Source organism: Lontra canadensis, unplaced genomic scaffold, assembly GCF_010015895.1.
Source record: "Lontra canadensis isolate GAN:19392208 unplaced genomic scaffold, GSC_riverotter_1.0 scaffold16, whole genome shotgun sequence".
NCBI classification, from domain to species: domain Eukaryota; kingdom Metazoa; phylum Chordata; class Mammalia; order Carnivora; family Mustelidae; genus Lontra; species Lontra canadensis.
In genome coordinates, this window is record NW_022631010.1 from 7,473,630 (window position 1) to 7,615,696 (window position 142,067).

General features: G+C 49.4%; 2 protein-coding genes and 1 long non-coding RNA gene across 7 annotated transcripts; 2 read left to right on the plus strand and 1 right to left on the minus strand.

Annotated features, from left to right (window-relative positions):
• The first annotated feature begins 1,900 nt into the window (after window positions 1-1,900).
• On the plus strand, window positions 1,901-48,990 carry SMOX (spermine oxidase). Of its 5 annotated transcripts, XM_032859114.1 has the most exons (9): window positions 10,838-10,849; window positions 21,897-21,899; window positions 26,295-26,528; window positions 30,224-30,450; window positions 34,501-34,674; window positions 34,835-35,594; window positions 36,272-36,432; window positions 38,341-38,430; window positions 38,880-39,341. In XM_032859114.1, the coding sequence occupies exons 3-9, from the start codon at window positions 26,321-26,323 to the stop codon at window positions 39,015-39,017; spliced, it is 1,758 nt and encodes a 585-aa protein (XP_032715005.1). In that variant the 5' UTR covers window positions 10,838-10,849; window positions 21,897-21,899; window positions 26,295-26,320; the 3' UTR covers window positions 39,018-39,341. The 5 variants fall into 5 exon arrangements, with proteins under 5 accessions (XP_032715004.1, XP_032715003.1, XP_032715007.1 ...); XM_032859113.1 differs by lacking the exons at window positions 10,838-10,849; window positions 21,897-21,899 and adding an exon at window positions 1,901-2,077; XM_032859112.1 differs by lacking the exons at window positions 10,838-10,849; window positions 21,897-21,899 and adding an exon at window positions 8,060-8,314.
• Window positions 48,991-58,666: 9,676 nt separating this feature from the next.
• ADRA1D (adrenoceptor alpha 1D) lies at window positions 58,667-77,238 on the minus strand. The gene is made up of 2 exons (XM_032859118.1): window positions 75,121-77,238; window positions 58,667-59,334 (listed from the first exon to the last, which is right to left on the minus strand). The coding sequence occupies exons 1-2, from the start codon at window positions 76,235-76,237 to the stop codon at window positions 58,736-58,738; spliced, it is 1,716 nt and encodes a 571-aa protein (XP_032715009.1). The 5' UTR covers window positions 76,238-77,238; the 3' UTR covers window positions 58,667-58,735.
• Window positions 77,239-81,988: 4,750 nt separating this feature from the next.
• On the plus strand, window positions 81,989-90,919 carry LOC116868741. Its single transcript, XR_004382882.1, has 4 exons — window positions 81,989-82,001; window positions 82,991-83,607; window positions 86,423-86,489; window positions 90,909-90,919. It is a non-coding gene; the product is annotated as an uncharacterized LOC116868741 (long non-coding RNA).
• Window positions 90,920-142,067: the final 51,148 nt, after the last annotated feature.

Below are 142,067 nucleotides of genomic sequence, written 5' to 3' on the forward strand. Positions count from 1 at the left end.
CATCACCCTTCCTCACTCCACATCCCTGTGGTTGGAATGGACTGACTCCAGGGCTGGGCATGTGATTCAGGCCCAAACAATGATATGTGATCCAGGCCGAGCCAACTTGGTGTAACCTTGGCTTTTTGCTGGGACAGTTGAAAGAAATGAGGACCTGAACTGTGAAGGTGGAACTTAGAGCCCCTGGCAGCCATCTTGCCACAGCAAGGAACAGAGAAGAGAGACCGGGAAGGGAAGACTAAGTCTTGACGGTATTTTTAAAGCCTCTTGGTACCCAGATCAGGCAGACCATGGGCATCTTCTCTTATGTGAGCGTACGTATGTCCTACTTGCTTACACCAAACCAATCTGAGTAGTTTTCCATCATTCGTCAAATCCGTATTAATGTTTTTATTTAATACAATGACTCTTTGGAGTAGCTATTATTTATTAATCCAATTTTACAGGTGAGGAAACTGAAGCACAGGGAGGCCACATAGAGGCCAAATTCAAACCCAGGAAATTAATTCTGAGAGCCACTCAGAAACCTTCCTCTTCCACAGTGACAGGGAAGGATTCACAGAGGAAGGTGTGACATTTAACCTGATCTTTAACTCTAAGGGGACACAGGGATTGGTCGGGAGGGAGCGGAAAGGTTTTCTAGGTGAAGGGACTAGTCTGGGCACTGACCAGGACTTTTGTGCTGAGAAGAAACTTCACCTAAAATTCTTCATCTCCCTGCCTTAAAGCCTATCCTCACATGGGTTTCTCCTGCCCAGGAACATCAAACCCCACTTCTGTAGAGACACCTCTGCTCTCCAGGCCTTCACCTGTGTGGACTTATGCTCTGCAGTGGGGGCCTGGCAGGTCCCCTGTAGGGTCTAGGTTAGATGAGGCACCCTCCTCAGCCTGAAAGACAGTTCAGGGCAAGGGCCTGGCTTCCCCCCAACACTTCCGCCCCTTGGACTTGGTCTCTATGGGCTCGAGGAGGCCTTGGAGATGATCACAGGGTTAAACAGAATGAAATGGTACTAGACCAAGTGATCTTGCCCCTTAAAAGAGCACAGAGGAAAAACTGCACAAGGGACCAGAACAGTGCTTGCAGGATCTCAAATAGGGAATAACTAATTTCCAAATAACTATGATTTTTTAAAAGAAAATAAAAAGTGACCCTCACACCTATTTGCTTCGGTTTTTATTAAATCAAGGATGAGGCAGTGAGTACTACTGAAAACTGTTCTCTGAAAGGCCAGTTCTGCTCCGTGGGCTACAAAGGGATGGGCGGTGGCGGTGTGAGCGCCCCCTGCCTCCTGCCCCGCACCCCCCAACCCCGGCCGTCTAGAGTTGGAGACTGAGGCATGGAGGTCTCAGAGGCATGGTGGCAGGCGGCTGGAGCCGTGGAGGCATCGGTGTGGGGGAGAAAATGAGATTGGTGGCAGCCCCTGGGGACGAGCCCTCTGTTCCCAACTCAGATCCAGTGTCGGGTCTGCGCGAGTGAAGGCAGCTCCAGCAGGAGAGATGGACGCCTCTTCCCTCCAAAAGCAGGGTTCTGAACTCCGCGGGTAAACGGAGGCCCGAGCTCTGGCTCTGCGGGTCGTCTCGCAGGCAGCCTCGGCCCGAGTTATGCCCAGCACAGGGCTGGCCGGGCTGGGCTGGCTGCTGTTCTTTGGGGCCTGAGTGGGGACGTTTGGCGCCCGGCTAGAGAAGGGGGTGTCGGGCTCAGGTGCTGAGCGCGGGGTGGGACGCTAGGGAGGCAAGGGCCCGACGCTTGGGAGGCAGGGGTCGGCGGGTCTTAGCCTCCCGCGGCCCCAGCTTCCCCGCCCCCGGCGGGCCGGGCCGGGGAGGAGCTCGGCGCGTCTCCGCCCCGAGGCGGAGCGGGGTTGGGAGGGGGCCGGGCGCGGGCGGACCCGGCGGGGTGGGCCGGGGACGCGAGGCGGAGCGGGGCTCCACACAGGCCGCAGCGGCTGGCTCGGGCCCCTACGGTCCCGGCGGCGGCTGGAGGAGGAAGCCAGGCGGCTGGAGGAGGAGGGGAGGCGGAGGAGGCCGAGGCTGGAGCGCCGCTCACCGCAGACTCACTTCCCCGGCTCAGCAGGGAAAGGTACCGCGCGCCCGCTCCCGGCCACCGGCCCCTCGGCCCCGAGCCCCCCAGCTTTCGCTCGCGCCTGCAGGGGCTGCGGCCGCCACGGGAGGCTGAGGGGCCCCGAGCGGCCCCGAGGGCTCCGGCGGCCGGGGGCTGCGGCGGCCAGCGCGGCGCTCGGGCGGGAGGGCTGGGGTGTGCGGCAGCCGGCAGGAGGCTCGCGGAGAGCGGTGGGCGCCGCGCCCCCCTCGCTCGCGTCCGGGGAAGCGGTGATCCGGCCGGGAGCGGTGATCCCCGGGCGGGGGTGCTGCGCTGGCCAGGCCAGCGCACGGCGGTGGAGGGCAGGCGGGACCCCCGGAGCTGCGTGCGGTAGGGGAGCGCCCGGGGCACCCGGGGGGCGCGCTCGGTGGGCGCAGACAAAGCCGGGCGCCGGCGCCCCGCGAGGACTTGGGCGGTCCAGGGGCTGGGCGCTGGGGAGAGAAGAGAAGACGCCGGGGCGACGGCCGGGACACGGGGAGAGGCTTGGCCGCCCTCCCTCCGGCTGTCCGGGTGGTCTCAGGGAGGGGAGGGGAGGCGGGTAGGGTGGGGAGCGGCTCTTTCCGAAGGGCCAACTAGGGAGCCAGGCTGGAAAAGGGGTAGGCTGTATTGAGCGCTCACTTTGGGGGGAGGGGCTGAGAGAGGCGGCTGCCTTGGGGCTGGGGCTCTGGTAGGGCAGGTGAGGGGCGCGTGTACCCCCTCAGAGCTAGCACTAGGAAGAGGCACAGCCCCGATGAGGTAAGTGCAGTGGCAGGCACCAATGGTGAGATGTACCCACAGGTAGTTTGTCGAACCTGCTGGTGGTGACATATCCCCTGCCGTCTGTGAGACGCAACCTTGATGTTCAGCAGGTGCCCCAGGGGTCGTTGGAGTGGACATGAATAGAGGGTTAGGTAGGCATGCGTCTGAAAGTGTGTGCGGGGAAGGCCCCGTGTTTGTAATCTGGCACTTCTGCCCCCCTTCCTTCTTGTGAGGGGTGGGTAGGAAGCATTTCAGTTCCTGCCACAGAACCAGGCCGTCACTTGGGCTCCAAGGTGGTCTGCTCCCTGTCCCTCACTCTTGGATTACTTCCCTTCTCTCCAGTGTTAGAAGTGTCTTCTTTTTTCCTGGATAAGAACACTTCTTGACACCTTCCTTCCCCCAGTTATAGCCCCTCCTTTCCCCCCCCCCTTCATCCTTCATTTTTCCTCCCTTACACACCTACTTCTCCACCTCTCTTCACAGCAGAACTTCTCCGAAGAGCTGTCTGCACCTGCTGGAGCACATTCCTTTGCTTCTGTCCTAGCACTTCACTGGAACTGCCCCAGTCAAGGTTTCCAGGGATTTCCACGCCCCCACAAGCAGGTCTTCCTTGACCCCCCTTGGTTTTATTGATTTTTTCTCCTTTAGAATCAATATCCTCTCTTGACTTCTGGTTTTCCTTCTCCTTCCCTGGCTATGCCTTCTTTAGGGATCTTTGGGGACAACTCCTTCACTCAACTCTAAATGTTGGAAGATCCCAGGGCTTTGTCCTCAGCCCCTCCTCTGTCCTGACTCCTTACTATTTACCTATCCTCCCAGCTCTCATTCTTTCTTAGGATTTTTAAAATCAAGCAGTAGTTTACAAACACGCTGATCTTAAGTGTACATCATTTTCCTTCTCAGGATTTTAAGTAGCAAATTTTGTCACCGGCTCCAGCTTCTCTATCTAGCTGCCCATCTGTTGATTTGGGGTGTCCTGGATGTCTCATAGGTATGAAAACTTCATATGGATGACACAAAACCCTGACTGCACTCTCCAAAGGTGACCCTTTATGGGCCTTCCCATCTCTCTAAACAGCCCATAACCCACCCACCTTTAAAGATAGGAACAGGTGGCACCAGCTCCTCCCTTTGCCTCTGTCCCCACATCTAGCCCAACATCACATTCTTTTGGCTTTTTCTGCAAGATCTATCTCAGGCCTGTTCTTCATGCTCTGACTCCACTGCTGTGACCCCAGGCTACTGCCCCAGGCCAAACCACCTTTTATGTCTTGCCCCAGTGCTATAGTAGCTGCTCTCTGCTTTCTCCAAATTCCCACTTGCCCACCTCTAATCTATCGTAATTGAGCAGCAAGAATGATTTAGAAAAATAGTGATTAGAAAATCACATTCCTCTAAAACCCTTGATAGTTCCCTATTGCACTAGGAATAAAATTTTAAAGCTTACTGACCAGATCCTCCATGATCTGGACACCATTGTCTTCCTCCCGCCTTATCCTGACCACGTCCCCTTTGCATTCTTCCTGATAACCAGGTCTGAATCACTTCTGTCCCCTGAACACCAGCTCTTTCCTGCCCTGGGCCTTTGCTTGTGCCATTTTCTCTGCCTGGAATGTTCTTCTAGGGTTTTCTACTGGGTTGGCTCTCAACTTAAAGGTGTCTTCCCAGTCTTTGTAGAGGTGCCCTCCCCGCTCCCCTGTAATGCATCATAGCACCTCGTTTCCTTTCTTCATTATATTTATCACAGTCCATAACTGTTTGTTGCAGTTGTCTGTTTACTTTGTCCAGCTTCTCAAGGGCTGGACCTTGACTGGATGGCCTACGACCGTACCTGGAGCATCTAGCGGAGTTCCTGGCATGTAGCTGACTCTTGGGAAGTCTTGAGCCAGGTGGGAAGGTCAGGGCTGGGTTAGGCAGAAAGACATGGGTATTGCAGTCAGTGGACGAGCCCCCTCTTTAAACCTTAAGTGACCCTGAGGATTTTTATTTTCTGTCCACAAAAGAAGTTGTACAAATTGCTATAAGATCAGACAGGGCCAGTAGGATGTGAAACAGGAAGTGGGAAAGGTCCAGGCAAGCTCCAAAGCCAGGCCTGTATGCCTAGAGGGGGATTGGGTAGGTTTGGGGCATATGGAGTTGTGTGGATTGTGGTGGGTGGGGCATCAATGATTTCAATTGCTCTCTTTGGTGGAAATCCAGGCTGGGTCAGTAGAGAGCTCTGTGTGTGTGTGTGTGTGATCTAACTCAGGAGATGGGGGTGGTCTGGGCAGCCAGAGATTTATTTCAGGCCTATCCCTTGGGTACCTGCTGGGTGCCCAACCCTGGGGGCAGGGAGTTGAAGGGGAGGAAGAGGCTGGGGCTTGGGGTCTTTCTATAGTCCCCTTGTCTCTGCACCCACAGCTCTCCTCTTTGTACAAAGGAGCTGGCTGAGAATCAAATTGTGTGACTGGTGCTCTCAGAATGGAGAGCTGAAAACCGGGGGACCTGAGCTCTGGGAGGGCCCTGGATGGAGGGACTGGTGATGGACCAGTAGGATGCTGTGAGGGGAGTGCTGGAACTAGGGGCTGGGGGTTCAGACCTAGGGTCGGGCTGACATGCCTAGGAAGAAGCTGGAACAAGGGGAGTATCCTGTTGGGAGAAATCAAGCAGAGCACAGGAGGCTGGCCCAGGGCCCTGGTATACTCATTGGGTGCCAGGCAATCGTCTAAAGAGTTTGCAAATATTAACCCCTTTCATCCTCTTAACACCTCTATAAGGTCGGTCTTGTTCCCATTTTATAGACGGGAAGACCGAGGCACAGTCATATAACTCAGTAGAGATAGAATGAGGATTTGAACTCAGGGAACCTGGCTCCAGAATCCATGCCTTAAGCCACTCCACTCTGCCACTTCTTCCATGCCTCTCAGATCCGCACCAGCTGAGGGCTTCTTAACAAACAAGGGCTTTTTCTGACTCCCAGAGGTTCCTGGCCTTGAGGCTGGGAGGTAGGAAAGTAGTCAAACGTCTAAGGTAGAAGTGGTTCTCACTCAGAGTGGGCAGCTGAGGTTCTCTGCTTCATGCCCCATTTTTTTCCAGGAGGGGCTCCAGGCACAGGCCAAGTAGTTGGATGTCACGGAGACTGTGATTTTGGGGTGCTGGGGAGGTCAAGTGCATAAACAGCTCCCTAAAACAAAACAAAACAAAACAAAACAAAACCAAAAACCAGCTCCCTGCTTGGGATGCCATTAGAATGTCACCTCTCACTCTTAATCTCACAAACAAACTGAGGCTTGCTGGGGGCAGGGGGGTAGGGAGAGGGTGGTTGGGTTATGGACACTGGGCAGGGTATGTGCTATGATGAGTGTTGTGAAATGTGTAAGCCTGATGATTCACAGACCTGTACCACTGGGGCAAATAATACATTATGTGTTGATAAAAATAATTAAAAAAAGAATGTCACCTCTCTGGGTTTAGCATTGCCCATTGGCCTCATCATCTGCCTTTGGAGAACTCAGGAGGTCAGGTAGGGGCTCTGCAGATAACCTGCTTTGGATTACTTCTAGAATGTTGCCAGCTGGAGCTTCAGACTTGGCCTTGGGTTTGAGCAGAGCTGGGGGCACAGAGAAATGATACTTGAATAGAGCTTAATCCACATCACTACTCATCCTGTCCTTACCTCTTTTTGTCTGTCTGTAAAATGGAATGGGAGAAACTTTATCCTTGCCCTCCAGAGGATGTGGAAGCTGGGAACTCCTCGAGGTTACATGCTTCAGTGCCTTCTTGCAAACCCGGCATAAGGGAGTGAGGACTTCCCACGAGGTGCCAGCCCCAGGAACTGGGCCAGGAAGGAGGGAGGCGGGTGGAGGGTGTGGCAGCCCTGTCCTTCGAGGCTTTCCTGTTTGGTCATGATGATGCCTCTGGGCAGGTGACTTGGCTTCCCCAGGGCCTGGCTGCCTAGCTGAACAAGGGATGCTGACCATATAGGTATGGAGTCTCTGCTCCAAATTCTGAGCCCCAGATTCAGAGATCTGCTCCTCTATCTCTGCAAATCCTGCCAGACCCCCAGGAAAAGAGGGAGGAAGAGTTGGTGGCATTCTTTTCACTTTGGGAAACTGAGGCACAGAGTAAACACATCACTGGCAGAAGCTCACCAGACCCATGGTTCTTGGGAGTGCCCCTTCTCGGGCAGGGACACTTGTCCATACTGAGTCCTTGTCTGCTGGGTTGAGGTGAAGACGGTGGCAGAGCCTGAGGCTGGCAGGCTGGAGCCGAGGGTGGACGTCTCCTCAGCTGGACCTTGTTACCTGTGGTCAGCACCTATGCTGTCTGGTGCTCAGAGCCACTGGGAACATGAGAGCTCCACTCTGTAGGAAATGAGTGAGCCATGCCAGATGTGATATAAGGCGGTGTAGTTCAGCCTGCTTCCTGAAGGAGGTGATGCCTTAGAGGGCCCTGAAGTTCTGAGCAGTGTTAGCCAACAGAGGAGGAGATGGCATTCCCAAGGTGAAGGGGGAGTCAAGCTTGGAGAACTGGGTTGAAGCCAGGTCAGGGAAGGTCTTCACTGGGTGCTGAGTCTAGATTTGATTCCCTAGGCCCTGGGGAGCCATCGAAGGTTATAGGCCTCAGGTGCGATGACTTGATCAGACCAGTGATCTATAAAAGTGCTTCTCAAACTCTAACACGTAGATCACCTGCGCATCTTGTTAAAATGTAGGATCTGATTCAGTGGGTCTAGGCTGGGGCTTGAGCCTCTGTATCTCGCACATGCTCCCAGATGGTGAAAACCCGACGATTCAGGCCGTGTTTGTGCGGGGAGGGTTGAGACTGGGGACTCAGGGCCCAGGCAGACAGGTACAGTGACAGGTGCAGCTCAGGTGGGACCAAGAACAGGTAAAGGGGCCCATCGTGGCTCCCATGGACTGTATAGCATAGGAGCTGCGTGTGTGTGGGGGGCGGGGAGGCTGAGGATGGGGAGTACATAGAGGGTGTGGAATGCACGGACCACTCTGCTGGGAGGGGGTGCTTAGAGTCTGGGTCTCAGACGGTCAACATAGGCCTGATTTTCCCAGTTACCTGACCGTGAGGAACTCTCGAGACCACGAGAGGGTGTCTCAGGCGACTTCCCCAAGGCAGGGTGACACAGGGCCAGCGTAAAGGGGACCTTATCTTTGCTGACAGCTGAGCCTGGCCCTGTGGGTAGCCGATCTGGGGTGAGCACTCTTCCTCCAGCCAGGGTGGGGCCAAGAAGATTGGGGAAACAGCCCCAGACATGCCATCCTCTCCTAAAAGTCCCCAAAGTCATCCCAGCCTCTGAGCTGTCACCCCCAGGGTGTGCATTGTCCCTTACTCTGGCCTGTGTGAGTCCTGGCAGCTGGCACTGATGGTTACCTGAGCTGCTGTTGGGGTCTTATCCCACCTGGTGACCTCCCCTCCACCCCCGTACCTGGAAGTGAGGAGGCCTGGATGCTTCTCTCTGCCCTGCCCCTGACCGGGCTGCCACAGGCAAGTGTCTGCTCCCCTCTGAGGCCCTAGTTTTCTGTAAATTGAAGGAGTCCATTCCCTCCCTGGGAGGTAGGGCAGGGTGGGGGGAGAGGGTTATAGGGTTTGCTGGGTGGGGCATGGCATCTCAGAACAGCAGCTTCATATGTTTTAATTTTGGTTTAATATCAAAATTCAAGGCTAATGATGGAGTAGAAATAAGCAGTGTCTAGCTTGCTTTGGGGATTTCCCAGGCCGCTTGCTGTTTGGGCCCTACATGGCCTGGGGCTGTGGGAAGAGGGTGGTATCTGAGGGCCCCAGTCAGATGAGGTCCCTTCCGGACACTGGCAGGAGGGGAGGCAGTCACGTCACCCAGAGAAAGGTGGAAAGGACAGAAACTGAGGGCAGCACCGACAGGGACTCTCAGGCTGAGTTCGTCAAATGTCCCATATATGTCCTAAAAGGATACCCACCTGTGATCCCTGCCTGTCTGCCCTCTGCTGTGCCAGGCTGTTCGGTAGGGGTGGGAGGGGCAGCATTTCTTAAAGACTGTTCTGAGAAACCCCAGGGGTTCTGGGACAGGTAAGGGTAGAAGCTGGGAAATTCGTTCCTCCAGCCTGTGGGAGATTTAGAATGCATTTAAGAGAATTAAAGGTCCTGATAAGTCCTGCAGAAAAAGAAATCTTTTGTTATTTCCTAAACTGATTTGACCATGAAAATCTTTGTTGGGGAAGACTGCCTAATAATATGTCCCACTGACCAGGAAAGCACCCAGTGGGAAGGGCTGTTGTGGAAAGATGCTGCTCCACAAGAAACCACAAACAAGGGTGATGGGTGGGGCTGGAAGTACGAGGTAGGGAAAGAAGGATGATGCTAGTTTCCTGGAGGAGGTGGGCTTGGTGGGGTGGGTACAATTTGGACCATAAGTGGAAGAAAAGGGCACTGCAGAGGGAGAGTTGGTCTGAAGGGGATCTGGGCCCAGACCCAGCCCTCCCTTCTTGTGGCAACAGCTCTGCTCCATTGCACCGGGTGGCTGAGAAAGGCACCTGGGAGGACCCTTGTGGTAGCTAGGCCTGGGTCTCTGTGATTTTGGGATGGCCTCTCCCCACCCCTCCCCTGCCATCTCCTTGTTCTATAAGATCTCCCAGCCTTTCATCTCAGAGAGCGGGGTTGTGATCTCTGGCCAAGAGGTGAAACTGCTGTGTGCCTCAGTTTCTTCATTTGGACTGTGTGGATGATGTGACTTCCCTTGTAGGCCATTGTGACACTCAGATACTGGTTGGCTGCTCTCCGTGTGATTGACATGGCTGTAGGCAGTGTCTCTGGTGGGGACCCAGGGAAGAGGACAGTTGTCAGGGACATGAAGAGGTACAAAGGCCAGCAGAGAGCACGGTGAGGCTTAAAGTGGGGTCCTGATGAGACCCAAGGAGTCATCTTCTCTAGAGGGGAAGGAAGAGGGACGGCGAGGGTAGCCCAGACCTGCTGCTTAGAGGGGTGGCCCGCAGGGTGGGGAGATTCTAACAGATTGAGATGTTACAAGCTTAGCCTGGGTGTAGGAGTCAGAAGGTTCCCTGAGTGCACTTAGGAGATGGGGTGGCGAGCGCAGGTGGAAGGTGGCAGGGGCCTGCCTTGGGGAGCCATCAGAGGTCTTTGAGCAAGGTAGTGGTTTGATCAGAACGATGCTTTAGTGCGAAGCATGGCACGGGTGTGCAGGGATGGTGGGGTGGCGGGCAGGCCCTTCAAGTACACACATTGGGCTTCCACACAGAAGAGCTGTGTCCCTGAGCACGGGGAGGGAGCAGGTTGCTTATATGACCCTTCTGCTCAGAGTCTCAGAGCTCTGAGTCATTTTCCCAAAAGGTTAAGAATCTCCCCTTGTCTCCTTCCAGGAAGGGGTGTTGCCAGTGCGGGAGGGGGAGGGGGAGAGTCCCAGGGCTCCTGCTCCCTGCCTCTCCCTTTCTGCTGCCCCGTGGCTGGGTGGGACGGTCAGGGAGGCCACCCTGCTTCACCCCTTGCCACACCTCATTTCCTCTGAGGTGTGAGGGCTCTTTGTTCAGCAGCTCAGGTGGAGGAGGTGGGGTGTGGCGGCTCCAGCAGTGACCCAGGAGAAGTTGCCGGAATGGTGCGTTGGACGCAGTGACGAAGGCGCTCCGGAGGCCCTGGCAGAGGATGCCCAGTGAGTGTCTTCACCTAGCCCAGCGCCAGGCTCCTGTCCTCCTCTGCCCTGGCTCCTTCCTCCTCAAACAGGCGGGCACCAGGGCCCTTCCTGCTCTCTCTACATCAGAGACTGAGAGGACGAAAGATGAAGAAAAGCATTTAGGTTCGGCCAGAGTGGTGTGGCCCGGCTCTGGGGGGAGTGGAGGACCCTGGCTGCTCAGTCCAGATTCCTTTATCCTCTAGCTGCTTCTTGGGGGGATAATGTTAAAGAAGGTATGATTTAAGACCAGGGGAAGAGGGGCACCTGGGTGGCTCAGTGGGTTAAGCCGCTGCCTTCGGCTCAGGTCATGATCTCAGGGTCCTGGGATCGAGCCCCGAATCAGGCTCTCTGCTCAGCAGGGAGTCTGTTTCCCTTCCTCTCTCTCTGCCTGCCTCTCTGCCTACTTGTGATTTCTGTCTGTCAAATAAATAAATAAAATCTTAAAAAAAAAAAAAAAAGACCAGGGGAAGAAGCACTTGGAAATGATGTGTAATTTATTAGGAAAAAGAAGAAAGAACCTATCCACCCTCTGTCAACTTGGTGCCAGGCCCTGGCAGACCCATAGTGCCTGTCCTGGCCACACGGCCCCACCTGGCATGAGCTGTTACCCCATTTCACAGATGGAGACATAGGCAGTGCCAGCAAATGGCATGACTGGGTCTCACAGCCAGATTCTTGGACAGATGCGCCTTCTTTCCCGCATAGTACCCCCAGAGCCTGTCCCCAAACCTGCAACCATGCCTCCTTACCCACAACCAGACTTCCTGCCCAAGCCGGCCCAAAGTCTAGACCCCAGGGAGGAGGGGCTGGCAGGTCCTTCTTTTGGACTGGCCAAAAAAATGAGACCTTAAGTCCGCTAGATTTTAAGGTGATTCAAGCAGGATACACTCAGGATCAACAATGTGCAGACATCCTTAGGAAAGATTTTTAAATGAGGCTTTTAAATGTTAAACACAGAGATCCCTTTTATTCTCTCTCTCTCTCTTTTATTTTAGGAAATTAAAAAAATCATGCACAATGTGTGCAGTTAACTTTTGAGTAAATCTGAAAAGGTAACTCAAGAAAAGACAATGAACTTGACTCATTCCTTGGTTTTACAAAAGAGTAGAGCCAGAGCGTTAAGATCTTACTAAGTGAATTCTGGAGTGCATTATGCCAGATGGCAGATTATGGAAGCTCTCTGAGCCTCAGTTTTCCCCTTCTGTGGAATGGGGATATTGATGCAAGCATCAGCTGATATATTCCACAGGAAATGCTCAGCGCTGGGCTCCGTACCTCACATGCGCTCAGCAAAAGTAGTCCTAACGATAATAACAGAATTTATAAGAACAGACGTTTCTTGATTTCAAAAGCTGGTGAGTTATTAAGTCTGTCTTTGAACTCAACAAAAAGACTTAAAGAATATGTTTATTGTCCAAGCCCAGCGTCTTAACTCTGTAGGTGTTTTATGGATTAAATCATGGGCTCAGGGCCCACATATGCATTTTGAAATGAATACCATTGGCTTTCCAGACCTAGTTCCAGCTCTTCCTGGGGTGGGGGTGGGGGGTTTCTGCTTCAGGGTTGAACTTTATGGAAAGCGTTTTATTGGGTGATCCAGTGTTAGGACTCGTTAGGACAGCACAGCTAAACTGCTCTGAAGTTACCAGGAGGGGGAATGTCTTGGGCCAGTGAGAAAGGAGGTGACTGTCTAGAGGGAAGTATGAGTGAGTTGCTCTTAGAATTTTCTTTTGTGTAAGCAATCAGACCTCCGTTTCTGTTCTTGGTTATAGAGGACAAAACTGAGGGCAAAGGGCTGTGGCCTGGCACAGCATCGTGCCTGGCAAACCCTAAGCCAGCCCTCATGGGGTAGGGTAGCTAGGGGGGCATGCAGCATGCCCACCAGGGCCTTGGCTGGGAGGCAGGTGGCCTCCCAGTGGCAGCCCCAGGTTTTGGCAGTGCAGCTGGGCTGAGCAGCCAGGCCCCGGGGATGCCTCCTGCCAGCCCCTGAGTGCCTGGCACAATGTGTTCAGTGTCAGTCTGTAGGGAGGGTAAGACAGGAGATGTGCCAAGCAGAGGGCAGTCCTCAGGCCTGCTGCCTGGGGAGGCTGAGTGGGAGCCCGAGAACCCAGCGAACATCTCTGTTCGCTGTTATCACAGCCCTATCCTACCTTCTCTCTTTAACCCATTGCTGTGTCTCAGGAGAGGCAAAACATATAGATCTCTCTGTAGACAGCTGAGGGGGAGCCTCGGACCCGTGAGAGAGCAGAGCAGATACTGAGATGGCAGAGAGAGATGAGCTCAGGGCTGTCAAGCCCTGCTTTGCCCCTCACTCTATCCCCATCTGGGAACCTTTCTGAGCCTGTTTTGTCATCTGTAAAATGGGCAGCAGGATGTCGTATTAAAATATTAAAAGATTCAGTGACTGGAGAGGTGAGTCCCCAGCATGGGACCTGGCACACGAAGGGCTCCCTATATACAAGTTTGCTATGGAGTGTATCTGGTGGCTGGGTGTTTTGAGGCTGTTTTCCTTTTCTTTTCTTCATTTTGGGACCCTGCATGCCACCTTTGCCCTGTGATAAACTCTGGTGAGTGGGGTCATAGGAGAAGGAGCTTTGCCCAGAAAGAGTTTACTGCAGGAAGGGGGACAGAGTCCTGCTAAGCCTTCAGGTCCCCACAAACACTGTGTGGGCAGCCCAGCTCTGCCCTTGCGGTGGGATGCCTCTTTGGGGGCAGGGTGTCCCTGGCCAGGCAGCATGGGGACCCCGTGGCTCAGGAGAGAGGATGGGCTTGTAGGAGACCTCCCTCCTCCCGGGGCTTGGAGGCCAAGCACAGACGGGCTTTGTGCAGTCACGAGGGGCCTGCTGGCGGCGGCAGGAGTGGGAGAGTAGGGGGGGTGAAGGGGGGGGAACCGTGCCCAGGCTGAATTTGTCTCCCAGCCTCCGTTCTTGTCAGTGGTTTTGAAAGAGTCAGTGGAAAGTGCTGACTGGGCTGTCCTCCTTCACCCCAGAACTGAGGCTGCTGCGGCTCCTGGCAGGGAGAGGGGAGAAGCCCTGCAGGGAAGCAGCCACCTCCTCATCCACCAGCTCCGCCTCCCAGGCTTCGAGGGCCCCATCCGCAGAATGGGTGGATCTCCGGGTGCTGGCGGCTCACCCGGGTCTGAGGCTGCGGGGAGCTGGGATAGCCCCCCCCCGGGGGGGGGGCCTCCTGCTCAAGGATCCTGCACCAAGTTCTCTGGCCTCAGTTCTCTTCCTCCCTCCTCACACGCTTGTGGTGAGGGTGAGGGGATGGCCTGTTCACGTAGAACTTGTCAGAGTTTGATGGTGTCATGACTGGTTACCCAAGTCATCCTGATCCTGCCCTCGCTCTCACCCCCACATCCTGTCATTCAGCCGGTCCCCAGAGGGTCACCACAGCACTCTCATCCTCTGCTTTCCTCTTGCCTGTCACTTCCTCTGCTCCAGTGTCACCAGACTTCCCTGACCTCCCCATACAGAGCAGCAGCCTCTCCCCTCACCCTGCTTTTGTGTGGTGGCACTTGTCACCCCAGACCCATCGGACCCTCTGGGGGGGTTGGTAGTGGAGGTTTCTGGCTGTCACTGCATCCTGACTACCTGCCACAGAGTAGCACTCACGGAACATTTTTGTTTCTGTATTTGTTCTTACTGTTTCTATTGTGGTAAAAGATACATTACATTAAATTTACCATCTCACCCATTTTTAAGTATACAGTTCAGTGGTATTAAGGACATTCACGTTGCTTCTGCGCTCCCTCCTCACCATCCATCTTTAGAACTTTCCTTCATCTTTCAAAACTGGAACTATTCCCATTAAACACGAGCTCCCCCAACTCCCCCTTGCACCAGCCCCCTGCACTCACCACTCTACTTTATGTGTCTATGGATTCCATCACTCTTGGTCCCTAATAGCAGTGGGATCACACAGTAATTGTCCTTTTGTGACTGGCTTATTTCACTTTGCATGATATCCTCAAGGTGCATGCACGTTGTAGCAGTGCCAGAATGTCCATCCTTCTTAAGGCTGAATAATATTCCATTGGGTATGCCGACCTCATCCTATTGTTCCATCTGCCGACGGACACTTAGCTGGCTCCCACCTTCTGGCTATTTTGGATAATGCTTCTACGGACGTGGATGTCTACCTATGTCTTTAAGACCCTGCTTTCAATTCTTTCACATACACACCCAGGAGTGGAATTGCTGGATCATACGGGAACTTCAGATTTAGATCTTACATTTATTTATTTATTTATGGGGGGGAGGGGCAGAGACAGAGGGAGAGGATCCCAAGCAGACTGCGCACTGAGCTCAGAGCCTGATGCCAGGCTCCGTCTCAGGACCAACATCGAACAGTCGGCCTCTCAACTGGCCAAGCCATCCAGGCGCCCCTGTATTTAATTTTTAAAAAGCCCCTCCACCCTGCCTCCCACGGCAGCTCTGCCATTTTACATTTCTGCCAACAGCGTGCAAGGGCTCCCCTTTCTTCACATCCTCACCCAGCCTCGTAGTGGCCATCCTAATGGGTGTGAGGACAAAATATTTTTGCGTGAACGAGTGAAAATCTGTCCCCTGCTTCCTCCTGCCCCCATTTTCACCCCTCTCCCCTCAGGCCTCATTTTCTCTCTTGTTGGTGTTCATCTCTGTGGCTTCTCCACTGGCAACACCCTTGGCCTGGAACATGCCGCCAGGCTTCAAGAGGCAGCTGAGACATCCTGCCCTCCTCACTGCACCCCTCACCCCAGGTCCTGTGCTCACCCAGAGTTCCTCCCACTCTTCACCTTGCTCTATTCAGAGTCTGCGGTGCCTGTGTTGTTTGCTGAGGGACAGTGTGACCATCCTGCCCCTTTCTCTGGAGGGCTGGGGTGCTATCTGAGAGAAATTGCAGCCCTCTGGGGAGCCAGGGCCATCCTGCCCCTTTTCCTGGGTGCCCCTGGCGGTGGGGGGGGGGGTGTGCAAGCTTATGTATGTGGCTGAGTCACCTAGGGAAGCTGAGGGGTGCCTCGCAGGCCTGCAGAGCAGCTCAGGTGGGGGCCGCTGCGGCAGCAGAGGAAGGTCATGTGAGGGCAGCCAAGTGGGGCCAGGGGCTCCCTGGCCTGGAGCTGGGCGGATGAGCCTGGAGTGGGGGAAGAGTGCTGTTGAGCATTATCTTGGAAGGGGTGCCACTGGAGCCTTTGCCCTTCTCCCACTGGAGCTCCGTTTTCAGGACTTTCCTGGAAATCTCTGACTCCTCTCCCTGCTCCCATTAGGTGCCTGTCCCATCGTCTCCCACCATCACCGGCACAGCTGTTATCACAGCCCTATCCTACCTTCTCTCTTTAACCCATTGCTGTGTCTCAGGAGAGGCAAAACATATAGATCTCTCTGTAGACAGCTGAGGGGGAGCCTCGGACCCATGAGAGAGCAGAGCAGATACTGAGAGAGCAGAGCAGATATGATGGCAATCACCACTGATAGGCGAGGAAATAGAGATCACTGAGGATCACTGAGAGCTAAACCCTGTCCTGCATGTGGGATCTTCTCGAAGGGAGCAGTCCTCCTGGGCAGAGGTTGGACTTGTCTGGCGGGAGGTGCAGGAGAGCCCTGGAGCCCGCATAGCAGGGAAGCAGGGGAGGGGAGGGAAAGGGAAACCATCAGCCCAAGCTGGGGGAGGGAGAGGATCTCAGGCCTTGCCTGGCCTTGCTGTTCTTTCTGCCTCCTTGTCCTGCATGGGCGGATCCTGGATGTTCCGGGCTGGCCTGGAGTCTACACTGGGAGTCTGCCCCAGAGCGGTGATTCTCAGTCTCCGCTCCAAGTGAGCCTCATATAGGGCCCTTATAATGTTCAGTCCCACCCCAAAGAGTCTGATTTAAGTGATGCAGCATGGGGGCTGGGTGTCATGTCGGTCATTTATAAAAATCTCTAGGTGAGCCTACTGACTGTTCCTGTCTCCTGGGCTTGTAGGTTGTAGGGCCTGGGTCAGACTGTCTCTCTTTCCAATACAGCCCTGAATTTCATGGGGGGAAAAAAAAGGAGCTGGGATCCCGAGTAGAATGGGGAGTCTGCCTGGGGGTCTTTACCTTGGGGGTGACTGGGGAGACAGAATTGCTGACTGTGTTAGTTACCGATTGCTGTGTAATGAATGACATCACACTACAGTAGCTTAAAGCAGCTGTGTATTGTCCTCAGAGTTTCTGTGGGTCAGACATTTGGGAGCAGTCTCGGTGGGTGTTCCTGGCTGGGTCTCTGGGCAGGTTGAGTCAAAATGTCAGCTGGGGCTGCACACACCAGCGGCTTGACCAGAGCTGGGGGATCTGCTTCCTGGTGGTTCACTCACAGCTTGGCAAGATGGGTTGACTATTGGTAGGACTCAGGATGTTGCAACACGGGCCTCTTGGTAGGATTTCTGGAGTGGCCTCTCAAGGTGGTGACTGGGTTCTCCTCTGGTAAGCAGCCCGAGAGAGTGAGGTTGAAGCCACAGTGTGTTTTCTGACCCAGTTTCAGAAGTCATGCTCTGTCATCTCTAGGACATCCTTTTAGTCACACAGGTCAGTGTGGGAGGAGACTGCATTAGGGCACAAGTACTAGGAGACAAGGGTCACTGAGGGCCATTTTGGAGGCTGGTGACCACAAGGATTGCCCTTTTGTTGCGCTTTTGGCCTCCCAGCCTGGGAGGCCCAAGCATCCCCAGTAAGTGGGGTGGCCCTTCTCTCCTAGTGCTCTGTTCCTCCCCTGTTGTCGGCTGGGGTGGTATCACTGTGGGGTGGGGTGGTCGTCTCTGGAGGTCTTGCTCTGCAGTTATCTTGCAGGAGGGTCTGTGACTTCTCTACTGGCATAATCACCCCCCATCCCCACCACATTTGGTCTCCTGGCCCAGGCCATCCCCCTGCCCCGTCCCCCGCCGCCCGTGACCCTGACTAGCATGCACTTGGGCCTGTAGGAAAACAAACATAAGAACTATTGCTGCTACATGCCTGGCTCTGGGCTAAGTATTTTGCATTGCTGCACTCAGCCCTGTGAGGCAGGCATTCCTTCTCCCCCATTCTATTGAGGAGGTACTGAGGCTTAGGTCACTCATCTCATTCGTGGTGAAGATTCAAACCATTGCTATTAAAAAGCAAGTGATCTGATCCCAGGGAGGACCTGTATGAAAGCCATGGTGCTTTAGCATGTCCTCAAAGGAGGGGACTCTTTATCAAGCTAGATCATCAAGTGAACCATAAGGAAGTATATTTTTGTGATTGTATATGTGTGTGTGAGAGAGAGAGAGAGAGAGAGAGAGAGAGAGGAGAGGAGGGAGAGATATAAGTGTCTCTTTCTGGGGTTTCCCAAGGGCCAGTGACTTGGCTGCCTCAAAACAGGGCTGGCAACATGGGCTTGAGGCTAATTTTCTCTCAAGTTCACCCTTTCAGAAGAACTTCCTCCCGGAGGAGTGAGTCTCCGCAAGCGCCATCTCCTTCAGCTCTCTTGTGCCCACAGTCTGGGTCTCCTGTCACCAAGGGCAGTCCCACAGCAGTGTGGTCACTAGGCCAGTGATTGGTTCTGTGGTCTCTTACACTTCTATGGTTGATGACTTCCTGGAGGAAGATTCAGAGTTTGGGTGTGAGGTCCTGCTCAGAGGGAGGAAATCTAGGCCATTGGATCTTATCCTAAGGGCTGCTGAGGGAGTCACAGTGAGACCTGTGCCCTTAGGACTTTGCTGGGGGACACTGGAGGCTGGCTCATAGGGATTATTGCCATTTTCTTATTCCATTTTACAGATGGGGAAACTGAGGCTCGAGGGCTCACAGACTCTCCCAGGGCCACCCTGGTTGGGGCAGAGGTTGCTCTCTGGGGGAATTTCATCTTCTCCAGGAGCATCCAGGAGTGGCAGTCATCATCTCAGCCCCCTGACCTGTCTTTGGGCCGAGGGGGCCTGGGGTTTGCTTGCATCTGGAAGCTCTGGGATCTGAGGGCAAGAACATGGGCCCTGCTTGCAGAAGAGTGGCAGCCTGCCTGGCCAGAGAGGCTGTGTGGTGCAGTCAGGCACAGAGATGGGAACCCAAGGCACAGGCTCTGGGGAGCGTGTGTAGGAGATTGAAGCAGGCTGGCCTGGAGTTGGAAAGGCCCATCACTGATGGTTCAGAAGCCGGCCCTGACCAGACCTGATCTGCTCTCTGGTTAGAGTATGACCCACTTATTTTTGCTTGGGGTGGGATGTCCAGGGTGGAGTGTGGGCCAGAGCTGTTTGAGTGTGGCTGTGGGGGCAGGAAGGCCATCCTGGGTTCTGCCCTGGCCCATCTCTACCTCTGTTTCTCTCTGGCTGCACAGTCACTGAGGCTACCAGCTGAGCTTCAGGCCCATCAGACAGACTCTCCCCGTTCTCTGGCTTCTTTCCAGCCTTGCTTCCCCTCCTCCACCTCCAACTAGGCTTCCAGCCTGGGCTGGGTCATCTCCACGGTCTGTTTCTGTAAGCGACTATAAGCTGGGGTCCTGGAATGATCCTCCTGGTTCTCTCCTGTCTTGCAGAACCTGCAGAGAAGTGGAGAACAGACCATAATAGTGCTTACCTCTCTAGGAATGCCTCCCCCTCCTGCCCACCATCACCTGTGTGGGCCACGCCATTGGCTTTGTCCCCCTATACACGGCTGCCTCTTTCCATGCAGTGTAGGCTCCCTGCTTCCCCTGAAAAGGCTTACAAATACTTTTAAAGCTGTGCTTTCAGGGACTTTACACATCTGGCCGTGAGGAAGAGAGATGGGTAACAAAGGCATTGTGTTGGGAGAGAAGTCTAAGGGCCAGGAAGGAAGATGGGGCCTCCAGAGCTCTTGCCCCATGTTGGCCTGTGAGAGCCAGAGGACACTGCTGGTGGGTGGGCTCTGTGGAATGAGGCTCCCACCCCTTGCCCCTTTTATGAACCTGGGGTTAGCTGGTGACCATTGTCTCTGATGCCCGACCCTCCAGAACTGGGTAGAATGTAGGCTGACTCAGAGATGGGGGTCAGTGAAACACAGGCTGTGGTGTACTCTGATTGATATCAGGGTCAAGGTCTTGTCTGATACTAGGGCTGGGGCCAAGGCTGAGGTTTGGATCTGAGCTCAGACACTGACTGGGGTTCTTCCATAAGTGAGATGGAGCCCTGGGCCCCAGGAGAAGCTCCCGGGTCTCCCATTTCTGGCCTGGGCTCTTCAGGGGTCTTCTTCCCTCTGTGCTCTCTCAGAGATGGCCCTGTCAGGGGGCCATGCCTTTTGCCTGTGCTGTCTCATTTAATCCTCCCAGCTGTCCTACCACACAGCGGTACTGATGCCCATTTTACAGATGGGAAAGCTGGAAGACTAACTGAGGCAGTTAAGCAAGTGATGGGGCTTAAACCAATGTGTCCAGGAGGTGGGGTACAGATGCTCTGTCCCTGGGGTAAGTTCAGAGGTATTGGCTAGGTGGGACCTGGAAAAGGGATGACCCTAGTGTAGGGTTACCTGATAAGGGAAAGACTGGGCTCCCAGGCTGCCTCTGCCCTGTCCCCATGCTTACTCTGTCTCACTGCCCACCCTCACGCCCCTGTGGCTGGCCTGGCCTGACCCTGCCTCTTTCACTTCCTGGCTGCCTGGCCTGGGTGAGGAGGGCTGGGAGGGTCTGGCTGGGAGGAGTTTGGGCCCAGCCCCTCCCTGGGGTTGAGGGGTGGGAGGGGCCTCGCTTGCAGACAGAGCCCCTTTGTCTGGGTCGCTGTGCAAAGCAGCTGGTCTGGGATTTCTGGGCGTTTTTTACATTTGAAGAATAATTGCATTGTCTGGGGGGCCCAGGAGAATCCAAATACCTCCCAGACCTGTCAGGCAGTCTGAAGAGATTCCCCTGGACCAGCCCCCCAGCTTCCCTTCCCCTCCCTCCCTTCTGTTAGAAACCTGAAGCAGAGAGGGGTCGGTCCCTCCAGGGAAACTGAGGTAGGGCTGCTACCCCTGAGTATCTGTTAGGAGGAGAGACTCGCAAGTCCCCAGCGTTGGTTAGGGGAGGGTCCAGGGGCCCCCCAGAGCCCTGCAGGAACAAACATGGGCCATATAGGAATGGAGAAGGCAACTGATTGGAAGCAGTGGGCCCACTTGGCAGTGTTTCCGCTGGTGGTGTCTGGACTCTTAATGGTGAGGTCAGGTGAGCCAGGTGCGCTAACTGCCTTGGCCATTCTCTTCTCCTCTGGGAAATGGGTCATTCATAATGAGGTGACCTTGAGAAAAGGAAAGTGAGGCAGACACATTTGGGAGTAGCCTGTGTTCAGAGGGGAGCCAAGGAGAGTAAGTTTTTTTTTGTTTCTCGTGAGGGGAGACTTTGGAAGGGCGTGGGGGCACCTGGGATGCTGGCCCTTGGTGGCAGTGGCCACTGTGGGGAGAGGAAAGTGACCTGCTGATTGCTAGGTGAGCAGAAGTGGACTCCAGTCCCGAGGAGGAAGGGGTGCCCTGCATAGAGCAGGGCCACTGACCCTCCTTGCGGTTCACTCCTGCGGCTTGGGGAGGGGGTCTCCTGCATAGCCTGGGGCCATACCCTGCTCAGTGGCTGGGGGACTGCAGCCTCATTACCAAATCATTGCATAGTTTTTGCTGGGGTGAGATGTCCATGCTTTGGGAACAGAAGAGTGATGGGGGTGGGGTGGGGGGGGTGATCGCAGAGCCCAACTAGTGCCAGGAACTCCCATTTCCAGGGTGTCTGTTGCTTCAGGAAACATCAGTAAAGCAGGCCTTGTGGGTGGGTTTAGCCAGGCACGGAGCCCCCCAGCCCCAGTGCCCTACACGAGGGTGTGCATGTTAAGAGAAGACGGAGCCAGCTTCTCTGACATGTGTGAGGGCCGGGTGTCTCCTCTAGGCCTTCAGGAGGGCAGCATGGGGGATCCCAGGACCTCAGCGAAGCTGGGGTATGTATATATGTTTGGTGGCGTCTGAGCGAGAACTGAAGCCAGAAGGGTCAGCTGGGTTCAGCGGGTAAAGGGCTGACATGTCGAGGCCTTACCCATTCCTGGTACATGGTTAGTGCTCAGTGAATATTGTTATGTTATGTTCCAGGGTTATGTTCCTGGTCAGTGGGAGGCCTGGGTGACACTTGAGGCAGGCCCAGCAATTCTCTAGGGGTACAGTTCAGAGGGAGGAGGCAGGGAAGTACGTCGGGAAACAGAGGGTAGAGGCCACAGTGATTCTGACTGCAGGCTGGACATGGCTTGACCTGATGGAGAAGGGCAGTCTTCCCTTAGGGACACATTCAGCGTTGAGCCTGGGGATGGGTGGGCGGTCCAGCGGTGTTAACCATGATGCAGAAGCACAGGGAGATATGGAGCTGCCGCCAGCTCAGTCCTGGGCAAGAGGGGGTCTAGAGGAGCCCAGGACTAAAGCATGTTTCTGGTATTTGGAGATTAGGAGGCACTTCTTGGAGGGTAAATTGGAGGGGGATGCAATGAAACTGATGGGCATGCTGAGAGAAGGTATGGTGGGGAGGGAAAGTGGACACACACTGGCCTCCTCGTCTTCATCCTTCTTTCTTGGGGAGCCTGCCACAGGAACAGGGCCTTTCTTCCCTCTGTTCCTCTCTTCTTCCCCTGCTGCTGCCTTCCTTCCAGACTGGCTTCTTGGGCGGGTTCAGTTGGGGCAGTGTTGGCTTTGGGCCGCAGGGGGATGTGTTGGCTGGCAGGCCAGAGCAGGGGTCAGGCAGTGGGGCATTCAGAATGAGGGTGGGATGCTCACACCATGCCTGGACCTGATTTCTCAAAGCTACCAGGCTTGGCCTGTCTGGGGACATGGGAGCTCCAGGCTCCCACCCTCATTTTGCAATGGAAGTAGAATCAAGAAGACAAGTGTCTGTTGCCCTGGGCCTCCCTCCTCCCCCACCCCTCCTCCTCCTCCCTGCCTGGCTGAGCCAGCACTTTTTCTTCTCTCCTTTATCTGCATGAGAAGTACAGGGTGTTCTGTTTCTCCTGTGCATACAGATCAAGGAGCGGATGTTATTTATTTATTTATTTCCCAAAGGCGAGAGAAGAACAGGCAGGCAATGGGGTGGGGGTTGGGTGGAAATTAAGTGTGAGTCTTCTTCCTCAATAAGCCATTTTCTCATAAAATTAAAAAAAAAAAAAAAACCTGAAAGGAAAAGATGCCACAAGCCAACAGAAAATAAGCGGCTTCTCACCCCCTCCTCTACCCTGGCGGGAGATCACAGAGCACTGGAAGGTCCAGTTCAGGGTTTAGCTGAGGGCCTGGCACACAGTAGGTGTTCCTGCCTGAGGTTTTCTCTGTCCCTTTCCCTTTGGACCCTGTGGTGTACTGGCTCCATGGGCTGATGTGGAGGGCCATGGGGGGGGGGAACTCCTCCTCTCTCTGTGTGTAGGGCTTCTCTGGCTCCTTCCAAAAGGAATTGGACTGTGGGGTTCTTTGTGAAGATCAGAGGTGCGGGTGACCCAAATGGCCCTTGCTTGCCTATTTCCACCCCTGTGCTGTTTGAATTTAAGGTCCCTGATACGTTGGGAACTCGGGGTTCTTTCTGTGTTCCTCTTAAAGGCAAACTGCCCACCTGCCATTTCCCGCCGTGCATTTCTGAACCCTCCCCCAACGTCCCTCTGCTTATAATTTAGTTACAGAAACTTACAGGTGATTGTCACACTTGAGGCTCTTATGAGTATTGTCAATCTGTGACATCCACACAAGGGCCTTATTTGACTATAGCAATGTAGTGAGGACAAGATGGCCCTGTCTAAGGCTAGCCAGGAAGTTCATGTAGCTGGCTGGGCAGGCGCTGTGCCCCAAGTGTGCTTTCCCTGTGTCAGCTTCCAGCTTAACTAGACGCCGGGTTTTCAGACGCGGTGGCCCACAGAGATTGTGGTTCTGTGAAGAGATTTCAGAGGGGAGTGGGGACCCCCTCACCACCACCATTTCATCCCAGTCACACACGGGGCCCCACAGGAACTTTTCAAAAAGGGGTTGTCACCAGTCAGGTGTGAGACCCCTGCGGCAATCCCCTCCTTTATTGTAGGAGCGGGGCGGTTTTGGAGGGTGGCCCCTGGCGGCGGGTGGGGGGTGGGTTGCAGATGGAGCTGGGAGAGCAGGATGGAGGCCTCCCGCCCCCACCCCCACCCCCCAGTTCTGGGGACTGAGGCATGCGGGCGGCGGCAGCTCCAGGTGGCATTGCGGGGTTGGGGCAGGTGGCGTCCGCGGCCGCTCTGAGCACCCTGTGTGTTTACCAACCTGACACCAGCCCGCGTCGCCTCGCCGACCCTTCCTACCCCGGCCGCCGGGGCCCTGCGTGCAGGCAGCCACACCCTCGCCTCTAAATTGAGTCCACCGGAAGGAGAACCTGGGCGAGGGCAGGGTGGGAGGGGAGGACGCGGCCCGCCGGAGCCCGTGCTCCCAGAGGCCGACAGCACCTAGCTCCAGGGAGCTGGCGGGGACCGAAGGAGGAAGGAAAGGCTGTGCCAGACCCGGCTCCCCTGGAAGGGGGCGGGGAGCCCCGGCCTCCAGCGGAGACTCGGCCTCCGAGGGACCCGCGGGCGCCACCTTCCGGCTGGCAAGCGAACCACGGGGGCGCCGAGGCGGCCGGCCTGGGTCTGACGGGCTTGAGTGGAGTTTGTGGGTGGGAGTCCGGGGACCCGGCCGTCCTAGGCCAGGTGCCCAGGAGTGGCCTCGGCAGGCGGAGTGGGTGGTGGAGGCGTGAGGAACAGCTTCGCAGCCTCAGCGTATTTAGAAAAAGACCCCTTTGCTAATCCTATCATAAAGAGATGTTAAAGGGCGCGGTTCAAGCTGGGACCGAAGCCTCAGTGGTCAGACCAGGAGATGCGAGAAGGAAGCAAGTGCGAAGCTTCCCCCCGCCCCCGAAACCACCCCATCCCAGCCATCCCCCACCTTCCTGGGCAGGAGTGGATATGCGAATAGTTACTGAGGCGCATGCACATACATACAACAAATGGCACAAATCCTGAATTCCCCAAGTCAGTGGATACACTGTAGCAACCATTCAGATCAAGGTACATATCCCTTCCGCCCCGGAGAGTTCCCTCCTGAGGCTTTTCAGTCATTCCCTTCCTCCCAGTCTCTCTTCTCTCCTCACAGGTTCATTTTACCTCCTCATGAGCTTCACGTAAGTGGAGTCATACAACACGTACTCTTTGGTCTCTAGCTTCTTAGTTCAGTGTAATGTTTGAGGGTATCAGTACTTTGGTTCTGTTTATTGCTGAAGAATATTCCCTTGTACGAAAATGCTACACATAGCACAATTTATTTACCCATTTTCCCATGGCTGGGCCTTTGGGCTGCTTCTGTTTTTTGGCTTTTATAAATAAAGCTGCTGGGCACCTGGGTGGCTCAGTGGGTTAAAGCCTCTGCCTTCAGCTCAGGTCATGATCTCAGGGTCCTGGGATCGAGCCCCGCATAGGGCTCTCTGCTCAGCAGGGAGCCTGCTTCCTCCTCTCTCTCTGCCTGCCTCTCTGCCTACTTGTGATCTCTGTCTGTCAAATAAATAAATAAACTCTTTAATAAATAAATAAATAAATAAATAAATAAAGCTGCTATGAGTGTTGTTTGGCATGTCTATTTGGTGGAATGTGCCCTGCTTCTCTTGGGCTTATTCTTGGGGGTGTGGCTGCTTCGTCACTGGAAGGGTTATGCTGAGCTTTATTAGGTGTGGGAGACAGTTTTTTTTTATTTTTTGTGTCCCCCGTCCACTCTACTGCCCAGCAGCCACCTTCTGCCCACCCTTCCTCCTCTGTTGTTAGGTCTGGGTACTATTAGAGTCTGGAGCTTCTGCCTCTGAAACTTCAGCAAAGATAATTGAAATAGAAGTTGCTTGGGTCAGGGAGGGAACAGGGATGGGATTAGAGCTGAGTGGCCCCTCAGGATGGCCCCCAGACAACTTCAAACTCTCGTGGTCACTATGGGAATAGAAGGGTAGCTTCTCCCAGCACTGGGGCGATTCAGGGACCAACCCTCCACCCTTGGCCGCCCCGCCATCAGCTCCCTAGCCTGGCGTCTCTGAACAAGCTGGCTTGGTGTAACTGTCAATTTGATGTCTGGCCTCTGGTGCCATGGGTCCTCACAGTCCACCGTTTCCTGGGCTCCTTGCTTCTTTGCGGTGACTGAGGGGCTGAGTGGCTGAGGAAAACAACCAGAGACCTACCCGGAATAGCAGAGGCTTGTCTGATACCGGCCTCGTGGCACTTTCTGGGGGGTGGGCGGGACTATGTCCTGCCCACCAAATTGCCACTTCGTTCAGCCTGTGAAAGACTAACAGAAAGCAAGAGGACAAGAGAAGGGGTAAAGGAGAAAGAGTGCCAGGGGAGAACCACGCAAGGGAGGGAAAGTAGGGGCTCCAGCGCTGTGTGTGCAAGAGTCCTGAGGTCTGTGTGAGCATCTTGGGGTCCTTGTGAGCATCCTGGAGTCCATGTGAGCATCCTAAGGTCTGTATGAGCATCCGGTTTTGGTGTGGGCTGGACCACAGCAGCTGGGCTGGGGCAAGCTGGTTCAGGGTCAGCAGGGTCAACAGCTTCTCCTGACTTTGGCCTTTTTGCTCATCCCCTTCCTGGCCGGCTCTTGTCTCAGGTTTGCTGAGCAGGTTTGGGATGAGATTGATGGGTTTCAGGGGCTTGGGGCAGGCTCCCGGCAGCCCTGCTTGCTTCCGGGGCCCAACGGTGCTTCTGCCCCACCTTTCTCCTTCCCTCTGTCTGTCCTTCTCCCTCCCATGTCCTTAGGAGATGGTTCCTTTTGTCCACAGCTCAGGAGGTGCACAAGGACTTGAGGTTACCCCCCTGAGAACAGAGCTCAAAAGTGTTCCTTAGGGCAGGTGGGAAGCGAAGGCAGAGCAGGTAAACCATGACGCCCCTGCCCCCCTCTCCCCGCAGGTTCCTAGAAGGCCAGTGCGGACGGTATGCAAAGTTGTGAATCCAGTGGCGACAGTGCGGATGACCCTCTCAGTTGTGGCCTACGGAGAAGGGGACAGCCTCGTGTGGTGGTGATCGGCGCTGGCCTGGCTGGCCTGGCTGCAGCCAAAGCACTTTTGGAGCAAGGCTTCACGGATGTCACTGTGCTTGAGGCTTCCAGCTGCATCGGAGGCCGCGTGCAGAGCGTGAAACTCGGTGAGTGGGCCCCCTCATCCCAACTCCTAGGCCAAGTTCATCTTTTGTCCTTCAGTGCTCTGGCCCTGCCTGGAATCTCATTATTTTGGCTTTTCCCCCCGTGGTAAATGTTCCATCATGTGTGCTGCCTGGGCGTTTGGCAGAAGCTTCCTTTGCCCTTTGAGCAACCCAAAGGGCCCTGGCCTTCGCTTTTGGCATATGACCTGGAGTGCACAGTGTTTAGGAAGGAGAGGACACCCAGACCAAACTGTCTTGGCAGTGGGTGGACCAGTTTCTACTTCTCAAGAAGAGGAATTCTGTAAGTCTTTATGAGTCATTAACTCTTGAGTGTGAATTAATATATCATGACCGAGAGCTAGTCCTGGGGCTAGGGAAGTAGTAGGAAGTACTCAGTAGGAAGGAGCTCAGGGAAGTAGAGGTGGGTGGGATTTGTGGGTGATGGGCAGATCTTAGGATCATCTGGGAAGAGGATCTGTCTGGGTCGCAGAGTAGTGAAGACCCTAGAGAAAGGAACCAGGAAAGAGACTTACCCCAGGGGTGGGCAGATTTTTCCAGGGGTCCTAATGGGTGGGGAACTTGCCTGAAATGGCAGCTGGAAGTCAGCGCTTCCCAGCCAGGGGATCTATCAATGAGAGGCCAAGTGGGCAGGGACCACGCCTGAAATCCCAAGGCATGTGCTATGTTGACCCTCCAGAGGATTTTGTATCTGGGTCCATTCCTACACGGGGCAACAGGGCCACGCAGTTAGGATGCCCACATTTGATGGACGCGGAGCCTGGCTCAGAGATGGAGGTGGTCAGGCTTAGAACGAGCAGAGACTGAGGACGCACATGGGGCCCTTTCCTCTTTCAGAAACTTTGATGTATTGAGAGTCTTCTAGAGCATTTCCTGGAAGGCTTATATGAGGTTGCATCCGTCTCCGGCTGGCACACACAAGAGTGTATGTTGGCAGTGAGGATGAAAGTGCCATCCAAGGTGCTCGTAAACCTGGGGACGGCCAGCAGGGAAGCCCTGGGACTCTTTGGAAAGGGGAAGCTCCTGTCAGGATTCTTAAGTCTTGATAAGACATTCAGTGTGCCACATAGAAGCAGAAGATGAGAGGACCCGTGGCCCCATCTCATGGGTTGCTGACCACGGAGACATGCCATGCATGGTACAGGCAGCAAGGCAGAAGCCTGGGGCTGCAGGAAGCTTAGGGGAGGCACCCTCTAGTCATCTGTTGGTGGCAGAAGTCTTCCTGAGCTGGGGGAGCTTGGTCCTGGGTGGAGGTGAGGGGAGGGAGAAGAAGGAGGGAGCCATATGCGTGGAGTGATATATGCGAAGAAGATCGAGGCAGACCCTGCCAGGAGAGCGGACAGCACACCCAGGGATCAGGGAAGGGCAAACTTGCCCCTGTCATGTGTGCAGACTTGCAGGGTAGAACTCCCAGGCTTCAGCTGGACCTGCTTCAGTGTGAGACACTAGCTGTGAGTCTCAGTGACGTTGAAAAGGTGTTGAGGGCCAAAGGCTCCAGGGACACCATGGGACAGGTGAGGAGATGGGGTTGGTGCCCTCGGATGCAGGCGTGTCAAGGATCATGGCGGCCGAGGAGCAGATGGGAGAGGGTGAGAGATATCTTCACACTGGGGCCCGCTCACCCCACCTCCTTGCAGAGCCTGACCAGTAGGGGTGGGATGCCAACCTTGCGGCTGACCTCAGGCTGACCTCAAACCTGCTTTTGCCATGTGTTGAGCCAGGAAGCGTGGCCCGTGCCTGGATGTCCCTACCCAGTGGCAGTGGGATTTGGAGCTCCCTGGCATGCCCAGAGGAGGGCCCAGGCCCCTCCCCGAGGTGCTAGCCCCCTTCTTCTCTTGGGAGCTCAAACTAGGCAAGACACCTTGGGGAACCCCAAGCCTGGAGGCAGGGCACTGTTTTTTTTTTTTTTTTTTCTTTTAGTTTTTTTTGTACCTCCCTGTCCATTTTTCCTGGACAAAAGGACATACACATTCCTGCCTCCTCCTCCGCAGACACAAGGAAATTCTGTCTCACTGACTGTGGCATGAGGCTGTGGCACAAGGCCATGGGCTGTGGGATGCTTTTTCTCTTGCTCTGTGTTTGGTACATAGTATATACAGGGCTATTGTTAGTAACTGGTGATTTAATTAGAAACAACCCAAGAGAAGGAGGGCATGCAAAAAAAGAATGTCCAGTTTGTTGGGTGAGGGGTGATACTGTTGTCTATTACGGCGTATTCAGAGAGCGATTGCTGCCTAACAAATCACCCCCAAATGTAGCAGCTGAAGGCAGCACCGTTTTATTTGCTTAAATTCTGTGGGTCGGGAATTTGGGCTGGACTCAGCTAGGTGGTTCTTTTGCTGATCTTGCCTGGGCTTTCCCACTCAGCTGCAGTCATCTGGTGGCTTGACGGGAGCTGGTTTGTCTAAGACAGCCTTACCCATTTGTCTATCTACTGGTTGGCACTGGCTTTTTGGCTGGGCCACATATCTCTGGCAGGATAAACCTCTTCAGGGTGGTCAGATTCGAAGAGGGTGAATGTGGAAGCCATGAGATCTCTTGAGACCTTGGCTCCGAAGCCACGGACATCGCTTTCACTGCATTCCCTTAATCAAAGCAAGTCATGAGGTCAGCCCAGATTCAAGGAGGTGGGGAGACAGACCCCACCTCTTGATGGGAGGATTGGCAAGGTCATGTAAAAGTCCATGTGTACAAGGATAGGAGGAATTATTGTGATCATCTTGGCAAAAAACTTAGCTGCACATGATATCTTGAATCAGTCCTCCAAAACAAAACACAACACACAAAAATGTTCTTCTCTCTTCTTCCATTGTTTCAACATCCTTGGGAGCTAGGCAAAGAAGAAGGCAATGTGCCACAGTCCCTGCAGCATCAGAAGAGGAAACTGAGGCTCAGGCACAGATGCCTCAGAGTATCTGGTACTGGGGCTGTGGGTGGGATGGTGGAACCAGCCCAGGCCTGGTCCTGCCTCAGCTTGGGTCCGGGAGTTGCCCCTTCCCTAGTCAGACTCCTAGGGTTCTGCCCCCCTTCTGTTCTTCTGCCTTAGGATGAGAGAACTTAGTTTTCTCTGGAAGTCTATTTTAGACTGCCTTGGGGAGGAGTCTTCCAGACTGTAATGTTTGTTCTCCTCTGCTCCGGACTGAGTTGGGAGTGGGGCCGCTTTCCATCTGGGACAAGGGTTTAGACCATTGGAGATGTGGAGGAACTGGAGTCAGGTGAGGACCTTGAGTCAGAGGCCCTCCCCCTGGGTCTCCTTATCAGGTATTATGGATGACCTCCCTTCCCTCACTGGGACCACCGTACCCTCAGGTGCCCACAGAATATCTCCTGAGGGAGAGTCAGCAATGAGGATGGAGGGGCCAGTATCTGGTGTTGTGTTAGACAAAGGTGGGATGCAAAAGGAGAGCCTTCCAACTATCCAGTGAAGTGACCCTGGGACAAATCACAGAGTCATTTAGGGTGGCCATTATCTCAGCTGAATGGTGGAATCCATTTCATGCCACATGTAGTTTCCGCTGGGAACTTTTCACTGAAGACTTTGGTTGCCACATGGGACCCAACTCCCTTTCTGCCCTGTTGTGGGCATGGAAGGAGGCTCTTGAAGGAAGAAGGGTGAGGCAGTGTTCTTCCTCTCCGAAGAAGCCCCTGCCCCTCTAAGGGCCTGTTGTTGTCACCATCAGGACACGCCACCTTTGAGTTGGGAGCCACCTGGATCCATGGCTCCCATGGGAATCCCATCTATCATCTAGCAGAAGCCAACGGCCTCCTGGAAGAGACAACTGATGGGGAACGCAGTGTGGGACGTATCAGTCTCTACTCCAAGAATGGCGTGGCCTGCTACCTCACCAACCGTGGCCGCAGGATCCCCAAGGACGTGGTTGAGGAATTCAGCGATTTATACAACGAGGTAAGGTGTTAGCAGGGCAGTTGGGCACATGGGTGTGGGAGAAAGGGAGCAGCTTGGTAATATGGGAGAAGGAGTTGGGTGACCTGTGGGGTCTTCTGTGATTCTGGTCATGTTTTTGCATCCTCTCTGGGCCCTGTATTTGGAAAATCAGGACAATTTGAGGACAGAATGAAGATGATGAGTGGGGAAGTACTAGGTAAGAGACCATCGATACAGATTATTAAATATTTCTTCAGAAAGACCTTAAACATCTTTTATTAGGGGGCATCTGGGTAGCTCATTTGGTTGAGTGTCTGACTCTTAATTTTGGCTCAGGTCATGATCTCAGGGTCCTGGGATCAGCTGCATTGGGCCCTGCACTCAGCAGGAAGACTGCTTGAAGATTTCTCTCCCTCTCCCTCTGCCCCAACCCCGGCTCTCTTTCTCTCAAATAAGTAAATAAATCTTTAAAAAATCTTCTATTAGACTTTATTAGTAGGTGCTTGGGTAGTGATTGTTGTTACTGCTTTTGGATACTCTTGTAAGTGGTAATTTTTTAAAAGTTTACTTTCTACTTTTTTCCAGTGTGTAGAACTATAACTGATTATTACATATTGATTTAGCTACTTTGGTAAAGTATTATTTTAATGCTAATATTATATCCATTAACCTTAATTTATATTCTAATAATGCTTTGGAATTTTATGTACATACTATACCAAAAAATGGCAACTTTTTTCCTTCTTTCTAATCCTCAGACGTGTATTATGCAGTAGAACTTTCTACAACAATGGAGATGTTTTAGACCTGCATTATCCAGTAGGGTAATCACTAGCTACATGTGGCTCTAGAGCTCTTGAAATGTATCTAGTAACACTGAGGAACTAAATATTTAATTTAATTAATTTTAAATTGCCACAGGTGTTTGGTGGCTATTGTATTGGACAGCACAGCCTGAGACAACTTATTTTTTTTCTTGCCATATTGCACTGGCTAGTATCTCCAGTATAGTGTTGGGTAGAAGTGGCAATGGCACACATCCTTGTCTAATTCAGGTTTTTAAAAAAGTGTTCATGTTTTTAGTATCTTTCAGTGTTGCTGTGAATTACACTTAACAACCAAGGTAGCATGGGGGCCTTGCTTTCTGATAGCTTCTCATTTATAGTGTAATGAACCTTCACCGCAGGTCAGCAAGTTGGCCAACAAGCTGTTGGCCTATTGCACATTTTCTGTCTCTTGGGTGTGGGGAGGAGAAACAACTCTCGCTTTGGGGATAGTCCTTGCTGAATGGAAGGTAGGCACACAGTAACTTTTCTGTGTGCACCCACAAGGTATATTGTGTGTTTTCACTCACGTACAAAGAGACTGAATTGTTAACGAGCAGATAAGAACCGGTATTCTCCAAAGTAGACCTTTCTGGTCTACTGGGAATTAGTCACATCCTGATTTCCAGGTTGTAGTGAGTGCTTTAAACATGGCTGCCTCTTGAGAAGGACTTTCAGGGTCTATGACCTGCTTGTTCTCTTAAATGTGCTTAAAAGCAGATCATCGTCAGCTTCTGCTTGTGGGTTTGATTTTTTAAAGCTATGAGTGTGAGCTATGGAAAGCAGGATGGTGAAGGTGGGTTATCATTTGGAGTCAAAATTTGGGTCAGAAGGAAGAGGTGTTAACCATGAGGAAAGAGATTTCCTTGTGTGGCTCTTAACCAGAGCTGGAGGCCATTCTGAAGAGACTTGCTCTAAACCTGGGAAGCCCTGCCTGAGGGTGGCTTCATAAGAAATATGCAACCTTCCTCCAAAGGTGATGACGACTTTGAAGGGCCACTCATTCGAATCTATTCTGCTTGTTAACAAATAAATGAGTTCATGCTCTAGTATCGTATAGAACTTAGTCCCTGGAGAAAGACTACCTTCATTCAAATATTAGTTCTGCCACTTATGAGCTATATGATCTTGAGCAAGCTGTTGAGGCTCTCTGACCCTTACTTTCCTCATCTATAAAATGGACACAGTTAAACCTACTTCAGAGGGTCATGAGGATTAAATGAAATCCTGATGAAAAGTGCTTACTGAGAATCAGGGTGAGGATTATCAGCTGGTACAGTGCCATTTCCCTAGGTCACATTGGGAAGACGTAATTTAATCCAGGACAGGCGACTGTACCCCTATGCCAAACCCATGTTCAGTGAAGGCTGTCCAGTTGGTGGTTGACACAAAGAATCATGTAGATGTACTAAATTTATCACTCCCAGCTGCACATTTCAGGCTTTAGTCAACATAAGCTAAGACTGGCTACCATGTTGCTTATTGCCTCAAGGGAAAAAAAAAAAAAAAAAAAAAAGCCAGGGAGGAGGAGGCCAGCCGAAAGCCTGACTCCTTGGCCCTGGTGCTGGGTGAGGAATTTGCTGAGGATTCCAGTTAAGGCCAAATGTCCAGCATCTTGTGACTGGAGGGAAGAAAAGCAAACAATTTAGCTCATTTTCTTCTTCATACTGTATACTTCAGAGACATGTTTAATTCATATTTCTAGCTCATGGGGAGGCTTTTCCCTTGAGTGGGATGGTGGGTAATGGGCAAGGTCACCTTCCTTCTGCTAGGGTGTAGCCACAGGGCCCTGTACCGGGGCTGGGGTACAGGGCAAACACCCATTCCCATGAACGCATGTTGACCAAATTCAAACTCACTTTAGGATGGGGAACACACCACTAATTGACACCAGCCCCAGATGTTTGACCAAGGAGCCCACAGTTGCCGGTGTCCTGGGAGGGAGAGTGGGCCACCCTTCAGTGACACCAGGGTCCAGAGACCTTGACATGATTCTTAGTCCCTCGTGCCCTGCCCCTGCCTGCCTTTTCAAAGTCATCTTTGTAACTTTCTCTTTCCTCACTGCCTACTTGGGCAAGACTGAGCTACTTACGTTCTCTCAGGGCCTCTCACCTTCCTCATCCTTTCCTCTCTTTCTCACGCCAGCTGTCCGAGGTCATCTGGGTCGATCCCACAACCCCTGGGTTCTTCCCTGTTACAATGCCTCATGTAGAAACAGCCCAGTTATGATATCTCCCCACTCTGAGCTAGGGCAGGGGAACGTTCTTCTTGCTCATGATTACGTTCTGTGTTTGGCACAGCCCAGTAACTGTTCATTGAGTGAATGCTGGGTCTCAGACCTTGCCTGCTGGGGATGCCATGCCTGACCCAGGACTAGCTTCCTTTTCGCCAGGGAGACGAGTCCAGTGTTTGGTGGGAGTTATGTGCCAGGCAGGGAGGGGAGGCAATAGGACCATGCTCCAAGGGACGGGTTGTTGCTTTCTGTTGATAAGGTGTGGGTTGGAGTTCTTGCCAAAATATGCCTGTGAAATGTATTTTCATTCCTCGGCACCCTGGGGCCTCCCTCCCCACCACATGTCTTGCCCCAACATGGCCATCTTGCTTAAACAAATCTGGGTTCCACAGTAAAAAACACTTCGTGTGGACCCGGGAAGCGCCAGGGAGCGTCTCCTCGGAGGTCAGATTTCAGGGCTCCTTCTGCTCCCTCTCCCCAGAGAACACCGGACAGGCCAGTTCAGAGTGCCCTCCTGGGAGAGGGTGAAGCAGATACACTTGGCCAGGAGTCATGGGGAAAGGGTTTGGGCATTTGGTTCTGGGAAAAAGGATATGTGTGCAGACCTGGGTTGTCCGGTGGTTGGTCGGCTTGGCCACAGATCGCTCTTGGGGGGGGAGGCGGTTCCTTTCCCACCAGCCAGCAAACATTTTGCTTTGTTTTCAGCAAGGGCCCAGCAAGAGAGCCTCCAGGGCTCCCTCCTGCTCCCAACAGACCCAGTGGGTCTTAGAGGGCAGTCTGGAAGCAAGGTGTCTGGCAGCCCACGGCAACTTGTCAGCCTGAACCTTGGCCCTATTGGTGCAGCCCAAGTGCGGCACCTAGGGCTACACAGATTCACCAAGGAAGAGGCGCTGTGGGCTCAGCATGTCCAGAAATACCTAGAAGGTGGGGACTTCTGAGTTGGGGTTCTTTGGTCTGAGACGGAGGTTGGGAGGTGGGAGTGTGTTTTCAGCGTCCTGGGGGTCTCTCTGGCAGGTCTATAACTTGACCCAGGAGTTCTTCCGGCATGGTAAACCAGTCAATGCTGAGAGTCAGAACAGCGTAGGGGTGTTCACCCGGGAGGAGGTGCGCAACCGCATCAGGGATGACCCTGAGGACCCGGAGGCCACCAAGCGCCTGAAGCTTGCCATGATCCAGCAGTACCTGAAGGTATCCTTGTCTGCCCAGAGTTTTGTTGAATACAGGGTGGTGGGAGGAAGACCCATTCTGGGGAGTCTGGGTCCAAGGAGGGTGGTGCTGCTTTGAGGTCCTCTTCCCACCTCTTCCCTGCCCTGTTGGTCACCCGGCTCCTCTATGGCTCTTCCCACAGGTGGAGAGCTGTGAGAGTGGCTCCCACAGCATGGACGAGGTGTCTCTGAGCGCCTTTGGGGAGTGGACGGAGATCCCCGGGGCCCACCACATCATCCCCTCGGGCTTCATGCGGGTTGTGGAGCTGCTGGCCGAGGGCATCCCCGCCCATGTCATCCAACTGGGGAAACCTGTCCGTTGTGTGCACTGGGAGCAGGCCTCGGCTCGCCCCCGGGGCCCGGAGATTGAGCCTCGGGGCGAAGGTGACCACAACCATGACTCCGGGGAGGGCGGCCAGGGGGGAGAGGAGCCCCGAGGGGATGGGCGGGATGAGGACAAGCAGTGGCCGGTGCTGGTGGAGTGTGAGGACTGCGAGGTGATCCCGGCGGACCACGTGATCGTGACCGTGTCGCTGGGCGTGCTCAAGAGGCAGTACACCAGCTTCTTCCGGCCAGGCCTGCCCGCCGAGAAGGTGGCTGCCATCCACCGCCTGGGCATCGGCACCACCGACAAGATATTTTTGGAATTCGAGGAGCCTTTCTGGGGCCCCGAGTGCAACAGCCTACAGTTTGTGTGGGAGGACGAGGCGGAGAGCCGCACCCTTACCTACCTGCCTGAGCTCTGGTACCGCAAGATCTGCGGCTTCGACGTCCTCTACCCGCCTGAGCGCTACGGCCACGTGCTGAGCGGCTGGATCTGTGGGGAGGAGGCCCTCGTCATGGAGAAGTGTGACGACGAGGCGGTGGCCGAGATCTGCACGGAGATGCTGCGGCAGTTCACAGGTATGTCCCCTCGCCTCCGGCCTCCCTGTCCATCCCCCCCCCCCCCCCCCACCCCCCCGCAACCCTCTACTCGGCCCTCTGCCTCTCCTGCACCTGCTGTAGCTCTCCGCAGCCCTGGATCGCTGTGTCCAACGGGAGAGCTGCCGCAGGGCGCCTGGGGTCCCAGACGGCGGGCTCCTCCCTGCAGCCCCCCTTTGGAACTTGAAACACTCAGAACCTCAGGTGCTGTGTTTCTTCTAAGGGCTGATGGTAAAAAACTCAGGTATCACCCGCAAACCTCAGGTTGTCCATTTCCTACCCATACTGTCCTGCTCAGAGATGGATTTGCATTTCACTGTCTGATTCTTTTAGTTGAACATTTTTTCATCCACTACCCCTGAAGTGGAAAGGGGATACGTGATGATCTGGAATATTTTTTCATACAGGAAAATTAGCCCCCTCCCCCATGAGCTGTTTTGCTGGGAGTGGCCACACGGAGGCGCTGCGGGGTGGGGGGAGGGTAACCGGCTGGAGCCCCCAGCCCAGCTACCTCCTCCTGGGTCTTCCATGCCTCCCTGCGGGGGGTCTGGCCTTCTTGCAGCCCTGCTGGAGGACTGTCAGTTGCTTGTTCAGGGGCGTCTTCCGTGTGCAGCCATTTCTTATCTTCCTTCCCCTTGGCTCTTCCAACTCCCCAACAGGGAACCCCAACATTCCAAAACCTCGGCGAATCCTGCGCTCGGCCTGGGGCAGCAACCCCTACTTCCGAGGCTCCTATTCATACACGCAGGTGGGCTCTAGTGGCGCAGACGTGGAGAAGCTGGCCAAGCCCCTGCCTTACACGGAGAGCTCCAAGACGGCGGTGAGCAGTGGGTGCAGGGGAGGAGGGCCAGAGTGGGGCTGGGGGGCTGGGGGCAGGTACTTTGGATGCAGGTTTGGTTGGTGGGGAGAGGGCGGGCGGTGCTCACTGAGGGGTGCCAGGGAGAGACACAAGGAGTAGCTCTGGTGTTGAAGGAGGAAACAAGGACACGTGCACTTAACATCTGGAAGAAAAGATGGGATCAAAATTGAGATGTTAAACACTTTACTGAGGTGGTAGAAGCTGAGCCATTTCACGCTCTGCCATCCCATATGGTAACCATTGGCCACATTTCATTGAAATTAATTAAAATTGAAATCTATGTATTAAATATTTAGTTCCTTGGTTGCACTGGCCACTTTTGAAGTTTGATAGTTACACGTGCCTAGTGGCTGCGGTGTTGGATTGTGTAGCTAATGGGGCATTTCTATCACCACGGAAACTTCTCTCGGACAACACTGATTGCATAGAAGTAAGTTACTCCAATATGTTTTATTTACTTCTTTTCCCTAATATTTTTCAGAAAAGAAATTTGAGAATACTGACCCTCCCCCAAATTATATCAACTATATAATAAATCATAGAGAAAAAGAATAAATCTGAGAGAAACAATTATATATATTTGTATATATATAATTATTTTTGTTTATATATATAATTATTTTTATATTATATTTGTATATATAATTGTATATATGTATTATATATATTTGTATATACAATTGTATATATTTCTGGTCTTATAAAGTGGATTTCGAGTTTCCCCCAACAAGTATACACTTGTTAAATACATGTTACAACCCCAGCAGAATTACACTGGGAACAATTCTTTGGTGTGAGGGATGAAGAAGACTCCCAGAGTGTATTGTGCATGCCCTGGTTGGGCTCAGCGGGAGAGAGGAGCAGCAGGCCCTTGCTGCTGCCACAGCCTCCCTCCCGAAAACCAGACCTTCTCTTGTTACCTGCATCAGTTAGGACTAGCACCTACAGCACAAAGCAACATGAAAATAGCTGGGGCTTACCCCTGACAGAGTCTCCTTCTGTCATATAAGGGGAAACCCAGAGGTAGGTATCAGGACCCAGTGTCACTGGCACCCGGCACCATCTTCAAGGCCACTTTGTGGTTCTAGAGGGCTGCGAGGCTGCCACTCAGGTCTGGGACAGGCAGAGTCCCCTTGGGGGTGAGTCAGTTCCTCTAAGAAGACAGTGCACTTGAAGCTGATTGGCCAGAACTAAGTCACCTGCCTAGAGCAGCTGCAAAAGGGGTTGGGATTGATCATTTTTTTATTCTGGATGGCAATGCACCCAGTTAAAGATCAGGGCTTTGTGATGGAGGAGAATGAGGACCTCCAACCTAACTGCCTCTGCAGGCTCCTCCTTGTTGGTGGGTTAAAACTTCCCTACTCAAAGTGAGTGGTCCGTGGACCAGCAGCACCAGCATCATGGGGAAGAGTCTTAGAAATGAAGGCTCTCAACCCCCTGGACCTGCTGAATAAGCAACAACAGGGTACCAGGGTCCCCTGTGGGTGCCTTTGCACATTCAGATTGAGACACAGTGGGAAAAAGTCCCAACTCAGGCTTGGAAGGCAAGCACTTGTTCTTTACCTGGACCCCACCTAGACAGCTTCTGCTTTCTCAAGGTTGAGCCCCAGCCGTACCAAAGTTCTCACTGTCCCTTGCTCTAGTGCATTTTTGCCCCTGTTTTCCCCTTCTTCCTGAAATGTCCTTTGCCTGTTTGTTTACCTAGCATCTTCTGAGAAGCAGCCCAAAGATCCTGTCCTCTGGGAAGCTTTGTGTGGTCCCCCTTACAGTGGGCCTCTTTTCTGGGCTCTCAGCACCTTGTCCAAACACCCATCATGTCACACGTGACGCCGTTTAGTAATTGGGTTTCGTGTCTGGCTTCCCCACCAGCAAGGAAACTCCTCAAAGCAGCAGCCCGGTCACCTTTTATCTTCCAAGTGCTCAGAACAGTCCCTGGACCCTAATAGGGGCTCCATAAAGGTTTGTTAAATTACCGCCTAACTTTATCAAGTGCTTATGTTCTTCTAGGTTCTAAGTGCTTTAGATACATTATTTCCGTTAATCCTTACATCCACCCTCAGAAGCAGGTGGTCTGAACCCAAGTGGCAGGTGACAAAAACCAAGGCTTAGGGAGGTTAAACCCCTTCCCCTGAGTTCACTAGCAAGAGGCGCAGTGAGCCTTTGAGCCTGCAGAACCAGGACTCCTAATAGGGCCTGAGTGGAAAGAACTAAGGCCTGGATGTCTGGGGAAGAAGCAGGGGAAGGTGGCCAGGTGGAATGGGCAATTCCTCATCCCGTGGAAACAGCAGTACCTGCATCTCAGGTGCGGCTGTCTGACCTGTGGTGTGGATGGGGGGTTCCCGGGGCAGACAGGTAGCCTGCCGGCTTTTCTCGCTCCTCCACGCTCACTTCCCCGTCCCCTGGCCCAGCCCATGCAGGTGCTGTTCTCGGGTGAGGCCACTCACCGCAAGTACTACTCCACTACCCATGGTGCTCTGCTCTCTGGCCAGCGCGAGGCCGCCCGTCTCATCGAGATGTACCGGGACCTCTTCCAGCAGGGGACCTGAGGGCCCTCTTCACTGCCCAGCGTGTTCCTTACAGAGCCACTAACTCGTGACTGCCAGCCCTGCCCCTCACTGCTGTGTGCTCCTCATTTTCTAATCCGCTGTAGACTGGATTTGTATCTTTGGTAGAGGTAGACACCCTGACTGGCTTCAGATCTGGTCCTGTAGCTCTTCCTTTTCTCCATGCCAGTTGGGGACCAGGGTGGGGCCCGTTGACTTACCTCTGTGCTCTGACCTCCCCTCCCCTCCCCCTTGCCTTGTTATTGTAAGTGCCTTCAACACTTTGCATTTTGGGATAATAAAAGAGGCTTGCCCTTCCCGTGCTCCCCAGCTTCTCTCTTCTTCCGTTTACCTCAGCCTCTTCATGTGTATGTGTGTCTCTAGTTGTTCTTTGTTGTTGTTGTTGTTGTTTTGTTTTTTAGCCCATCCTTTTTGAGTGAGGGGATGGTGGGAGGGCTGTGACCTGGCTGTGCCCCCAGAAGGTAAAGTATCTGCCTTTACTGGAAGGAGTATCCCCTTATCTCAGTGTGTTTGTGGTTGTTCGCTTTCCTGCTGGCGAGACCCCTCAGGGCTCAGGGCTCCTCACTACTCAGCTCAGCTCCTTCAGGATGGGCCTGTGTCTGTCCACTGGCCCTTTGCTGGACCTCTCAGAGCCCTACTGGGTGGCATGGCCACATGGAGTGAAGGTGAGTTCGTGGGAGGGGATATCTGCTGTGGCTCCATGCCAGCTCAGGGGTGTTAATTAGTAGTGAGTGTCACCCGGCCTTGGGGCCCTAGGTCTGGCCTTTGGGGTGGCTGCTGTTGACTTCTGGGAAGGAGGAGAGTCTGGCCATTTTGGGGGGAATGTTCTGAATTGTGGCCCACCTGCTGTATTCCAAGGGCCTATCACTTATTAGGGATGTTGGTCTTTACGGCTTTTTTTGCTGAATGAAAACACACACACACACCCACACGCACACACATCCCTCCCACTGGCATGCATGCGCACACGTGCAGACACACTCACCTGTGCGCATGTGCACACACGCATGCACATATGTGTGCGAGCACAGATGCACATCTACACACACTCCCACACAATACACCAGCCCGCACCCTTTCACCAACACACAACCTCATGTACAGGCACATGCAAAGAGCCTTCAAGAACATTTAGTCATGTTCTTCCTCCAGACTGCTAATGACAGAGTTCGAATCGTCTAGAAGTAAGGGATTTGGGTGGGGGAGGACGTTGTGAACCTCCAGCTGGGCCCGCATGGTTGAACTCTGTGAACTTAGGTTGGGCCCCCTTCTCAGAAGCGGAGGGCCCGGCTCCTGTCGTGACCCCACGTCCCCTCCCCTGTTGCCTCCAGTGATGATGGAGCTGTCCCTGCTGTGGGCACACCTACACCGTGGCCTGCCCGCATTCGCTGACACACACACCCCCGCACGTGCACTCCGCTCCCAGGCACCCTTGCTTTGCCCAGGTGGGTCCTCCTGGAGCTCACGTCGGGGACTCGTCATCACCTGGCACGTAACTTAGAAAACTGTAAGCGTAGAAACATTTTTTGAGAAGAGGTTCCATTGATGTGGTGCAAGCTCAAAGGTCATGAAATGGCGCCTGGAACGTCCCTTCCCACACCTGTCCCCAGGGGTCTGGCTGCTCCCCACCGCCCATGTTCTTAGAGGCTCCATTTCCAGTGTTCATGCAAATAGGGGCCCTTCTTGCTCCCTTTATACATAAAAGTGACCAAGTATTCATCCCGTCCCGCATTTTGCTTGTTTTCGTTAATGTAATATATCTTGGAGATCTTTCATAGTGGCGCTTTTATGCAGACGATGTAAATTTGGACTTCGCTGTGGTCCAGGGGGAGGTGTCTCCTTCCCGGCCCACAGCCACTTTGTAGGAAGTGCTGTCTGTGGACTTAACCTTGGGAGGCCCTGACCCAATGTGCACCCTCCCGTGTCTTCGGTTTTCCCCACTGGCTGAGGTGGGGTGGATAGAAGTGGCCTGGAACATAAGGATGGGGGAAGAAAGTAATAAGTAGATACCCTGGATCATCGGCAGAGGAACTTTAAAGGGCTCCGTGAGGTGAAAGTGTCCTAAGTGTTTATTCCGTGATTGCATGTTGGGCAGCTTCAGGTGTGGGCAAGGGGGAGGGAGGGAACATTCACTTAGAGCCAGCTATCTGCCAGGCAGTGCGTCCATTGTGAACGCTGGGCACACGGGCCTCTTAATTTGATACAGAGGCCAGTTCAGGCTGGGGAGGGGGACTTATCCCCATGGGGAGACAAAGCCTGTAAGAGTTAAGTAATGGCCCCCAAGGTCACTGAGGTCTGACTCCCATTGCAGGCTCTTCCTATTTACTGCACTGAAAAGAAGAGGCTGGTGCCACGGGGCGGGGCGGAGGAGGGAATCTGAGGCCGTTGCTGGAGAGATTGGCCATGGGTATGCCATACTGGGAAACTGTGTGTCAGATTCCATCAATAGAACCAGCTGTGGTATGTCCATACAGTGGAATACTATGTACCAACAGAAAAAAATCAAGACGTTATTTTCAACATCAGTTCATCTCTAAAATGTGAGGTTGAGTGAAAGAGGCCAGACACAAGCCTATATATACTGTATGATTTTTTAAATATGAGGTTCAAGAACCAACAAAACTAACTATAATGTAAGATATGAGAGGACGGGTAGTGCCTGGGAAGAAGTATGGGTAGGGGTGCTTTCTGGGTTGCAGAAATGTTCTTTATCTTGACCTGGATGGCGGTGGAGTGGGTACATACATTCGTAAAAATGCACTGGGTTATACACTGAAGACTAGACATCTTTCTGTGTGTATGATATAACTCAATTTAAGAAGTTTAAAGAAGAGTCTGAGGACACCCATCTCCCCACCATCCCATCCCAAAATACACATTTGAGTTGACCCAGTGAATTTCGTCCTTGCAGTGGAGAGGACACATGCCGAGAGCAGATAAAGGGAGGAAGGACCTACTTAAGTCTCCCTGGCTGCCTGGTGATAAGGACTGGCCTTGTGCTTACTAGCATGTCACCCTTTATCAGACCCCTGGTTTAGCTCCCTTCATCTGGGCATTGACAGCTGGGTGAGGGAGGCAGGGATTGTCTCACAGCAGAGGAGATCCGGGTTCTCAGAACAGTTTGGGACTGTTCAAGGCCATGCAGCCTGGAGCCCATGCCATCTGAGGGGGAGTGAGCCACCCTGGGAGGAAGGTGGGGACAGGTGCGGGAGGGGTGGCTCTGAAGAGTTGACCACAGCCTTCCAGGGCGCCACCTCCGCATCGAACAATCACGTAATGGGAGCATTTATGGTTTGCAACTCCACACACGGATGTGAAGCAGATAAAAGCAAGGGCCGTTCAGAAACAAGATAGACTAGACGCACCGGGAACAGAGGCTGAGTTCCTTGCTGTGACTAGGTCTCAGGCAGCCTTGGCACTGAGGGACACTCAGAGGCCTCTCTCAGGGGTGGCAAATGTGGCATGCTCTGGCCACTACCCACGTCAACGCCTGTTCAACAATTCCTATCCCCCACAGAAAGCACTTGAGAGGAGATGTCTCTGGCCCAAGATTCTAGTAGGATGGTTGCGGTGCTGTCTTGTGCTAGGGGCATCGGTGAGGCCGTGAGCCAGGTGTTCAGTTGTGGTCTTGTGGAAGCCTCAGAAATGTTCCTTTCAGGGGCCCAGGGGGTACTTGGCAGGTACTGTGTCTTCCCACCTTGGCTGGTATGGGACGGGTTAGCAGTTAGCTCCTGCTTCATGGGAGCTGCTGGAATGTCTGTGCTGCCCACAAACAAATGTGGGAGAGAAGCATTTCTGGTTTGAGTCACCCTACATTTACTTGGGCCTGTTGAGATGAGCCTGAGGGTAACCCCAAGGTACAGAGCGAGGTGGGCTGCTGGTTCAGTTCTAGAAAACCGCCTGCTTAATTAATGGTCTGCCAAACATAATGGTAGAGTTACAGGAGGCCATGCTGTCTTATAATGACTGGCTGGGCTGTTTGTTGGGGCTACTCCTGATTTGTGTAGGGTAATCAAATCTCAATGGATGGGAGGCACTGTGGCCCTACTAAGGTGGCCTCCGGGACATCTAAGCTCATGGAGGGCACGTGATAGAAGAAGGGAAGGGGCTGGTCACAAGCCCTGCTTCATACTCACTGGAGATGTGGATACAAAAGCTGGTCTTGCCTTTCATGAGTCTGGAAGTGGTTGTTGAACACTGATTTTTTGTAGGCACTGATTTTCAAAACCTGGCTTTCTGTTAGAAGATGCAAAATGCCAGACATATTTTATTTCAGTAAGCTCAGTATTTGAGCAATTTTAAGACAACCCGCCCCCACCCTGGGTTTCCCCTGTCAGCTCTCCCCCTTCATCCTCTGAAGCCCCTGTCTCCTTACTGTCAACCGACAACAATGTCTCCTGCTTCACAGTCTCAAGAGAAGCCACTGGAGGCAACTTTCTTGCCAAATCTACGAGGAGCTCATCTTCACACCCATCCTGATAGGGACCGCTCCCATTCCTCCTGACACAAAGGAAATACATGACTCCTGTGTGTCTCCTGCCCAAACTCAGGGACCTTACCCCATTCTTCCCTCTCCCCCTTCTCTCCACTCTATCTTTTCTGCCCACATTTCAAGACGCCCTTGTCTTTCCCATCACCCCCATCCTCTTTCTACCACCTTCCTTTGCCTTCCTTTCAGCCAAGCTTCATGCTAGCATTTTCTACTCTTGGTCTCTCTGCATCTCACTATCCTTACTCTAGCGGTTGTCGGTGGGATCCTTAGGTTGCAGAGAGAGGCACAGGAAGGGCCGTGCTGCCTCCCCTTCTCACCAAGGCTGGGAGAGGTGGGGGAGGATCTGCGGCTGATTCCAGGGTATCTGGAAATAAGGGCGAAGTCGTGGTCTGAAACGGTCCTCTGGCGCCATCTGCTGGCCATATGGGACTACAGCCCTCTTGTGGCAGGGAGAACAGGTCTGTGCTGGATTCTTCTCTGGGGGCTTTTCTGAATTCAACACCAAGACCACCACCCAACAAATAAGTATCTTCAATTTACATCAAATAAGTGAATAAAATAAGATTGTAATTGTATCTTATTCTAGAGTAGCATTTATTCTTCATTTTTTAAAAAAGATTTTATTTGTTTATTTGACAGAGAGAGGTCACAAGTAGGCAGAGAGGCAGGCCAAGCAGAGAGCCTGATACAGGGCTCGATCCCAGGATCATGAGATCATGACCTGAGCCGAAGGCACAGGCTTTAACCCACTGAGCCACCCAGGCGCCCCATTTTTTATTAACAGTAAAAAGAGACCTTGGTGGCCCCAAGGTAAAATTTTCTTTCTTTTCTTCCCTCCTCCCTCCCTTCCTCCTTTCATTCCTTCCTCCCTCTTTCTCTTTCTCCCTTCCCTTCCCTTTCTCTCAGACTTTCAGTGCTTTCCTTTTGTATGCCAGCCTCAAAAAGAATTAATTACACTTTAATAAATACATTCACTAAAAAAATAAATAGATAAAACATTGAACCTATTTGTTTCCCAAACAAACAGAAGTTGGGCTGTATGATTTGAATTCTTTTAAATTTGTTGAGTTTGTTTTATGGTCCAGGATATGGTCTATCTTGGTACATGATCTATGGGTCTTGCGAAGGATGTGTATTCTGCTATTGTTGGGTGGAAGTTCTATGGATGTTGATTAGATCCTGTTGGTGGATGGTATTATTGGTTTCTTCTATATCCTTGCAGATTTTCTGTCTAGTTCTAGCAATGGTTGAGAGAATAGTGTTGAAGTATCTAACTATGGTTATGGATTTATTTATCCTTTCAGTTCTAGCAGGTTTTTTTGTAGTGTCAATAGACTATTTTAGAACAGTTTTAGACTTAAGAAAAGGTAAATATATAGAGTCCCTTGCCTCCAACCATTTTCCCTATTATTAATATCTTACATCGTTATTGTATGTTTGTTACAACTAATAGAACCAACGATGGTGCGTCATCGTTCGCCAAAGTCTGTAGTTGATTGAGATTTTTTTTTTAGTTTTTACCTAATGTCTTTTGTCTGTCTCAGAATTCCACCCAGGATACCAAGTTCCATTTAGCTGTTGTGTTTCCTTAGGTTCCTCTTGGTTGTGACAGTTTCTCAGACTCTCCCTGTTTTGGATGGTGTTACCTGTCTGGAGTGCGGTTAGGTAGGATGCCCTCTACTGGAATTTGTCTGATGTTTTTCTCATGGCCAGACGGGGGTTATGTGCTTTGGGGAGGAAGACCACAGAAGTCAAGGGCCGTTGTATCTCATCATATCAAGGGTACCCACCACCAACATGATCTATGACTGTTGATATTGACCTTTCTCACTTGACCTTGCTCGTTTGACTGTTGGTCAGGTTTCTGCACTGTGAAGTTATTCTTTCCCCCACTTCCCATGCTCCAGTCTTTGGAAGGAAGTCACTATGGGCAGCCACAGGTAAGGAGTTACATTCCTCTCCTTTAATCTGTTGGAATTCTTCTGCACAGAAGAATTCTTTCCCCTCTCCCCCAGCCTCCTATTAATTTATTCAGTAAGTCATTTCTATGTATCAGAGTGGACTCACGGAGATTTATTTTATGCTTTGGATTATCCAATACTACTTAATTTCATTATTAAGTTGTTCCAGCTTTGACCATCGGGAACTCTTTCAGTTGGCTCCTCTGTCTCTTTGACGTACCCCTATCAATGTGTGTGTGTGTTTCATCTTTTGAACACTTATTTACTTTTTAGCTCTACATGATATTCCAGGCTCAGCTGGCCTATGTCCCTGCCCCAGTCATAGAAACAGCCACTTCTCTAAGGAACCCTAGCTCCTTTTGATAGAGGATGGTGTTAGAAACCAAGGTTTGGGTATTCGGTGTGCTTGTTGCCATGGAGATGTCTCTGCTTCTAGGCTCTCTCAGCTGACAGCTATGTATACACTAACCATGTGCATATACATATCTATGGGTATTTTAATATGTAACTGTTTGTGTCTATATTAAGTGTGGATTCTTAGGGATCCCTTCCTCACCACAGGCATCATTCTAGCCGCCTCCCATCCCCTTCATTCCCGAAGGGTATTTTCACTGGATGGAGGGTTCTGATGGGCAGCTCTGTTCTTAGAGCCCTTAAAGGCTGTGCTTTTCGTCTGGCTTCTGTGATTCTGATGAGTAATCTGCTGTCTTTAGAACTGTGTTCCCCTAGAAAAAGGTGTCATTTCTCTCTTGCTTCTCTCAAGATTTTCTCCCAAGTCGCCAAAGCCTTCAGACTGAGTATCCAGGTAATCCCCTTTAATGGAGCTTTCTGGTGATGTTACTGTCTTGTCTATAACTCCTGCCCCTTCTGGTCAATTTCTGTCTTCTGAATTCGCCCAGCACTGCAGTTTGCTTCTTTACTGTGCTTCTTCACTGTACTTGTCTTGTTTGCTAATAACGTGACCATGTGTCTTAGGTGGTTCACAGAGATTATTACATCCTTGTATTCCCCAAGTATTTAAGTATTTAAGTATTAGCATCCAAGTATTTAATAAGGGTGCAAAAAAAAAGTTTATTGACTGGTGAAGGTAATAATAGAATTGGTGTAAAATCCTCTGGTTTTTAAAAATTAATTTTTAGTGATATAAATAGTTGTGAAGATATTCTCCTAAAAAGTAAAGGAACTTTACAGATAAAGCTAGAGTTGCCTGTGATCATTTCCTTAATTCTGAGTCCCCCCTGCCCCCTTAAGGATTTGGTGTTCGTCCTACCAAAATATAAGAATCTGTTTCTACATCCATAATATGTGAATGTAAATTATATTGTATTTTGTATGTCCGTGTATTTTTAGATAAATGGAGTTGCCCTGTACATACTCTCTTTCAATTTGCTCTTTTGTTCACACAACAAAAGAACTCTCTGCTTAAATTATGTATCTCATGTATTCCTTTTAGCTGATAGATAGCCTTTCATTGTATGACCATACTTCATACTTCACTTTGTCAAGAATGGACATTTTGTTGTTTCTAGTTGTTCGTTATTATAAACAATGCTGCGATAACAAGAGACAATGCCCCTATGTGCACATGTGTAAAAGTCCTGGGTCATAGGGCATAGTATTTTCAGTTTTGGAAGACACTGCCAAATTATCCTGAAAAGAGGTTTACCAAATTTACACTCCCACAAATGGGGTATGAGAACACTTGTATTTATGTCATTTTGCCATCATTTGGTGTACTGAAAAATCCATGTTTTTTATTTTTTTGTCATCAGCTAGGTAAAACCAGGTGTCTTATTTTTTGCTTTAATTGTATTTCCCAACTAGTGATATTTTTTCTTATGATTATTAGACATTTGGGGGTTTTCCCCCCCGTGTGTTGTCTGTCTTGTCCTTTAGCCCACATTTCTGGTATTGTCTTTTTCTTAGTGATTTATAGGAGTTTATAAAAATATATTTAGGATAATAGTCTTTTTGTCCATGATATGGATTGCAAATATTTTCTTCTAGTCAGCTGTATTGTTTATGGGGTCTTTTCATATACAGAAGTTTTGCATTCACAAAAGAACGAACTTATCAATCTTTTTTTGTTTTGTTTTTAGAGAGGCAGAAAGAGTGCAAGTGGGAGGGGGAAGGGCAGAGGGAGAGGAGAGAGAGAGAATTTCAAGCAGGCTCCACAACTCCACACACAGCCTGACCTGGGGCTGGATCCCATGTCTGTGACATCATGACCTGAGCTGAAACCAAGAGTCGGATGCTTAACTGACTGAGCTGCCCAAATGCCCCATCGATTTTGTGCTTTTTATAACCTTTTTAAGAATATGCATTTCTATCCCAAGACATAAAGCTAGTATTCTGTATTTTTAAAATAATTCTTAAGCTTTTATATCTTTAGATCTTCAATGGACTTGTGGTATGAGGCAGGGGTGTGGCTTCGTGCTGGTTTCTCATTGTTGGCTGGTTATCCCAGTATCACCTGTTGCATGAGTCACCCTTTCCCCACTGATGTGAAATGTCATCAAATTATTGTTGTTGGGGAATAGGAGGGCTATTTGTTATTGAATATTGGTTTATGCTTGGCTACACTGCAAACTCTTTTATTCGTTTCAATTATTTATATTTTCTTGGATGTTGTGGGTAGAAGATCATATTACTTGCAAAATTAGATAGTCCTGTTTCTTTACTGTCAATGTACTTGTTGTTTCTTTTTCTCTTTTCTTACTGTATTAGTAGAGCTACCGATATAATGTTGAGTAAAGGAGTGATAGGAGGATCATAGCCTTGTTTCTGACTTTAATGGGAATGTTTCTGAAGTTTCTAATAAGTATGCTATTTGCTTTTGTTTTCTTGTGGGTACCTTTCATCAGGTCAAAGAAATTCCCTCCTTATCTAGTTCATAACTGTCTTATTATAAATGAAAATTGAATTTTATCAAATGCTTTTTCTGTATCTATTGGAGATTATCATAGGGTTTTTCTCCTTTTACCTGTTAATGTGTTAATAACATTAATATTCTGATATTTTCCTTGATCTTGGGGACAGTCTCTACCTTATTGTACCAGTCAGCTTAAGCGAAATTCTGCTCTGGTAACAAACAGTCCCTAAATCTTAGTGAATTACAACGGAAGTTTATTTATTGCTCATGTCATGTGAGCACTAAGGATTGATTTCATGTCTTCTTAATTCTAGGACCCACGTTGATGGAGCATCTCATGGTAGATGGAAAAGACAGATACTGGAGCATCTTAACATTTCTACTCAAGAGTGACATATATTACTTCTATTCACTTTTCCTTGGTCCAATCCCATCAGTGACTAAGCTTGGTGTCAGTGACTAGGTATATAATCCTGTGGAAAAGTGCCCAGCAAGTTGGGGCAGCGGATGTTTTCATAATTATAATACAATCTATCGCACTGGTCATGATATAGTATTACTTTAATTTGTTGCTGGATTTCACGTGCAAATATTTATTTAGGCTTTTGTATCTATGTTCACAAGTGACCTAAGATTTTTTTGTCTTGGGCTTTCCTGGGCTTTTTTTCCTTCTTCCTCTCTTGGGCTTTTAAAATAATTTGGGTAGCTTTGCATCTTTTTACTATATCCATTGCAAAAGTCTGTATAGAATGTTAATTACCTGTTTCCTGGAGTTTTAAAGAGCTTACTTGCAAAACTGGTTGGACTTGGTTTTTTTTTTTGAAGTAGATTTTTGACTGATGTTTTGATTTCTTTTATGGTCGACTTTCCGTGAACATTTTCTACTTTTTCAGGGGAGATGCAATTTTGGCAATTTATAGTTTCTTAGAAAAGTGGCCTTTTCATGATGGTTTAAACATTTACTGCTTAAAAACTGTTCACAGTGTTCTCTGTGACTTTAGTCATACCCCCTCACCCCCACTTTGTTTCAGATGTGTTCTTTTTCATTGTGTTTATATTGACTGGGCTTTTTCAAAAGGTACTGTTTTCAAAGAAGCTTGAAAGTATCTGCCTCTTGCGTTTAGGCCTGAATGATACCCTATTTAGGTTAGAAAATCACGGTCTCTCTTTATCACTCTCTCTGTTCTTCAAAGCCCATGTACAACAGGGTATCATTTGCAGCTCACCAAAAAACTGTGAGCTGGGCCCCAGTGACGGACCAGGAAACCCAGGGCTAGGGATGGTGGGGTGGGGTCCCTGTTCTAGGCCAGAGGAGGGGGTGTTCCAGTCTGGATCAGCCTTTGTTCTAGCTCAGGGCAAGAACCAGATTGGTGTTGCCACTTGTGGTAGATGATGACGAAAGTGATCTTGGTTCTTCCCTTCTCCCTGTGACCCGCGGCTTTTCCAAATGACCTTGCATCTCCTGCCACAGAATAGGTTACTGTGGGCTGGATTGGGTCCCCCACGCATTCATAGGTTGATGTCCTAACCCAGCTACGTGCGATGGATTGGAAGATTAATCAGCAAATATTCGATCACTCTCCTTTCCCTCAGGGAGCAGTTTTGTTTCCTGCCCCAGTCATGTTAGGCTTGGCCCTCTGACTTGTTTTGGTCAATGGAATGTGAACAGACACGATGTGATATGAGCAGAAGTTTGAAATATGCTTGTACAGCTGTGTTTCGCTTCTTGTGTACTTGTCATTTGTCATGAGAAGAACACGCCCCCGATAGCTGATGTTTCCCGGAGGTTATGGAGGAGCCCATGGAAGCCTGGAACCGAACCTAGGACCTGTGGACAGACACACAAGCAAGAAAAACAAACACTTGGCTCTCGTAACCTGTGAATTTAGGGCTGGCTTGTTTTGCAACCTTATCGTGGCAATAGCTGACTGAAATGTCTCTCTTTGGGGGAGTCACTCAGCCCCCATGAGGAATATTTCTAGGCACCGGCGATTGGACGAGCAATAGGGCCATAGATGGGGAAACCACCCAGGGTACAAGGGAGGCTCAGTCCTGCCAAGGGGCCTGGCAGGAATGGGCCAAGGGGTTCAGTTCCCTGGAGGAGACATTACATGGCATGACAACAGAAGCCAATGGGCATTCTTTTACTTCTGTTTTACCAGTCTGAGGAAAGATCTACCCCCAACTGCCCAGTTCTTAGCTAAAGAGGAAGAACTTTGTTCTAAAATTCAGAGCTACTGGCCACTCTTCTTCCATCAAAGGGAACATCTGAGAAACTATACCATCCTATTCTGCTCTCAGGTCTCTTCTGATCCCAGACCCATGAGCCTGGACAGTCCAGTGAGCATGAAGTCTTTGCTGAGGGTAGAAAGTTCCCGCAGGGATCAGGAGGATGGGGCATCATTACTGTGTCCTCAGCTACTCAGAGAGCAGTCCTTGGGCCATGGAGCAGGGACTGGCAGTTAGATAATTGGGTGGGCTCTTCTTGGGGTTACGAGTGGGGAGCAGGGAGATATGCAGTGAAGAAGGTAGAGCTTTTTCTTACCAGCCAGTGGTGCCTCTGTTGCAGAAGGGAAATCTCTGGAAAGGGCCCCAGAGTCTCTTTTCCTCCACTGAATTTCCTCAGCCCTGGAGTTCCCACTGTTTCGAAGTGGTTGGTTGATACCCTTACTTTTCAGACCTGTTTTGAATTTATGTCCTCTTTTTAGGTCTTTGGTGGTGTTTTAAGGGGGAAGGGGTCTTATAAAGGGCTTGACAGGATGGCGTTTTAAGTCGGAAGTCTGTTCTTGATTTAAAAATTCTTTCTTACACCAACTGTGTGTATGAGTTTCAGTAGTAAAGTGAGGAGAAAATTTGTGTATGGATGACCACAGAATTTGTGTATGGAGGTAGTGCTGGGGTTGGAAATGTGGCTTTGGGATATGGGCATTCCCATGGATGGCGACAAGAAAAGGAAAAAAAAAAAAAACCCCAAGAATAGAACTTTAGGACATGTCTGTATATAAGGGGAGATGGAAGAGGGACAGGAAAAAGAAAAAGCTTTCCTGAGTTGTTAGGGGCTCCTAACAAGACAGGCAGGTCTAGATGGTAGCCTGGGAATGCTGAGTGTGGGGATGGCATGTGGAAACGCCATCCGCAGAATCTCCTGGACTCTACCTCTTCTCACCATTCCTCTCCATCCCCAAGGTCAGTGCCCCAAACACCACCATCTCTTGCCTGGACTGTTGTGGTCACCTCTCTTCTCTAACTAGCCTCCTGCTTCTGCTCTAGTCCCTCTTTCTCTTTATTAGCCCAACACACAGCCAGAGTGACCCTGTTCACCCTAAGTCTGATCCTGTCTCTTCTTTGCTCAAGCCTGCTGAAGGCCCCGCCTGACTCCCTTTGTCCCACCTGGAAAGCCGGGTTCCTGCTGTGATTTATACGGCCCTGTGTACTTGGGCCCCCATCACCTCCTGCGGATGGCATCTTCAGTGCCTACTCCCCTCCTTTGCCTGAAGGCTCCGCCTACTTGGTCCTCCTTGCTAACCTTCAAACACACCAGGTCTCCTCCTCAGTTGGGACTTTGGAAGCTGCTCCTCCCTCTGCCTCCCAGAGAACTGCACGGCTCACCCCTTTACCATCTTCAGGGCTTTGTCCTACATCACCTTCTCCCTGAGGACCTCCCTGGGTACTTGACCTCAAAGTGCATTCTCCTCCCCACCCCCAACACTTCTGTTCCCTTTCCCTGTTATGTTTCCTTGGCTTGCCACCATCTACTGTCTATTTTTTTATGTTGTTTGCCACCCATCACTCCTGTCTCTTCTGAAATGAGGACTCTGTGGAGGTAGAGATTTTTTTCTTTTGTACACTGATGCCTCCCCATCTGCCGAGCACATAAGTAGATGCTCAGTAAATATTATCAAACACATGCACTGCTCAGCGACCATTATTTGTTATTAGCTGGTGGGGACTAGCTGGTTGAAAGGCATCAGAGGGCACCTGGGCCCCACCTGTGCAGTTCACCTCTGGGGCTGGAGGAACGCCAGCTGCCTAATCTGCAAGAGGTCCAGGCATTTGTTGCTTGTAGGCTTGCCTTAGGATGACTCTAAGTTGTTCCCTGAGAGCTGAGACATAAAAGCTCTCAAGATTGGTTTCTGAGGGTTCCAGTCTGAAATGGGTCCATGACAGATGAGATTGGAGACAGGTAAAGTGAACTTAAAGGTGTAGAGAATGACAGAAGACTGGGACTGGAGTCTGAGTCATTTAGATGAGTGGACATATCATGGGAACAGAGGTAGGATGTGCAAGGAGGTGAAGATGTGGACTAGGGATGGAGCCCTATGCCGGTGGTCTCAATCAACACCTCTTCCTATTAACGTCTCTACTCAGCCTCTGAACTCACTAAGGGACTTTCAGACCGCAGTTTGGCTTCCCATCAAGTTCATTTGTCATCATGAAGTTATTGGCTTGTATACATAGTTAGGCTGTATTTCCATTAAAAATTAGTACATTGGGGTGCCTGGGTGGCTCAGTGGGTTAAAATCCTCTGCCTTCAGCTCAGGTCATCATCCCAGGGTCCTGGGATCGAGCCCCGCATCGGGCTCTCTGCTCAGCGGGGAGTCTGCTTCCCCTTCTCTCTCTGTCTGCCTGTCTACTTGTGATCTCTGTCTGTCAAATAAATAAATAAAATTAAAAAAATTAGTACATTGGTCATGGGCTTCTGCGCCTGCCATCTGAGTGAGTTAGGCTGTCTTTGTCTGCTTATAGGAGACTGGTCACTGTGGAATCCTAACCAGACCCATTTTCTAGACTTGTACTATCAAGGACTGCACACCTTGGCTGGCACAAGTTCATAGAGCAAATAATACCTCCTTGAGCCTTCTGAGACACAGCCGGTAGTGATATTTCCTGCTACCCCCCTTTCCTTTTCATAGGTCTCTTTCAAAAATCCTATACATTTGGTCAGTCTGGGAAGATGTCCTCAGGGCTGAGGGCTTCCAGAAAAAGCCCTTTGTGTCAGGTTCCTAGTTAGAGGGGGAACTCTTCATTTCTGCTGTTGCAGATTAGGTAACAGGATACAGGCTGGAAATGTGTTGCCTGCATAGGGAGTAGGCACTGCGATCTGCCTGCTCCATAGCCATTCCTTCTTTCTTCCTACTGCCGGAATCCCGATTTTGTTCAGGATAGCAGTGTGCCCAATGAAAGGCAGTGATTCTTGTTGCCCTAAAGCAAGGATTGACAAACTTTTCCTATAGAGGGCAAGACAGTAAAATCTGGGCTTTGTGAACCAAGAGGAAACCTCCATGTAATTTTCCCATCATGACATATTCTTTGGATTTCCTCCCCGCCCACCCCGAACCTACCCCAACCATTTAAAAATGTAAAATTCATTCTTAGTTTGTGGGTTGTACAAAATCAGGTGGTGGGTTGAACGCCTGGCCTTGGAGGTTAGCAGTGTCCCTGGTAGGTCTGGCCCACAAGACCCAGCAGAGGTGTGCTGAGGGAGGGGTTCTGGGAAAGCTTTTCTTACCTTGATGAAAGCAGACCTTTCTCCTTCACCCCTCCCCCTCATCATTTTGAATAAGAATGTAGATTATGGAAACACTGATCATGCAGTAGGCAGCAAAGAGTACACAGGTCAACACACCAGAGATTAGAATGCAAAGGCCTGAAAGGGAAAATGCTAGCAACCTCCCACCTTGTAACTTATCAAGTGAGAAAAATAATGACCCAGGTTTAAGCAGCGGTCCATCAGCGTCTGTATTCCTTGTAGTTGCATTCTGAACCCTTCTAGCATGCTGGAGTTGTCCATGGCTGTCTGCCCCTGCCCAATCTGGGAGCATCACTCCCAGCTGTGGATACTGGTCCCCAGGCTGGTGTGTTTTGTACCATGTGATCTGACTCACCTCCATCTGCCTCCCAATTGATCGGGCTTGGCCTCCTAATTAGCCAGTCCATAAGCTGACCAGTGACCCATGTGGCTTGGCTCAAGAGATAAGTGGGGCCAGTCTGGGTCACTCACAGGAGTGGGAATGGGGACCCCTTCTTCAGTTCTGGGCAGCACAGAAAGAGCTAAACACACACGGAATGGCGGAATCCAGTGAACAGTGGGGCCCTGGAGGGAACGTTGCAGAAGTCGGGGGGCGGGGGGGAGGTCCTTCCGGCTGCCTCCAGCATATCCCTCCCTCTGGCCCCCTGCTCTTCGAGCTCAGGCTGCTGTGGCCCCAGTTCCTGGATTTCTCCTTGATTCTAAATGCCTCCTGCTATTCTTGCTTCGTTCTTCCCGACCAGAGTAATTTGAGAATGTAGGCTGGGGTCCGGCGCAGCATTCCTTTCGTTTCCCTGCTCTTGCTAAGGGGTGGCTGGGGGAAGGGCAGAGAGCCAGCTCCAAATGGCGGGAGAGTCCAGGGCAGCCCCCCTGCCCGAAGGCCCCACCTCCGGCACCACCTGGGTCGGCAGGGCTCCCCAGAGAGCGACTCAGAGCAGAGGCTGCGGGACCGGTTTAGCCTTGACGAGCATCTGGTTTTGTGCTTCTCTGGAGCCACAAGAAGTAGAGAAAAAAAAAAAAAGGAAATTCTTTCCAAGTGGCCGGTGAACATGTAAGTCCCTGGGGCTGTAACAGGATGGAAATAGAAACAGGGTCAGGAGGGCACTGAGGAGCTGGGGCTCTGACAGGTCACCGAGGGGAGGGCGACTGAGGTCTCAAAACTTTTGCAGGGACCTGTCAGCGCCTGGAGCAGGAGGGACTAAGGGTTGGGCTGGGGCTCCAGGTGGAGGGTTGGGTGGGCTGGAAGGCACAAAGAGCAGGTGTTCCATAGAAGTCCTGGGCACAGCTGGCTCTCTGGCTGGGGGAGGCCATAGGCTCTAGCCTTGTGAGGGCTGGTGGCACCATTGGGGGCGAGGGTCTTGCAAAGATAGTGATGTTGAGCATTGGGTGGGCAGTGGGGCAGTCTTCCAGGGAAGGGTCAGTGGGCCAACTCCATCAATCCAGGATCTAATGAACACTCACACCCAGCCCTGAGCAGCTCTGGGGACAGGGAGCCCTCTCCCCATACAGAGGTAGGAATTCTATCAGTGGCCTCTAGACCCGGATGATCTTGTGTGAGCTACTAGTGAGGCCAAGGGACACTTGGGGCTTGTTTTTGAGCAGGGGATCTGGAGAGATCTTGGGAAGATGAAGGAAGGGAGAAGGTGTTAGGCTCAGGGCTTCCAGGAGCTTACGGCCTCAGCACCAGTGGCCTTGTCGTGCCCACATGGAGTCGATAAGATGGCCTTGCAGTAGGCAAGTTGGCTTGGGAAGCATCCAAGGGGAGGGTGAACACACATCTGGAGTTACAGACAAACCCTGGGGAGCCATTTATGTACAAGTGGTCATTGAGATGATTTGGAGTGGATAAGATTGTGTGGACAGTTGAGGAAATGGAGAGGAAAACCTTGGGGGACATATAAGGGCAGAGAGAGAGAGAGAGTGGTCGGGGACCAGAAGAGATCTCAGGGGCGTGGCTCAGGCAGGGAGAAGAACATTGCAGCCACCAGCGTGGACTGTGGCAGAGACCGAGGGGAGGAGATCGAGGAAATGAGATGTCCCAGGTGACTTGCAAAAGCAGCTCTGGGGGCTGCTGGGGACAGAGGTCTCTGAAAGAGTGTGGGAAGCAAGGCAAGATGGGTGGCAAGAGCCCAGCTCAATACGAGGGCGGGCAGACTGGGCTGGAGCCTGGAGCGGGAAGCAGGAAGGAGGCTTTCTAAGGATGGTGAGGGGCAAAGGGCTTAGGCAAATGCCAGTGTAGTTGGAGGCTCATTCTGTCCCTGTCCCATCTCACGGGGCCATCCCCTTCCCACTCACAAACTCCCTCAAGGCCTCACCCCATCCTTTGAAGATTGTAAAGGAACAATTATTCCCATTTTGATGAGTGCTGAGTCTTCCCACTCTCTCAGTCAGCCTGACATTTCATAGGACTTCCTGGAGACAACAACTTCATTTTCTGTGTGTACCTCAGAGGCAGTATCTCTAATCAGATGTGTGGACTGGGGCGCCCGAGGACTCAGGAAATAATGTGGAGAATGTACTTCTTCCGGATGTCCCCAAATCACTTGTAAGAGGATTCCTCCTCCAGAAGGGCTCTTGTTTTCCCTCCTTCGCTCTGGGCCACTCTATGACACTTTGGCGTGTCCTGACACCATGGTCAGCAACTCAGTGTTTTATTGATGATTAGAACTGGGTCCCTGGAGGGTCCCTGTGGCACAGCCTCTCTGGGGGCTCTGTAGCTCTCTCTGATCTCCTGGAGGCTTGGTGTAGGGGTACAGGAGGAGACAATTGTGTGCAGAGGGCCCCTGTGCCCAGGAGATGGGGGCTGAGGCTTGAACATCAGATACATTTTGCAGATTAATCCTTGTGCCAACTGGATGTACTGGGCAAGCTGCTGGCCCCACCTGCCTGCACACCTACTGGGTTATCCAGGGCAAGGAGGACCCCCTAAAATCCCCCTTATGAATGTTGCCTCCCCAGCCTGCTCCCTTGTCTGCACTGTTGACCTCCTGTGGGCTCAACTGCCCTGGCATGTGGGAGCCCACGGTTACCTGCTCAGAGACCCTCCCCTACTACTGGAACCCCTGCCCAGCAGCCCAATGTTCAATTCTCCGACAAGGGGGTGAGCCTCTTTGCTGAACCCTGATTTGAGGGATGGCCCCCACCTCTGTGAGAAGATAGCAAGGACTGTCCCTCAGTGTCCCCAGCTTTAGGGTGGTCAATGTGCTATAAAGTGGGCCCTTTTGGGGGTGTGCATTATATTCCCAGCACCTGCCTTAAACTGCCCTTCCTGTGCCTTGGGGGGATGCAAGTCCTGAAAGTCTAGAACCTGTTGCAGACCCACAGTAGGAAATGTCTGCTCTTGGCTATCTTTTTACCTTATAAAATGGGATGAGAGATCTAAAATTGTGGTGACCTTCCAAACAGATGACTTCCTCAGTACAGGATGGAAACTTCTGGTTCAAAATACTGGTCCATGTTGGCCCCAGCAACTGGCTCTTCCAGTTTTAGAACTTTCCTACTCCGGACACCCTGGGGTATCATCTAACCAGCTTTCCACTGGATCACAGTCACCAACCCCACTCTGATTGTATGTATGTGGTTGATGTTATCCAGCTGAAGACTGAATTACCTGCAATCTCTTGAGAATGCGGCAAGTGTTGGACATTTCACTCAAAACCAACAAGCATGGTTTAGGTAGGTGTTCTCTCACTCACCATGTATACTTGTCTACTTGGGCTTGTATATTTTTTCATGTTTCACCCATTTAACTGATGGCCACCTTCCTCACTGAGGCCCTCAGGGCATCACAGTTTCATCTGGGGAGACTGACAAAGCAAAAACTTATGCTTATGATTACTATTTGGTTCCCAAGACGAATCATGTAAATTTTAAAAGCCAACAAAATCCCTGACTCCTTTGGTCATGCTGAAAGTCCCAAAGGATAGCAGCCATCAGTTAAAGAGATAGTTAAGTTGAAATTAGAAAGGTGAATGCAGACCCAATCTATCCTCTTGTGGGGCTTTAGAATTTGAAGGAGTTTAGGGAAAAAAAAAAAGGGTGGTTCTTTATGGGTTTACAAGCTAAAGAGGGACTGTTTGCACAGTTTGGACAAAATAGAAGTACTCTTACCAATAAATATGTCTCAAAATGACAAATAAAACTCTCCCCATTTGATGGCTCCAGATCCCGGCAAGAAGTGATGGGCACAGGCACTATGTACAGAGTGTAAACAGTAAGGCCCTTGGGAGATAATGAGGGCCAGGGCCAGGTGATGGGGTATGAGTGGAGGAGCCTCTGTAGGGGGGAGTGGGTCCATGGGTAAATACAACAGGCTTGTAGGACAGTCATCCAATCTGCCACCAAGTTGATGGTGGCAGCAGGTCCACTGGATTCCTCCAGGCAGTAAGGAGAAATTGCGTCCATTGAGAAGCCCTGGTCCCACTGACTTTTTTCCTAGGGGAGGACTGGGGACAGCCAGGCAGGGCCTCTGCGCCCATTCTGCCCCAGGAGGAGGGGCGGGCCTGCCTTGCCACACTTGAGGCTGTCTGTCCAGGGTTCAGGGCATGGATGGGGCAGTGTTTCTCAAACGACTGGGAGCAAAGGGCCCCCCCAGGAACCCGCAGCCCCTTCCTCCAAAAGGAGGAGTTCCAGGCACCCGTGTCTAGGAGGGGGCCACAACTTTTCACGTTTCCCCCGCCTCAGTTCCTCGGGGAGGCCCCACAGCAGCCGCCCTAATCAGTGTCCCGTCCCTGATCCGGCCGGGCCTCTTGAACAAAGCCAGCCTCCCTCACAGCCCCCCACCCCCGTTCCCCCACCCGCAGCCCCTTTTCTCCTCCCCCAGCACACTCCTCGGCTCGCTCAGGGTCCTTAAATATCAGTCTCCCGGAGGTTGCTGTAGTCCGCCAGTTCGTAGGCCTGGCAGGTGGCGCCCTCGGCCACGTCGTGGGGGACTCCCAGGGACACCGCCTCCACCTCCGCCCGCAGGGTGCTGGCGGCCTCTGCGCGCGCGCTCCCGGCGCGGATCTTGTGCGACAGGCTGGAGACCTTGGCACGCAGCTGGGTGGTCGGTCTCCGGAACGGCCCGAGCAGCCGCCACTCGAGGAAGGCGCAGGACGGCTTTCGACGACCGGCGACGGGAGCCTGCCCCTCCCGCGTGTCGGGGGAGCCGGGGGCCGAGGGCGCGGTGAGGGCTAGCGGGGCCCCAGGGGGCGCGGCGTCGCGGCCGGGAGCAAAGTCAGGGCGCGAGCCCTCGGTCGAGCCCCGCCAGTGGTGGCCGTAGACGCGCCAGAGGGGACGGCGGCGCCAGCGACGCCGGCACTGGCAGCGCAGCAGGCGGAGGAAGGCGCGCTTGAACTCGCGGCTGGAGCAAGGGTAGATGAGCGGGTTCACGCAGCTGTTGAAATAGCCGAGCCAGAAGATGACCTTGAAGACGCCCTCCGACGGCTTCAGCTGCGGGAACAGGGAGCCTGGGGGAGGGGGGGACAGAGAGTCACGCCTGTTAGACGGAGGCTTGGGGAGAGGGAAGCCTAGGTAGCCCCTGGGCGCAAAGGCGTCGTGAACTCGGGTCTCTCAAGGTCTCTCTTCCCAAGGGGTCCCTGATATAATTCGAGGGGTCCACGAACTTGGATGAGGAAAAATCATTTTCCATTTTACTCACTTCTACCCGATACTGTTCATTTCCCTCAAGACGAGTGTCGGCAACAAACCTGTGCAGGAGGAGACGGAGCCATATGCAATCACGGTTCTTGGAGCTCAAAACGGGTGCAAGATTGGCAGTTTTCTAGGATTCGACCTGCTATGAGCAGTTCCTGCCAGATATTTTCCTGTCACATTCAGTTGTTGCAGACGCTTTGAAATGCTGTCCACGCTGCTCACTGTTTGCAAACGACAGACATCCGAACGCACCCCTAGATCCTTCTACTACCCTAACCTAGAAGCAAGTGACTTACTCACAGATTTCATTCACAAATATTTTGATGTGTTCAACCAAATCAGTTTTCTTTGCAATTTCTTTTATTTTAGTTTATGCATTTGAAAGCATAACCCTGAGAAGGGCCCCCTGCCAAGCTTTGCCAGATGTGCAGGGCTGTCTGTGGGCACTAAAAGGGTAAGCACCTTTGAATTAAATGTTGACCAAGGCTTGCCCCATGTCAGGCACTGTGCTGGGCTCACATCAAGCATGGCCGCATTCCCTGAGCACCCATGTGCATAAACTATCAAGGAAATGAAGACAGGGTGATGGTAGTGCTCAGCATGGAGGCCGGGGGGCTTCCAGGGTTCTCAGAAGATGGACAGGAGTGTGGTGAGATGAGGAGGGACAGAGGGAGACAGCAGAGGAGTGGACAGGTGGGCAAAAGGAGTACAAGTTGGGGGCCTGGGAATGTCCTGTGGGATACACCAAGAAAAACGTCATTTGGGACAGATGGTAAAGGGCCTGAAGTGCTGGGAATTTCCACATGTATTTGTGGGTAGTTGGGAGCCATGGATGTTTTCAAGCAGGTGAGAGACAAGAGCCTAGAATTAAGCCTCAGTAAACACAATGCCCATGGCTGTTGGAACAGAGGTCAGTGGGGCCATCCCAGGGGAAGTGGTCAGGGAGGGCTTCTGGGGGTAGCTTTGAGGGAGCTGAGTGCCAGGCAGGTAGGGGTGCGTGCACTAGAACCTGAGCTCTGTCAGAAAGATCCTCCTCCCTGCCCACTTCTCCCCTGTCATCCCCATCACTGACCTGAGGGGTCATGTCTTCAAAAGGCACCTGACAAAACGTAAGGGCATGCATGACACAGAAAGCCAAAGCCACTCTCGTTCTCACATCCTCAGCAGCAGCGCGGGAGGGGATGGTGACAGGGACATCCCACCAGGGGCAAAAGTTGCAGGTGCCTGTGAGACTGAGTGGGCCAGGGCCAGGGGGCCTTGACAAATCTTGGGCCATGCTCTCTCCTCCTTTGGCCCCCAGAGAAATGAGAGCAGGTCCCCTATTGAGGGGGCAGAGGCACCACGACCCCCCTCTCTGACCTGGGAGCACTTGCCCATCACCCACCTCCTACCATATAGAGAATTCTCGGTGCCAAGACCCACGGTGGCGGTGGCAGTGGCAGAAGGAGAGTCGCCCAGTGTCACGAGGCACAAGCCATTGAGACCGCAGTCACGTAGCCCTGAGCAAGTCTCACGCTTTCTGCGAAATCCACTAACAGTTCTCTGGAAGGGATGTCGTGAAGATTCACGCATTTCAGGGCGCAGAGCTTCACAGGCTCTTAATAAACACTAGTGTTGCTTTACTTCCCCTCTCCCTCTTGGGTGGCTTTTGAGGGAGGACAGCTCCGCCCTGGGAAGAGACCAGTTCCCGGATCTGGAGAGTAGCCAGAAACGGAAGCCAAGACCTGGTGGGTTTGGGGGAGGTGGGGGCATCTGTCAGCATATGCTGAGGAGGCAACTTCCCCCTGGGAGTGGAGTTATTAGACAGTTGTCTCTGGCCCTGGGGGCCACCAGGGTTGACTTCAGCCCCGAGGAAGGTGGCCCTCTGAATAGTATCCCTCGGTGGCCTCAAAGTAAGACACAGTGCTGAAAATAACTCTGACTCAGGCCACGGTTCTTTTATATTTAGCCCAGGATGACAAATCAGCGGGCTATGCGTTCAGCTGCAAGCCCGGAGCCGGCCGAACAGCGCTGTTGCCGGCGTGGTTTTTGCTCAGATTTGTGGGCGACACAGCATATTGTGAGGATGCCCTCAGCCATAATAAACACTATTCTATTTTATGCTCAAGGAACCTGTGCAGAAGCTTGCTGCAGACCTGGGATCCACACTCAGCCTTCCTGCCCCCAGATTTTCCTCCTTGTCCTGCTGAGCTTCTTGCCTTACTTTGGGCTTTGGAAGCAGACCCCGAGACAAGGATTCAAGGGCAAGTTGCTCATTTTGAGCAACTGGGGTGCAATGCCACTGGGAGCTCTGGGACACCAGGAAGTCCAGGAACCTCAGAGTGGTCCCACCAGCGGGGTGAGGGAGGCGGGGTGTCTACACCCTCATTCATCAGGCACGGGTTGTGCTGCTCCCCGAGGTGTTCATTTCCCACGCTTCCTGCCTGCTGTGTGCGTGGATGATGAGAGTTTGGGTGGGTGGAGAAAGGCCCTGGGCAAAGATGCGGGCAGGTGTTGGGATGGAAATTGGCTGATGTGGCCTGAAGGTCCAGGGGATGGCATGGAGGGAACACTGACAGCATCTGGTGTTCCACGTGCTCTCTGCCCACTGTGCGCAGACATCTTGTCCCGAAAATACAGATGCCTGTGCGTGGGTTCCGGCTTCACAAGGAACAGCACCTCTGTCCCCTTCATGAGGGGGCAGTTCTGAGCCTCACAGTCACCTCTGCTCAGAGGGCTGCAGTCTGCCCTGCCATGTCTCCCTGCTGTCCTGCCCATCCGCCCAACACTCTCTCATCAGCTTGAACCTCTGGCCAAGACCTCTGGGGTCCGAGGGGACTGCGAACGCATCCCTGCCCTTGGCATGCATAGATGAAATGGGGAGCTGCCCCGAGACCCCTGAGGATGGGCACTTGGCTCATGGGCATTGTCCCTGCAATGCCACCCAGCCGTGGGGTCATCAGTGGACAAGCCCCTTTTCGGCCACTCCCAGCTTTCTGCTCCCCCAACCCCTGTGACTTGTGGTTACTTAGGCCAACCTTGCCTATATGCCTTCTCCTCTCTCTCCAGCGGCCTGGCACCCACTTGTGCCAGCCCCTGAGCCCAGCTACAGGAAAGCCCCAACAAGCAGTTGGGGGCTCTGAGACAAGGCCACCGTCCCTCAGTGCCTGACAGCCCCCTTTCCTGCCCTGACCTGGCACCCTCTCCCACAGCCTTCCCTGCCGGCAGAAAGCCCAGTCCCTCTAACTCAACTTGGCAACTGTCACTAGAAACAGAGGCCTGTGTGGGGCAGCCTCCCTCAGCCTCCCACCACTCCTCTGGCTCCCCGCTTCACACCCTTGCTCTCCTTTCTCTTATGGCTCCTACTTCCCTCAGCAGTCTTTCGTCTTCCTGTGCCTCAGCTGAATGGCTGCGCTGACTTCTCGCCGCCCTCTGACCACAGTGGCCTCCCCAGGCTTGCCTGGGTGCTTTTGCTCCTGCTCTTCCCGGATTGGACTGCCTCCTTCCACCTGTTAGTGCCAGCTCCAGCGACACCACCACCTGGAAGCCCTCTGCACACGACCCTTCCCAACCCCACAGTTAGGGGTACTTTCCCTATAGCACATCTTCTCACGTCTAAGTGCCAAGAACATAGCAGGCGACCTTCAGTTTCCTGTCTACTTTATCTTTAAAAGAAAAAAATGTTTATTTATTTAAGTAATCTGTATACCCAATGTAGGGCTTCAACTCATGATGCTGAGAACAAGAGTCAAATGCTCCTCCCAGATAAGCCAGTCAGGCACCGCATGCCTATCTCATCTCTAAATGGTAAGCTCTCCACATGTACTTGGCCCATCATTGGCGCTTCATACATTCCAACCCCTCTCTCGGTCAGACCCGGCATCCCATCCATCACCAACTCCTGTTGGTCCTGGAATGTCCTTCCCCTTTATGCCACCCCCTGGTCTGATTATAGGATTATAAAAATAATCCTTTTATTATTTTTATTTTTATTTTTAAAGATTCACTCCTCTATCTTGGAGGGAGAAAGAGAGCAGGAGCGAGGGGAGAGGGGGCAGAGGGAGAGAACCTCCAAGCAGCCGAGCTTGGAGCTGATGCGGGGCGATCCCACCACCCATGAGACCATGACCTGAGCCAAACCAAGAGTCAGATGCCCAACCAACTAAGCCACCCAGGCGCCCCTGGGGTGGGGGGGCTTTTAAAAGATAAACCTGAGCATTTCCTTTCTTCACTTAAAAGCTGTTTTCCACTGCGACTGCAGCTTCTTGTCCTCTCTTTCTTATCTGCACTTGGACCTTCTGACGCCCTTGGATTTCTCCTATCATCCTGGCTTAGCTGAGTCTCCTAGTCACTCACCCTCCCCACCCCCACCCCTTGTATCCTTCTCAACCCTCCCATGTCCACATCCTTCTGGATTTGGGCTGTACATATTCACCCAGACTTGAACTCTGGAGTGATTTACCCACTCCCTGAATATGTTAGGGTTCCCGAACTCAGCTCTGTCTGGGGCTTCCAGGGACCTTGCTCCTCACCCTCAGCCTGCTTTCACCAAGTCCAGCACCATCTCCTTGAGCATTTACTCCACCCCTTTGCCTCTTCCGGAGCCGCCGATCACTTCCCATTTCACGGAGGAAACAGCAGTCAAGGAAGCTGCGCACTTGCTCAAGCTTCCCTCACCTCGCCTCCTTAGTAAGAAGGAGGTCTCTCCTGCCCAGGGTCAGCATGCCTCCTTGTGTGGTGGTACGCTCCATCCATCCGTCCCCTTCAAGAGGATGCCCCGGTCCCATCTGCACCCTCTCTGCTGGGTCTCGGCTACAACCTCATCCTCTCTTTTCTGCCCACACCTGCCTACTTCCCTTCCCCACCTGCTTTTTGCTGCTCTGCTGTAGAGCCCTGCTCCTCCTGTCCTGCGAACACGGATCTCATCCCCCCGGACTCCTCTCGTCTCACCCAGTGCCATCTCATCTCCCAGGGTGCCACACTCTTGGATTTTCTACTCCGTAGCCGTGCCCTCTGCTGCTGCTTCTGCACGTCCCCACTGCTAAATGTAAGAGTGCCCTTCTCAGAAGAGTCTGGAATCTCTTCCCTTCACATTCTCCTGGTGATTTCATCCCAGCTCATGGGTTTAAATACCGACTTCAGATGATAATGCCCCTACGTTCTATCTCCAGCCCAAACTGTTCTCCTGAATTCCAGACTCAGGTCTAACTGCCTCCCAGACCTCTCCACTTGGGTGTCTACTGCCATGTCACACTTATCCTGACCTCATGAAGCTTACATTTCACTGGGCAAGGCTGGCAAGACGTGGGATAAACAAGGAAAATGCAAACATATCAGATAATTAAATATGCTAAGGAGAAGTAAAGCAGGGAAAGAAGATAGGAGGTGTGTATTTGTGTGTCTGTGGGGGGTGGGATAGATTTTGGATAAGGTGGCCAGGAAAGCAGGACATCCTGCTGAGGATGTCACATTTGAGTGAAGGGCTGAATAGAGCATGTGGACATATGGGGGGAAAACCTTTTCAGGCAGTGAGAATAGCCAGTGCAAAGGCCCTGCAGTGGCCCTGGCATGTTTGCAGAACAATGATGAGGGTAGTGGTTACAGAAAGGAGTCACCAAGGGCAGAGAGGAAGGACGCAAGATCAGAACACAAGAGCTACCCTCCTCCCTGTGCTTATGCCCTGCTTTTTATCCTCAACCCAGCAGCTAGAGCGATTCTTTAAAAATATAAATGGATGGGGCGCCTGGGTGGCTCAGTGGGTAAAAGCCTCTGCCTTTGGCTCAGGTCGTGATCCCAGGGTCCTGGGATCGAACCCCACATTGGGCTCTCTGCTCAGCAGGGAGCCTGCTTCTTCCTCTCTCTCTGTCTGCCTCTCTCCTCTCTGCCCACTTGTGATAGAGATGTTGCTCTACAGACAGAGGTCTGTAAAATAAATGTATAAAATCTTAAAAAAAAATGGATCAAGTCACTCCTTAGGTTCCAAAACCCTCTAAGAGCTACCCTTCCCCCTCCCAGTAAAAGCCTACAACCTACACAGCTCGACATGTGGCCCCCCAACCCCTCTGCCATCCTCTCTTCCTAACCCCCCAACTCTAATCCAGCCATCCTGCCCTCCATTTTACTTCTTGGATATGCCAGACACACTCCCACCACAGGGCCTTTGCACTTGCTTTTCCTCATCACCTTCTTTGCCCAGATATCCACATGGCTCGTGTGCTCACCTTTGCAGTGAGGTCTCCCTGGCTTCCCACGTAAAACTGAGTTGCCCTCCCCAAACCCAGCACTTCCCATCCCCCTCAACTGGGGCTATTGCTCTCCGTGGCACCTACCCACCTCCTCCCGTACTGTTTGAGTTTTCATTTTGTCCAGCATCTCTGTCTGCAGCCAAGTCCCCAGGGCAGCACTTGTGCCTGTTTTGCTTGGCACTACACTCCCATGGCTCTGAAGCCCTCCTGAGCACACTGAACGCACAGTAGGTGCTGGACACTTGCCGAGTTTGCTCAGTGAGTCCCTCTTCTTTACTCTCCGTGTCCAACTGGCCATCATGCCAGATGCCTTCGATTTTCTCTCTAGCAGGGTCCTTCCCTTCACCTCATTCCTGAGGCTTTTGCTTAGTCTGGCATCTCATTTTGTTTGCATGGCTGCGATGGCCCCCAAGGGTCCTGTGGCCTCTCCACTCCACACACAGCTGCTGGAGGCTTTTTCTAAAATTGGTTTCTCTCCTTAAACCTCTGAAAACTGCAAGTGGCTTCCAGCGGGTCTGAGGACTAACCCCAAGCTTTCTTGTGTTGCAGTCAAGGCTTTTTAGAACCCAGTGCTGTCTACGCTCCCCTCCAGATTTGGCCACAAGCTGAGGGATGAAGCTTCGAGCAGGTCCTCCCACAGGGGGCTGGGCTCCTTCTGCCTTTCTGCTTGGCCCCAACTGTTTTGTCCTTCCCAGCCCTCGAGCTTTGGGGCTGGCGTCCTCCCCATCAAGCCTGGGTTACCTGCTCTTTTATGCAAGCCCGCATTTTAATAAAATTTGTTACTGCTCTATCTACCCTCCTAGATGATCAGTTTCTTGAAGGCAGCAATGAAACTGATGGCTGTTTTCATACCAGCCTCTAACACAGGTGCCTGACCCAGAGGTGCCTGACCCTCAGCGGGGGCTGAGGGATCACTTCTAGGCACCTATGAGGAGTAGTAAGAACACAGGTGGGAGATGAGCACAGACCCAACTCCTGCTTGCTTCTCTCTTCTCGGCCTTGCTCTTATGCGAGTGTCCCATCAGTCTTGGTCCCATCTGCTTTCCCCCATTTCCCATATTGGGGCACCTTGGTCAGGAGTCTAACCTAATGTTGAGTGGGGCTGGGTAGCCACTAGCCACAAAAGGAAGGGCCTCTCTCCTATGTCAACAGGTAGGCTCATTCTGTGGCATGCTGGCTGGGCCAGCCAGGCCCACACATTGTTGGGGAAACTGAGGCAGCCGTGAGATTTTGCGTTTGCAGCCTTGATGATCACCAAGCCAGTCTCCATTCCTAAGGACCAGAGATGTCCAGGTCTAGGAGATGGGGATGCTACTGAGATGCTGGTTAGGCTAGAGGAGGCCGAGCTGGCCGAGCCTCGCTGGGGAATGACAGTTGTGAAGCCATGGGGCGGGCTGTGTGATTAACAGCTTTCTTCTGGCACCACCAGAAGGGAACTTGTTCTTGGCAGAAAGTCAGAATTCACAGCCAGGCTTGCTCATAACATGCAGCCGACCATGAAATATCAGGCTGCACCCCAGCCTGCCCCTTTCCCACCCATTCCATCACTGGGGACTTTCCTATTCACAGGCAGCCTTTCTCTCTGGCCAGAGAGATAGAGTGCAGTTAGAAATACCACATTCTCCTGGATAGTCAGGTGTCTTCTCACCAGGAGGGCTGGGAGAGAAGGAATTCCCCGCCCCATGCTGCCTTTCTCTCTCCCCCTTCTCTCAACTGCTTGCTCAGTGGCTCTGACGCTGAAGCTCAGTAGTTCCTCTGCCAAGAGAGCCTGGGACGTCTGCTGCCTGCAAACCTCTTTGCTATATACTGTAAAGGGTCAAATAAACCTCTCTAATCAAGCACACTTGAGCTGAGACCTAGAGACCCCGAGGGCGGACTGAGCCACACATCAACGTGAGGAAAGAGAATGCCAGACAGTGGAAGGGCATGTGCAAAGGCCCTGAAGCAACAGGGAACCTGAGATGTTGGAGGACAACCAAGAAGTTGGGATCACTGGAACAGAGAAGGGGAAGGGGAGAGTGGTAGGAGATAAGGCCATTTTGAAGTGGGCACAATCATGGAAGGCTGTCAGGAAGAGGTGACCGCGCTAGGGGCCTGGTCTCTGATGGATTGTTGAGAACATGAAGGGGTGATGTGAGGGCACCATGGGGCCAGCTGTGTCAAGCCAATTCTCTTGAATTCCTTGCAGTGCCAGTTTTCCATGGTGAGAGGTAATCGGTGGATACTCTGGCTCAAGATGGACTGGGAATAGATCAGAAATCCTGTGCCCCCGTGTTTGCCTTAGGACCCATGAACTCTGTGGGGCTGGCAGAAAACTATTTGTCTGGCCCTGGATGCCCTTCTGCAGTTGGGGGGATGTGGGCGGAGGGGCGGCTCCTAGGTACATCCTGTCAGTGGTGTATTTTTTTTTTTTTTACAAAAAAATAAAATGTACTAGCTCTGTCTGCTAATTCAGGGGCCAACTCAGTCTCACTGAGCAGCTGAGAGCTCAGACGGTGATCTTTAAATGATCATTTGCCACTAAAAGGGACCGAGGCTCTTTGAAGAAATGGCTGCTTCCAGGTTCTGGAGGAAGAGAAGTACGAGCAGAGCCTGAGATGTCTTATCAGGTACCTGAGCCGCTGACCACTCGTAACAGCACAAAAGGGAAGAGTTCTTGGCCCAGACACTGAAGCTTACTCTGATTGAGCCGGTTCACAGGAAGTACACGGACCAGAGGGACACACTGAATGGCCCCACGGGGACACAGACTCCAGACCATGGGCACCTGTTTGGGACACATGATCTGGTTTCTTCACTAAGTAAATTGCAAGGAAAAGGTGGGAGAAGGGGAATCTTACCAATTAAAGAGACCAAGTGGGCAAATCAACCACATGCAACACACGTACCTTTCTCAGATCCTGAGTCAAACAAATGATACATTTATAAGGTGACTGGCAACATCTGAACACTAGGAAGACCATATTTGCCCTTAAACAACTATTTTTATGTGTTATAATGGGTTGTGGTTATTTTTTCAAAAAAACTTGTGTTCTAGAAATATATATTGAAGAATTTACAGATGAACTAATAAGGCTTCTGGATGTTCTTCAAAATAACCCTCAAAACCAAACCAAAACAAAACAGAATAATCCTCAGTGCTGGGATGGTGGGTGGAGGTTGGGATGCACCAAGGCTGGGCTTGGGTTGACATTGTGGAAGCTGGGTCCTTGGAATCAGAGAGAACAATGGCAGGGGCTGGGGGGAGGGGGGCTAGGGAGCTGCTGATCCATCAGCATAAATGAAGTTTCACTTAAGATAAATACATTCTAGAGCTCTACTGTGCAACACTGTGTCTACAGTTAACATAGTGCATTGCACACGTCAAAACTTGCTAAGAGCTTATATCTCATATTAAGTGTTCTCATCCGAATAAAAGAAAACCAAAAAGAAAGAGGGGTAGTGCACTTTACCACTCAGACCCTTGGCATGGGGGGATGTGAAGAGGCTATGGGATCCACCACTTCCACCTTCTACATATGTTTACTGAGCACCTACTATGTGCCAGGTGTCACAAAGGCACAGTTAGGAGATGTGATGCCAGCCCTTTTTTCAGGCTTTCAGGCCAGGGGATATTTAATGGCACTGCTGAGGACCTGCCACCAAGCACCCCTTACCAGTCCCCCTGTGACTGTAGACCCCTGTGCGACCTCAGGGAACATTTGCAGAGGAGTCCTTTGGCATTTGGCCAATGCTCAGATGCACATGAGGAATCGACCCCCTCTAGCCGGCTGCCCACACGTGTTTGCCAGTCTGGACACCGACTCCTCAGCGTGGCTCGAGCCTGTCTTCTGCCTCCTCCCGCCTTCTCTTTTTCTAATTTAGGCATTGGATAATGACAGTCAAGTTATAAAGTTTTAAGAGTATAGCTTGATGACTTACATATGCACATGCTAATGTAGTCCCTGCCCAGACCAAGATCTAGAACATTCTCAACCCTTCGGAAGGTTTCTTTGCTCCCTCTTCCAGCCAATACGTATACCCACCAACCTGACTTTAATCATCAACTAGTTTTGCTGGTTTCTGAACTTCGTATACACAGAATCGTGTAGATTGTGTTCTTTTAATTTCAGATATGGCTCAGTTGGTCCAGCATAGTGTCTCTGAAATCCATCCACATTGCGTTATTTTTCCTAGCTGTATAGTAGTTCAACAAATTTAACAACACAGCACAATTTATTTACTCCACCTGTTGATGGCATCCTGTCTCATCTCGGGACTCCTCTTGCCATGGACTCTCCACTTCATGCCTCCCAGGCCACAGGCCCCCCTACTTTTCTACGTCCGTATATGTATAGTTTCCTCTGTCCTGCCGCTTTGTGATATGTGTAAGAATACTAGCAATTACAATGTCCTGTGATCAAAGCATGTACAGAATATTTGGGGAGCAGGAAGGAGCCCCTAACTAAATCCAGGGGTGGGCAGGGTGGCGATATCACAGGGCCGAGACTGACCGGCCGGGAAGGAGGCCCAATTATGGCTCACAGATGGCTAGATGTGGGGTCTGGGACAGCAGCTGGGCTGTCCCAGGACTTGACATCAGCCTCTAGACAGCTTGCCCACCTTGAGGTGTGTTTGGGAGGGCGCCATGGGCTGTGAGCCTCTGAGGCTACTTTGCACGAGCGAGCACATTCGGAGGCCAATCAGGCTCAGTGACCTGCTCAATGGAAGGGAGCTTGGAGTGCAGCCCAGGAATAATGGGGGGGGGGGCTGTCATGTCTGTGTGTGTGTGTGTTCCAGGGGACAGTTCCACCTCTGGGGATGGCCAAGGGGGCATCTGAGCCTGATGCAGTGAAGTGTCACTGCCATGACAGCCACAAAAGAAGATGCATCTGGAGGTGCCTGGGAGAGGAAGGGAGCTCTTGTGCAGATGGGCACTTGCTGGGGCAAGGTTTCTCCCCAGTTTCTCTATTCCCCTCTTGCTCGCAGGGATTTCTGCCCCCAAAGGCTGGTCCAGACCTCTGGGGGTGAGAGGCCTACAGCACGAAGTGTCCTAGGGCAGAGGCTTTAATCAGGGGCCCTTACCCGCCACACCCCTACCAAACCCCCTTTCCCCAGGGAAGTCTGCAGGCCAGAACTGCTGCCCCTCTCCATATGTGCATTCTGTAAGTTTGGGTTCCTCTAGATGTCAGAAGGGATTTTACATGACATCCTGTGATTTTCTAAGGCACCCAGTTCCACGTCAGCTTGCTGAGGTGAGAGCAGGGGTTGCTTGCCTGTCTTGGGAAGGGCTGCCAAGAGCCCCTCCTCCAAAGGCCCCAAGGATTGGTGACCCTATATTCTGTCATTCAGCCTGGAACATCTTTGAGGGTGAAGGGGGAGCATTGCTAGTAATCATACCACTCGGCAGGCATAACCGGGCTGTCCTGGGCACACCAGGGGGTGTGGGCACGCTGATGGAGTGAATGGCTCAGGCAGGTGGGGACCCCCTCATGAGGGCAAGTGACGCGTCTTGCATCCACACACAGCTCCCTGGGTGCCCTGGAAGGAGCCAATACCTTCCTTCCTGACCCTGGCGTCTCAGGGTCAGACAGGTGACAGACTGCGGCTGTGGCTCGTGCTTCTACTTGGTTTTGAGTGTGGACAAGGGGGGAGGGGCACCCTGGATCTGTTGGACAACCCCTGGGTTGTGGCCTTACTAGGTGCCTTCATTTCCATGGGCTATAGCCCTGGCTGGCACACACTGATCTTTCTCAAGCCCTCCACCTCTGGTGCTCATCACACCTGGAACAAGGGTCCAGGAGGAGGGAGATGCCACTCTTTCTGGTGGTCCCCTTCTCGACCTCTTTCTGGTTCCTTCAAAGTGGGTGCTCCCCAAAGCTCTACCCCTAGCCCCGCTCTTCTCTTTGTCTCTCCATCCTCTTTCTGTTCCCATGCTCCTGCTTTGGCAACCACCCCCTTCTTGGTCCCCTTTATCTAAGGTTTCAACCTCCTCCACCCTGACCATATCTTGGCACTCCCATACCAGCATATGCCAGCCCCTTGGATTCCACATTCCTCCCCAGAGTTGATGCTCTGAATTGTCCCTGCTCCTTCAAAGGAACTTCCCTTCTCCCAGGCCTGGGCCCAGTACTGGGGGGGTCTCAGGACCTCCTGGTTGGTTCTCCTTTCTGCACAGCCCTCAAGCCACCGCCACCCCCACTGCAGGCCCCGCCCTCCCAGCCACACCATGGCAGAGGCAAGATCGGAATATTCTGTCTCCCTGCTTGGCCTCTGTCCTGGTTGCTCACTGTTGCCAGAGTCCACTCAATTTGGCGCCACCCGTGGCCCTGGGCTCTGCTCTGGTGCTCAGGAGGCTGGGCACAAACCAGACTGGTAGGAAAGAAGAGACAAGGACACGCCGGTGGGCCCCACGCCAAGTGTGAGGAGCAGCAGAGATGGAGGTATTGAAAAAGAGCCAAAGGCCATGGAAATTTAGGGATGACTTCCTGGAAGAGGAGCACATGCTCTAAACCTCAAAACACCCCCCCGCAAACAACAACAAAAAAACCCCAAACCAAAAAACCCCAAAACAGAAAACAAAAACAGTAGGAGCCCTTTGCAGTGTTGACTGGAACAGTGAAAACTATGAAAAATCAAATGCTCAGCACAAGACTGTGTAACACCCCATGGAATATTCTCGAATGGAATACTGTACTGCTGCTACCACGAACCAGCCCAGGTAAATCTCAGAGAGGTAATGTTGCATGAGAAAGGCAAACTGAAGAACAGTGTGCACAGCATACTGCCAATTCTACACACCCTAAAGGCAGACGAGACAATACTCTACATTACTATGGATACAGATATTTGCGGTAAGAGTATAAAGAGATGAATGGGGTGACAGACTCCAGGTTTACCTCTGGGGAGGGAGGGAGCAGAGGAGGAAGGGACCGCAGGAGGGAACTTACTTTTGTCTGTGTTCTATTTCTTTGAAAAGAGAAACAGAGAAAGGGATCTGAGGCAAATATGGGAACATGTGAACAGCTGTTCTGTATGGGTGATTATGGGTACAGGGACCCTCGGCCTAGCATTTTCTCGTTATCTGTGCATCATTCTGTAACTGGAAATTTTAAAAGAAGTTAAAAGAACATAATGGGAGGTGGCCTTCTGTACACAGCTCGATCATTCCCTATGCGGGGGCAGTGTGAAGTGGGGGGCGGGGGGGAATGAGGGCACCCAGGGTGGGGTATGGTGGGCATGGATAAGACAGGGGTTGGTTGGTGGGAGAAAGGAGCCTGAGTGGGGAGCTTTGTGGAGAGGGTACTAAATCTGGGGCAGGTTTCTAAAGGAGTGGGGGACACACTGACTTTCTCCTGCCTGCCTACTTGGCCCCCAAGTGTGTTGCTTAGTGTCCATGCCTCCCTACACCCTCACAGCAGTTTCTGGCTGGCTGATTTTCAAGTCAGTGATGTACTCAGAGTGACTACTACAAAAGCATTAGCTCGCAGGGTGCTCGTGACAAGCAATGGTTAGATTTACACACAGCAGCTTCCTGAATTCTCACGGCGGGTCCCCAGGTGGGCACTGCTACCATCATCACGACCTTGATTTTCTATTCGAGGACACAGAGGCACAGAGAGGTTCGGGAACTTGCCCCAAATTCCACAGCCAGTTGGAGCAAAGCTGGAATTTGAACCCAGGCTGTCTGGTGCCAGAGCCTGTGGTCCTGGTTGTGCCACATTGTTCCTCATATGCCAGGCACTGTGCCAGCACTGTGGATTTGATAATGACCCCAGGCCCTGCCCTTGAAGAGCTTTGGGGCCAGTGCAGGGGCGGGACACCAAACAAGCAGCACGCAGGAGACAGTAAAGAAAGAGAAACTTGAACCCCAAGGGAGAGAGACCAGAGAAGGACACACGGAGGCTGAGGCATCAGGGAAGACCTCTCTGAAAAGGGGACATTTAAAGGGAGACCTAAAGTTAGCCAGGAGGGGTTGTGGAGGGCAGGTGAGATGGAGGGAAGAGCAAGTGCAGGAGCAGGAGCTCGATATAGGTAAGGAACCGGAATAGGGTTAGAGAAGCCAAAGCATGCAACAAGCAAGGGGCAGGGAAGCAAAGCCATGAGACTATCACCCGGGGCCCTCCTTCCAGGAGGGGAAGCACATGTTCGGGTTTGCCCCCACTGTCCCGGTTTGTGCCTGGGATCCCAGCATAAATATTCATAACATCTCGTTTTGGTTTGGACAATAATAAATTTGAAGGTCACCCTCTCACAGGCCATGGTGGAGAGTCTGGATTTTGTTCCCAGGGCAGCTGGAAAGCATGGAGGGGTTTTAGCGGACAGTAACACTCTAATTTATAATATAAGTTCACCATGGCCGCTGTGTGGAGAGGGCCTGCAGGGGAGTAGGAGGGAAGCCGTTGTCCCCTTCCCGACTCCGCTGCACAGTGTGGAAGGAGCGACGCCTGGGAAAGACAGGGGAGGCCCAGCTTGAGCCGGCTGAGGTTGCAGCCATGGGCAAAATGACTCAGGGCAAATACGTCCCCAGAGACGATGCTCCCCTTCTCCTCCCTATGCTGACCTGGCCCCGAGGTTTCCAGGAGGGACCTTCAGGGGGTGGGACAAAGCCCCTGAGAACAGCCGCCCACCTCCCAGGACCACAGGGAAGCTGCTGAGAGAAACAGGAAAGTTCTCAAGAGAGCTAAAGGACTCAGTCAATGTCAGAAGCAATGATGAACGATATTAACTTTGCATTTGATAATTTGTCCCTATCCCTTTCCTTCTGATCCCACACAGCCCCCTCCCCACCTACAAGAAGAGATTTCAGAAGTGAGAGCCCAGTGCATTCACAGACACCAGGAAGCGAGGGTCTCCTGGCCATCTGAAACTGAGTGAGTTCCTGGAGAAAGCAGGTGGCTTCGAGTGTCTGCTGATGTACGGGCTTGGGGCACCCGCATGCACTCTGCCCCCACCACTGGGTGCTGGCATTTGTGTCTGTGAATGTGTGTGTGTGTGTGTGTGTGTGTGTGTGCGCGCTGGGTGGGGTATTTAGAGGAACATGTACACTGCTGACCACATCCTATGGAGCAGACTTCCGCACAGATGCCACAGATCTCTTATATTTAGGGGTTTGGGAGTGTGAAAAAAAAACCCTGGGCTTGTCATGGACATTGAGAGGGGAAGGACAGAAGTTCAAAGCTTGCAAAACGAATCCTGCAAGCACGACGGGCCTCTCTTTTGTCGACCACAAAGCGCACCTGCCCAAGACACGAGGGAGGTTGCTAAGTCAACCTTGTGTGCCCAGGTGGAGAGTCACCTTCCGCCTGGGAAGGCCATCCCAGTCTGGGTGCCGGGAAGGCAAAGCCGCAGGCTCAAGGAGCAAAGGAAGGGGCTGGTGGGAGACGGGTCACTCACCAAGCGGTAGGACGAAGAAGAAGGGGAACCAGCAGAGCACGAAGACGCCCACGACGATGGCCAGCGTCTTGGCCGCCTTCTTCTCGCGGGAGAACTTGAGCAGGCGCACGGACAGGGAGCTGCGGAAGGTGTGGCCCTTGGCGCTGCGTGGGCCGTGCGTCCCGTCCGCGGCGCCCGTGCTGGCTCCGCGACAGTGGATGCGCAGCACCACCTCGGAGGCCTTGCCCCGCTCTCGCTTGACGCCCGCCTCAAGGCTGCGCGTGGTGCTCCGCGCTACCACGTACACGCGGCAGTACATGACCACGATGACGGCCATGGGCAGGTAGAAGGAGCACACAGAGGAGAAGACGGCGTAGCCTGCCTCCTCCGTGATGCCGCAGAAGCGCTCGTCAGGGGGCACGGGCTCCTTCCAGCCCAGCAGGGGCCCCACGGACACCACGAGGGCCACGGCCCAGAGCAGGGCCAGGATGGTGGCCGCCTTGCGCTCTGTCATGATCGCGGGGTATTTGAGCGAGTGGCGCACGCCCACGTAGCGGTCCACCGAGATGGTGCAGAGGCTGAGGATGGAGGCGGTGCAGCACAGCACGTCCACGGCGGCCCACACGTCGCAGAAGGCCCGGCCGAAGGCCCAGAAGCCCAGGACCTCCATGGTGGCCGAAAAGGGCAGCACCGTGGCGCTCAGCAGCAGGTCGGCCACTGCCAGGTTCACAATAAAATAGTTGGTGACTGTCTGCAAGTGGCGGTTGCAAGCCACCGAGAGGATGACCAGCAGGTTGCCCGCCACAGCCGTGAGGATGAAGGCGGCCAGGAAGACGCCCACGCCCACGCCCTGCGCGCTCACCACCAGCCCCCCGACGGCCGCTGTGCCGTTCACCTCGCCGCCCGCGCCCGCGCCCCCCGGCTCCCCGGCGGAGCTCTGGTTGTCCTCGCCGCCGCCCGCGCCCACCACGCCGCCGCCGCCGCCGGCCGCGGCTCCCGGCACGCCGCCCACAGCCGGGCCCTCCGAGGCGGCCGCGCCGCCCGCGCCGCCCCCGCCGCCGCCCGCGCTGGAGCCCCCGGCGCTGCTGTCAGGGCGGGGTCCCTCGAAACTGACGCTCAGGAGGTCGCGGAAAGTCATCTCAGCGCGCGGCCGTCGGGGGCCGGGCCCGGGCGCAGAACAGGCGGCTGGCCAGGAGAGGGGCCCCGGGCATAGCCGCGGGGCTCCGGCTGCAGCCCGGCGCGCGGGTCCGTCGGGGTCCTGCCGGAGTTCCTGTAGCGCCCAGCGCCGCTGTCCGCGAGCGGAGCGGGGCCGGCCGGGGCAGCGGCCGGGGCTCCCGAGGCTGGCGGCGGAGTCGGACCGGAGAGCCGGGGCCGGAGACGCGCGCTGCTTTCTGAGCGTGCCCAGGCGAGCGGGCAGAGCGGCGGCTCAGGGGCCGGGCAGTGCAGGCAAAGCCACTGCGGCGCTCTCGACCGGGCGCGGGGGGCGGGACGGAGGAGGGGCAGCGCAGGGAAGGAGGAGGGGGCGGCCGGCGCCGAGGGAGGGGGCGCCCCACGCGCTGGGAGAAGGGGCAGCGCGAGTTGGGCGAGCAGCAATTCCGGGGTCCGGAGGGGTCGCGGCGCTGGCGCCCGCTCCCACCCCGCGGCACCCACCCCTGCCCTGCCGCGGGTACCCACGACCGCCCTCTCGATTCTCGCCGTCAGCAACTCGCCCCTTCCCGCGCCCCTCGCGGGCCTCTTCCCTTTCCCCTCCGCCACATCCCCCTTCCTCCCGCCCTTTTCCTCAGCCTCTCGGTCACTCGCTGGTGCCCTTGGGCGCGCGGAGCGGAGACGGCGCGATTCTCGGGTCCCGGGGCTCCCGGGCTCCCGGCTCCGGCCGCCAGAGAGCAGCAAGCACCCGGGATCTGCGGACTGCGGACCGGAGCGCGCAGTACGGCGGCGGTCGCCTCCTGGGACTGCCTGGGGGGATCTGCCGCACCTCCTTACTCCTCTCTGGCCACAGGCCAGGCGAGGGTCTCAAACACCTCTGTCCAGTGCGGTGGAGTGGCGAGAGCCTGGGGAGGGATCAGGTGCCACTGCTGGTCTGTGATGAGAAAAGGAACAAGAATCCATTTGGTTATGGCTCTCATGGACCCTGCCCACCACCCACTGGTTTACGTCTACCAACTTCGGCATTGTTACTTGACTCCGTATCAGATATCGGAATAAAACTTCCTTGTTACACAAATAAGTGGCCTTCTGGGGAAGGAGGAAGTGCTGGAGGGTGGGAAAGGGCGCTTGGCCTGATGGTTACAGAGTGGGGGGTTGGCAGAATGTCTGGCTCCACATCTGGGCTATGTACCCTAGGAGCTCTTTGACTTCTTCATGTCTCAGCTCTTCATTTGTAAAAGGAGGATAAGAATAGATAAGAGTAGTGTCTATTTAATGATGTGAATATTAAATTAGTACATTGTTAAGACCCGAGAGCAGTGACTGGGTTTGTTGGCTGTGTGGGACTTGGCAGGCCAGGATTTGGACAGGGAAGACAGAGGGCAGGGGGTGTGTGGAGCTGGTTTGAATGGGGGACACAGGTGGAGGGTTGGCTTTGAGGAGCCTCTTGTTAACTATCGGGACTGGGTAGGAAGAGACGGAAAGAGATCACTCATTTGACTGCCGTAAAGTTACTCACCAGGGCACCATGCTGGGCATGTTGGGTAGCAGGGGGAAGGGAATTGCAGGGAAGATAATAGAACCATGTAGGTGCTAGATGAGGAAGGCTTGAGTTGTGCCAGGGAGGTGAGGGTCCATTTGGAGAGCTGTCTGGGAAGAGGTGGAGAGAGAACTCAGAGCCTTGGCACCCACTGGCCATGGATGACCGAGGCAGGAGGTTGGAGAGAACTAGGTGGGAAGGTTCTTTGGAGAAAAAGCAGAAAACGGTGCAAATGTTGAGAGATGGGTAACACCTGTCTTATACTGGCCTCCCCAGCCCGGAAGCTAAAGCTCTTAGAGTCCAAGCTTAGAAACAGCTCTTCCAAGGCCCTCAGTTTCCCCATTCCATCTTCCATCTTTTACTTGGGTCTTTGAGAATTGACTACAGGAGAGTAGGCATGAATAGCCGGGGAGCCCTGGTGACCCTGCTGGTCTTTAAGTTCTTTGCAATCCAGTGGCAAGTCTTGATTTAAGATGGATCCCTAGCACCTGTGTTTCTCTCCCCTCCTTTATGAGACCCCTTTAGAGCGAGCATGGAGAAAAAGGAGGAGTTCATCCCCCAACAGAGAAATTAACTCCTAGGCTGATAAATCTGGACTTTAGCTCCTTCAAGAAGTCATGAGGGGTTGGAGGAGATCTGGAACCTCCTCCCCTCTCCTGAAGACGGTGCAGGAGGTTGTCACTTGCCGAGACAGAATGCTGAACGGGACAGAATGCGGACAGAGAAGGCGTTCCTGATGGGTATCCTGTTTGGGGGGGAACCAGCAGCCCTCAGTTCCCTCCCACCCTACCAACCTTTATTTGTCCGTTCAACACAAATTAAACAACAGCTATATGCTTGTAACAGTTCCGGGCACTGGAACCACATATATGATGTTGAATAAAGCAAAGTCCCTCCTGGAGCTCACATTCAAATGGCAGAAACGGTCTCTAAGCATTAGGAAGAGAGCTAGAACTTGCTAATGACTATTAAAACAATCTAAACCTTCCTGATACCCCTAATTGTATCATTTAGCCCAGTTACTTCCTGTGGTCAAGGCTTGGGGGTACCATCTCTCATCCGCAAGACAGCAGAGCTTGGTGTTTAGGAATGGTGCCTCTCAGTGATCCTGGGTCAGGGAGTATGTGGGGGAAAGGATGTCATTTGTAAGGAGATACTTGGTAATCTTTCCTCCCAGCCTGATCAACTGGGGCTGCTGGGGACTTGAGGCCAGTTATGATTTGACAATTTATGCTAATTTTTGCTTAAAATTAATGGAGTTGGAGACTAGTGATTTTATCTCCCATCACAGTGGAGATGGTTGAGGTTGGGGATGGGCGCCAATAGAACAATATCCCACTCAGAGACTGGCGAACAGCTCTGCAGACCCTTGGAATGGCTGTTAGCTTTGCAGCTGTGTTTGCTTCTGCTCCTAAGAGAGAGACTTTTGTTTCTTTTTATGTTCTTTGGGAGCGGAAATAAGCTGGGAAGCAGGATATTGGACAAAATCGGAAGACACACTAGCATGGAAAAGTCCCCGAGTGGGGCAAAGATTAGTTGTGGTAGGTTAAAAGCTGTAATAAGCAACGCCAGCGGCTTAGCACAATGAAACTTTAAATCTCTTCTACTCAACGTCCAGTGTGGATGTCCCTGGTTGGCAGAGCTCATGGACAGATCATGAGGCAACTCAGGGATCCCCGCTCCTTCCAATGCGTGGCTCTCCTTTTTCCCCAGAGCCTGGGAATTCTCCAGGATCCTGGAGACCTCTTCTAAATTGTCAACATCCCGCTGCCCAATGAACAGAGAGGGAGTGTGGGGGATTATGTGGACATTTGAGGAGCCACACCCAACACCTCTGTCCGAGTCCACATTCCCACTTAGAAGCAAGGGGGAGATGTGGTTCAGCCAAGTGCCCAGGAAAAGGGAACAGACTTGATGACCATCCAGCCTGTCCATGCTGCAGAATAGCAAGAGCACCGGGAAGACTTGATTTGGGCATTAGTCAGGCAATGCCTCATGGACGGATTGTGAAACGAGCAGGTAGATTGGCTGAACCCCAGCCAACACTCCACCCAGGCCCAGGGATTGCTGTTCATGCACTCTTTTCTGACCAGGCCCACCATGCACCATGCTTCCAGAACAGCTTGCTAAAAAAAACCCATGAGAGTTGGGAATACCATTTGGGGATGAGCTGGTGAGGGTGACAATCCCAACTCTTCCAGCTCTGGCGATGCACAAGGAGACTGAAGTGGGCAGTGGAGACTCAGCTAGCAGGCATTACTTTAACCTTTGAGGAGAATTAGCAATCCCTTTCTAGTGGAATCCACCCAGTGCCAATGAGAATCTCTCCCCTTCCTTGCCTAGAAGTCTACTCCTATAATCTGGGTCTCCGAACTCCAAGAATCAGTATTTCTCATTCCATCACATTTTCTTTGTACCTCTTAGTACAAGAGACATACAAGCTTACTACCTCCTTCCGCCCCTGAGATTGGGTAATGCAAGGAGTGAGGAAGTCAATCCGTAGGGATATTCTGTGGGAATGAAAAGGAAGATGAGAAAATTCCAGGGATAAACTTTGCTAACCTGACAAATTCTCTGACCCTCAAACAGAGCGGCAAATGCTAATGAGGGAGATTTCCTAACACAGAATTAAAATAGGCCAGTCAACTCAGAGGAAGTGGCCTATAATCAGCTTGAGAGGCCAGGCAGGGTTGCATGACTCCAATCCCACTTAGGGAGGCAGAGACAACTCCTGCTGGGATGTCAACCTTCCAGCTCACAAATAAGATGGCCCAAAGCCATTTTCCATTTCCTTTCTCCTGGGCCAAGATTCTCTGGAGAAGACAGTGAAGAAAGGAGGATTTCCCTTGATAATGATTCCCTGGAGAATAGAAGGTGGAGGAACAAACAAACAAACAAAAAAATCCCAAGTGTCCCAGGAAAAATATTAGGATGCAAGGCTGCCTTCACCACTTTGGTCTTCTTCATGCCTTATCCCTCCAGTTCCTACCAATTCTCCCCTTCTCTCTCTTCTGTAGGCTAGTGACTGATTCTTGGACCCTCCATTTCCTCATGAATGTAAAATGGTGGTAATCACTGTCCCACCTGGGGATTAAGTATCTGCAAAAATCCCGCTTCCCTCCCCTGTTGGGGCCCCCATTGTCTTTGATTTATTCCTCTGCAGTGCCTTGTAATTTCGTTGTTTACCTGTGGTGTCTGGAAATCACGGCCTTCTTGGGATTTTCGTGACTGTGACATATTTGTGTCTTTGTGCCCAGCCGTGAGTGCAGGCCTGGGCTCTGGAAGTTGCTCAGCGGGTTTGTTCAGTTGGTGGATGAACGTGTGTATCAACAGATGAAGACAGGAAGGACGGTATACCCCGAGTGTCACTGAGAGGCACTGATGGGTGCCATCCTTTAGCAAGAGGCGATGAGGAGGACCTTCACACATTCTGGGAGCCTGGTCTGTTTACGGCAGGAGTGAGCACCTTTCTCCCAGGAAGAGGGTTTCTGGGAGGCACCAGCAGGAGCTGGATTACAGTGGTACTGCCCCTGCTTCCAAAAGGGACTAGAAAGGGCCCAGTGTTGGAATGTGTCTGACATGTTCTTGTAGTTTTTGGTTTGGGCTCTTGTCTAGGGCCTCAGGCCTTTGAAGGAAGGTGGTCACTGGACACTGCAGGACCCAGTGACTTCTCTGATCGTGGCAGAAGGCCGCTCTGGGTCGGTACCTACATCGCAGAGGAACATCGATGACTTGTTCAGCTAATACCCATTTGAAATCATCTGGTCCCACCAAGACGGGTTGAATGAATCCCCAAAGGATATGTCCACATCTTAATGCCTGGAACCTGTGAATGTCACCATCTTCAGGAAAAGAGTCTGTGCAGATATAACCAAGGTAAGGACTTTGAGATAAGGAGTTCTTCCTGGATTACCCAGGTGGACCCTAAACCCAATGATAAATGTCCTTATCAGGGTGAGCCAGAGGGAGATGGGACATGCATACACAGAGGAGAAAGCGACATGAAGACAGAGGCAGAGAATGGAGGGATGTGACCACAAGCCGAGAAAGGCCAAAGATTACCAGCTGCCGTAGATTACCAGCTTCCGGAAACAGGAAGAGATGAAGATGGCTTCTCCCCCCGAGACTTTGGCAGGAGTGTGGCCCTGCCGACGTCTTCCCCACTAGGTCGTGGGGGGTGGAAAGTCCAAATCTGTAGCACAAGCTGCAAATTCAGGTAAGAGTCGAAGTTGCAGGCCTGAGTCTGAAATCTGTAGGCAGGCCCGCAGGCTGGAATCCCAGGGAGGGTTTCGATGTTAGTCTTGAGGCAGAATTTTTTCTTTGGGAAACCCTGGTTTGTGCTCTTTAGGCCCACCCACCCTATATCACAGGTGATCTCCTCTATTTAAAGCCAACTGATGGTTGATGTTCATTACATCTACAGAACACCTTCACTCACACATCTGGATGAGTGTTGGAGACACAAACAGCCACACAAACAACAGGGACCCAGAGCCTCGCTTTTCTTCCTTTGAACAATCGAATTGTGACCCAGGGGGTTTTTATTAGAAAAGTTTCAGGGATGGTTTTTAGGGGATCTTGCTCTATTTTGGACCCTGTTTTTGACCTTTAGGTTCGAGAGAACAACATCAGTTTAATTAGCTCCTGTCATCCAGGGTTCAGCCCTGAGGGTCTGACCATTGTGGGTGAAATTGGTGACAGCTCAGGTGACCCAGGCTCCCATGCACCCAAACAAATTCTAATTCTTCTACAAATAGTTGCTAGTCTTCTCTGGGTTTAGGGACATCTTTAATTATAGTTACCCATTCAGTTCTGGTTAATTAGTTAATTCTACAGTTATCTCCATACCTGGCTCATGGCAGGCATGAATCTTTAGAGGTGACTGGAATTTAAGGATCTTAGGAGCTTTTGGGGAAAGCATAGGGGCTAGACTGGGGAGGAGGAGGAGAGGTCCCTGGAGCTGTGGAGGGGGGCCGTGGAAGAGTAAGGGGGGAGAGGCAGGGCTGCATCTGGGGAAGTAAGCACAGGACAAGGAGGAGAAAGATTAAGGGCAACAAGTCTAGTTGGCTGTTACTTGAGTTTTCAAATTGCTCCTTAGCTTTGGCCGAAGAATCTTCCAGTGAAGCAATTTTTAAATCAGAATTTACTTTGGGGACCTCAGCACACTGATAAAAATATCCCTCTTGTTCCTTTTGTTTTCTAAAGGTGTCTCTCAAATGAACAATTTTGTGCAAGTCAAGCATTCCCTGGAGTGGCCACTGAAAGTCCAAACGATCCTTGGCGAAGTTAGGCCGTTTGGAAAGACAGGCACAAGGATTTGGATTCTAATGAGAATAATCGGTCAGAGGCAGGAGTTTTTCCTTGAGAAGGAGAGGACTTGGAGACCCCATGGGAGCTGGCCGTGGTCTGTAGAAAGGTGATGCTTTGACACCTTGTGTCTGTAGGACCTCAGCCTGAGAGTTGGCTGTCTCCAAATGCAGACCTGACAATTTGCACTCCCTGTGGAAAACCAGAGAGAAGACTCTCTCTGGACAAGGTATTGAGATGGAAGGAGACCCTCATTCAGCTTTACTGGTCATCCACAGCAGTTTGTCTGAATGGATTCTGGTGCAGTGAGAACCACAATCTCACCACTCTATGAGGCTGGCTTGACCTACAACCTACAGGGGGCCTCTGTCTGTGTTCTGCCCTGTGATTCTCCATCTGGTGACCAAGAGTTTTGACAGAACAGCACCAAATGGAAGCACAAAAGAGAGGAACGGCCCAATTCCACCAAGAATGCAAACAAAGGAGACCCAGTCAAAAACCTGGGCACTAAACTGGTAAGACATAGCTAAGGACTCAATGCCAAGCGGGGGGTAACTCAGACTAAGTGTTGACTCACCACCCTGGAGTGGATTTGACAAGTCACGAGTGACAAGGCACAGAGGGCTCATATGTTGTCTGCAAATAATGCCCCTGGCCAAAGGCTGGGGTCAGCAGGATGTGCAGTGCAGACTATGTCTTGTTGGACCCGCCAGGAGAATTGTGGACGGAAGCGAAGACCTCCTAGATGAGAACAAACAGAGGCTGTTTATTCAAAGCCTTATTACAGCAAGGGAGTCAGCCACCATTTCTTTTTCAGGGACTTAAAGGCAGGCAGGGAGTGGAAGATGTTCTAGCACAGAGAGGAAGGAAGTCTTCAGGTGTGCCATGATTGGAGGTTGTTGGCATGGGGACCCTGGAGGGAGCCTGACTAGAAGCCAGGCATCTTGTGTGATTGGGGGTTAGCCCATTTGCCTTTATTTGGTGGGCCCTGGGTGGGAAACAGGTACATGAAATCAAGAAGCTGGAAGTCATGGGAACAATTCCTGACCATACCAGGCCAATTGCTTTGAGCATTTGGCTTCCTGAACTGGTTGTTACAGACGGTGGGTAAGAGTTCTATTGTCATTTATGGTCTGGCCATCATCCATTTGTATATTCAGGTTCTCAGGAGATATTGGTGTCTTGCCCCGGCAAGTTCACAGTATGGGTAATGAAATCAGATGTACTTTGAAGGGCAAGACTGTATTCTGGAATCAGGGGGTCCCTCTGAGGCCAGGCAGGCTATGGGCAGGTGGCCGGTCAGAGCAGACTGATGGGGTGGGCCAATGGCTTCCTTCTGAGAGCAGGTTACCAGTGTGGGGCTGACCCAGGGATGCTGGCCTTATCTCTGACCAGCCCTGATTTAAGCTCTTCCTACTTTTTACACATCTCCTTTGGCATTGAGAGATCTTCCCCAGCTGCACCTGGTACCTTTAGGGGAGTATATTCTAAGGTTGGGGAGGAAGTGGTATGGTTTTGATAATAGGGGGCCAGAGCGCAATTACAGCCTGCAGTTTCTCCCCGCTGTGTGGGGAAAGCATTGTCACACCTACACACAAAGACGCTATGACAGTCACATCCTCTGACAAGCCAGAGCGGCCCCTGTGCCATTGTGTTAAGAATCAAGACTCTGTGACATCACAGATTTCCCAGGTGGGTAGGGGTGCAGAGATGGCGGGAATTACAGGGGCCTTGTTCCTTTCATTGGGCAATTTAATGCGTTTCCTTCCCCTTGGAAGATTGGCTCTAGGAGTACCTCTAATTCCTGATGTCCAGTTATTGCTAATCTAGGGTGACTGAATGGGGGGCCACAAAACACAAGAATTGTTTTGTCACCAAAACCTCACTGAATGGCTTGCTACAGTGCCTGAAAGGCCGCATCCTGGCTCCACTCTTGGGTTGATCATTGCCTCCCATTTCCCCATTCATTCATTCACAAATATTTATTACAAGGGTGCACTATACATTAAGCCTTTTGCTGGGCAGGGGGGTAAAATGTTGCATAAGATACAGCCTGGATTTCCCTGGATACTGTAGTCTATCATGGGAGACAGGTAGTAAGACACGGAAGTACAATGAATCTAGTACAATGAGGAACACGCACAGGGCACTGTGTCAGGACAGCGCAGGGCACTGGGCCACATAGATGGAGCATTGAGGTCGAGTGCCTCTGAGAGGATGCCATTTTGACTGAGACTGGATTTTTAGAAACACTGAGTTTGTGAGGAACAGACAAATGCACCTCAGGCAAAGGAAAACCATGTAGAAAATTCTCAGGCCGGGACAATTATGGCATTCCTGCCACCAAATGAAGGCTGGTGAGTTTAGAGCACAGAGAATGAGGACTGAGGACATGAGCGACAGCCACAGAGGAAGTGGGGGGATACAGAGAGAGGCAGAAAGGTGTCTACATTTAATTCCAGCAGAATATTTGAATCAACGGAGAATTTTCCAGGAAACTTTTTACTAAAGCATGATGTATGGGGAGAGAACTTACCATGGGTAAATGGCTTGCTGAATTTTCATAAAGTGAACACACTTATGTAACCATCACCCATATGAGGAAATAGTGGGACCCCCTACTCCTGTCCCATGGGAGGCTGCCATTGGGCATCTGGACCTCCCAACTACCTGGTCCTTGTGTGGCCTCTTGGTCAGGAGCTCCTGCAGGATTGTCACTGCTCCTTAGGGCCCGCCCACCCGACCCCGGGCTGATGACATGATTCACGGTTGCTTCTTTCACTAGACTTGAGGCTGGGCTGCCTGAGGGCAGGGGCGTATCTGTTCTGTTTACCCTTGGATTCCCACTCTGGGCTTGGATAATTTGTCATAACTGACCCACTGACCATCCAAGGTAGAGGCCACTCTTTGACTTGAAAACCCCCCTACTCATAGATAGTCACTCCCATTCCCCTGCACCTACCCTCCCCCAGCCTGGGCAATCACTCATTTACTTCTTTTTTCTTTCTTTCTTTCTTTCTTTCTTTTTTAAAGATTTATTTATTTATTTGAGAGAGAGGAGAGGAGCAGAGGGAGAGAACCCTCAAGCAGACTCCCCGCTGAGCACAGAGCCTGCCACAGGGCTCAGTCCCCAGGACCCTGAGATCATGACCTGAGCAGAAATGACGAGTCAGATGCATAACTAACTGAACCACCCAGGTGTCCCCCATCTACCTTATATCTCTATAGATTTTGCCTATTCTGAACATTTCATTAAAATGACATCATGGATTGGCTTCTTTCACTTCACATAGTACTTTGAAGGTCCATCTGTGTTTTGCTGTGTTTCAGTACTTCACTCCTTTTATGGCTGAACAGCATTTCACTGTTTAAAGACATGGATTTAAAGTCTTTTCTGGTAAGTTCATCAGCTGGGGTTCCTCTGGGGCAGTTGCCATTGATTACCTCTTTTCCTGTGGATGGGTCCAACTTTCTCATTTCTTTGCGCCTCTCATAGTGTTTTTGTTGAAAGCTGTACTTTTAAATTAATACAATATGGCAGGTCTGGAAATTGAATTCTGTTCCCATCCTCCGTGTCGGTTTTTGTCGCTGTTTGTCATAGATTCTGTTGTTTGCTTAATGACCTTTCTGAACGAATTGGGGAAAGTCTGTATTCATGATTGTGTGTGGCCACTGGAGTCTCTGTGTGCTTAGGTTAAGTGGTCAGCCAGTGATTGGACAGAGCGTTTTAAATGTCTGGAGACGACGAGTGTTAGCCTGGAGATGTTGAGTCTTACAGTCTTTGTCAGGGGACTCTGGGTACATCTTGGTGCCCATTTCCAGCACTCAACCAGATTGTTGACACCCCTTCCTTAGCTTTCACTTGGGTGTGTAGATCCTTAGAGTGAGTCAAAGGTGAGAGCTTAGGGCCTTCTCAGGACTTTCCTGAACTCTTGCCCAGCCTTATAAACCTAGGGAATCTTCCAGACCCCCAGGAATATGTCAGAGATTTTGCAGGTACCTATGGATATCTCATTCCCAACGTCTCACTTTATGTTTTTTTGGTTAACCTAATACTGCTCCAACTGTTAGCCACCACCCTAGGTAGTGTGGAAGTTAAACATTTGCTTTTAATTGTTTTCAATGTGCCCCCAGGGGAAAAAAGCTTTTCACTCTTTCTTTCCTCTGGAAAAGCACAGTCAGGTCAAAGAGAGATAGCCTGGTAAGTGGGATCTTCCAAAATTAACCAGACAGGTCAGATAATGATAATTCTTTAGGACTGTGGCTTTGAAAGGGCTCCGCCCTGTTCTTTCTTTCCGAAGGCTGCCAGGTTGCTACTTACCACAGCAAGTGCGGGCTGTTATTTTTTAAAGACTATTTGGAGCCAGAGAGTGGGGGATGGGATGAGGGCAAGTTACTTGGCCACACAGCTCACTGTTCCTAATGAGATTCTGCTGGCTTTCTTTGAATACATGCTCTGTTAATAATAAACTCAGGTGAATTTGCAGAGTTCTGAAAAACGTTGATTCTGATGATTCTGCTTTTATAGAGGAGAGAATTTTCAGAGCTCCTTACTCTGCCATTTTTGCTGGTGGTCCATCCTTGTGTGACTCTGTAATGTACTCATCTAGGCATTTTTTGATGTTCTTTTTCTGCATTTCTGTTTTCTGTGCTTTTCTCTTTTTTTCTTCAGCAAGTGTACATTATAGGTTGCATTAGATACTTCACAGGTTGTGTTGTATGCTTCCTACTGCATCACAGTGGGGACTGTGTCATAGCTTGTTGTCCCATTCTTCGGATGTTAAAAATAAACTATGGATTCAGGAGTTGTCAGCTTGGTCTGTTGGTTACAAAGTTTCCCCACAAACTTCACCTGAAGATTTATGTAGTCATTTGTGGCCTCCACTCGTTATTTCTTCTGGGGTTGTGAAATTGTGATTTTTTGAAATCTGTCATTCCTTCTGCATTTATGAGCTGTGATTCCTCTATGAAGAACTTCCATCAATTATTGGGTTATTCTGAAATACACTTTGCAAGGAAAAAGAATAGAAACTCGATTCTTTTGCTTTCTTTCTTTTTATGGTGATAATATTTACAGATAACATAAACTTTATTGAACCTAACATGAAATTGATCATCTTACCCATTTAAGTGTATAGTTCAGGACTGATAAGTACATTTATGATGTTGTGAAACAGAGATCCGGAGCTTTTTTTACCTTGCAAATCTGAAACTCTGTAACCATTAGATCACAGCTACCCATTCCCCTTTGCCCCAGATCCTGGTAACCACCATTCTACTTTTTATGAGTTGACTACTTCAGATACTGCATATAAGAGGAATCATTCTGTATTTGTCTTTTTATGACTGCTTCATTTCACTTAATACAATGTCCTCATTTCACTTAACATGTCCTCAAGATTCACCCATTTTCTAGCATGTGACAGGATTTCCTTCTTTTTAAAAAATTTTTAAAAAGATTTTATTTATTTATTTGAGAGAGAGAATGCAAGAACACATGACGGGGGTAGAGAGGCAGAGGGAGAAACTCACTGAGTAGGGAACCTGATGTGAGCCTCAATCCCAGCAGCCTGAGATGATGACCTTAGCTGAAGGCAGACGCTTAACCTACTGAGCCACCCAGGAGCCCCACTTTTCATTCTTTTAAATAGTAGCCATCCTAATAGGTGTAATGTGATTACCTCATTGTGGTTTTGATTGGCATTTCTCTGATGTTGATGTTGATCATTTTTTTTTCATATGCTTATTGGCCACACAGGGTTTTTACTTAGATTTTATATTTATACCTCTTTTATCATATGCTGAAAATCAGTTTGATTCCTTTTAACTTTATAGGAAGTACTTATTTGTTTTATCTTTGTACGTATATGTAGGTGTGTCTATCTGTAGATGTGTGTCTATTTCAAAATAACAATACTGACTCTGAGAGGCAGAATAATCCATCCCTGACTCCCCAAAGATGTCTATGTCCCAATCCCTAGAAACTGAATTTGTTATGTTTCATGGCAAGAGAAATTAAGGTTGCAGGTAGACTTGTTTACTAGTCAGGTGACCTTAAAACAAGCAGAGTACTTTGGGTTTTGCAGGTGGGCCCAAGGGAGTCCCAAGAGTCCTTAAATGATGAGGAGGGAGGCAGAAGAATCCAAACCGGAGAATACCTCAGGAGAAAGATTAGACTGGCCATTGCTAGCACTGAAGACAGAGTGCATCATGAGTCAAGGGATGGGGGAAGCATCTAGAAGATGGAAAATGCAAGACAATAGGTTTTTGCTAGAACCTCCAGAAAGGAAAGCAGCCCTGTCAGACTTCTAAACTCTAGAACGGTGAGCCAATAAATTTGCTGTTTGGGGCCATGATAATTTATTATAGCAGTGCTAGGAAGCTCATACAGATTTTGGTGCCTGGACACAAAGTGCTATTGAAACGAATACCTAAAAATATGGATGAAGAAGGCTGGCAGCTGGGAGAATTTTTAGAGCATGATAAGAAAAGAAAAAAAAAGTAAATCGCCCTGAATAAGTTGTTAATAGAAATATGGATGTGATTGACTCTGTTAGTGCTGACTCAGAAGGAAGTGAGAAGCAGGGTAATTATCTCAGAGGGTACCTGAACCGTCCTGAGCAGACCGCCGATAGAAACATGGATATTAAAAGAGCTGTCGGCAAGGCTCAGATGGAAATGAGAGACGTATTCTTGGTAGCTAGTGGAAAGGGAATCAGCTGAAAGCACTGAATTGGGTTGTGCAGTTATGTGGAAAGCGAAACTTGTAAGTGACGAATTTAGATATTTACCTTAAAAAAAAAGATTTTGTTTATTTATTTATCAGAAGGATAGAGAGAGCCAGAAAGCACAAGCAAGGGGAGCAGCAGAGGAAGAAGGAGAAGCGGGGTCCCAGCTGAACAGGGAGCCCGATGTGGGGCTCAATCCCAGGACCCTGAGGTCATGACCTGAGCCAAAGGCAGTAGCTTAACCAACTGAGTTGCCCAGGCATCCCGGCATTTAGATACTTAGCTGAGATTTCCAAGCAGGGGGTTCAACATGTGGTGTGGTTTCTTCTTGCTTCTTATAGTGAGATGTAAGAGGAAAGAGCTAGGTTGAGAAAGGATTAAGCAAAAAGGAACCAGAGCTTGATAGTTTGCGCAATTTTCAGTTTACCCAGATTGCAAAAGAAGCTAAAATGAGGAGAGTCACCACCAGGAAACATAGTCTGGGAAGAAATTGAAGGGTGTGGACGGACAACCTGTTGTGAGTGCCTTGGAGGAGCCATTGTTCAGACTCCCCAGTCATACGGGGGGCTCCGTGAAGGTGTGTGATTCATGGACCCCTCAACTGCCTCAGCAGAAGCCAGAAATAGAGATGGGATTATCCAGGAAATTTCGGTAGGGGAGCATCTTGTGTAATGGAGCAAATCCCTGAGGTAGACCCAGGAGATCCACAAGGCTCTTGCAATGTATTTCAGCAGAAATACAGCCAACTTGGACTGAAAGGTACAGAGAAAGGACAAAATGAAAGAAGACTGCTGGACACCAACACCCCTATCCCTCAAATTCTACAGGCAAGAAACAAGTTGATAAAACTACTAAACTGCAAACATGTGCTATTTTTCTTAAAATAAATAAAAGATGACTCTAAAGGGTGGAACCACAAACGAGAGAGGATTATTCCCAGACCATGGAACCAAATGGAGTTTTTCTGGCTGGATTTTGAAATTACTTGGGACATGTGACTCTTTTTTTTTTTTCCCTCTTCCATTTTCATCTTCTTTGAACCAAATGTCTAATTGTTATCTTATGCCTGTCTTTGCATTATACTTTAGGAACAGACAACTTGCTGCTTAGGTTTCATAGGCTCACAGGTGGAGGAGAGGAATTGTGTCCAGAGGTACAATTATAAGGTGAGAAATTTGTATTGTATTAGACTACTAAATTTGTGGTCATTTGTTACCTTGAGCAATAAGAAACCAATACTCCAACTTTATTGTCAACAATGAGACTACAGTGTGCAGTTCAAGATTTCTTGAATATCACTTTAGAATATCACTCACTAGGGTCACATGGTCAAAATACTAGGTTTCTAAGTCATTGGAAATATTTATTTTCTATATGGTTGTTCTGCCAACCTCATATACAATAAGGTCATTTGTTGAAGCTTCTTTTTTACGTTTAGAGATGCTTTTTTTCCTTTTTGAATTAACTTATTTTTTAAGTTTTTTTTTTTTAATCTTTCATTTGAGAGAAAGTGAGAGAGAGAGAGCAAGCAGGGGAAGTGGCAGAGGGAGAGAAAGAAACTCAGACAGACTCCCTGCTGAGCCCAGAGCCTGATAGTTAGCTCAATCACATGACCCTGAAATGACCTGAGCTGAAGTCAAGAGTTGGAGGCTTAACTGATTGAACCACTCAGGCGCCCCCCTTTTAAAAAAAATTATATGAAACATTACATGATTCCAAAATTGCATTCCGCCTCTCAAATTCTTTCTTTCCCCTTATTGCTAACCATTTTAAAGATTAGTTTTTGGCTTACCTTCTGTGATGAATGGAATGTTTGGTTACTCCAAAATTCATAGGTTAACATGAATGCAATGGGATAATAATTGAAGACGGGCCTTTGGGAGGTAATTAGGTCATGAGGTAGGGCTCTAATGATGAGATTAGTGCCCTCATAACAAGAGATAAGAGAGGTCTTGCTTCCTCCTTCTCCCTTCCATGTGAGGACATAGCAAGACGGGAGCTGTCTACAGGCCAGAAAGTGGTTCTCACTACAGGCTGGATCTACCAGCACCTTGACTTTGGACTTTCCCAGCCTCCAGAACTATGAAGAATAAATGCTTGTTGCTTAAGCCATCCAGTGGATGATTTTGTTAGAAGAGCCTGAACTAAGATACCTTCATTTTGGATAAACACACACACACACACACACACACACAACTACCACCAGTGATACTTTCTTTCCTTTCTTATACACACACAGCAAACAATGCACATTATCTTGTACCTTGCTTCTTCTTCTTCTTTTTCTTAACATAAAATATTTCAAAGATCACTTTTTTATCGGAGATGCAGGTCTTCCTTGTTGCATTTTATAGGGACATAGCACCCCATTGTACAGATAGACTGTAATTCATTTAGCCATGCCCCTGTTGTATATTTAGCTTGTTTCTGGTCTTTCACTATTACAAATAATGCTGCTTTATGACTAGCTTTATTCCTACATCTTGTTATATTTTTGCTAGCATTTTAACATTTTGTTATATTTTTGCTCTATTGGGATAGATTCCTAGCAGTGAGAAAGCTACAACAAAGAAGTTATGTGCTAACTTAACACATAAATTAAATTAAATTAAATTAAATTAAATTAAATGTGAATTTTCCTGGGTATTGTCAGGGAAAGAGCTTTTAAAAAAAATAGGTAGCTGTCCGAAATTACCTGTGTGATGCCCAGGTCCAGAATGTGACCTTAGAAATAGTTGGTTGAAGAAGAGTAAGGGAGAGGAAGTGTCACCACGAAGAGTAGGGTTTTGAGTGGGAATAGACATGCGGATGCTAAATTCAGGAGAAATAGACATGGAGGAATGCTGTCAATAGGTGTTATGATTATTAGCAAATGAGAGGAATGACTAGGAGGTAGATGGATGGCAGCAGTGGGGAACAGGGAGGGGTGACAAAACCATTTGACCCAGGTTCTCAGAGGATCTGGAGTTTCAACTACCTAGTGGGGAGAGCAGAATCAGGAAACACTAGGAGGAGGATAGCTGTCTTCGTCAGTTTGGGCTACAATAAATTACCATAGACTGGGTAGCTTAAACAACAAATATTTATTTATCACACTTCTGGAGGCTGCGAAGCCTAAGGTCAAGGTGCTGACAGATCTGGTGTCTGCTGAGAGACCCCTTTCTAGTCTGCAGATGGTCATCTTCTTGTCCTATCCTCCTACTAGAGAGGGGGGAGGGGAAGGAAGCTCCCTCTTATTTTTTCTCTTAAGGGTGCTAATCCCATTCACAAGGGCTCTACCTTCATCACCTAATTACCACCTCCTAATACCATCCCATTGGGAATTAGGATTCGAACATAGGAATTTGATGGTGGGCCACACACATCTTCAGTCCATAGCGATTACCCAATCCTGAGATGCTGGGGGTGTTAGAGATGAAGCAGGGAACTACTAGAGAGGGCCTTGGGGAAAGCTTGTTCTAAGGGATGCTAGATTTGTTAAGCAGGAGGGGAGTGGAATGCTCTCAAGGGGAGTGGAATGCTCCTGAGAGGAGTTTCACAGTGTAGGAGTGCTTATTATGGAGTGGGAGGACACAGTGGGTGTGTTTGGAAGGGCAGGGAGAGGTGGTTATTTGCATCACCAAAAAGGAGACCCAGGAAGTTGTTGAACTGGGGATGTTGGAGCTGGTAAAAGACAGACGCTAACTGAGATGATAAAGAATGTGTGATGTAGACATAGTTGACTGCTCACCCAACATCCATCCTTCATTGTGCCTCCCTGCCATTCTTCCTTCCTGATAGAGCTTTTTTTTGGTGGTTTAGCTATCTATCCTCAAGCCTTGTGCGTGTTCCTTCCCTAGTCTTAGGAAATGGGTCCTAATTGGGTAAAGCCATCCCGGAAATCCTGTTTTTAGACCCAATGTTTGGTTTAGGCATCGGCAAGGGATGAAATTCTGTTAAATGGGAGCAAGAGGATGTCTTCCGGAATCTTCTGGGAATTATTTTCTAGTTCTTCATAAAAGACACAAGGAAAAGATAACCACTTTTCTGCTTCTAGAAGTTATTGTTTCTGGTACAGTGTTTGGAAATCCTGCAGCCATCCTGGGACCATGAAGACACAGATTAGCAAGGTGATATGCTGGGGATGGCACAACAAAATGATGGAAGGAATCTGTTTTTTTTTTTTTTAAAGATCTTATGTATTTATTTGACAGACAGAGATCCCAAGTAGGCAGAGAGGCAGGCAGAGAGGGAGAGGGGGAAGCAGGCTCCCCACTGAGCAGAGAGCCCGACGTGGGGCTCAATCCCAAGACCCTGAGATCATGACCTGAGCCGAAGGCAGAGGCTTAACCCACCGAGCCACCCAGGTGCCCCAGGAATCTGGGTTCTTGATGATTGTGTGAGCTGCTGAATCAACCAGCCTGGAAGTTGCCATGCTGTCATTGGAAACTCTTAGTTCCATGCCTTGAACTTATGAGGAAACTATCAGTTTCCTCATAGGCTGCTTTGAGTTGGGCTATGTATCTTTTTATCTTCTTCTTTTTTTTTTTTTCACCAATAAATGTCAAAATGGTAACACGAGGCGTGAAGAGGTTGGGAAATGTACTTATTTGTCCAGACATATTACTATTCCCAACAGTATAGGGATTGGTCACTAAAAACATGTTAAGGAATAGATATGTTGATAGGGGTGTGTGTGTGTGCGTGTCTAGATTATTTCTCAAAGGATTCTGTGAAATTGGTAGCAGTGTTTACTTTTGTGGAGAGGAATGCCTCAGGGGCAATGTTGGAAGGGAGATACTTTTCACAGTTTGACTTTTCCTTTTCAATTTTGCATCTTATACATGCATTATTCATTCAAGTAAGATAAGAACTCAATAGCATAAAATATGCATTGAAAGTGGCAAAGAACCTAAATGACATTGTAGAAAATAAAATTAGTGATGGATCAGCAAACCAAAGACAATCTAGAATGCCATGCAATAGGTCAAGAGATGAACTTGATGAGAGAGAAGATGAAAACTCTGAAGAGAAAGCATAGAGCCCACCACAAAAATGGAACAGAAGCAAGAATTAGAGGCAAATAGGATGCTTTTCTGAGATCAGAAATGATGAAGATCAAAAAACCAAATTGCACACCCTTAAATAATAATGTGCAAGAGAAAATAGTTTTCACATAGTGGTAGAAAAAAAGTAAGGATTTTGTTATTAGAGGTCATCTATCTCCTCATTTCTTTCTCTATTATTAAGAATTGTGATTAGACAATATCACAAAGTCCAATAAAATATAACTAGACTGAATATAGATGTGTCTTTTTTTATCTAACAGACACTTTCAAAGGTGTCAAATATTTGTAAATATTTTCATACAATAAAATAATATGTACCTTTCTGAGAAAAAAAAAAGATAAGAAAGTTGGAGAATCTTGGGGGCCAGAGACCGTGCAGGGTATGGGATATAAAATAAAATATTCTAATTATTGAATAATTTTCTTAGTGACTCGTAGTTTTGGAAAACAGTTTCTATAAAAATTTAAATAAAGTGAGAGAACTGCAGTGAAAAAGAAGAACTGAATGTATTTCAATAAAAGAATAATAACAAAGAACCTGGTATTTCAGTGTATCCTGGTGAAGATTTCATACTTCGGGATATTAAGAAATGTAATTCAGTCTGGACTCAGATTTCTCCCTGATAAAGACAGTGGGGTAAATGTCAGAAAATCATTTTTTTCTTTTTTTTTAATTTTAAAGAATTATTTACTTATTTTAGAGAGTAAGAGAGAGCAGGAGGGGCAGAGGGAGAAGGAGTGAGAATCTCAAGCAGATTCCATGATGAGCACAGAGCCCGATGCAGGGCTTGATCTCATGACTCTGAGATCAGGACCTGAGCCAAAACCAAGAGATAGAGGCTTAACTGGCTGTGCCACCCAGGTGCCTCTAGGGAACCATTTCTTAAGCGGATGTTATGTCCATCACTGTTGTGGGAGACTGTGATGGGTATGCTCTGAAAGACTCATGCTTAGGGAGTGCTATGGACTATATATATATATATATATATATATATAAATTTACAAAGCCCATTAATTTAGTAAAAAAAAAAAAAAGGGTTTATCTTTGTTTATCTTTGTTTACCCGTATTTCTCAATAGCAAATGTTATGCCTTGGGGCGCGTGGGTACCTCAGGTTAAGCATCTGCCTTTGGCTCAGGTCCTGATCTCAGGGTCTTGGGATCAAGCCCCCGCATTGGGCTCCTTGTTCAGCAGGGACCCTGCTTCTCCCTCTCCCTCTGCCCCTACCCCCTGCCCCTGCTCCTGCTCTCACACTCACATTCTCTTTTTCTCAAATAAATAAATAGGGTCTTTAAATCAAAAACAAATGTTATGCCTCTGCTAATATCCATAGATAATTCCCACTACAGTACTTTGGGAATTATTTATCAGCAGGGCTCTAGGATTGTGATCCAAAAATTCTTGGCTCCACTAAGTTGTTGTTCATATGTAGAGGTATCAGGAATATATTATTTACAGCCAAGATATGCAAAGTCTTAGAAAATGTATCATTCTACATCCCTCTCCTGTAAGGACATTGCCAACCTGGACTTGGGCTACATTACTGTGCAGAGTTCACTTAGAGATGGGAATGACCATCGTGGGGTGTGATGGAGAGAGTACCAGGCCAGGAGTCAGCATATCGGATATTAATCCTAGCCCGAGATGTGTCAGTTACTCATTATGTAATCTTCAGCTGGTTATGTTAACTTTCAGGATCTTAATCCATCATCTAAAGAGTAATTCCATTTTCTTAGGATTAAATAGGATAAAACTTATGAAATTTAACTTGAAAGGGTGATAATAATATATGCATAATTTCAATTAGAGTTCCCCCAAAAGTAGACTCTGAGATAAGGATTCATGTACAAGTAATTTATCGGGGAGGTGATCCTGGGAAGCACTTGTTGAGGAAGAGGGAAATGGTACAGAGAAGGGAAAGCATCCCATAAAGATGAGTTCTCAAGTCAGTCACCACTGTAGAGACCTGGGGCTCAATCCCTCTGGGAGCTCTGGGACACCGTGAAGAACAAGGACCTCAGGTTATCCCATCTGTGGGGTGAGGGAGGTGGGGTATCTACACACCTGTTCCCATCAGTCAGTGTGGCTGCGGGGTTTGGGGGTTAATTTGCTGTCATTTGTAGCCTGCCCCCTACTCATGCTCCAGCAGCTCATGGGAGTCCCTGGGAAGAGAGTTGCAGGCGCTGGCAGGTGAAGTTCTGGAAATGGATGTTTCCAAAGGGATGCAGGTGGGTTCCAACAGCATCTACTGTTAGTCATCTTTCAAGTTCCATTTCAAGCACTATGCTAAAAATGATTGAAATACATATTTGGAAATATTTCCCCAAATCTCTTTCCTGAATATTATCTCAAGACCTACTTTGTGGGGACAGCTCCAGCCTATACTTGCCTCTGGACTCCTACCACCCCACGGTATGGCTCTTCTTTCTTGTAGGTCTCATCCTCCATGACACCCTCCTCTTGTTCCCCTCCTCCACTCCCCACTCCCTATAGCAAGGGAGTGGGAATGCACAGATGCTTGGGAACGACTTGTTAACTGATGGGAATAAATCCAGGATGTGACTTGGGTCTTAAACTCATATGGATTCCCCTTCCACCCAGAAACTTCGTTTTATTTATTTTTTTAAAAAGTTATTTATTGATTTATTCAAGAGAGAAAGAGAAAGAATGACGGAAGGAGCATGAGAAGCGGGGGAGGGTCAGAGGGAGAAGCAGACTCCCCGATGATCAGGGAGCCCAATGCAGGGCTCGATCCCAGGCTCCAGGATCATGACCTGAGTCATGCTTAACCAACTCAGTTAACGCTTAACCAACTGAGCCACCCAGGCGTCCCCTAGAAACTCCATTTTAGAAGCAGAAGAAACCTTCTGATGAGAATGGGGTCCTTATAGAAAACTCACGGATGATAGCCAAGCTGGATTCCATCTTTTTGTCCCAGTAAAATGCTTAGCGGAACTGCTCACATGGAGCAAAACAGACTGGCTTGAGTTACGTGCCACTCTGAAGCTACCCTCTCAGGACATTCCTGATTTCAAAACACCCTCTTATCTCAGAATCTTCTCTACCCCCAGATGCCAACCACTCCCACTCTTGTCTCTGTCTCCTGGGTGCCGGCCCCTGTGCTTGGGTCCAGGGCTCCTTCAGCCTTTGCTAGTTTGGCTAACCATCCAGGTACCTCCTTCGTTCTTCCTAACCCATGTGGGGAATCTTCCAAAGTCGCCTCTCAGCTAGAGAATGTGACCTCACCAATCAAAGACAACACACTGGCATAAGACCTGCTGGGACTAAGGGTGACAAGGGTGACATAAGTCCATCCCTGTGAGAATTTCTGCCTCCCCCCTTCCCTGAGCCTGGCGCCTTGAAGCCAACCTCACTCCTGGGAAACAATTGAGGGACTTGATTTTTTTTTTTTAATCTTTTTTTTTTTTTTTTTTTTTTTTTTTGGTTCACAGAAGGTGAGAGCCTTAGAAAAACTCAAAAACAGTGCCTAGAACAACCCACTGCACATCCCCCAAAACACCAGTGATGTGCTGGTGGCTTTATTTTTTGATAGCCTGCTCCAGAGATGCCTGCATTTTTTCCCACTCAATTGAGTGACTTTTTGATGGATTTGACTGGTTGTTTTGGCATCGAGGAGGCACAAACTTGAGCCGGGGCTCCACAGAGGCGGTGAAATCAGACATGAATAATAATCATAATAAACCTTCACAACATTTGAAAATTTCCAAAGAGCTTTCCCGTCCCTTTACCTCGTTGCATCCTGAAGTGCCCTGGGACACAGGCAGGACTGGGAGTATGGTTCCCATTTTCCTCACGGAGGACATGGAGGCCCAGACGTGGGGGCCAGCTTACCCCCCTGACCTGACCAGACCTGGATCCCTTGTCTGGGGCTCTTTCTATGTTGGGGGGAAGAAAGAGAGAGAGAGAGAGAGAGAGAGAAACTGCCTGGCGGGGTCTACATGGCAAGGGGTTGGGCAAGGCCTCTTCAGAATGTTTGCTTGGAGAGTAGAGCTAGTTAGGATTCAGGGAATCAGGTTCCAAGGAGGAAAACACACATCCGGGCACTGGACACCATCTTGGGGCAGGCCCTGAGGAAGTCTGAGCTAGTTCCAGGACTTGCAGGGGACCTAAGACACCGGATATGTTAACAAGTCTGCAGGGCACTTTGCCTGCTCATCTCCTGGGGTTGGTGCCAGGCACAGCTGTGAGGTGAGCACACTTGGCCTTCAGGGCTCCCAGCTCTACCGTGTAAACCTTTCTAATAGCTCCCATTGGCCTCCGCGCACAATTTTTGCTCCTCCTCCCACCCCCTTACTTCCCCTGGCTTCATTTTCTGGCTTCTCCTTTCCCTTGCTCCACTATTTCCAGCCTCCTCAACCTCAGGGGAATTCCCTGCCCCACCTCCCCCTTTCTAGGCTCCAGCTCTGTTCGCTCATGGATATAACAAACTCCTTACGGGAGAACACCTGTGTGGTCCTCTCTCTCCTCAGGTGAAATGCACTTGTTTGTGGGACAGCACTCCCCTCTTCTTGCCTTGGCCCAAGCTAATCAGCTTGGGGATGTCTGCTTCCCGCTGACCTTCCCTTGGAGGTACCAGCCCCTTTGCTGAGGGCATCTCCTTCTTTCTTCCTAATTCATGTGGGGACCTTCCAGTTGCTTCTCAGCTGGAGAAGGTGACCTTGCCAACAGAAGACAACCTACTGGCCTAAGACTGGCTGTGAGAAGAAGAAGAAGACTGTGGGAAGGCTTTCTTGGCTGCTCCCCTCCACTCTGATCCTGGGCAGCTGAGACCCGGGAAGCTGGGCTGATCAGCCCAGCTCCCCCCAAACCCTTCTACTTCTTTGGAGCTCTCCTTCCTCCTTCCCCCTTCCTTGCCCTCTCTCTCCCCGTCCTCTCATCCCTGTCATCCCACATGGTGGATTTCCCGTGTCTTTGTGATCGGTTCACTGATATCTTCCAGGGAACTGCTATATCCTTCCCCGAGGTTTTTCAGATCTCAAGGTGGCCAAAGGGAGCACTAACGAAACTCCAGGCCTCTGTTGGGGAGGGTTTGGGTGAGGTGGTGAGTTTACCTGGGGACTCCTGAAACTTACTAGAGGGAGGGGGCCTCGAGTTTGTGACTGGCACTGAAGTGACTCCTTTTTTTGTCATTTGCACATATCTTAGGTCTAACTCTTGTCTTGCAGTGGCGAGGAGCAACTCCCCTATCTTGCTGGGTCTTCATGGGATTGCGTAAATGGGATGCTGTCACGTGTGGACATAGGAGAAGGGGGAGAAGGAAGCGGGTGTGGGCAGAGGAGAGGCTACTGTTCCTGTCTGTTCATGCCGCCCGGGCCTCTGGGTGCCTCACCTGCTTGGGGCCTGTAGCTCCCTCGTGGCCTCCTCTGCTCATGGGCCACAGGCTCTCAGGCTGCAGCCCCCTCCCCTCCCACACACTCAGGGCGCAGGCAGCAGCCGGTGTGAGGTCAGTGCTGGGCGCCCTGCCGGGAAACGAGGCCCACTATGGCCTGACGGAGGATACAGACTCCAGGGCGTCCCTGGGGACATGTCCTTGCCCCTGGGGATCATGGGGGGTTCTGGGCCCTCCCCACCCCTCCCCACCCCAAATTCCTTCAAAAGGGCCTGACAAAGATGAGGTCTCTCTTCCCCCCAGCCACCCATGCCAAATGTGAATCATATTTCATTTACGGCATTTTCTTTCAGTGAAAAACACATAGTTTGACCAATTAAAGCCTCTGTTGGACTAAGCCCCTGACAGAATTGGGGAGGCAACTGAAAAGGACGTCCTGTTCCTATGGTTTTTCATCTCTTTTTTTTTTTTTTTTCCTTTTGGTCACGGTTCAGATTTAGAGAGAGGCAATGATGGGAATCAACTATGTCCACTCTGGCCTGTTGGCGGCTGTCAGGATCCAGCTCCCAGCTGTGCAGTCCGGGCCAGCAGTGAGGCCTGGCTTGAGAGGCAAGCGTGAACTCTGAGAGGCCCCAGTGGGCCCCTGGAATCTGGAGGGGAACGAGGGGGGCTGCCTCTGCTGGGGAGGGCCAGGGGGAGGGGAGCCCCACAGTGAGTGTGAAAGGGAAGAATCTGCTCTGGGGAGTGGGGAAGGCAGGGTGGAGAGGGCAGTGTGGCCAGAGGGCCTCCCACCAGCTGAACCTGGTAGAGTGAGGGGCTGTGAGTAGACAATAAGGAGCGGAGACATCGCAGCCTGCATGGGGCCCTGAAGACTGGCTCCGTGGGTCTGGGAGGTGGGACTGGGGCAAGGGAGGACACACATGGCAGGTGTGAGGCAGTGAAGGTAGTTGATGGGTTAGTTTCTAAGATCTTCTGGGGCCTGTCAGAATCATGGAGCAGGCAAGGTGCGAGTGGGTGTCCTTCATGAGCAGGCGGGGCCAAGCACAGCCTCCCTGCCAAGGGGACTCCATTGGTGTACATGGCACGGGCTGGGAAGACCAGGGAAAACTGAGCAACAGGAGAGGGGAAGGAAGGAATGGAAACTACATTTGCTGGGCAGCTATGTACCTGGCATGGTTATTAGGTAAATCGCACATGCTTCATTTCATTCCAGCAAAACCCATTGATTCATTCACTTATTTATTTAATCATTCAACAAACATTTATTGAGAGCTTTCCGTATGTTAGATACTTTTTTAGGCACCGGAGATGAAAGTCAAATGAAACAAGGTCCCGCCCCTCTCTCAACAGCTCACAGTCCAGATGGGAGGGGCCTTCCATCAGGCTGGGTGGTCATGGGTGGCTTCCTGGAGGAGGTAACATTTGATTTGAGTTTGAAGGTCTTAACTAAAAGAAAAATTAAAGAGTGGTGGTGGTATTCCATGTGAAAGTAGGAATGTGTGTGCAGGCACAGAGATTTGAAGCATTAACATTTTCAAGGAAGTATAAATGGTTCCCTGTGACTGAGGCCAAGGCTTGGAGATGGGCTCAGAAGTGTGATGCAGGGATGGAGGGCCTTTTGGAGGTCCAGGGGCTACAATAGGGTCTGAACACAAAAGCTTTGCAATACTTATTTATTATTATTATTTATTGGTGGGCGACATGACAGTGCCATTTTATATACTTAATTCTGTCTGTGGGGTCACGCTGGACATAGGGAGTCCCATTGAGGGGTGTGGCCATGACTGGGGGTGGGGAGCAGTGGAAAAGCTGGTATTAGGATGATGGTTTCAGAGATGGAGAGAAGCGGGTGGTTTGGGGGCTGCTGGGGAAGATGGACAGATGGGACAGGATTGGAAGGGGAGGGTGAGGGGCTGGCCACATCTTTTGGCTCATAGAGTCACTGCTGTGAGAGCCTGCCATCCATATGTGGAATTCAGCAGAGAAAGACACAGACGTCATCCCTCTTTTCATGGGATTGCCGGCCCAGGAAGGAAGACAGTGAATAAGAAGTAAACAGAGTGGTTCATGTAAAGAGGGGCAAAGAAGGGGGTTTGGGCATCTGGCTATACTCTTGGAAAGTTCTGACTAGTGCAGCATCTCTAGGGAGACCAACAAAGCCAGATGGGAGAGGGGGGGAGATTTGAGACAGAACAGGGAAAGCAGGACTTGGAGACATTCCTCCTTTCCCAGATGGCAGGGCCACTGAATGTGTATCTCTGGTCACTTTACTGAGAACACTGGTGCAGGAACAGCATTGCGGGTGTAGAGAAGCTGAATTTGGGTGTCTATGGGGCCTCCGTTGGGTGATGTCTAAAGGGTGGTCCAATAAGGAAGTACGGCTTTCATCTGAGAGCCCATGACTGAATAATTGAGGTTCGAGTCCATTCACATATATGTGGCAGTTGAGCCCATGTGGGGGTGTCATTCAATAAAAAGAAGGAAGAGAAAAGAATGAGTCGTGGAAATAATTGGCTTTTCCTCTTCCCTCTCTCTCTCCTGTTTGATAAAACAATACAATAATTAACTTTTTGGGAAGATTAAAATCTGCACGTGATGAATATTCAAACAGTGCAAGAGGGTATACAGTGAATGAGGAGTTCTCCTCTTGATCCCTAACAACTCAGTTAGGATCCCTAACAATCCCACCTCTGGAGACCCACCAGTTTCTTAATGTATTCTGGAAATATTCTAAGCCTGTAATGCAATTTTATATCAATGTTAGCCCATTATATTTACTTTCTATCTTCCTTTTAAAACTTAACTAAATATCTTGGCAATTATTCCTTATCAGCACTAAAAATCTATCTCATTCTTTTATACAGCTGCATACTATTCCACCATGAACCTGTTCCATGATTTAATTAACCAGTGCCTTTTAAATGAAAATTTTCAGGCTGTTGCTTTATAAACAACACAGCAAAAATATCCTTGAACATACAAATATTATTTAGGGATTAAGTTTGGCTGCATGAAGAGTGAACTCAAACAACAGAGATTTAAGCAATGCAAGGACTTATTTTTTTCTCAAGTTGTGAGAAATCTGGGGTGGGCAAATGCTGGCGTTGGTTTAGTGGTGCAATGATATCACAGCAAAGTCTCCATCTTCATTTCCTATGGTTATAAGGTGGCTGCTCCAGATCCCGTCACCGAATCCGCTTTCCAGGTAGGAGGTGGGAAAGAAGACAACAAGGGGGAGTTGGGTGTGTTGTTGGCTTAGTCTGTTATCCTTTTAAGGGAATTTTCTAGAGGCTTCCAAACATTTTTTTTTTTCTTACATCTCATTGGCCAGACCTGTGTCAAGCGACTATCCCTATCTCAAGGGAGCCTGGGAAATATCTTTTAGTTTGGCTCATTGCTCTGCCAACAAAATCAGGTTCTGCTGTAAAGAAGGAGAGAATGGGCACTGGGTAGATGTCTGGTAAATTTTATCTCTAGTACAAATTCTTATAAATGGAATTGCTGGATTAAATCCTCCTATACATTTAAAATTTTTATTATGCCAAATCGCCCTCCAAAGGTTTTTTTTTTTTTTCCCAATTGCATCTCTACAATGTGCAAGAGTGCCTATTTCCCTACATCATGGCCCACAGACTGTTGCCAAACTCTTTATGTTTTGCTAATCTGATGGGCGAAAAATGATCTCTCATTGTTTTAATTTGCATGCCTTTTTCTGTGAGTGAGGTAGATCATTGTCTGTGTTAAAAATATTGGCATTGAGAGGAGAAGAAAATCCCATAAGGGAGAATGAGAAGCATGGACTGGGGAAGAAGAAAAGCAGGAGAAGCTGGGCTCACAGAAGGGGAGAGAGGAGCTTCAAGGATGGGAGGAGGAGGGGAGGAGGGTGGAAGGGACACTACCAGATGTTGCAAAAAGTAAAAATAAGGACAAAAGAATGCCCATTGGGTATGGCAACATAGGGGTCACTTGGGACCCTAGGAGGGACCCCAGCTGGCTTAGTTGGAGTAGAAACCCAGTGAACCCCTTTCCTGCAAAGTATTTCTTTAAAAAATTTTTTTAGATGAGTAAATGAATTCAGAGGGGTTAAATAACTTGCTTAAGGCTTACAGAGCTTGTAAGGCAAGGAGCTAGGATTTGAGTCCCTGTTGTTGGACTTCCAGGATCTCCGATTATAACACCCATAGAGGTTGTGGTGGAGGGAGAAGATTTGTTTAGAACTGCTGCCTTAAAGACCTGGAAAGGGCCTTTGAGATGATGGGTCCATTTGCCCCTTTAACTAGTGAGGAAACTGAATACCATTAAAATGAAGAAACATGGCAGAAAATGGGACAGCTTTGCAAGAACCCAGACTCTGCTGGGTTTCAGGGCATTTTGTGGGATCACTCTTTTCTCCAGCAGGGGCGCTAGTGAGTACCTCAGGTTAAGTAGAATTTACCAGTCTGTCAGCACCTTAGATGAAACAACTTCCCTGGGTCCTGCGTGGAGTCCTCAGTCTCCCGGAAGGAAGAGAGATGAATCCAATATATGATCTCAAAAATAATCAAGGTATTGCTAAATATCTTGGGTTCTGTCAATAGCCCTCTGGGAGTGGTCTTGGAGCTTAGAGCAGAACCAATGCCATTTAGAGAATTACTGTTCCATTCTCTGTCATGGCCCATGCTCTAAATTGCCTCCATCTGACGTCACTAACGTTATGTGTTACCATCTATTTTGGCTCTCAATAAAGCCAACCAGATAACCATATATCTAGCTTGTTTGATGATGTAGTTACCTATTCATTGAAAACATTTTTGTAATTAGCCTTAAGAAAATTGATTATTATTATAATAAAATATAAATAATATATATAAATTTAAAATATAATAAAATATTATTACCAAAATAATCCCTGCTCAGCAGTTAATTTAGGGAGGTAATGTGCCCAGCCTCTAAAGACAAATCATGGTTGGCTAAGGCAATCATGGTAAGAGGTTCCTTTTCGGCTAGATACTCACTTTCCCAGAAACCCTTGCAACTGGGTGTGGGAGGGGGTCTCACGTGACACCGTTCTGGCCAATGAGTATAAGAGACACGCATGGGAAGAGCGTTAAATCTTCTACCTCCTTGCTTTAAATGTGGAGGTTACGTAGAACAGAGGCAGCCATCTCGCAAAAGCAAGTGGCAACAAGAGATCAGATAACCAGAGAATGGAGGAGCAGAAAGATTGGTCTTTTATGACTTTGTTACCAACCCTGGACTCCCAACCTTCAGATTTCTTATTATGTGAGATAATGAACTGTCTTTATTGTTTAAGCTACTGCTACTCATGTTGCCGAGTATTTGTAGCTAAAAACATTCCTGTTACACTCTCGGATTTTTACTTATACAAAGGCTCGCTCATTATTCAGTTAATTGCATTCTTCACTTAATAGAGCCTGGTGATTTATTTAAATCTACACACAGGTCTGCCTAAGTGTTTTCTTTTTTTACAAGCATATAATATTCCATTACAATAAATATACTACAATTTATTGCCCCTTGGTTGAAATCTAGATTGTTTCCAGTTTTCGCTTCTTCAGAGCAGAGCTGTAATGAACATCTTGAACATACTCAGTGTATCCAGAGGTTAAATTGCTGATAGTGGAATTGCTGGATCAAATGCTATGTGAGCTGTGGAATTCAGTGGTGTTTCTAAATCATCCTGCAGAAAGGCTCCATCGACATACACACCCACTAACAGTGCACATGCACATGCATGTCTCTTTCCCCAAACTCTCACCAAATACCTGTTGTTCAGTGTTTGCATTCCTGACCCGATCAGTTTTGAAAAGGCATCTTACTGTCTCAATTTGCATTTTCTTCTTTATGATTCAGGTGGAACATTTTTTCTTATGTATCCTGGACATCTGGGTTCCTTCCTTTGTGACCTCCTGTTTTCACTCATTCCTCCATTTTTTTCCTGTGGGGTTGTGAGGCCCTTTCTAATTAATACAAATAGTGTTTTTGTGTGACTTCAGAAAATGAGCCTTTGACAAATATGTTGCTAGTTTTATCCCCACTCCCCTGTTGGCTGTTTATCTTTTGACTTTCTTAATGGCATTTTTCATCCCTCAAGCAATTTTAATTTTTATGTAGTTATATGTATCAATCATTTCCTTAATAGCTTCAGGGTTTTTATCTTACTTCAATAGAAAGGACTTTGCCCTCTGGGATGATAAGTACATTTACTAATTTTTTTCCTCTTAATACTTGTATGGTTTTTTTTCTACACTTAAATATTTGCTTCAACTGGATTTTACTTTGCTCTGAGGAGTAAGATAAGGATTTGCTTTATGTTTTTCCAAACAGGCCCTGTGTTGCTGGTTCTGAGGAGCCAGACTTGCATGTGAGGACCTGGGTAAGTCACAGTTATCTTCCTGTTCCCTTCAGATTTAGATGGTCTTTGGTGTTCGGAGGTTTTTTTGTTTGTTTGTTTGTTTAATCTTAATTCCTGTTAGTTAACATACAGTGTTATATTAGTTTCAGGTGTACAAAGTGATGCAACACTTCCACACACCACCCCGTGCTCATCACAACAAGTGTGTTCCTTAATCCCCACCACCTGTTTTACCCCTTCCCCACCCTCTCCCATCAGTTTGCTCTCTAGCGTTGAGAGTCCATTTCTTGATGGTCTCTCTCTCTTCCTTTTGCTCATATGTTTTTTTTGCTTAAATTCCACAGATGAGCAAAGTCATATGGCATTTGTCTTTCTCTGACTGGACAGTTTTCAGAGGTTTGAAGACACCAGGAAAGAGAACGTTGCAAAGCAGGGGAATGGCACTCTGTGGGAATTTCCAGCACTAGGGCAGGCGAGGTGGGGGAGGAAATTGGGGAGTAGAAGGTCTGTCCCGAATCCATGACCTTCAGGGTGAAGACCATTTTGAAGGGTCAGCTTCGAGAAGCCTTCTAGTGGGGCCTGGGTGTGAGAGATTCTGAGAATTTCCTCTTCTGAGAAAGCTGGCTGAAACTGTGAGGAAACAATGATCTCGAAGGGGTCCTTCGAAGCTCTCTCTGAGATAGACACACAACCTTCATTCATTCCCCAGTGGCCAGAAACAACACTTTCAACTGCATTTTGCTCTTCACTTTCTCTCAATCTCCTGTTCCCCTGGTCGGTTACTCACTGGCCTTAGGCTTCCCCCAGATCCTAGGCTGTACCAGTCCCACTGGGAACACAACCCACTAAAAACCTCAAGACTCCTGAGCAGGAGTGGAGTGGAGGCGGAAGACCAGAGTTCTTGGCCCAAAAGAAATTGCAGTTATCCATACGTGTGTATGGTCAGTGCTCTCCACAATTCCCAGGAGCCTAGATTTTGTTGATGAGCTTGCTCTGAGACCATTTTTAAGATTCTTTGAGGAGGCTAAAATAAAAGGGTGTGATAATATAAGAGTTGACAAAGGTGTAGAGTGTTTGTGCAATGGGACTGGAAAACTGTCTGGTGGTGTCCCTGGAAGCTTCTCATCCCCATACCATATAAGGCATCAATTAGACTCCTGGGTTCCTACCAGAAATGAGGACCTATGTTCACTAAAAGACGCGTACTAGAGACGGTGATGGCCGCAATGTTTGCAGTAGTCCCAAACTGGAAATAATTCAAATGTCTATTGATAAGAGGACGAATACATAAATTGTTGTAGAGTCACACAGTGGAGTCCAATTCAGCCACGAAAACTTCCCCAAACATTCAGTATTATATGTATTATGGGCCGACTTGTGTTCCCCTCCCCAAATTCACACGTTGAAGTCCTATACTCCAGTACTATGGAGTGTGACTATATTTGTGTGGCTATATTTGGAGACAGGGTCTTTAAAGAAGCAGTTAAGTTACAACGAGGTTATTAGGACAGCCCTTCATCCAATATGACTGGTGTCCTTATAAGAAGATGAAATTAGGACACAGACATGCACAGAAGGAAGGTCATGTGAAGACACGGGGAGAAGACGGAGTTTACTAGCCAAGGAGAGAAGCCTCAGATGACACTGATCCTGCCAACACCTTGCTCTTGGACTTCCAGCCTTCAGAACTGTGAGAAAATACATTTCTGTTGTTTAAGGCCCCTGGTCCTTGGTACTTCATTACAGCTGCCCTAGGAAACTAATAAATAGGTGATCGTATGAACACATCTCATAGATGTTACGTTGAGTGAATGAAATGAGACGTCAAGCAAACAAACATACAGTATGATTCCATTTCTATGGGATTTAAGAAGAGGCAAAACTAATCGGTTCACTTCAGGGTGTGAGTATTGACTGGAAAGTGGCAGGAGGGAGCCTTCTGGAAATGTTGGAGCTCTTGATGTGGGCGATGGTTACGTGGTTATACACCTACATAAAAATTCATCAAGCTGGATACGTAAGACTCTTAAGATTTGCACACTTTATTATCTGTAGCCTATATCTAATAAAAGAGTAAAACAAAAAAGATTCTTCAGAAGAGACATGAGTATTTTGGGGTCGGCATCACCTCCGTGTGGCTTGGTCCATCTGCCTTTACCAACAAAGCGTTGGGAATGCGGGCCAAGTGAGCACTGTCCAAGTCAGTTCCTTCTGAATTGGAGACAAAAATAACCACGTCTCAAGTATGTTCTTTCCTTTTTTTCCAAATGGGAAAGGCACAGGCTTTTTTTCACATTCCCAGCCAGAGGGAATCTTTCTCAAACTTTCCATAGAGATTCTCCTTTGGGCAGACACCAAACATGGATATTTTCCACCAGGGGAAAATATGCCGGGGAGTTATAGGCTGCTGAAAAAAGAGGGTAGGGATGGAAATGATGGCAGAGCCCCCTCCCCAATCCAGCCTCTCCCCCGTCCTCTGGGAGCCACTCTGCAGTGGCTGTACATTGTCACCTTGAGGGTACAGATCAAAGGGTCTGTGACAATGCTTCCGGAGGACAGGGGTGGGAGAGTGGACTGGGTCAGACAGTGGCCAGGCTCCAGCTCACTCTGAGCATTGGGCCTTTCCTGCCTTGTGGGAAGGTTTTGATTCTCCAACCCCCACACAAATGGAAGGAAGTCACAGTTATTAAAAGAGTATAATGCAACATATAAAATGTGGATGGTGGATGGAGTGTTCCAATTCTGTCTGGCTCTGTCCATCTGTCAGACTGTGGAGGAGGAGGAGCCTGGTTTCCTGGCTGCACTGTCTCTCTGTCCTCCCCAGACTCCTCACCCCTACCATCCCCTCCCTGTCCAGCCAATTCATTTCCCTCCTCACCATCTTAAGTGCCCAGGGGGATGGGCACTTTAGGAATCACCATGTAAGGCAGGCACTGTGATAGCATTGCTAGGAAGGTATTTTTCAGGTGAGGATGCCAAGTTGAGGGAAGGGAAGTGACTTGCACGAGATCACACACCTAAGAGACATCAGAGCCAGGATTTGAATCCTGATTGGTGGGATCCAGCGCTTGGGCTCTGGGCATAGGCCTCAGCTGCCTCAGGTCTCCTTTTCTTGAGAAGGACATTCCTGGACTGTTACATTTGATCCTATCTCTCAAGCTAACATTTTTTTTTTTGACAAATAATATTATTTCATTTATATACACAATCTAAAAACAGAACAAATGAACCAAACAAAATAGAAACAGCTCATAGATAGAGGGAACGACCTGGTGGTTACTGAAATAGGGGAAGAGGACTAAGAGGTACAAACTTCCAGTTGTAAAATAAGTTAAGTGACAGGAATATAACAAAAACAAAACCAAAGTTTGATCTAAGAACGAGTCTTTTTTTGGATCTCTGTTTAGTTCCTGTAGTTGGTTTTGTCCTCTTCCCACAGCAGTATCATTCTGCCTTAATTAATGTGTGATACAGAGCAATTTCCCCCAACCTTCTTCTTTTTTTCTATTAACATATATGAACCGATTTTGTGTCCGGTATTATTCAGGTGAGGATTCTGTAAATGGGCTCGACATCTAGTCATCTTTTGTCTTAGATTCAGGCTTCAAAGGCATTTTCATTACTTACTTATCAAACTAACAGTTTAATGAAATATTTTACAAAATGAAAATACCAAAATCTATGATGAATAAAATATTAAAACATTAATTAAAGACAGGATCAGCATCACTGATTTTTCCTTTTGCTTTAGGCTTGAATATGGCACCATTATGTCAACCTATTCCTGGGTCCCCATCCCCAAGACCTTCCCCAATACATGATGGTGCTTTCAAAGCCCAGTCTTGGTTGGACCTCTTCCTCTCCTTTGATCTTTGTTCTCTCTTGTCCTTGGAACTCTCAAATGGATGATCTTGTATGCCCTCAATTTTCATCTCAGTGTGGGGGACTCCAAATTCTTCATGCCCAGCTCTTCATGTCCTATCACTTCCCTTATGTGTATGTCTTGTGTTTCCATTGACTTGTCAGAATCTCCCACTGAATGCTGCTGACCTCCTGAAGTCAACTTGTTCTCAACTGAATTCACCCCTTCCCCCATCCTGTCCTCAGCTCTCCTTTTGACTTTCCTGTCAGTCAGCAGCAGTGACCTTCTTGATCACCTGGCTCCTCCCTCATCATCATTTTCTATACCCAGTCTGCTATCAAGCCTTGTTGCGGTTTATTCTCAGACACCTCCTATCACTGCCCTTTCTTCTCCAGTAACCCACACAGACTATACCTTGAACTGACCACTTGCCAGGGGTGGGAAGATACAGAAGTGAGGACAGATGAGCACAATGGTTTGTCTGAGGTCCTCTGCTTTAGCAGGGGCTATAGGGAGGAAGGAAGGGATTCTCTTAGAGCTGTGTAGACAGGGCAAGTGGAAGTTGGAAGCAGAACTATGCACCATGTTGTTGAAATGTCTTCTCAATCTTTTACTGTGTACATGAATATTTTGAACCTGCTGTATTCCAGGTACTTGCTGGATGTTAGGGAAACAAAGATTGAAAATCAGTTCAGGGTTTGAAAAGCTCACAGCCTGATAGGAAAGGCAGACCCACAGATCAACCCCACAGGAATATGCTATTTTGGGGGAAATGAGGAAGGAATAACCAATTGTGCCTGAAAGGATGGCTGGGAAAGTTGTCCTGAGGAGGTGACCCTGAGTTGAACTTCAATGTTAAGTGGAATAAGGGAGATGACTGATGTCATTGGTGATGATGTTGGTCACTGTAAAGGGGAAATATATGGTCAAACTCACCAAGGTGATGATGATGTACAAGGAGACTCCATCAGGATGGGTGGAGGTAATGGGGCTGTAGGAGACACCTGACCTTAGTGCCTCTGGGGTAATAATTTGGTCACTGATAGGCACCATCCCAAACCAGTCCAGAGAGCTTCATTGCCTGATTTCTGATGTCCTCTCACAATCATGGCTTGTGATTCAAGGTATAGTTTATCTGTGCCTTATTCTTCTTGAATGAAGAAGCATTCAGAACCCTGACATCCACTTGGCTTATAAGCAGAACATGAAGATAATAATTTTTTTCTGGCTAATCACTTACAGGGACTTGCCTGCTCCAGGGTCATAGATATTCTTGCAACTGGCCTTGACTTGAGTTTAGTCTGAATAAAAAGTCACTAAGAACTGAGGAAAGGGAATTTTTGCCCTAATGACTAGTTGATCAGCTGGCAATGATGTTGGACATCTGGTCCCCAGCCCGCCTCTCCCTTGCAGAGCCCTCTGATTCAGCATCTATAGCTCCATATGCCTGGTTGCCAAGGGAGTATCTGGGCTGGGTCTAGAGAGCTTGTGGAAGATCAAAAATGGAGCTGTAATTCCTACACTATTCCATTCTAGAATCCCTGGCCCTGGTGACTGATAATTCCAGAGTGCCTTCCTCACCCCCAAATATCTCTCCCATTAGCCTGTCACATGCTTGAAGTCTTGCCATTACCACATCATTTCCTTTGGCCTAGGTCTTGCCTTTCCAGGCAAGGAGGAACATATCAAGATGTTATCACTCTCAAACATCCCAGTTACAGAGTTTATAGGACACTGTCTCCTGGGCCACTGCATTTTAATGGTGGGGAGGAGGGAAGAACTGTTTAAAATCTGGGCCATTTCTCAATGAACAGGACTGGATGAGGATGTGTAGCAGAAGGGTTGACAGCTTTGGGACCTCTGAGGCCTGAGGGTGGGGTCTGCCAATGATGGGAGGTGGAGGAAATACCCTAAATTTGGCTTGGGACTTTGGGTTGAGCAAGGTTTAGAAGTGAATGAAAGCAGTAGGTCTCTGTTTGCTTGAAGGCATCAGTTGGGAGGCCCTGCAGAGGGGAAGATCAGAGATCCAGTACTGGAGTCCCTGCCTTTCACCTGTGCCCTGCTATCACTTTCCAGAGCTAGTGCTTTCGCAGGTGGGGCCAAATCCCATGACATGATTCAGGACAGACATGGCCAGCTAGGGGCAGCCAGTATGGCAGGTGAACAAGATCTCTCATCCTTGCTCCCTGTAGGGACTTTAAGCTCTCCTGGGTTTGCTCAGGGTCCTCTGGCTTCCTAGCTCCTACCCATAGCTTTTCTTTTCCCAGCATGCTCTTAGAGTGGAGACAAAAGGTTGCTTTGCATCTGAGGAGAATGAAGCTCCAAAAAAAACCTCAGTGGAAACCCAGACATTTCTTTGGTTTTTAAAATTTTTAGAAAAGCTTTATCAAGGCCTACATTTTTGTCACTGCAAATGTAGTCTAACTTGACCCTCCCCCCAATAATCAGCCACATTCTTTAGCTGTATCTCCACACAAAACACCTTGTCCTGGTCCCCTTTCCAGTGGCAAGAAGCCAGGCCTTGAGAGTTCAGAGAACTGAAAATTCTGGGGCTGGATGTTCCCGGGTGCGTACCACCTGGCTGAGCCAGCTGTCCTGTTGCAGAGGGTGACATTTATGTTGGAATCTCATAACCATAGGCAATCAGGTTCTAAATTCAGGAAATTCTGAGAACTTACTGGGTAACTCTGAGTTATCTTTTGAAAACATGAAGCAGAAATTGGGAACAACATCTCAAGCATTGTGACTCTTAAGACTGAGCCTCCTAACTTTTCAGGCATGCCTGTCATTCATTTGCTCACAGATTCATTTCTTATCCTTCTCCCTTCTCTGCTCTAGATTGCAGAGAAATGTAGTTCCAGGCTCCCTGGTGCTGGAGCCCACCTTGCAAGAGTAAGTTGGATATTTACACCCTGGGGGCAGCTCTTAACTAATGACTGACAGTTGTGGGGTTATCAATACCCCAGCTCCCCTGCCCCTGATGTAACCTTCTGCAGTACTGATCCAAAGTTACCCTCCTGGCATTTTGGTTGATCTCACACCCTTGCCTGGTCCTATTCCTACTTCCATTTTCTCAGGCCCTACCAGTACTCACCCTTCCCCCACCATTCACAGGAATTCTCATCACATGGGGAAGACAAAACAGTATCTCTGTCTCATACTCCTTTTTCTAACTTCGCCCAGTTTGAATCAGTTGGGAACCTGGCCCATACTGTCATTTGGGCCATGTCTGAGAGCTTTGCCTTCCTGAATTTAGGATAAGTCCATAGAGGGGATATTACACTCCTTATCTCCCCCTGAGATGCCCATTAGGCACCAGAACATCTCTAGAATCACCCTTTGTCAGAGGTGAAAGGCTGTGGAGGTCACTGAGACCAGATGAGGAAACAAAGCCCCAGAAAAGCTAAGGGGCATATTGACTAAATGATACTTTCTCTTTTTCTCCTGACTGAGATGTGAAGGGAGGTATTGTGTCCTCATGATAGTCATTTCTTTGTTTATTGAGTTATTATTGGTAATGCTTTGTGGTACCCAGAGGGGCCCTAGACCTTTGACACAGGTGGTTGGGAAGCTTCCTGAAACTGATTTGTGAGAGGGAGACACCATGTCCTGTTTCAAGCTATGCTCTCAGCTTATAGAGCTGCTCAGGGAGGTGAGTGTAAATGGGGTGAAGTAAATGGGGAATCACAATAGGGTTTGAGGGATGTGGGTAGAGTCCAGTGGGGTCCTGAGCATTTAGCCCAGCCTTGTTGAGGAGAGAAGCAGAGAAGAGTTCCATGATGAATAAGCCTGAGCTGAATGTTGAAGGCGAATGGGAGTTTCCAAGGTAGAAGAAGGTAATCCCCCCAAATTCAATATTCAACCAACATTGGATATAAATATGATACTTTTTTATTTGGAGAGAATTTTGCATATGGGTATGAGAACAGAGTTTGGGGTCAAGTGGAATTTAAATCCTGGCATCATCACTTCCTTTGTGACCTTGAGCAAGTTCCTTAAACTCTCTGAGCCTCAACATCTTCAGCTGTGAATTGAGATAATAAATCCCACCTCACTGGATGGTCATCCAGTTCAAATGAGATGAACAAATTCTTGACTTGTACAAAATAATGGAGAAGTATGACATTTTTAGCTTTTATCACCATCAAATGAATGTTGACGGTTCTCCTACTGTGTTCAAGCATTGAATGATCCTCATCTTGTCCCATGCACCCTCATTTGAGACAACAGAAGATATTATACCCTGGACTAGAGACTCAGAGGGAAGAGATGACCTGCCCACTCTTACCTTAAGTGGGGTTCCCCAAGAAGCAGTCACCAGGTGAGCATGTGAGTATAAGTACCTTACTTCGGAGGTGATCCCAGGAAACACTGGCCAGGGAGGGGAAAATGAGACAGAGAAGGGAAGTCAGACCATCCAGGAGGCATTTTCAGTCTTGTTTCCACCTTGGGCAGAGGGGCTCGGTTCCATGGGAAACCCCTGGAAGGCAGTGTAGAGCACATGCCTCAATGTTACCCCAACCAAGGGGGATGCTGCAAAGTTATTCACCAACTGCAGCTGTGGCTGAGAGCCCACCCTGGGGCATCTGGCATGCCCAGCCTGTGGTGCAGACAACACAGCAGACTCTAGTGGCCAGAGAGCAGGAGGGTGCCCACAGCTGGGTATGGGATATGGCAGTGGCCAGGGCCGGTACCTTCAACAGGACACTAGCCGGGTCTCTTTCCATGGTCTTGTGCCAGGGAACCGAGTGACTGCATGAGTGGAGATGGGTGCTAGGGAGCTAGGAAGGGAGAGTGAGAACAGACAGAACTGGGCAAGTGCTGCATTGCCCTCAATGGGCAGTCTGGTTTGGTGTCCTGGACAATTTAAGTGCTCTGTTTAAGATGCTCTTCCCTTAACTTGGTGTTTATCGATAACTCTGAGTTGATTTTACCACTGTTGCTTCATCAAGAAGAGAAAAGAAAATATTGGACTAACCCCCGCAGCTCTCTGCCTTCAACCCTGATTCACCTGCTCTTAAATTTCCTGCCAGTCCTCTCAGATCTGGAGAAAGATTATTAAACATTTCTACTCGCAGGCAATTTTCATATGTAAGCACCACATGCATGTTTTCTCTGTCTGGTGCCATGGGTTGTAACCTTAGGAACAATTTGGATCCAAGGGGGTTATTTGGGACGTAGTCCCAAGAGTCACTCAGAGGAGTGGAGAGGTGAGACAGGGAAGGGAGGAAACACCAGTGGAGGGCATATTAATGGGTTGGTGGGGGCCCTCAGGAAACTCTGTCTTGCTGGGGACCCTTGCTTGACTATTCCTCGAGAGAGGGGCGAGAGGTGAGGAAGCTGGGGCACTACCCCCAACTCCCCCCTTCACTGGGGGAAGGCTGCAGTTTCTGCATGCTCTGTGCTCAGAGGAACCCTGCACAGTCAGATAGTGAGCTCGGGTAGACCTGTAGGCCCGAGCCTCAAGAGATCAGTAGTGGGAGCTCACGGAGGACAGAAAGAGACCCTCTCTGAGGAATACACAGGCACTGGAAACTGCTTGATTTCCTTCTAGTGGGGGAGTGGCCACCGATGGGAATGACTCTTTCATCACGCCACTTCCCTACTCAACCAGCTTCCAAGGATCCCAGTCACTTACTTCATCCAAGCTAACTTCCCGCATTCTTGCCATTCCAGCGCTGCCTGATAATTCTTTACCCTCCAATCCATAAATAATTATAACCATAACAGAATGCATAATCAATCAAACCTACATTCCTGCTTTCCACACCATGTGCGCAGTGGGAGCTAATGCACATTTGGCTAATGGATTTAATAAATTGTCTGGGGCCTGCCCCACCAGCACTATACACAGCTAGCTGTACCTTCATTCCCAGCCTTGCCCACCCCCCTCCAAACCTTCTGGGCCTGCCAGCCCACTCCTCTCCTTCTGCCTGCCCAGCTCCTATGCACGACTCAAGGCCCAGTTATGGTTGTGCCCTCGTCGGGTCTTCTTCCTCCCTTTGCTCTTCACAGTGCATGTTCGGGGGGTCACTCATCAGGCCAGTGGCTATTGGCCATCTGGTTAAGTGTTGGCTCTTGTGGCAGGTGTGAGCTTTGTCTGCCCAAGGATGGGGCTAGAGTCTCTTCTCCATCCCCATGGCACAGCCATGCATGGGGCCAAGTCCTTGGGCAGTCTTCCATGAACACTGGAGTGATGGGTGCTGAGACATGATTATGGGGACCGTAGTGGATGCTCTTGGTACCCTGACCACATCCCTGCAGCATTCCTTCTGCACGGTGAACACTGCCATTCCACCCTAGGACTCCTTTTTTTGGCTGGGGAGCTTGTATAGTCTGTGTGTAGGGCAAGAAGAGGCGATGTATATACACACACATGCACAATGAGCTACAGAGCAGGAAGGACACAGCGCCAGCTGGCAACTTCCTCATCCCCAGGTGAGATGACTTTGTATGCTCCCTCAAGGTTGGACCTACACACAGCTAGCCTCGTTCCCAGCCTTGCTCACAGGAGTAGCCCACAGTGGTGACTTGCTGGGTAACATACTCCCTTTTTGGAGTTGCCTTCTCTTCTTTTTTCAGTTCTCAACTCCCCCATGAGTGTTTCCAGCTGTCACCTCTCCCCAGATTAAACTTGCCCTTGAATTCTTATCTCAATGTGTGCATTCAGGGTCACCTAGACCACATGGGTGGCCTCAACATGAGAACCAGTGGGTGTAGGATCCCTCAAGCATACTGAGATTGTTGGGATTCACTGTGTCTATGATGAGGGCTGGGAGACACTGAGTGTTAGGGGCCAGGTAGAGCTGAGGTGCTGCGCTTGGAGGTAAGTCTGAGGTCAAGGGAAGGGTCAGGTGGGCCTGGGAAGCAGGGTTTCTAGGTGTAAGCTCTTTGCTAAAGAAGAGCAAGGTTGATGAAGTTGGAGTGACCCTGAAGCTTGGTAAACCCTGAGTATTACCAAAAGATGTGCTCTGAATGGAACTACCAAGTAGTTTGGTTACAGGGAGAAAGTACCATTTTGGCCAGCCAAAACCCACATCTTCCTTCTGAGTCTGAGTGGCTGCTTGGGTACCTTTTGCCAAGGAATCTGCTTACCTTTGTCCTGACACAGTACTTGATCTGTTCCCTGCTGAGGGAAACCTGAGTTAGTGGTTATGACCTACACTTTGGGATCACAGATGGACCCTCTGACTCCATCTCAGTCTCGCCTCTACTCCTGGCTTCAGAGAACACCTCACACTTGCCATGGACTGATTTCTCCCACCCCTGTCATTAGACTAACTTACAAGTCCAATTTCAAATATTGTTCCAGAAACAGATGCTATCAGCTCAAGGAGACCAGCAGAGAGAAAGAGAGTGGGTCTCTGAGTGCTGCACCCTCTCCCCAAAAGCTGGAGCTCTGAAGGCACAGATCTCCTACAGGGTAGGGATCTCCTGTGGCCTGAATTCTAGGATATTCTATAATGTGACCTTGGCAATGAGGGCCAAAGGCCTTCATGACTATGTGAATTTCATTTCTCATGCATCCATCTGTTCATCCTGAATCTGGAACACTTTTACCCATTGAAGGAATTAAACAGGACTTGGAAAGAGCTCAGCAAGACCAGCCAAAGACTCAAAGAACATTTGGCTCAAGGAAATTCCAGGAGAGAGAGAGATGGTGAAAAAGGAGGCGGAATCCTGGCAGCTACCTCCCACCCAGAGCAAGGAGAGTAGTACAAGCTGCCAAAGGAAAGATCCAGGCCAGGCTGGGAAGCTACCTTCATACATGGGTAAGGATGAGAGAGGCAATGAGACTCCATTCTCCAATAAAGTCCAACACAGAAGCCATCAGTTTTGTTGGGGCTGTTTAAAAAGGACCCTGAAGGTACACTAAAGAATTTGGTAGAAAACCTTCTGGTTGGGAGAGAAAGGCCTTGGTTTTTATTAATTCCAGTTCTTTCATTAACAGGATAGATAATTTTTCATCTTTCATAAAATTAAAAACTGAACTCTCATTCTGAAAAGTGAATAAAAGTGTACTGCTTCTTAATGAATTTTCATGAACTGAATTCACCCATCTAACTGGCACTTTGTTAGAGAAATGGAAGATGATTAGCATCTCCAAAATCCCCACCTGGTGCTCTCTTCCTAGGCACTACTTCCTCGAGGGTAGACACTACCCTGACTTTTAATAACATAGATTAATTTTGCCAGTTCTTGAACGTCAGATCAATAGAATTATTCAGTGTATATTCTTTAGTGTCTCTTTTTCCTTTCAGCATTACATATTTGTAATTTAGCTACATTGTGTGTAACAATAGACCATTCTTTTTCATTGCTGTACAGTATTTCATTTTATGACTATACCATGGTCTATTCATTCTGCTTTGGATGGATATATGAATGGTTTCCAGTTTTTAGTTATTATGAATAAAGCTGCTATGGCATTCTTGTGTGCGTCTTGATAGATATATGTTTGCATTTCCATTGCACATCCCCCAAGGAGTGGGATTGCTGGGTCACAGAGTAGGCATCTACTTAGCATGGTAGATACTACAAAGTAGTTTTTCAAAATACTTTCAGCAATCTTGCTTTCACTAGCAATGTATGAGATTTCAAATTGCTCTATATTCTTGCTGATACTTGATACTTTTTGTATTTTTCATCTTCACCATCCTGGTGGTTGTGTAATGATATCACATTATGGTTGTGTAATAATATCACATATGGATATCACATATGTGTAATGATATCACATTATATTTGCATTTTCCTTATGACTAATCAGGTTGGGCACCTCATACTTATATGTTTATTGACCATTTGGATATCCTCTCTAGTGAAGTGCCCTTTCAGAACAAGCTTGTTCAAAACTTTTATCCATTTTTCTGTTGGGTGGTCCATCATTCTCATATTGACTGCCCACAGTGTCTGTGTGATTTTTGAGCAAACCTCTAACCCTCTATAGACCTTTGATTCTTCACATTATTTTTGTTCTTACTCTGGAGTTTACTCCAACCTCTAAGGCTTTGTGGGCAAGCACACAATCATGGACTTCCAAGTCAGCTTATTTCATCTCCATGGTCCCTCTAAGACATGGGTATGACTTAGGCTGGTCCAGTGAGACACTGTTGAAGGATTTGGGAAGTCAAAACTCTTTCTTCTGATATTTCTTGATGTGAGGATGATGTCAGATGATGTTAGAGCTGAAGTTGATCTTGTGGTCTTGTTGCCATTGATCCATGAAGACATGAAGAGATGCTCAGAGGGAAGCCAACACCAAGGAGAGAAAAGAATGTAAAGAGAGAGAGAATGAGAGAGGGAGAGGGGGAAAAGAGAGAACAGATACAGCAATTCTTTTTAGTTTTTCTGTGAGCCAGCATTTTCTTTATCACTTAAAAGGAAGACAGTTAGTTTTGTGATTGCTACTGATGCCCTGCCCATGTTATCCCTTTGCCACTCACTATTCCGTTTCCCACCCAAAGCTTTCTGCTACAAGCACTTGAGACTGAGGATGTTTCCTAGTCTTTGGAATCTACTTGTATAGGGCAAGCTGGAATGCTGGGCCTTAGGAGTCTTGGGAGTAATCCTGAACTAATGAGAGGTGACAGTTGGTGAATAAACACTCTAGCTTCCTCTCCCTTATGTGGGACACCTTGATATATTCTATATACTCCCTAAAAATTTGCCAGCAGAAGTGAGCTCTCAGCTTTTCACTCTCAGCTTTTCACTGTAGTGACCTGATCACTGATGCCCACTTCATGGGCTGCCTTCCCTGCCTGGTCTCATTTTCCCACTTTTCTCTTGGGGCTGCCTGAGATCACCTCCTAAATAAATAAATAAATAAATAAACCAGTTGCATGGCAATCCTTGTCTCAGAGTCTGCTTTTGGAAGATTTGAAACAAAGATAATAAAGGAACTGGACTCTAAGCCAGAATTTCCATGAGCATTATGGAATCCAAGCTAATCTAATGCAATCTGGGTCAGTTTGAGGGTTCTGTATAGAGCTTGAGTAAGTCTCTGAGGGTCTAAATAAGTGTAAAGTCATCTCTGCCTTCAAGAAACCTACCAGTTTGGTAAGAAGATAAGACTCCCAGATAAAACACTGGAAAAAATATATCTCAGAACTCTGATGTTGGCAGGCTTGGGCCCTGCTCTGGGGGCATCTGGCTAAATTTGACTAAAATCCCCAATTTTGTGGTTCTTGAGAATCCAGTCCAAAGTTCCTACCCATTTTTTCAAGTTCCCAGTAATAGACTGGACACAAATCCCATAGCCACAGAAATCTGATCACACACACCAGTTTGATAGTTTGGCAATTTTAGGGAAGATTTGGAAAATTATAAAAGTAATCATGTCTCTCACCTTACAGCTATCTCCCATGTGTGGAGGCCATATCTTCTTGAGTACTACCTCCATCCAGAGGACCCTTCTCATTGGGTGCTGCCCCCAAGTCATCTGCTCAAGCTTGGTCCTGATTATTTCCTCCCTGGTGGAAAGCCTGCTGGGTTGGCCAACCTTCTCCAGGGCTCTTTGGAAACTGGAATAAATATCTAAAAAACTGAAGTCTAGTTTGATCTTAAAGTTATCTTTGAGCCCCCTCTTTCTCTCATCCTTGAAATCCAATATGGTGGCAAAACTTATTGGCTTAACTTCCATGATACATCCAAAATCTGAGCACCTCTTACCTTCTCCACTGCCACCATCCTGTCTTGAGCCACTGTCTTCTCTTTTCTTGATTGGTCCAATACCCTCCCCACATGTCTCATGATTGCCAACCTCATTTTCCTTACTAGTAGCCGATATATCTTTCTAAAATTATAGATCACATTAGTATATAAACTCTTAGCTCAAAACCCACCAAAGGCTCCTCATCTCATTCAGAGTAAAATATGGAGTCTTTCCATGATACACAAGGGAGGGGAGTTGGCCTTCATTGCCACTTTGACCTGAACTTCTACTGTACTCTCTGCCCACTCTGATCCAGCCAAACTCCCCTCCTGCAGTTTTCTGAACCTGCCAAGGTCGGTCACAACTCAAGCCTTTTGCATTTGCTGTTGCCTCGGCCTGGAACATTTTTCATTAGATTTCAGCATGAGTCATTCCTCATTTATTTGGAATCTTTACTCAGAGTGACCTTCCTTGACCATTCATATAAAATATCACCCCCATTGGCACTGTTTAGTGCCTTATTCTGTTTTATTCATCCACTTGATATAGTCATTATATATAAACTTAAAATTATTGATTTATTTTTTGTCTCTATCAGTATATAAACTTCTTGAGGTAGAGGAATTTGTTGTTGTTGAATACTGTAATCTTGGTGCCAAACACAGAATATTTGTTGATGAATGAATGAATTTCAACCTTGAGAAAGTGTAGAGCTCCAGGGTTGCTCCTGAGCTTTGATCTACAGAGATAACGCAATAATATAACAGAGATGATGATGGTAAGACTCATTGCTTGGTCTGAGAGCACAAGTAAGACCATGTCTCTTTTGTATTTAAATTAAGCCTTCATCTTTAGCTACCCAGATTAATGGTAGTCCAGTATCTTTCTTTGGGTTGAATTACACTATGATATTTACATAGTTCCATGGAAACCCTTCTGCTTCTAGAATCCCTACAGATAGAATTGAAGAATCAGATTCATTTTTCCTGATGCCCTCAACAATTCACTCTTCCTGAAGCAAGACTTTGTTAGACAGACACTCTGATGAAGGGGGAAGATCATGATTCTTCCATCAGTGGACAATGGTAATCACATTTTGACTTTCCTTTCTTCTTCAGTGTCAAATGTGGGGCTCCAGCACCTTAGTTCCAGGAGAAGAAGAGTAGGCGATATCTGCTGCTGGGATGGGCAATTGGAGGGAGCCCAGACCCTGCAGCAGGGATGTGGAAGTTAGCTGTGATGTGTGGGCTGGGAGAAGTGTAGGCTGGACCTCTTGTTTCACACCTTCTTGATCAGGCAGCAGGTTGGTCAAAGCAGTCAAGGCAGATGGCTGTTGGACTTATTTATAAATATCTGAAGAACAGAAACTTTCTTGCAAGGATACTTTCTTCTCCGCCTGGGGGATGCTGTGTCAGTTCCAGGAACCTCTGGGCTCATCTTCTATGAGGATATCACACCCATGACTATGATGTCACTTCCTCCATCTCCCATGACAGCGTTCCCCTGTCACAATGGGAACACTTGCTCTGTTGGCCTGCAGTGACCTTCAGATCCTCACGACCCCTCCTGGGGTCCAGCTGCTTGACAGCAAGTGCATGGGTTAAAGATGTGTATTTTTCATCCCAGTGCTCAATTGTAGAATTGACTTCCCAGTCCAGAGTTTGACTAGGCTGGTTGCCAGCATGGCGACCTCTGAAGGGACTTTTAGCAGTATTTACAAACACTGGGTATGATTTCACCTTACTTTAGAGACCAACCTCTGCATTAGATGTAATCCCACTGTGGGCATGGCAGATTTATAAAACACTGCCCAGCAACTCACTTACCTGGGAAGATGTGGTTTGTTTGTAATCGCTCTGCTGTTGTCACATATGAACCCCCACTCAACCAGTCATGGTTGAAGGGGCTGATTCCTCCCCTACTCCCATTCTAGAACTTACTATGATATAATACTTTAGCCGGCCCCTTTAACTTATGCCTGGGATCTTTGGGATAAAATTGCTTCTACCCTCAGCCACCCCATCTCTTCTCCCTTAGATAGATTTGGGTGTACGGGCAAGGGGCTCATGAGCCTTTTTAATCCTGGAGAAGATGAGGATTCTGGGTCTGCATGAGGTTTTTCTATGGCCCTCTAGCTCCTCTGTCCCTGTTTATTTCTCCCCCCCTGACACTTGGGCTGAGGTTTGTTACAGGACAGCTCAGTCTTGCCTCTGCCTTTCATCCAACTCTGTGTCCTTGGCTAAGGGACTGGACTCAGCGTGGGGACACCCTCATCCCTGCCAAAGCTCACATGTGTGGGCTGGGTCCCCAGGCCCCTCTCTGCCCAACCCCCACCCCAAGGAAGCCTAAAGGAGTTTGTGGGCCCCCACCCCAAGCTGGTAGAACTCAGAAGCAAGTTCTCTCCATTTTTACTTGGACTTCGGATCTCTACAAATAGCCCCAGTGTCTATCACCTCTCAAATTCTTGTACAGGAGTCAGTAATTTGGAGAAAGTATCTTTCTATTTTTCCAACAGCAAGATTTCTTAACCCACCCCCTTCCAGGAGTGCATTCTTTCCCTGCTATTTTGAGTCTCAGAGCTGGATAAAGAGCCAAGGGTATCAGAGCTGAGAGTGGAAGCTTGGGATTCAGGCTGCAGCCCTAAGTCTGAGACCCAGCACGATCACTGGGGTTTCTGTGGCTCTCCAGCTCCTCTGTCCCCGTGCTGGTTGTCACCCTGCTGAGACTTGGGCTGAGGTTTGTTACAATATGCGGCCATGGGCAAGTCATTTTGCCTCTTCAGGCTTCAGTTTCCTTATCTGTAGAATGGGAATAATCATATCTGCCTCTCAGTATCATGAAGATTAAGTGACACATTAAATGCTCAGCACATGTTTGCTGAACTAAACGGGCAAAATGAATGAGCAAGCTGATGGCTGGACTTTGCCAGTTCACTTGTGAGCATTGTAATGGTAGGGCAAACAGTCTGGCCAGACTTCCCGGTCTCTCCTCTCTAACTACTTTTAAGTAAAAACTGCTGTTTGTCTATAATTGCTTTTCTCTTTGCTGTAGGTTGGTTTATCCTCATAGCAGATGGTGAACTCTCCAAAGGTGGAGACTAGATCTCCTCCTGTCTCTTCCTCAGCTTGGCAGATGCTCAGTAAATGGTCACTAGCCATTGTGTCCTATTTGGCCAAAAGGACTCCTGAATGCTGGCATGGAGAGAGCAGAGGCTATGCCTGAGATGAACCCTTGGAATACCAGCTTCTGCCCTCCCCAGTCACCTGGAAAGCTCACTTATGTGTCCTTGATATGGAAGTTAATGTCTCAGAGTAGCTGAGACATTAACTTACATGTGGAGAGAAGATAAGAAGGTGCAGGGGCTAGGCTTAAGAACCAAAGCCTTGGGGCCTGGAGAGAAACACCAGAGCAAAAGATGTAGATGAAAAGTTTATATCTGGGGGCGCCTGGGTGGCTCAGAGGTTAAAGCCTCTGCCTTCGGCTCAGGTCATGATCCCAGGGTCCTGGGATCGAGCCCCGCATCAGGCTCTCTGCTCCGTGGGGAGCCTGCTTCCCTTCCTCTCTCTCTCTGCCTGCCTTCCTGCCTACTTGTGATCTCTCCCTCTGTCAAATAAATAAATAAAATCTAAAAAAAAAAAAAAAAAAAGTTTATATCTGGGTGGTTTTAGTAATCAAGTGATGGATGGCTGTGGACAAGACTGTGATTTTGATTTACAGATAAGATGGTGATTACCAGAGGGGTAGAGGATGGGGGCTGGGCAAAATGGGTCAAGGGCAGTAGGAACTATGGTCTCCCAGTTATGGAATGAGTAGGTCATGGGAATAAAAGAAAGAGCCCAAAGAATATAGTCAATGATATTGTAACAGCAATGTATTGAGACAGGTGGTAGTTACACCTGGTGGTGAACATAGCACATTGTATAAACTTGTGGAATCACTACGTTGAACACCTGAAACTAATGTAACATTGTGTTTCAGCTGTACTCGGATACAAAAATCATATCAGTAGGCTAGTACATTTGCTGAGTTTCCGGAGTACTCAGCAATCCCTCACTCTAGAGGCAGCTAAGTCTCTACCAATCACACACAAAAGTGCTTTTGGGAGAGGCTGTGAATGTATCAACAAATTCAGCTCATCTCTGGGCACAGAGCTCAGATCTCAGGCCGTGGTGGACCACAGTGCTCTCCTCTCTCCTCTTTAAAGTGTGAGAAGAGTGTGTGTGACAACACTTAGGCATTCCACACCCATGGGCCCTTCTAAAGGAAATTGTATCACCCTTGATGATAAGGAAGGGGCTCAATACACAGGCTGGCCATGAGAAAGCTTGGCATGAATGTTCAGCTTAATAGAGTAAAGTGAATAATTAGGACAATCAGATAATCTCTTTATGGAATTTTACCAGGAAGCTATGGAAAGAACCTGCCAATATGTATTAGGGGGAAAAAGAAGATAGGCCCGTGGCCAAGACGCACTGGTGGTGAAACACAAGAGCGATGAACCTCTTTGGGTTGAGAGGAGCACCACAGAACTCAGTCCTTGGGGTTGCCTCGAAGCTTCTCAGTTCCCTTGAATGGAGTTACCTGGGTGGGTCTCTGTTTCTTCGCTGCGGTTTAAAGACCCTGCTTTGCAGCTAGAATGTGATGACAAAATGGAAGCCCTAGCCAGCTGAAGCAGGAAGGCCATGCTGAAGCCAGGGCTTCTTAGACTTTCCCATGCCCCTGGGTCACCCGGGCATCTTGTTAAAATTCACATTCCCGTCCGTTAAACTGGGGTGGGGTCTGAGATCCTAACTTCCTAAGAGCTGTCTGTTGAGGCTGATGCTGCTGGTTGGGGGGATCATGGTTTGAGGACCAAGGGCTTAAGCAAACAACCTACATGCGTGCGCACACACACACACACACACGCGTGCGCGTGCATACCCACACACCATCCATCACCAATTACAAATTTTACCCAGAAGTTATGAGAGACCCCTTCAGGTAACCTCTAGTTTTGTTGTCTAAACTTGTCACTTTTCACTTAACTCCACTATAAAACTGGAGAAAAACTGATGATTTAGAATAATCAACTACTTTTAATTTATTTTTGGCATGGGAATCCAGGATATGTTAAAAATTAATAATAAATGTTTTTTAACTTAGCATAAGTTTCTTTTGTGTTTTAGGACAAGAAAATTCCATTAAAAAAAAAACTGTAAGAGTTTATTTAGCCTCCTGAAATTGTACCTTTAAATATCTCCCTGGGGAGGACTCATAAAACAGTAGGGAAGAAATGGATTATTCAATAAATGGTGCTAGGACAAGAGCTTTACAACTTGGGGAAAAAAATCAATTTAGAGTCTCATCTTACAATACACCAAAATAAATTTCAATGGATTAAAGGACCAAATATAATACAAAAAAGACTATAAAAGCATGAAGGTATTTCTAGATGGGGAATACTTAATAAGATTAAAAAAGTTGGAGGAAGTGATAAAAGCTAAACATTTTATTACATAACATAAAATTTTCTGTCTGTATTTCCTCCTGTTCCCACCCCATCATAATTAAACAAAAATCAAGATAATAGCTGAAGAGTATATGCATCACCAACATCAAGAGAGAGGGCAGTTCAAATAACTCTGTACCTTTGTTGAAACTCAGAACTGTACCCCCAACAGAGAAAACTTTTCTCTATGTAAATCAAGACACAAACTGCAAAAGAGATATAAAAAGAAAATAAAAATAGCTGCTGAAAACACACAAACATTAAAATATTGGCAATACACACAGCAAGCCAAAGGTTGATTATTTTTTAAAAAGATTTTATTTATTTAACAGGGTGTGAGAGCACAAGAAGGGGGAGCAACAGAGGGAGAGGGAGAAACAGGCTCCCCATTGAGCAGGGAGCTTAACACAGGGCTTGATCCTAGGACTCTGGGACCATGACTTGAGCTGAAGGCAGATGCTTAACTAACTGAGCCACTGAGGTGCCCCTGATGTTCTTAATATGTAAAAATAATTTTGAATTTGATAAGCATAATATTAATACCTCAATAGGTACATGAGTGAGCAGACAAGTCAGAGAAGAAATTTAAATGGCTAAATTAATAAAATGCAAATTCACTCACCATTGGTACTTTTAATGTCCCACCGATCAAATTAGTCCCAAGTAAAGGAAAAACAGGAATACCCAATGTTGGTGAGAGTGTAGTGTGGTTAAGCTGAGTAAGGACCTCCAAAGAGATCCATGTCCTAAGCCCTGGAACCTTTGAATGTTATCTTCTAGGGCAAAGTGGGTGTTGCAAATGTGATTAAACTAAGGATTTTGAGATTATCCTGGATTATCCAGATTGGCTTTAAGTGTCATCACAGGTGTCCTGATAAGAGGGAGGCAGAGAGAGAGAGTTGTCTACAAAAGAGAAGTAGGAGATGTGCGGATGGGGCAAGGGACTGGCATCATTCAAGGAACGGGTCATAGGCCTAGGAACGTCAGCGACCTCCCAAAGCTGGAAAGGGAAAGAAATCGATTTTCCCCAAGAACTTCCAATCTGATTTTGGACTTCTGGCCTCCAGAACTATAAAGGAAGAGATCTGGGTTGCTTTAAGCCCCTAAATGTGTGCTGATTTGTTACCACAGCAATAGGAACCTAATGCATGCAGCGAAACAGCTTTTCACATAAATTGTAAATGGGAATGTCAACAGTGTGACCTCTTTTGCAACATTCTCACAACATGTGGGGAAAACTATAAAAATTTTATATCTAATGATTTAGTCATTCCATATCTGGGAATCTATTTCAAAGAGACAATTTGGTAAAACTCTCTTGCATGAAATGCTCATTATCTTTATAGTAGCAACAAACTGGAAACAAATCAAATGTTCAACAGAAAGGGAAAGATTGAATGAACTACAGACTATCTGAGGACAGATTATCATTAAACCATAAAATCTTTATAAAGATCCTGTAAAAATATGGGGAATGTTATATTGCATAAATATTACATAAGAGTAAAAGTCGAGACATAACATTACCTATGCACCATGATTTTGACTGTGTAAAAATACACAGAAATAAGACTGAAAAGATAGAGACCAAAATATTTGCTGGGTGTGGATGATTATATTTATTTATTTGGCTATTCTATTGTTTCATATTTTCTATAATGAGTGGGCAGTATTTCCACAATGGAGTAAATAATATCAGTAAGTGGTCCTTTTAGAAATGGAGGGGAAGAGCCCTGAATCTTGAGGTTGGTGTCATGACCAAACCTTGAAAGAAATAGATTATTTAGGGACAAGGCAGAAAGGAAGGGAGGAAGTGTGGAAGAGTTTTAAGGGCTTGGCTCGCAGAAATGAGGGTAGCTCAACAGTGAAGAGTGACTTCCTGTTAAGGAGAGGAGTTTGGCTATGATTTGGGAGAGAGTTATGGCAACTCCTTAGCAAATTTGGGGATTTGGAATCACTAGATATAAAATCACGTAGACATAAAATTTTTACAGCTTTTCCTACATATTGTGAAAATGTTGCAAAAGAGTTCACACTATTGACATTCCTGTTTGCAGTTTACACAAAGGCCATCTTACTGCAAAGTTAGGTCTTAACATGCTTGACAAAATAAATCTTTTTCAGAAAAAGGAGTAGTCACAGTTGGTATTCTACCCAGTATCCGCTCCTACCTCCATTCCCTGGCAGAACCCTAGCATTGTGCTTGTGGCCTGCCCCCTACTTCCATTCCCCCAGTCCATGTCAATCAAGAAAGCACATCTCAGGGGCGCCTGGGTGGCTCTGTGGGTTAAAGCCTCTGCATTCGGCTCAGGTCATGATCTCAGGGTCCTGGGATCGAGCCCCAAGTCGGGCTCTCTGCTCAGCGGTGAGCCTGCTTCCTCCTCTCTCTCTCTCTGCCTGCCTCTCTGCCTACTTGTGATCTCTGTCTGTCAAATAAATAAATAAAATTAAAAAAAAAAAAGAAAGAAAGCACATCTCAGCCCCCCTGGAGATGGGAAGAGGATGGGATGGTTCTTACTGCTCTAAGCCACTTATGGAAGTCCATCCTCTCTTAATATATATTTTTAGAAGACGGATTTAAGCTTCTGTAGTCACAGAACTTAGAGTAATGCCCTACACTCAACAGATGTTCAATAAATGTTGATGAATGAAACAATCAGCACTTGACCTTCCCTTAGCAATTTTTCTTAGTCTAGTAATAGACACATGACCTAGCTCAGTCAAATGAGGCTGAAGAGAAGGGCTTTTAAGGTTATACAAAAGGTTCTTGGTGTTTTCCATTACTTTGAACAAAGAAGTGCACTGCCCTGTTGCTTGCAGGCACCACTTTGCCACCTTGAGAAGCTAGCCTGAGAACAAAGTGCCCACAGAGGAGGGCAGAGCTGAGAGTATCTCTATGAAAAGGAGCCAGAGTTTAATCTATATCTGTACTTCCAGGTATGTGAGTTCAAACATTTTATTTAGGACCCTTTGTGTTGGCATTTATAATGTGGGGTATAACAAGAGTCCAAAGATTTTTAAAGTATTTAGAATGTCTAGAATTTCAATTATTGAGGGCTTACCTGCTAAAGTGATACAAGTGGTCCATAACCAGGTATGGATTTGTATTCAGTGAAGGAACTAGCTGTTCACTAGATTGACAAGATGATACTGACAATTATCTTTCTAGTCTTAGAAAGGGTAAATGAGTGGCTGTGTAACTGAGGTAAATATATGGCAAGGAGAAACCTACTTGGGTTAGGGCGTTCCTCAGTCAGGATGGGGTACTTATGTTGCCATAACAAACACTCCAACAGCAAAGGCTTATTGATTGCTATGTTACATGTCCATTGTGTTTTGGGGAGGACGGAGCTCTGTTCCTCATAGCTGTCAGGAATCCAGCTTGTTGGAGCAGCCTCAGTCTTAAATGTTGCTGCTCTTTTGGAGGAAAAGCAAGATCTCTGGAATGTTTCACGTAGGTAATTAAATGCTCCAAGTCACAAGTGGCATGGGAAGCCAGCTTCGTGGGTGTGTAAACTGTGTACAAGACTCCGGGCTCAGAATGGTTCCAGGCCTGCTTTGTTTTTATTATTTATTTATTTTTTGAGAGAGAGAGGGGAGAAGAGAGAGAGAGAAACGGAGCAGGAGGGGCAGAGGGAGATGGAGAGAATCTCCAGCAGACCTTGAGCTGAGTGTGGAGCCTGATGTGGGGCTTGATCTCACAACCCTGAGATCATGACTGGAGCCAAAATTAAGAGTCAGATGCTTAAGGAACTGAGTGACCCAGGCAACCCTCCATGCTTGTTTTAATGCTCCGCTGTTGCCATGTTGAAATTCTTTTTTTTTTTTTAAGATTTTATTTATTTATTATTTGACAGAGAGAGAGCGAGAGAGCGAGAGCACATACGTAGGGGAGCAGCAAGCACAGAGAGAGGGAGAAACAGACTCTCCAGTGAGCAGGGAGCCTGATGTGGGGCTCAATCCCAGGACCTGGGATCATGACCTGGGCCGAAGGCAGCTGCTTAAACAACTGAGCTACCCTGTCATGTTGAAATTCTTAGTAATTTAAAAATCGGGCCCCTACATTTTTATTTTGCACTGGGCGCTCTAAACTCTGTAGCTAGCCCTAGTGATATGTGTTGCTTATATTTACACCTCATTGGCCAGAACTGATCACATGTCACACCTGGATCACAAGAGGGCAGAGAAATGCAATTCTGTTTTGAATCAGAAAGAGGGAAGACCCAGAACATTTGATGAACAGCACAGAAGAGGATTACAGAGTACCTGTCCTAAATCTTTTGTTTTACGGAACTGAGGTAAGGCTTCCCCTTGGTATGCAGAGCTCTAGGTTGGTAGAAGAACTTATTTGCATAATGGTCTCAGGATCTTTCATGAGAAAAAGGACAAAGATTTCAATGTCTGTTCCTGGAGATTCAAAGTTACGGAAATCTGTTGGGGTGGACCAAGCCCAGGGGCTGGGAAGAGCAATGCGTTTTCAGAATTGAAATTCACTAAGCTGAGGAAGGGACTCAGTGTGAAGACCAAGGGTTTGGTGAGGCAAGATTTGTTCAACCCTCTGTCATGGTGATCAGCTCCAGCATCCGGTAAATGAGCATGGGCTGGAAACTAAGATGGCTCAGCCTTGGATCCCAAACATGAGGCCTTTACTGCATCTGGGCAAGCGAGGTCCACAGCTGTGGACAAGGATGGAAAGGCCCCATCTTGGACACTGACAAATAACGGAAAATTAAGTCCCACAATTGGTGGGACCCCAGTTCTCTCTGGCATTTAGAAGCAAAAATGAACACTCTTCAAATTGATTTAGGCTCCAAGTTCCTTAGAAAATTTGCAAGGAGGAGCCTGCTTGAGATAGACAACAGACTTCTACTAATAGGACCTGAATGATTAAGACAATGTGAAAGTCAGTGCTCTATAGCTTATGTTGAATTGGAGAAGTAGCTCACATGGTTACTTTGCAGCTTAGTCAGAAGAGCCGTGTTCCTGTAAAACTATCTAAAAGAACACTCTAAAATGGGAAGGAACTTCTCTCCCAGTGCTTGAGGCAGCCAAGCTGAGTACCCGGGGGACCACAGAGCAACTTCAGTGAACTCTTCTGTGAAGCAGCTGCTGTGCTGGGGGACACAGTTTCCTGGGACCTGGGCTCAGCCAGAGAGTGGAGAATGGGAGGACTTGTGTTCCAGAAGACCTGGTTGGGTTCAGGGCATACCCACAGCTCTGTGAAAGAGGCCCATGGGACCGGTTGTGCTCTTCACTTTGTTGCCTCAAGGTTGGGGCTCTTTTGTCTTTTACAGGGAATCTCCTGGAAGACAGATGTTTGGTGAGGAGAAAAGGATCCAGTGCAGTGACCTTGACCAAATGAGCATTTCACCTACACTGGATGCTGTTGGTGTCCTGCCCAGACTCCTTTGCCAGGAAGGGGCATGATTTCGCCGTTGCCATGGAGCTGTTGTGTTGGTGGCCAGAGGCTCACAAGGTCTCCTTCTCCCAAGAACTGCCCTCCGCTGAGTGGGAACTACCTCCTCTTGGAGATTATATGTCCCCTGCTGGGGAAGGGCAACTTTCAATCGGTACTAAAGACTTGGCCCTCTTATCTGAAGGTACGTCTGCTCAGTGGTACCATTCATGCCCAAAGTCCCCGCTGGATTCCAGCTGAGATCACAACCTTGCTTAGCTCTGTCATCTGCTGCATTTGCTTCTCTCATTCTCATTCTCCTGAGATCCCTCCTCCACTAGATTGTGTGCACCTGATCTCCATCTCAGATGCTGTTCCCATGAGAACACTCATTCTCCTTGTGCCCTCGAAGAAGTTTTTGGGGAAGGAAGGACAAAGGCTCCTGGGTAGTGAAGGGCTCCTGGGCAGTGGGATGAGGAATGTGGAGGAGGGAGGCACAGTTCTCTTTCTTCATGGATGGAAATTACTTTCCCAAAGACTGAGGGTGAAAGTCACTGACAGGGTCTCTGTGCAAGTCCCAGGGGATTGCAGAAAAACCATTCAGGATTTGAGGGACCAAGGCCAGCTCTGAAGAAGGCACATGGGCTGGGCTCTGAGCTGGGACTATGTCCCAGTACAAGTCAGTGTGGTTTGGGAATACATTGAGTCACAGGTTTTTGTTTTTCTTGCCTTCTCTTTGTCCCTCTTCCCTTCTCTCTCTTCCTTAATTCACTCCTCACCTCTAGAACTTTCCATCCATTCTGGATGAGGCAGAGTTTCCATGAAGGGACATGTCACTGAGGGTATTCTTGCTTAGTGAAACTGCACTAGGCACTAACTTTGACCTGTGGCCTCTCACCCTGACCCAGGGACATGAGGCGCTAAGCAAGCTGTGCTTGCTGACCCCACCACCTTGGACCAGAGGTGTTCCGCATGGCCCAGTTCCCCCACGGTGCTGCCCACTCCTCATTCCTGTCCCTCTTCTCTTAGTCTGTCTAACTCTGGAATCTCCTGGTCTGGTCTTTTGGAATTCTGGAATTCTGGTTTCTCTTTACAGGACTCCTGATACCAGGCTTACTATGCCTCTATTTCTTTTCTGCTTAAAATCTTTCACTGGTGGGGCCCCTGAGTGGCTCAGTTGGTTAAGCATCTGCCTTTGGCTCATGTCATGATCCTGGAGTCCCTGGATGGAGCCCTGTGTCAGACTCCCTGCTCAGTGGGGAGTCTACTTCTCCCTCTCCCTCTGCTCTTCCTCCTGCTCCTTCTCTCTGCCTCTCTTTCACACTCACTCTGCCTCTCTCAAATAAATAAAATCTTGAAAAAAGAAGAAGAAGAAGAAGAAGAAGAAGAAGAAGAAGAAGAAGAAGAAGAAGAAGAAGAAGAAGAAGAAGAAGGACTTTCACTTGCGTCCCATGCTTTCTAAAATCTTCTCCATGGCTTGCAACACCTTGCTTGGTCTGCCTTTCTCCACCTCTGAAGCTAGTACCCCAACCCCCACCCCCCAGCCTGTGCACCTCCTGCCTTGGCCCTGCGTACCACATGACTCTGTTTTTCCAATCCCTACTCATCCATTGTGCTCTTGCTTCTGTTGCTACCTCTCCTTAGATCGCCCCTCTTCCTAACCGACCCTCCCAGAGTGATACAAGCTTCTTTTCCTTTCTGAGCTATTTCTTGTCATCCTGGAGGCAACTGCCCAGCCCCCTGCCTTGGGCCCTTTCCTGCTTCTCCTCCCCCACCTCATTCAATGCCAACTTTTAACTGGGAACAGCCCCATTGAATTGTATTTCTAGGCTACAGAGTTGGATGATAAGCTTTTTAGGGGCAGGACTGTGTCCATTACCTCTTTGAATCTCAGGTGTGTCTCAGGGGGCCTGGCACAAAGCTCCTGGGAGGGATAGAGTGCACTGGACCCACCGTCCACGTCAACTTCCTTCTAGAACCCTTTTTATACGGAGGGGTTGGAAAATCAAAGTCCAGACTCCCATGAAGCTGGGGTTCTGAACGAGAGATTGAAACAGAGGCCAACTTTCTGCTGCTTCCATAGGTTCTGCTGGCCAGCAGGCTTTGGCCATGGAGATGCTGGGATTTTCGGCAGGGCATTCCAGTGCTGAGTCCCTAATTTCATGGGTGTTGAGAGGCAGACCTTGGTGAGGTCTTGTGTTCCTCTGTGTGCGGCATGGGAAGGTGTTCCTCTCCTGAGTTGTAGACATGTTGTTTTCACTGTCATGTTTCTTTCAGCCCTCCCAACAGTTCTCTAAGTACCTAGTTTCTTGCAATAAATCCACTTTTGCTTAATTCAGTTCAAGTAGTTTCCATTCTCTGCAACTGCCCCTTGGTTCATATAGTATGTTTGCAGAATATTGAGAGATCAAATGGTTCTCATGTAATAAGTTCTTTTTGCTGATGAGGACACCGAGGTACGGAAAGAAAATTAAAACAAGCCAATGGTACAGCCGGGCCTGGAACCACGACTCTTGTCTCCTAGTCTGGTGATATTTCTCCTGAACCAAAGTGACATTTCTACCTTCACTGCCCCTCGCCCTTTCCTGCCTCGTGCTCTAGAATGAGTCTAAGTGGGATAGAAAGGGATTGGACCGTTGCTTTCAATATTTATATAGTATATAGATATTTTCATATTCAGTGTAAATAATAATAAGCAGAGTTGAATACTTTCTCTTCCTTTCCCCATGTCACTTCCCCATTCGCCAAACGGAGTTTGACAGAGTCACTTTCCTGTAAAGTACTCGCTCTAGAATCCTCTTCATAGGGTTTGCATCTGAGGGGATCCAAAGGAGAGAGGAATTCTTCCCTGTCAGTAAGATAAGTCTCGGGAAAGACTACAGGCCCTGGAGAGGGTAGACTGGAGAGAAGACTCGTGAGAGGTTTGGAGACAGAGGTCCTTGCCAGAGCTTACTACACTTGTCCCTGGAGGGGGCCACAGCTGGACCCCTGGTGCCTTGCAGGTGCCATCCTTCCATGCTGCCTCCCACTGAGATCCTTGTTTTCCACCCCAAGGTAGGCTCCAAAAAGTAGATTAGTTTTGGTAAAGTCTCTAGTGTCAAATAAGATGCTCTTGTTTACATCCCATGAAAGAGGATAAATATCTGGTCCTTTTTGTCAAACTACAGATTATTTAGAAAATGGAATAATTATCTTGAATCTACTGTTTTAGTCTATGAACTTTTCAAAGATAAAGTTTGTTTAAAAGAGTCCCGCCTGCATTCAGCCAGTCTTAAAAACCTACTAAAACGAGGCTCAGTGCCTAGGATCTCTCCGTCTTCACAGAGCAATGATGTGTGGGATGAGGTCCCCGGGGACACAGAAGGATGATAGGGGCACACAGCCTGGACCTCCTTCAGCACACAGCTCCAGGCGGTAAAAAAAAAAAAAATCTCCAGAGAAATGATAAGGAGATTTAAAAATAAAAGCCGGCAGAGCAGCCCACAGCATCCCACATGCTGGCACCTCGTCCTCCCCACCCGTGGCTCTCAGCACATGGCAGGACCCAAGGCTCAGTCCCCAGGGCCCTGCCTCCTCAGCCACCTTGGGCCCAAGGGCTCTGCCCCAAGGTCCAGCCTGGCCAAGACTGGTCAACAGAGCAGAGAGAATCAGAATGACCAACATACTCAGAGATAAGGCCACAGTTTGTTGATTTAGGGGCTTGGTTATTCTCTAAATAAACTTTCCTTTTTCAAAAATTTCTCTTTCAACCAGAGTTGAGTGTTTCCTTGTTACTTTCCCAGGGGAGAAGCTTGTGTTTTGCTTTTCATAAATTTTTCTAGAAACTGTTCCCACACTCACACCCACCAGATACCAAGCCCCTCTGACCCTTCTTAGATCGGCCATGAAGGGTGGACACTGAATCTGTGGTGGAAGTCACACATTCTCTAGGAGTCCCCTGGGGTTCAGTGGGGGTGAGGGCCGGGGGGGAATTTCTGTGATGAGGACACAAAACGTGGAAAGTTGAGGATGGGCAGTAACCTGGGGCCATGTAAGAACAGGCAACACAACTCTAAGAGGGGCATTTACCCTGTCTCCACTTTAAAGATGAGAAAACTGAGGTTTGGGGTGTGTGTGTGTGTGTGTGTGTGTGTGTGTGTGTGTGTGTGAGATGACTCATCCAAGACTGTGGTACAACCAAGAGAAAGACGTATACCTGGTCCAAGGACTCAGTCCCGTGTTTCTCTGCTTTTCTGACTGGCCACACAAGTTCACTATTGTGTCAGTTAGCTCCTGCCGTGTGACAAAATGCCCCCAAATTGAGTGGATTAAAACAACTCCATGTACCTAGTTAATGATCTCTAGGAGTTGCTAATTCTGGCTGGGCTCAGCTGGGCCACTCTGTTGCCCTTAACTTACTTGTGAGTCTGCAGTCAGTGAGGGTTAGTGGCCTTGCTCACGTGACTGGTGAATGGCTGGCCACTGGCTGGCATAAAGATGGGGTGCTGGAACCCCTTGGTCTCTTCTCCTCTAGAAGGCTGGCCCAGGCTTGCTCACAGGCTGGTGGCTGTAGTTCTCCTGGGAGCAGCAGGAGGAGCAATCCCATCTCACAGCCCTTTTCAACTCACTGCTCGCATCACCTTTGTCTCATTAGTCAGAGCAAGTCACATGGCCAACTTGGATACCGGGAGTGGAGGAAGACCTCACCTCTTGATGGGAGGAGCACACTTTGTAAGGGTGTAAGTACAGGGAGGGGAGAAATTTCCATTCATTTCTGCAACTGACCCTGGTTACAAACAGCACAGTGGCCCACTAGGCCATGTGCCAGAAGGGAATAGAGTCCGAGCGTGACCCCCAGTTCAGTGCCCAAGGTCCAGTTACTGCTCTCTGCTGCTGGTCATGCAATATTTTGGGTTAACCCTCCTGCCTATTCACCTTCCGTCCCTGGCAGAGGGCAAAGACCCTTGCGTGGTTGGGAGATGGGACATGGGAGAAGTAAGTGTTGGTGTGTGGGAAGGGAAGAAGCAGAGGCCAGGGTACTGTCCAGGGTCCAGCAGAGCAGCACTGCTGTGGTCTGGGTGTATGTGGTGGAAATTGGGCTGAGAATGTTCCACATTTTATATTCTGCCACAGACACTCATCCTGGGCCCCACTGTCAGTGTTCCTTCCATTCCTCTTTGATTCCCTCTCAGCTAGTTCCCAGGACCCTCCAGTTGTGGAAGATCCTGCTGATCGCACCTTTTAACTTACTTTTTAAATCACTGAGCCATCGCATACTAAATATACTGCCCCTCTCAAGGGCATTTGAAATATAAATAAACATGGAGGGGGAAGGCCTTACAGAAAGAGTGAAACTCTGGAATGTTGGGAAATTAGACAACATGGGTGGCCAGTGAGGATGTAGGTAATTTGGGGCAAGTAGGTTGGGGTGGGTGTCATTCTGGGAGACCTCCCATATGATCAGAAAGTTTGCATTGTATTTCTTGGTATGCTAACATCTAGGAGAGTAAGAGGTCCTAAAACAGGGTCTTCAACCCAGAAGCATGTAGAACCTTGAATTCTTTGAGCTTGAGAGTTGGAAGGAAACTTAGAGCACAACCATGAGGCCCTGCCCCTCTTATAGGGTGCTTTAGGCAAGGGGGATAGGGTGGGGAAAGGTGCCAGAAGAGTGTGTTTGCTGGTATCAGCAATATTGAACATTAGCTCTATTGCACAGCCGATTTTAGGATTCTGATTTTGTGATATCATGTGACTGATGTTTATTGAGGGCCATGTGTGTGTGGGCACTGCTGTACTCATATCAAGCATCTCACGAATTCCTACAACTCTGCAGTGGATATTCCTGGGGCCTAGGCCGCAGGACCCACCCCCAAGAGCTTCAAGCATTGGCTATTGAGAGCTCACCCCTGGAATATTCTCTGGGAGACTAGTCTTGGCTGACGGGAGCCACTCTGTGAAAGATACGTGAGAGAGTGTGACCACACCTGTGGGCATTCTTTGGTCAATGACTTACTGATTTGGGGAAATAATAGCTCAGGTTCCTTGTCTCTGGGAGGGGCAACTCTATGGTACTATTCATGCTCCAGAGATCCCTGTGGGGTCAGGCTGAAGCTAAATTCCAGCTGAGACCACAGCCCAGCTCAGCTCCCTCCCCTGCCCTCCCCTGAGTCCCTGACTTCCACTCATCTGAGAACCCCACCCTCCACCCAGTAACCAGGATACACCGGTATCCCTGCCTCAGGCTCTGCTTCTGGGAAACCTGACCCAAGATGAATCCTCCATTGCTACAGCTTGAGGTCACATAACTTGAGAGCCAGGTGGTCAGAACTGGACCCCAGATCTTCTGACCTTCAAGTTTACTGCTCTCACCAGTTCAGCCTTGCCCCTTCACTCCATCTCTGGGTAAGGGGCCTTGTCAGGGCTGAGTAATATTTCTAGTACTGTGGTTGCTCCAGAGCTCACCATATGGGAAACATTAAATGTCCACCTCCATAGGGGACTCCTAGATTCCTGCTAACCCTCCTGCCTCTCTGGGGGGCTCATAGGAGACATGTCTCAGGCCCCCCTGGGTGGGAGTGTTCCCTGCAGAGTTGCTGGCAAGCCCTGTGACTGTAGGGATCCAGGAGACTGGCAGGGCAGAGGGCCACTGGAAGTCAGGTTCCTAGGTAGAGGGCATTGGGTTGGGGTCTGGCCTATTGATGTCTGTTCCCCGATCCAGCATCTGTCCTTCCATCCTGGGTGTGAGTACAGCAGGAGAAGCTGGTTCTGAGTTCACAGCTTCTTAAGACCTCATGATGCTGGGTGGGCTGAACATGTCCTATGATTTATCCTGTTTCATAGGCATATCACTATGCTGATGAGGAACCAGGTTCTGAGAGCGAAGGTGCCTTGGCCAGGGCTGCCCAGTGGGCAGGTGGCTCTGCAGAGACTCACATCCTGGGGCCCCCATGTGAAGCATAGATGCCGCCTCCACAGTCTGTGCAGTCTACACCATGAAAGCCCTTTCTTCCTGGTACCTTTTCTGGAAGGCCCAGCTGCCCTCCCTGGAGGACTGGCTGATTGGGGCAAGCCTCTGACTATCCAACGGGGAGACTGGGCCTCCTGTTCCACTGCTTACTCAGCTTCCGTGTGAGCCCAGGAGCCACTGGTGCTGCTTGAGGGCCACCTTTTGAGCAGTCTTGCTTTAGAGGACCTTCTCGTTCCTCCCCTGCACTGCGCCAAGGACAACTGCCCACCAGGAATTCGTGACACCCTGTCACCTCCCTTACTTCTGGGTCACACTCAGGGTAAGCAGGACTTTGGAATTCCCTATTTACATGGCCTCCTCCTGCTGCTGTGTGGGCATCTTCTTGGGGTCTGTCCTCCCAAGGTTAGCCGGGGCCGTGGGTGAGCTCCCCTGGGGAGGCGGGGTTATGGGCAGAGTTTGGCCTCAAAGCCTCAGTTGTCCACACAGGACCAGGAACAGCCGTGCATGGTGCGGGGCTGGTGTGAGAAGGACATGGGCTCCAATTGGAAGCCTCCCTCTGTCCTCTCACCTCACCGCCCCACAGATGTCAGGGGACAGACCTGCCTCTGAGCTTATGGTGTTTCCTGCCATGTTGTGACTGATGGGAAGCTGTGGGGGTGGCAAGCAGCTGGGCTCTTAGTGAGCTGCTCTCTGTGCCCTGGACATGCACCCCTTGTGGCACTGAGCCTGTGGACACTGCTGGCCAGCCCTTCCAAGGGTGGTTCCCACTCTCAGGTAGCCCCTGGTTGGGACCCTTTGGTGCCCCTGATTGCTGTTCTGTTTGCTGTCTCAGGGGCTGACCCAGTGGTAGTCCGAGGCCGCTGGAGGGCAGGACAGTCTCTCCCACATCCCTCCAGCTCTGGGGCCACATGCACAGTCTTGGCCGTGGAAGTTTTTTCATAGTCTTGACTCTGGTTCTGAACTAGAACAGTCCCCACAGTGTCCTAGAATCTGACTATTTGGTGTGCATCCACTTGCCTCATGGGGCAGATGCTCTCCAAAGGTAGGGACCACAGGCTTCCCTGGAGCCTATGGGCCTTGCCAAGGGCTGGGCCCACTACTTTCTTTAGCAGTAATTTCAGCTGGGTTTTCAAGTCTTAGGTATGCCTGAAGTTGACCTCATGGGGCATGCGTGCGCGCACGCGCACACACACACACACACACACACACACACACACACACACACCTGCTACATTACCTATCCATACACATACATATCCATGTGCTTATGCTTATTCACACTCATGAGTACATATATTTGTGTGCACAGCTGCACACACACAAACACACACACACACACACACACAACCACAGGTTTGTCCTGCTACTCCTTTTCCTGTCCATTTGGCTCAGATGGGGCTTAGGGATGGAGAACCCAGGGCTCCCAGACGCTGTCTTGCCAGCTGGGGGGCTGAAGAGCTGCTGTAAATTCCAGCCCTGGGCCCAACTTTCTTGATGACACGAGCTAAGTTCATTTCTTAAGGCTGTAAGCCAGACCAGACATCCTGATCTTTCGGGACACAACGACTGAATGAGTGCCAGGTCGTGGGCAGCTGCTCTGTCCTCAGGGCGGCGTTGGCAGCCTGGGCTCTCTTTGGGGTTAGGGGGTGTCTGAGTGCCACAGGGGGCCTCCATGGCTGCCATCTCTGAGCCTCACCCTGAACTCACACATGGCCACGGCTGCATGAGCAAGCGCTATGTGTCATTGTGGCGGCCATCTTTGGCTGCCCCAGGCAGACCAGAACTGAGACTTTTCTCACCTTCTTTCGGAAGGCTCAAACTGATACCAGATGCAGAAGTGCTTTGCAAACTGTAAAGTGCTGTGTGTCGTGAGAGGGTTTTCATTTTAAAACCACAGTGGAGGATTTGTTGTCTTCTCAGGGAGCAGTGGACCTTCATTTAGGGCCTTTCAAGGACCCGGTCAGCCAGGGGTGACTTTTGGACAGTTAGCAAGATAGTGGGTGCCCATCCCCCAAGCTTGGCTGCAGGTGGGGTCTGCAAGGAAAACGAGGGCCGGGGCAGGAGTAGGAGAAAGTCTGCCTGCAGAGTTGCAGGCATAACTGTAGATGCTAGTGGTCAGGTGGGGAAGAAACAGTCCCCTCTTGGGCCAGCGAGCCTTCCAAGGACCCTGGAGCAGATCAGCACTCAGAGAACCAGCAGTGATGGCCCTTAGTCATTATAGGTTACGATTACGGTCATAATTGAAGTTGACTGTCAAATGGGATGCAATCGATTGCCTTATGTTACTATGGTTACTGAGTACGACGTTCAAATTTTTGTGTCGATTTGGCTGGCCCCAGAGCTCAGATATTTGGTCAAACATTCTGAATGTTTCTGTGAAGGTGTTTTTTTTTTTTTTTTGGATGAAATTAACATTTAAACCAGTGGCTTCTGAGAAAAACACATTGCCTTTCATGTGGGTGGGCCTCATCCAATCACTCGAAGGCCTTAATAGGACAATGACTGACCTACTCTGAGCAGGAAGGAATTCTGCCAGCAGGCTGCCTTTGGAAGTGAACTGTAACTCTTCCCGGAGTCTCCAGCCTGTCAGCTTCCCCCATCAGATTTTGGACGCATCATGCCTCCACATTCACATGAGCGAATTCCTTCAAATAAATCTCTATTATGTATATACACATCCCATTGGTTCTGTTTCTCTGGAAAACCCTGACCAATACAGTTATTTTCATAGAAGGATTGAGAAATGGAGCCATGGGATACCTAAGTTCTTCGTATCAGGACGACCAGCGGATCCCCAAGTTCATAGCTCCTTGGTCTCTTGGGTCACATGGGGGTGGGTATGGCTGCCACAGTGGGTGCCAAGGTGGTTGGGGGTCACCTTGACATAGAACCTGCAGCTTTGGCTTCTCACCAGCTTTTCATATTGTGTGAGTAGGGTAGGCCCAATGTCTGCAAGCCAACACGTAAAGTTTCATATTTATTCTGAGGTTCCAGGAAACAAGGCTGTGGGAAGAGGGAGGCCGAGGTCACTCCTAAGTGGGCCCACATCTGATGTAAACCCTTCACATGCAAGGATACAATCCTTGTTGCTGACAGTTCTACTCATTGTGATTCACAGGTGAAGGCAGAACCCAGAGGAAGACAAAGGA

Coding starts and splice junctions, on each gene's coding strand:
- SMOX (XM_032859113.1), top strand. CDS start 26,321: ATGCAAAGTTGTGAATCCAGTGGCGACAGTGCGGATGACCCTCTCAGT. Junction 34,675..34,834: donor TGATCCAGCAGTACCTGAAG/GTATCCTTGTCT, acceptor CTCTTCCCACAG/GTGGAGAGCTGTGAGAGTGG. Junction 36,433..38,340: donor CGGAGAGCTCCAAGACGGCG/GTGAGCAGTGGG, acceptor CTTCCCCACCAG/CAAGGAAACTCCTCAAAGCA.
- ADRA1D (XM_032859118.1), bottom strand. CDS start 76,237: ATGACTTTCCGCGACCTCCTGAGCGTCAGTTTCGAGGGACCCCGCCCT. Junction 59,335..75,120: donor CTTCTTCGTCCTACCGCTTG/GTGAGTGACCCG, acceptor CCCCTCCCCCAG/GCTCCCTGTTCCCGCAGCTG.